General features: G+C 51.2%; 1 protein-coding gene and 1 pseudogene across 3 annotated transcripts; both read left to right on the plus strand.

Moving 5' to 3' along the window:
* Positions 1-11153: 11153 nt before the first annotated feature.
* ACTN1 (actinin alpha 1) lies at positions 11154-107662 on the plus strand. 3 transcript variants are annotated; one of them, XM_055303618.1, is made up of 22 exons: positions 11154-11522; positions 64321-64435; positions 68734-68853; positions 76609-76695; positions 78778-78865; positions 79437-79515; positions 81716-81797; positions 83332-83417; positions 90572-90664; positions 92006-92236; positions 94110-94257; positions 97034-97184; positions 97686-97794; positions 98293-98433; positions 99463-99645; positions 99945-100079; positions 101227-101406; positions 102138-102284; positions 103263-103343; positions 103806-103871; positions 105109-105267; positions 106729-107662. In XM_055303618.1, the coding sequence occupies exons 1-22, from the start codon at positions 11418-11420 to the stop codon at positions 106885-106887; spliced, it is 2745 nt and encodes a 914-aa protein (XP_055159593.1). In that variant the 5' UTR covers positions 11154-11417; the 3' UTR covers positions 106888-107662. The 3 variants fall into 3 exon arrangements, with proteins under 3 accessions (XP_055159593.1, XP_055159595.1, XP_055159594.1); XM_055303620.1 differs by lacking the exon at positions 103263-103343; XM_055303619.1 differs by lacking the exon at positions 103806-103871 and having other exon boundaries at positions 11155-11522.
* On the plus strand, positions 18158-18287 carry LOC129496509 (U4 spliceosomal RNA; annotated as a pseudogene).
* Positions 107663-141411: the final 33749 nt, after the last annotated feature.

A 141411-nucleotide genomic window follows, 5' to 3' on the forward strand; every position in this document is an offset into this window, starting at 1 on the left:
TGTCGGCAAAAATATTAAAAAGAACTCAAAAAAAAAAAAAAAAAAAGAAAGAAAAAAAGAAAACTTAAATTGTCGAGTGCTAATGAGAACACAGCAGAGGGGAACTTAACGCATTACAGTGTGTTCCCACCAAGTGAAGGTTAAATGGTGCCCTGATGCAGTGGTTCAAATAGAGAAAGTAGTAGGAGAACTGAGTCATCGGCTGGCACATGGTAATGCAGGCGTCCTGAACGCGAGGAACCACCTGCTCTATCACAGTCAGAACTTCAGTCATGCTGGGAGTAGCAGTTTCATTTCGACAAATAGCAACAGTCACATTTAAATTAAGGTAGCTAATTTGAGTCTTACTGGTTTTATAGTTTCTTTTAGACAGGAATTTGTAAGCTTGTTTTGACTTTAATCTTAAACCTAAAACCTTAAGTTTGTATCTAGTTTCATGTTTGTAAGCATTTGAGCAACATTAAAACGAAAATTAACTTTGTGAGAATTTGTATCCTTTATAGAGGACCTTCCTTATATTCAATATTGAGAAGTACTATTTCAGAAGACTCAAACCCTCTTGTCATTCATTGGTGGTAGAGAGAAGCAGCCTGAGAAGGATGTTTTTAAGACAGGCTCAAGGCCTTTTTTTTTTTTTTTAAAGATTTTATTTATTTATTCATGAGAGACACAAAATGAGAGAGAGGCAGAGACGCAGGCAGAGGGAGAAGCAGGCTCCTTGCAGGGAACCTGACATGGGACTCGATCCCGGGTCACGAGGGTTACGCTCTGGGCCGAAGGCAGGTGCTAAACCGCTGAACCACTCAGGCGTCCCATGGGCTCAAGGCTTAATGACTGGGATCCCTGGGTGGCGCAGCGGTTTGGCGCCTGCCTTTGGCCCAGGGCACGATCCTGGAGACCCGGGATCGAATCCCACGTTGGGCTCCCGGTGCATGGAGCCTGCTTCTCCCTCTGCCTGTGTCTCTGCCTCTCTCTCTCTCATTCTATGTGACTATCATAAATAAATAAAAATTAAAAAAAAAAAGGCTTAATGACCATCGAGCCCTCTTACTGTGCAGCTGAATAAAATGAGGCCCAGGGAGCACAGGTCCCCTGGCCCCAAGAGTCTTTGATGTTACCCTGCTGCCCAGATAAGGACATCTGTCCTCCAGAAGATGATGATGATGATGATGATGATAGATAGATAGATAGATAGATAGATAGATAGATAGATAGATGATAGATAGATTTTTTTTTTTTGGTATAGTTTTATTTATTGAAATCATCTCTGCACCTGACATGGGCCTTGAACTCACAACTCTGAGATCAAGAATGTCACCCTCCTCTGACTGAGCCAGGCAGGTGGGTCTCCCCTGCCCTTCCCCCCCAAGATATTCTATCACTTCTAGAAAGTGCCCTGGGCTGGCCCTTAGGGTTGAGCTTCCGAAGACCAGTGGGACCCAGCTGCTAAGAGGGGAAGCTGAGGTTAATCAGGCTTCCCTACAACTCATGCCCCCCAGCCTGGAGTCTGCCTGCCAGCTCCTAAAATGGGGCAGGGGAGTGTATTACTCAACAGGAATTTCCCAGCCTTGATGTGGGTGTTTTGCTCTGGTATTTGCTGGGAACTAGAGCTAGCTGGGGGAGAGCTCGCACCCCTCCTTGGAGGATTCAGGTTGGGCAGCTATCAGACATGACTATCTCTTGCACAGAGCTGACCTCAGGATAACTCTCTGAGCTGGGCTTTCTGAGGGCCCTGCTTGGATCTGACCCCTGGAATTTGTGGTAGAGATATATGCAAAAAGATGAAAAAGAGGGCACCAGAGTGGCCGGATGTTCCATCACCTGACATCCAAGACCAGGGACCTGGGCAGAGCTTGGAAACCAAAACCACTCTGCCTGCTGCAGGCCAGTCCTTGACTGGAGACCCTGCAAGAGGCAAACTGCCTGTCCCTCCTGCCCTGAGCAGCCTGTGGTGGGAGGGACAGGAACTAGCCTTGAGGCAAACAACCTTTCTCTGGTGGTGAAGACTGGGGCCTGGTGAGAACTGGGAACTGCTGGCTAAAGCCTGTGAGCAAGATGGTCAGGTCAAGTCAGTGTCTCCAGCACTGGCTTCTTGGGTGGTCAAAGACCTAAACAATACTTCCATGGACTATGTCAAAGGACTGGCCTTCCAGGGCCTCCCACAGCTTGATGAGGGAAACTGAGGCACAGAGATGGAATCTGCCTAATGACATTTTTTATTTAGTAAAGGTTGAACTGGACCTCCCAAGGTTGACTGGACCACCCAGTCTAGTGTTCTAGACTGTGTGGGGGAAGGAAGAGGGATGATAGCACACAGGGATAGTAGGAAATAAAATGTGGACAAAGGAACACAAGAAAGCAGAGAATGTTATCTCAGTCATAAATGGTGTCCATGGTGTCCTCTTTCAGGGGAAAGAGTTTATGAATAAGATTGCTTTTGGGACTGGCAACAAAACTAAGGTTTCTGACCAACTGAGCTAGAAACCCAAGAAACCGTGGTGAATCTCCCTCTCTCCTACTAGCCTTCTATAAATACTACTGCTCCCCTAGCTCTCTTAGGAAGGCCGATAAGGAGCTTCTCCCCATCAGGGTGTAAGGGTAGAGATTTCAGGACACGATGAAGGAAATCCCTGGGATCTCTGGGCTGGGAGGTCCACGGTACTTTTAGTTTCCACAGTCTTGCAGATCCTACTCTTTCTGTTTCCCCACAGGTACTCACACGGCCAATGACACATAGTAGGGTAAGAAGAAGGAATTTCTGTGCATCTAAGTGGCCCGCTGCATGCCAAGCACTGGGCTGGTACCCTCCATTCTTTCTATCACCTCCTGTGGCATCAGATTCACTACTATTCTCTTAGTCTGTTGCTGTCAGCAAGTATCTGTTAGATGATGAATACTAGGGGAGGAAGGCCATTGTTTGCTCCCAGTGAGGCCAGAAGGTTTGGGGGAACAGGGCTCTTCTGTGTGTCCCAGCATTCTGCTTGGCACAGAGTGGGGCACCCAGTAAGTCTCCCAGAGCTCACAGACATGAGAATTCCTTCCTCTTTCCAAGGAAACCAGGTCATCTGATCTAGAGTCAGGTTCTTTTGATAGAAAGCACCTATGGCTTTCTGGGTGATTCATCACCAACTGGATTGGGGCAGAAACAACTGCCCACAGAGCTGGTGATGGACTAGGCTAGTCTCATAGTCTCCGAGCTTGCTGCTGGTGAGTCAGGAGATCTCCAGGGAGAGGCCCGATTGGGGCCTGAAGAAACATCACTGTTGTCTTCCCTGCCTTGACTTGAGCAAACATCTGGAGCCTCAGGTCCTGCCCACTGGCCTGTAGCATGTCAAGAACTCTGCCCAATCTTGATTCCTTTGTTGTTGCACCTGAAGAAATGCAAAGGATGAATGGAAAAAGGGCAATGGAGACTGAGCCTCTGGAAAGACGGGAGTCAGGACTGCTTCCCAGATGAATCCTCCCGTTTTCTTTCATGATCTTACCTCACTCCATTTTTGGCTGCCCACATGACACCAGGTATTTTGTTTTGTTTGGTTTTTGAAGAGCTGTTTTCTCTCAAACTTTTAGTAAAGTCATATGAAATGGACATGCTGGATCCCTGGATGGCTCAGTGGTTTAGTGCCGCCTTCAGCCCAGGGCGTGATCCTGGAGACCGGGGATCCAGTCCCAAGTCAGGCTCCCTGCATGGAGCCTGCTTCTCCCTCTGCCTGTGTCTCTGCCTCTCTCTCTCTCTCTCTCTCTCTTTCTCTCTCTCCGTGTGTGTCTCATGAATAAATAAATAAAATTAAAAAAAAAAAAGAAAAAGAAATGGACATGCTCCAGCTTCCTACTAAAACAAGCCCAAAAAACCCCAGCTCCCATTGGGGGCCACACAGCCTCCCCAAACAATCATTCATGGAATATTTATTAAGCATCTACTGTCTATTGTAAGAGGGACATGACCAGTCATGCATCTTTATCCAGTAAGGTGTTGGGCATAGAGCAGTTGCTTGCTAAATATTGAATGAATTAAATTTGGGGAAACTGGGCAGCCCCCATGGCGCAGCGGTTTAGCGCTGCCTGCAGCCCAGGGCGTGATCCTGGAGACCGAGGATCGAGTCCCATGTCAGGCTCTCTGCATGGAGCCTGCTTCTCCCTCTCCCTGTGTCTCTGCCTCTGTGTGTGTGTGTGTGTCTCTATGAATAAATAAATAAATAAATAAATAAATAAATAAATAAATAAATCTTAAAAAAAATTGGGGGAAATTGTTGTAATATGCATGCCATTGTCCCTTAACTCAAGCAGCTAATACTTTTTTTTTTTTTTTTTTAAGTAGCCCCCACACCCATGGACGTGGAGCCCAACACAGGGCTTGAACTCATGACCCTGAGATCAAGACCTGGGGTGAAATCAAGACTTGGATGCTTAACTGCCTGAACCACCCAAGTGCCTCTCAAGCAGTTAACACATTAAGAATCAATTGCTATTGGGATGCCTGGGTGGCTCAGTGGTTGAGCATCTGCCTTGGGCTCAGGGTGTGCATCAGACTCCCTACAAGGAGCCTGCTACACCCTCCATGTCTCTACCTCTCTCTCTGTTGTCTCTCATGAATAAGTAAATAAAATATTAAAAAAAAATGAATGAATTGCTATTAAAACAAATGGCAAGGGATCCCTGGATGGCTCAGTGGTTTGGTGCCTGCCTTGGGCCCAGGGCGTGATCCTGGAGTCCTAGGATCGAATCACACATCGGGCCCCCTGCATGGAGCCTGCTTCTCCCTCTGCCTGTGTCTCTGCCTCTCTCTCTCTCTCTCTCCCTCTCTCATAAATAAATAAAATCTTAAAAAAAAAAAAAAACAAATGGCAGCAGGAATGGTAGTCTTTTTATTCAAAAGGTTGATAAGCCTATGGTAAGATTAAACCCACAAAAAGAGACCACTCCTCACCTACTGTAATGGCTGAAATTAAAAAAAAACAAACTTTTTTGATAATACCTGGTGGTAGGGGGATATTGAGCAACTGGATTTCTCACACCCTGCTGCTGCAGAGTCAATTGTTAGAGCCAATTTGAAAAAATATTTGGCAATATCTATTAAAATGAAACATAGACCCACCCTATGACACAATAGTTCCATTCCTAGGTATATACCCAAGGGAAAGGAATGCATATGTTCACCAAAATGCACATAATAATGTTCATGGCAGGGGTGCCTGGGTGGCGCTCAGTTAAGCATCTGACTCCTGATCTCAACAGGTCTTGATCTCAGGGTTGTGAGTTGAAGCCCCATGTTGAGCTCCATGTTGGGTGTGGAGCCTACTTAAAAACAAACAAACAAACAACAACAACAACAAAAAACTGTTCATGGCAGTTTTGTTCATAGTTAGCTCCAACCTGGAAACAAGGCAAGTGCCCATCACTAAGAGATTGGATAAATTACTAAGGATATGCTTATACAATGAAATACTATATATACAGCAAAAACAGAAAACTAAAAGCAAATTACTGATACAAATCACAACATAAACAAATCTCATAGATATTACATTGAGTGAAAAATCCAGAAATCAAAGTGTACATTCTGTATGGTTCCATTTTTATGAAATTCCAAAACAAGAACAGTTATTAGCAGTAGGAAGTCAGAATAATGGCTTCCTATGTGGACTGGGGGCACAGACTGGGAGGGGGCATGAGAAATCTGAGGTGCTGAATTTTTTTTTTTAAGACTTTATTTATTTATTCATGGGAGTTACACAGAAAGGCAGAGAGAGAAGCAGGCTCCTCACAGGGAGCCCAATATGGGACTCAATCCTGGGACTGGGATCACACCCTGAGCCAAAGGCAGATGCTCAACTGCTGAGCCACCCAAGCATCCCTGAAAATGTTTTCTCTTGACCTGGGTAGTAGTTTCATGGGTGTAAACCCAGGAAAAATTTCATGGAACTATATGCTGAAGATTAGCACCCTGGGGGAATGTGTTTTAGTGTATGTTATACCCAAAATTTAAAAAAAGATTTTATCTTTTTAAGGACCCTCAACACCCAACATCAGGCTCAAACTCACAACCCCGAGATCAAGAGTCACATGCTCCACTAACTGAGCCAGCCAGGTGCTCCTGTATGTTAGACCCCAATGGAAAACAAAGAATGGACATTATACACATGCATATATCTTAGTCTCCCTAAAAAATTAACATGTTCAGTAATTCTGTTCTCTCTATAGAAGGTGGTGTTATATGGGACCAAGATCACCAGTGTTGGCCCCTAGTGAGTCCTGGATGAAAAGACTGGTCAATTCATCACCTTCAGTCCATTCTTCAGGGCCTCCTCCCTGTTGAGAAGACCAAGATCATCAGTTGTTGCTTCAGCCTACTCCCTTACCCTCTTCCCAATCACTATGGACACCCATGCCCATCCTGGGAACACTTCCCCCCCTCTTAGAGCATCTGGGCCTTTCTTTTTTTTTAATTTATTTTTTAAGATTTTATTTTTAGGGGGATCCCTGGGTGGCTCAGCGGTTTAGCACCTGCCTTCGGCCCAGGGCATGATCCTGGAGTCCCGGGATCAAGTCCCACGTCAGCCTCCCTGCATGGAACCTGCTTCTCCCTCTGCCTGTGTCTCTGCCTCTCTCTCTCTCTGTCTGTCATGAATGACTAAATAAAATCTTAAAAAAATATATATTTTTAAATAATCTGTCCACCCAATGTAGGGCTTGAACTCACAACCCCAAGCTCAAGAGTCACATACTCTACTGACTGAGCCAGCCAGGTACCACCCCCCCCCCACTTCCTCTCTTTACTGTCTATCCTTTAGCCTGTGTCCTTGACCTACATGGTCCTGTCTCAAGAACTGTGCCATCTCTCACCTTTCTCTTGGGTGCATTTTCAGTTCTTTCCTCTCAACTGAATCCTTCTCAGACTACAAACAGCTCAAGTTTCTCCTATTCAAAAAACAAACAAACAAACAAAAGCACCTCTTTTGGATCCCCTCTAGGAATGCTATGTGTGTGTGTGTGTGTGTGTGTGTATTTATTTTTCCCCTTCTATATTCACTGTTGTCCTTTATTCACTGCCTAGTGTCTCTTAAATTCACAGCTTTGGCCACACTACTAAAATTCCACAAGCAAAGGACACCAGTGAATTTTCAATGATCACATGGAAAGAAGACTGTTAGGCTTTATTTTTCTGATATATCTGAGGCTGATGACTCCCCTCATTGTGAAACTTTGTACCTTTGACTTTCACAGCACCATGTGGTTCAGGCTCTCCGTGTTCTTGCTGACCCCTTTCTGTCTCCTTCAGGGGATCTTGTTCTTTGTGCTCCCTTCTAAGTGCTGCTTCCACCCTTGGTCCCCTTTCCAGCCCCACCTAGGCGTTCTTTTTTTTTTTTTTTTGAGAGTTTATTTATTCATTTGACACAGAGAGAGCATGTGCAGGGGGAGTGGCAGGCAGAGGGAGAGGCAGACTCCCCACCTAGCAGAGAGCCCCAGCGGCATGACCCCAGCGGAAGGCAGATGCTTAACCAACTGACCCCCCCAGTGGCTCCCCCCCACCCCCTTAGGCATTCTTCATGCATGGTCTCATGGTTGTCAATACCATCTGTTTACCACTGACTCTCGGATCTGTTTCCCCTGAATTCAGGGCCATGTGATTGCTGGATAACTGAGTCTGAAAATTTCTCAGAGCACTTCAAGTTCAAGGAGTTCAAACTCAATCCCGAGTTCCACTCCCATATCTGAAATTCTGTATCTCAGTTGGTTCTACTGCCACCATTCACCAGATCATCCAAACTGGAAACCGATAATGAAGGCAGGGGTTCTCAACCCTAGGACTGTGGATATTTGGGGCTGGATCATTCTTTGTTGTGAGGAGACTGTCCTGTTTGTCCCACTCATTGTAGATGTTCAGCAGCAGGGCTGGCCTCTATCCACTGTGTGCCAATAGTAACCCACCAGCTGTGACAACTAAGAAATATCTCTAGACATTGCCAGATATCTGGGAGGGAGGGTGTCAAACTGTCCCAGGGTTAAGAAACACTGGTCCAATGCATGGGTCTAGGAGTCACAAATCCATGTGTAACCTTGCACGAGTTAGCTACCTCCCTGAGGCTTGGCTGGTTTTCTCTGTAAGGTGGAAACAGTTCTCGTCTCATAGGTGGAGCTTACATAGTTCATGTAGATACAGTGTATGGTCTGTCCCCTATGGGACATTGGGTGAGAGGAGCAAAGACTCCTCTCTGTCCTCACATTGAAATGCTGAGGCCTCTCAGTTTTATATTCATTTTTTTAATATTCATTTTTAAAAGTTATTTATTTATTTATTTATTTATTTATTTATTTATTTATTTATTTATTCATGAGAGACACAGAGACATAGGAAGAGGAAGAAACAGACTGCCTGTGGGTAGCCTGATGTGGGACTTGATCCCAGGACTGTGGGATCACAATCTGAGCCAAAGGCAGATGCTCAACCACTGAGCCACCCAGGTGCCCGTTTCAGTTTTTTTTTTTTTTTAAGATTTTATTTATTCATGAGAGATACAGAGAGAGAGAGAGAAGCAGAGACACAACAGGCAGAGGGAGAATCAGGCTCCATGCAGGGAGCCCGATCTGGGACTCGATCCCAGGTCTCCAGGATCACACCCTGGGCCAAAGGCAGGTGCCAAACTGCTGAGCCACCCAGGGATCCCCTTCCTTTCAGTTTTATATTCTAAGTGTGTCTTTCTTGTCTACCCACTCTTCTCCATTTGCAATAGATTGAATGTTTACATCCTGCCCAAATTCATATGTTGCCATCTAACCCCCAGTGTGATGGTATTAGGAGAATGAGAAGGTCCGAGGGCAGAGCCCCTTCCACCACGTGAGGACACAGAAGATGGCTTTTAGCAACTAGGATGTCGGCTCTCACCACACTGAGTCTAACCTTGGACTTCCAGCTTCCGGAACTGGGAGAAACACACATTCTTGTTGAAAGCCATCTGGTCTACAGTACTCTGTGACAGTGGTCCAAATGGACCAGGACACCATTCCTACCCAGATTATTGCCACTGCTCTGCATCTGGTTCTCATAGCTTCTGTACAGCCTCGTTCCCCTCGGATCCACACTTCCCACGGCACACCAGGCCTTCGCGGTCCAGAGGCGCCCACCTCCGCAGTTGCATCTCTTGCCCCTCCTGGCCTTGAATTTCTAGTCTAGCCGCGTTGAAACGTGTGGCATTCCTTTTATACCATGCAGTTTCCTGCCCCCATGTACTCACACCGATTCTTCTGCCTGGCATAACCTCCCACACTCTGCAGATGCTTTTATTTTCAATACTTGAACAACACTTGAATTTCACCTACTCCAAAAAGTTACACCTGGAGCCTCCTTCCCCCTGCTGGGCTCCGTGGTCAGAGCTTTCCTCCGTCAGAGCTGTCTCCTTGAGCTGTATTTTTGTTTCTGTATCTGTCTCTGCTGGGCTGCATGGAGAAGACATTGTGTCTTTTCATCTCTACATACATAACGTCTAGCTTATACCCTGACACACGGGGTGCTCAGCAAATATTTGAGTAAATGAATGGCTACAGCACATATTACCTTCTATGTTAGGTTTAGAGCCATGTTTATGAGATGGTTATAAAATAGTCTGTAAATCTACTCTCTCTGGCTCAGAGGTAGGGCTTCCTCAGCCAGGGCCTGTGGCAGGCCACAGCACTGACCGGTAACACTTGCATAAATGTGAGGTTGACTAATGATGCGGGGAGCGGCAACATAACAGATATCTGCTTACAACAGCACCGGCTGGCTGTTCTGAGAGTCAGAGGCACTTTCTTCACCTTTTCCATCTGGGGCCTTTCAAGTATGGCCCTTTCTGGCAGTGCACTCTTCTTCTAACGCCTTCACTCACCTCCGTTTGATGCACTGGAGTTTCTGCAGCTGGCTCACCGGCCCTTGGGACACAAATAGGAAAGCAGTCCTAGGACTATGTGCATGACCTGTTGGAGGTCCACTTGCTACTACTGTTCTTCAGGCCAGCATCCCTTAGAGGAGTGCACCAGGAGGTCAGGCCTACCTCTTCCCAGTGTCTGTCACAGCTGGGGCAGTGTGTTTAGACTCTCCTTACTAGGCCTGGGGAAGGAAGCCCAGGCTGGCCACCAAGAGCTTAGAGGTGCTTGGCCAATCTTACTCTCCTTCCTCCTCCAAAAACAATAAGGCTTTGTTTGTTAGGCCTGAGGTTATGGGCTTGGCCTTGGGGACCTGAAGACCTGCTAAATCCCTTCTCCAGCTCTAGTCTTTGAGCCTCAGTGTGCTCATCGGTCAGGTGTGTTGGGGGCGGGGCGCGGAGGAGTGGACAGACCACTCTGGGCCCTCCCTCCCAGTTTTCAGGGTGCTGCCTGCGTGTGCAAGGGGCTGGAGCCGGCCTGCCCGCCTGCGGGGGGCCGGCAGGGGACCCCGGGAAGCCCTCGGGCAGAGCGCTCCCCTGAGCCGGAGGTCCGGCCAGAAAGGACCCTGCCGCGAGGCGGGAAAGCTCTGTGGCCCCCGAACGCCGCCCGCCGGCCGGACACCGGGCTCTCGGGGGCAGGGGTCGGCTGGGTCCCGGCGGGCGGGGCGGGAGGGACGGAGTCAGGAAATTCCCAGGAAATTCCTTTCCATTCCGGCGTCCCCTGCCCCCCTTTCCTTGGGTGCTGACTCCTCCGGACCCCAGGAGCGGGGACGTGAAGCGGGGTCCCGGTGTGCTCTCGTCCCTCCTCCAGCCCCCGGCCGCCGGGGTCGCAGCGCGTGGGGGGCCCAGGGGGGCCGGCGCCCCCCGAGTCCGCCGCCTGCCCGCGGGCGGGGCGCGCGTCGGGCCCCCGGCGGCGGCTGGGGCTCGGGGCGCGCTGCCGTTCGGTCGCAGAGCTCGGCGAGGCGTCCCCCGGCTCGGGTCCCGCTCGGCTTAAGCTGGTGTCACATGAGCGGCGGGGGAGTGGGAACCCGGGAGTGGGCGGGGGCGAGCGCCGCGGGGAGGGGGCCGCCCGGTCCACCTATATGCGCCGCGGCCCGCATGACGGATGCCAGGAATTCCCAATGAAAGGCGGTGGGGGGAAGTTTGGGCAACTCGGCCTGGCCAATGGAGAGCCTCGGGAGGCTCCCCCCGCCCCCCCGCCCCCGCCCGCCCCGGCTCCCGCAGCGCGAGGGTGTCCGCCGCGCTCACTGCGCGTGGAGCTCAGTCCCGGGCAGGCAGTCCGCGAGCTCCGGCCGCCGCCAGCAGCTCCGCGAGCAGCGCCGCGGCGGAACCGGCGCCCGGGAGCAGGCCGGCCACGCCCGCGCAGCCCAGCCCAGCCCGGCCCAGCCCGGCCCAGCCCAGCCCAGCCCAGCCCGCGCGGCCCGGCCCGACCCCCTCCCACGCCGCCGCCGCCGCCGCCGCCGCCGCCCGGAGAGAAGGTGGAGGAAGAAATCCAGCTCGTAGCACGCGCGCACCGTCATGGACCATTATGATTCCCAGCAAACCAACGACTACATGCAGCCCGAAGAGGACTGGGATCGGGACCTGCTCCTGGACCCGGCCTGGGAGAAGCAGCAGAGAAAGGTCAGCAGCGCCCCCCCCCCCCGCCCCCGGCCCGCCGCAGCCCCCAGGCCCGACCAGCGCCGCCCGCCTCGCTCCCGGCTCCGGGCTCCGGGCTCCGGGCTCCGAACGGGCTCCCCGCGCGCACGGGCGGGGGCGGGGGCTGCGCGGCCGCCGCGAGGTGGGGTGTTGGGTTACAGGCGCGGGCGGAAGGGGGCGATCCCCGTTCCCGGAGCCCGCGAACGCCGAGCGCGAGCGCGGGGAGGTGGGGCGGCCGCGGGCAGGTCGCCCTGGGGTCCGCGACTCCGGCCACCCGGCTGCAGCCGCGCGGTCCCCGCGTGGGCCGGGGGTGGGGCGGTGCTGGGGAGGCTGGGGCTGAGCCGCCGGCGAGGCGGCTGCTCGCTCGGGATCGATTTTCCCTTCCCTTCCCCGCCCCCTGGCCGCCTCTCCGTGTGGCGTGCGGTGGCAGCGCGCTTCCTGGGCCGCCCCGGGCTCGGTACCTGCGGGGGCAGGCTGCACGCGACCTGCACCTTCCAGCCCCAGCCCGGGGGCCGGGGGCCGGGGGCCGGAGGGCGGCGCGGCGCCACGGGGACGGGCCGCCGCCTCCGGGTCTGCCTGGAGGTGGACCTGCTGGAGTGCGGCAGGGGCCGCGAAACCAGGGGCATCAGCCGGTCCCCAGCCGGTCCCCAGCCGGCCCTGTGGGGGCGGGGTCAGGACGGCAAACCGTTTTATTGCTTAACTCAGCTGCGGGCTTGCATCTGCGTCCTGCCTCCCCGGCACCCGCTTATTCCTGGGAGAAGGCGATTTGGGGGCAACTTGATCTGAGTTGCAGGGCTCCAGGACAAGAGGTTGTTCACTGGGTTATTTGGGGTCGGTCGTTGGGGAATCCCTGCCTGGCCGCCGTCCGTCCGCAGGCGTCCCAGACGCGGTGTGCAGGGTGCGCACCCCGTCACGGGGGCTGCGCTCGGAGCTGGCGGTGGGACCCGGGCACAGTGGCCGGTGGCAGGAAGAGGTCAGAAACCACTCCAGTGGGGGAGGAGGGGAGGGCGCCCCAACCCTGCCTCTGCTTCCTGCCTGCGCTGTGAGCTCTTGCCCCAGGCGGCCACGTACCCTGCACACCCTCCTCTCCCCCCCCCCCCCCCCCCCGCTCCTCCGCTGTCCGCTCCCATCCGGTCCCTCCTCATTTCATTCCCCCCCCCCCCCCCCCCCGGCTGATCTGGGAATGGGGGGGGCAGGATGGCGCGTCCCTTTGGATAGTGCGGTTAGGGCTGGGCTTGAGGGAGAACGCTCATGTCCAAAAATGGTAACATTCATTCCCTTTTTTAAACTTAAAAGGGGGGGAGTTTAGGGAGCCGACTGAAGTTTTTTTTCCAGCCAAAGGCATCCTGTATTAGCTCACTCAGGAATCCTAAGCCCTGAACCGGCGCCCTTTTACTCACTTCATCAGACAAGCAGAGGTAATTTAAAACACACGCACAAAGGGCTTCCTCAAAGCGGGGGGGACCTGAGACCCAGGCCCTATAGGGCAATGGCAGGAGGGGAGCTGACTTGCAGTGTGGCAGTTGCTTAAACATCCCTCCTCCTCTTCCTGTTGCCCCCCTCCTCCCTATGGGGGGGGGATGCTGGGGGAGAGGCTGTGACAGTCCCTCACTCACCAGGCTTATTTCCTGGGACAATTGGGCTGTTGGTGGAGCTGAGAATGGAGTGGGTAATTTGGAGATTTCTCGTGTGGGCAAGGCAGGGTCGCCTTTTTAAAATTTCAGGGTGAGGCCTTCTTCAGACGAGATTTTAAATTGGATAGGAGGGGGTGGGATTAGGGCGGTGAATGTCTTGGGATCTTCCATGGGGAAGAGAGGAGACATCCCTGTTTATGGAGCACCTACTGTATGCCTACTTGGGGCAGGAGTGAACAGGACTGGGGGATAAAGTTCCTGGAAGGGCAGAAACTCTTGTCTCCCCAGTGTTGGTCACTGGACTTGCTCATAGTATTCCATATTATCAAATGAATGAATGAATACATTAAATATAGTTGGGGAGAAAAATTATATTGCCTCTTTCTCTGTGTATACACACATAGATGCATAAAACTCTGCAGAGTGGTGGTGGGTGTGTTCCAGGCCTCTGCATAGCCAGGCGGGAACAGGGTCATCTGCGAGATCTGGTTATCTAAGGAGCAAACTCAACAGTTGCAAGAGCTGGCATTGGCTAATGTGAGCCTGGCACACCTGATGTGGAGGAAATGAGGGGCAGAGGGGGAAGTAACCAGCCCCGAATCCCAAATGGTGCATGGGTGGGGTAGGGGGAGGCTGGAATGCAGCCATATTAGGGGCAGGAAACTTTCCCTCACTTGTCCCTGGGAGGTGAGGAAGGCAGGAAAGTTGGGCTTGGCATCCAGAGCCTTCATGGATCTCTGGACCAAGGGGAGCCAAAGTCTGCTTTGGCAGGGCTTGATGGAGGAGGTGGGGGCGTGGCACAAGCTCTGGGCCTGACTGTGAAAATCTAAGTTTTTTTTTTTTTTTCCTGCTGTTAATTCTGTTACCTTGCATGGACCATAGCGTCTGAAAGAAAATTTCACCTAGTTCTCAGTGGGGTGGTGGGGAGATAAGGAAGTGGAATTACGTGGTGGTGGTGGGGATCAGACCTAAAGTTACTTGATGCCCTTTTTTTTTTTTTTTTAACTGATTTATTTGAGAGACAGAGTGAGAGCGCGCAAGCACAAGTGGGAGGGACAGAGGGCGAGGGGGAGAGAATCCCAGGCAGACTCCATGCTGAGCGCGGAGCCTGAACCAGGGCTTGATCTCGTGACGCTGAGATCACCACCTGAGCCAAAACCTCGAGTTGGATGCTTAACCGACTGTGCCACCCAGGCGCCCCAACTTGTTGCTTTTGACAGCTTCCCTGCTGACCATGGGAGGTGAGGGATGAGGGGGATCAGAGCAGACGAGTGGACAGAGGAGGCTGGCCATTTCGGATGGAGGCAGGAGGGTGAGTGTCCGTGGCTGGGTGGGAGGACACTGTGCGGTGGGATACGAAGGCCTCCGGAGGGAGGCAGAGGGCCCTGTTTTTAGCTGTAGTGCAGTCACAACAGTTTGAGAGACTTCGGGCAAGTCGTTTCATTTCTCTGAGCTTTTATTAGATCATTCGACAAATGCTTTCCGAGCACCTACGCTGGCAGGCCCAGTCCCAAGCGCTGAGGCTAGAGGGCTGAGTGCTGCAGACAGGTGCTTCCGCTGTTTCCTCCTCGGTTCCCGGCTGCATTCCTGCCCTGCCCTGCCCATCCCGCGGGGCTCTTCCAGGCAGCGGGTGAAATGATGTGGTAGGAAGTACTTCCTTGGCGACTGGTTAGGCCTCTGTAGACGCAGGTCGACGTCTGTGTGGACCGGAGGCATGACTCAAGAACCTGCAGCGTTTGGCTGTGGCTTGTCCCTTCTTCAAGGGATGCTGTCATGCTGAGTTCATGGGGCTGGACTCCAACCCAGAATGCGGTGGCTTAGGGAGTTTGCGGGCCTTCACAATCTTCCGGACTTGCCTCAGGCTGAGCTCCAGTGCTGCCTTTTCGAAGGGAGCAGTTCTGAACACCCATCTCCTCAGGATGACGATAGCCCTCCGTTTATTCCGTCATGTGCGTCTCCTGCACACCCTCGTGTGTGTGCCCGCTGGGGCCCAAGTGGGCTGGGGAGAGCAGGGACTCTGAGTAGCACCCTGACTCTACAATTTCAGGCTTGCGACCTGGGGCAAGTTTCTGTAACTTCTCAGCTTCCAATTCCTTCTTTAGAAAAAGGGGCTAATACCCCCACCTGCTGGGTTGATGAAGATTTGGAGAATGGTAGTTTTCAGCTATTAAATTCTATTCTCTCTTCTTACTTGAATCGTGGAGGCTCAGGTTTAACAGATCCCACAGATGCCAGCCCCAATGGTTTTGTTTTTGTTTTTTTTTTTTTCATAGAAGACCTTAGTCAATATTTGTTGAGCTGATGGTATTGAAATCGGCATTCACCCGGCAGGTGAATAAAGGTGGTTGTAAATAGGCTCAGGTCCTGAGTCTGCACCCACATCATGCCAGGTCACAGGAAGATGGGTCACCTTGTTTATACTCCCTGCTGGATGCAGGACCATTGCAGGAGCTGGCCAAGGCCACCGGTGGGGGGGGGGCAGTGGCGGGGGGTGGAGGGGTGGCGGAGACCTGCCACGGAGGGGTTTACTGGGGGAGGACCAGGACATCCACCTGCCATGAAGGTTAGGGCTGCAAAAACCAGAGCGATGCCTTGTGGAAGTAAAACGTGCAGGAGGAGAGAATGGACTCTGGTTCCGGCCCTCCTACCTTTCACTGTTCTGTGCTTCTGCCTGCTTCACCTCATGCCCGTGGCCGTGGGTGCAGGGCCCAGCCTCTTCTGTTCTCTGCTGAATGCCTGGTGGCTAGCACAGGGCAAGGCCTGTTGTAGGTGGTCAAGAAGTAACGCTGAATAATTGGATAAATAACATCATTCATGGCTCCCAACTCCGGGATGGGTGGTGGGGATAGGGATGGAATGCTTTACATTCCAGACAAACCACCCATCCTGGGGCTGTATCCTGGCTCCAGCCTCTGCAGATAGATGTGCTCTGGGCACATGGCGTTCAAATCTTCACCTCTCCACCGACTTCTTACGTGATCTTCAGTGAGTCACTTACTTGCTCTGTGCCTGATGATGCCAATGGGGAAATGAGGAAATTAATCATTCCTGCCTGATAATAGTTGAGTGAAGGTTTAAACCAAGTAATGTGTGTAGGGAATTTAGCATAGCACCTGACACTGAGGGCTCAATAAATAAATGTTAACTCTTTTGAGGTGCCAGGATTTCTGTGGCCTTTCCCCATGTTCTTGGAGATAAGGTGGAGTATATAAACACGTCTTAGAGGGAGCCAACTCCTCGTTGGCTAGGAGGATACGGAGTTGTGTTCTCCTTGATCTTGGACCCTGAAGTAAACTCTGGCTCGTTCTGTGTCACTTGACTTTTGATGGCTCAGCCCCCTCACTGCAGAATGGTGTCGAATCCCTTGTCTACCCTTTACCTACCTCCTGGGTATCCTGCATGAAGAGATGAATGTGAAGTGCTCAAAAGCTTTGTCACTTGGTTATGGTACAGCTAAAATGACCTCAAAGTACGGATTTCTTCAAGGGGATACATCCGGGAATGTCTTCAGGTCCCACTGTCAAGTAGCTGAGGGTATTCTTTGGGCTCTGCCCACGCCTCCTGGTGACCTGCCAGCCCTGCCTTGCTCTAGGCCTGGTCACAGCTGCTTCCTCTTCCAAACCTGTCTCATGCGGGTGCTCTGAGGACACGTGCCCCATGGTTTGGCAAAATGATCAACAAAACCTGAAGGAGAGGTGGACAGGGCCCTTGGAGCGTCAGGGCTGCAGGGCTGCCTCTGGCTGCCATCTAGGCTGCTCTAGCACAGATGCAAAGGAAGGCCTGGAGTTCACTGAACACCCAGTTGTCCAGTTTTGAGGCATGATGAGCTCTCGAGGGGCTTTTGGTCACTGGAGATGGGCTTGTTGAAGTGATAGGCTCGCAGGCTCCTGCAGGGTCGGTGGTCACCAGCCTTTTCAAAAGGAAAAGGAGGAAAGTCATTTCCTGTAGCTGGCTTCTTGAGGAGGGTCTGCTAAGGCTGTGCTCAGTTGAGTTGGGGGTGTGGGTGGGGGGAGGCCTGGACCCCTGGGCCTCTCTTACAGGCAGGGCTAAGGGTGAGGAGGTCAAACCAAATGGGCATCCTGTAGTTTGTTGTTTGTGGCTGGGATTTGGGACTCTCTTTTCCTTCTCCAAGAAGGCCTGGGGCTGGGCACCTGGCCTGTGGCCACAAACTGTAAGCCTGGCTTGAGGACTTGTCGCACAAGACCTGGTGCCTCCTGTGGTTCTGGAACCAGGGTGGGGCAGCCCAAGCCTGAGACATGAGATCTGCTACTGTGTGTCTCAAGGGAAGAGTGTTTCTCTGTCCTCTACTTTCTAGTCCCTTCTTAGTGTAAGAACTTCAACAATTTCTCCCGGTGGAGCCCATCAGTGAGCATTGTACCCTAGATGCTCCACCCACCTAGGGTCTTGCAAATCATGGTTTAGGTGGGGGGGGGGGGAACCAGGAAGATAGAAAAGTCACACGAGGCAGTGCCAAAAATGGCCAGAGGTGTGGTGTTGGCTGCTGTAGGGCAGGAGCCAGCACTGCTGCCTGCAAGGGTGGAGAAGGGGAGGAGCTGATGGCATTTGAGCTGCATCTTGGAGGATAGGCAGGATTTGAAGATTCTGCTGGGAAGGCGGTGTGTGTGTGTGTTATAAGGGAGGGCAGGACAGGAGGGAGCAAGGAGAAGTGTGGAAGGACAGACTGGAGGGCAACAAAGTGTAAGCTACTGCTGGCCGGGGACACCCCCTCCCATTGTTCTTGCTCATTGCCCTTCTCCCAGAGCTGACCTCTCACCTTTCTGAGAGGCCAGGCTGTGTGTACAGCTCACAGGTGGGGCTTTTGAGCCCCACACCTGTGCAGGTGTTGTTGGGACCATCCCCACCAGTGAACCCCGCCTGAACTGCCCTCACCTGTAACCCACACGAGCTTTTCCTAGGACAGGGTATGCAGCCAACCAGCCGTGGTCTCAGGCACCTTCCCCACCAGCCCTGCTTTTCCCCCATGAGAGTTTTGCGCAGTGGCAGTATCGTAGCCACTGAGGTTTATCTCAGGCGCAATTATTGCTGATTAAAAGCTTTTCCCCTGTGAGTATGCTCAGTGGGCACACATCTCTGCAAGGGCCTGGGGAGCTGGGCTCACCGGAGAGGTCCCAGAACCCACCAGCTGGTTTGGACCGTGTAATCTGCAGTTTCGCAGGAGGTCATGGCTCGGGGGCCACGGGCAGAGGAAACCTCTGTTCTGGCCACATGGGGTCAGCCTGCCGGACTCCTGATTCAGGCCCAAGGTTCTGCCTCATTGTTGGGGCACTAGTGTCCTGCTAAGTCAGCATGAATTGCCCAACCTGGCCCTATTGGAGGCAAGGGGCTTTGGGAGTGGTGGGCACAGGAGACCCAGCAAATCAGGGCTTAGAGCCATCCTGGAAGCCCACCTTCCTCTTTTTTTATTTTATTTTATTTTAATTAGATTTAATTTTTTAGTAATCTCTATACCCAACATGTGGCTTGAACTCACAACTCTGAGTTCAGGACTCACATGCTCCATTGATTGAGCCAGCCAGGCATTCCTACTTCCTCTTAAGACCTCAAGGTTTCTCCCTGGGTCCCAGTCTAGGCATTAAGTTCAAGTTCCCAGAAACCTTCCTTCTCAGTGGGTAGGGGATAAATTTTTACAGAGAGGGCTGGTCAGGTGCTCTCTTCTCTGCCTTGCCTGCCGTAGCCCTTGCTCCCATGTCCTGGAGCTGGGGACTATCTGGCGATTCTCAACACGCTGGGTACCTCGAGTCTGGTATGGTGATGCATAGGCCCCAAAGCCACATGGGCAACTGTCATGACACCAACTTGCTGCTTTTGTGTGCCCCATTCAGCCCTTCCAGACAAATAAGCAAAAATAATGGCAGTCCCCAACAGCCTGGGCACAGTCATCTTCCCAGAGCCAAGCCGGGAGCAGAACTGTACTTAAAAAACAATTCTTTTTCTCATCACATTCATAGTGGTTCACCCTTCTGAGCACAGGCTAAGTGTCAGGCACTGTGTCGGGGACTCTCTGTTACATTAACACATCTGATCCCATGAGGTGGGCGCTTTATTCCCATTTTACAGATGAGGTAGCTGGCTCAGAGCAGCTGCCTAACTTCCAAGATCATACAGCCAGTAAGAGGTGAACCTGGATCTGCAGCCAGGCAGCGTGGATCCAGTGTTTGCCTCCTCGCCACTTTGCTGCTTATGAAAGAAGTGCTTGGGACACCTGGGTGGCTCAGTGATTGAGCGTCTGCCTTCGGCTCAGGTCGTGATCCCGGGGTCCTGGGATCGAGTCCTGCATCAGGCTCCCCCTGGGGAGCCTGCGTCTCTGCCTCTCTCTCTGTGTCTCTCATGAATAAATAAATAAAACCTTAAAAAGAAAGAAAAGTACTTGTGTTATCTAGGACCATTTCACTGGAGACAAACATCTATGAAACAAAAACCCAGGGATTAAAACATTCCGGAGTTAGATAGATAGTGGTGATGATGGCACAACCTTGTGAATGCACTGAAAATTAGATACTAAATATACTAAAACTTGCTCAAAATATGTATACATGAAATATATGTAAAGACAGTCTAATATATGTAAATATATATTATGTATAATATATATTATATATATATAAATGTACCAAAACCTCAAATGGATGACTTTTATGGTATAATTCTATCTTAATTTAAAAAACCTGAGAACATGCTAAGCGATGCAGAGAAGAAAATGACAATTGCCTGTCCTCCCACCTTCGGAGCTAAGCAACCTCACAGGAGTTTCTGGTGCTCTGCCTCCTTGCTCCTCTTCCTCACTGGTGTTTACCTGTTCTCTCTTGCTTGCTGTTGAAGATCAGGGATCCAGGTTCATGGTGAGTGAGTGGGAGAGCCACAGAAGAGGAAGATAATCAAGAGGGGTGCCTTTCATCAAAAGCTTGATGATGTTACCCTGTGCTTGGAAACTGCTTAAGAATAGATCACAGATGAGCACAGGCAAGTAGAAAGAAGGCTGGGGTGGGGAAGCAGGGGGTGGCTCTCCTCATTTTCCCAAGGCCAAGTCCGCCTGCATATGCACCTCTAAACCCTGTTGGTCTGGCATGCTTCCCACCTTTGCAGCCCCAGCCTTAATTAATGGGGTGGGGGTGGAAGTGTCCACCTGGGGCAGCTTTCCCCAGGGCCTGAGCCCTGGGTAGGGGAGGGGGCTCAGGGTCCTCCCCCAGGAGGCAGCTGCACTGCTCTCAGGGTTGCCTAGCAATAGTGGGAAGAGGTGACTTAGCCCACTACAGAGGCGGGAAGAGAATGAAAAGCAGCCGGGGATGGAAATTGGGAGTAGATGCAGAGGATGCTGTTACCCTGGAAACTGACTGCTTGGTCCTTGGCTGTAATGGGCTACTTTGGGGCTGGGGTCTGTTCTTTATTGAGAGGTGGTGTGGTCCTCTCCTGGCCTGGGGGGTGGGGGTCACCGAGAAACCCCTCTTGTACATGGCTTGCCTGTTAGGCATGTTCTGTCGGTGGCCTCGTTTAGCATCCATGACAGTCTTGGAAGGGACATGGGATGATTCCTCTTGACAGATGAAAACCCCAAGCTGGGAGATGGAAAGTAAGGTGGTCAACAGCTGCAAAGCGAGAAGGGGAGGAAGGTGCTGGTGCCCTTGGTCCTTAGGGGGAACCTTTTGGTTTAAAGCATTTCCCAAGCCCAAGATCTGGGAGGTGATGTAAACATTGTCAACCTCCTGGGGACGGAAGAGAGGATGAGAGAGGGAAGGCTGGAAAGGAGTGTTTTCTGCTTTATGCCAGCCAGCCACTATTTATTAAGATCGTCTTGGTTCCCCAAATAAGTAAAACGACTGATCGTTCACTATCTCATGATTGTATGGTTTGCATTATCTAAATCTGTCAAGTCTATGAGGAAGGTACTGTTATTTTCCTTGTTACAGACAAGGAACCTGAGGCTCAGAGAGGATAAGTATCTTGCCCAAGATCAACCAGCTAGTAGGCCAGGTTATGAATGAGCCCAGGCAGATCGACCTCTGAACTCAACTCTTAAGAAGTACAAACCTTTTGCTGTTCCTTTTTTAAAAAATATTTTATTTAAATTCAATTTGCCAACATATCGTATAATACCCAGTGCTCATCCCATCAAGTGCCCTCCTCAGTGCCCGAACCTTCTGCTATTCTTAGTTTATATTTTGAAAGACAAGGCTTACGTAAATAAAATCATAAGGAACAACTAAAGATGACTTATAATCAAGTACTTATTATAGAATTCATTTTTTTAAGATTGATTGATTTATTTGAGAGAGAGAACATGAGTGGGAGGGGCAAAGAGAGGGAGAGAGAATTGCAAGCCGACTTCCTGCTGAGCATGGAGCCCAATGCAGGGCTTGATCTCACAACCCTGAGATCATGATTTGAGCCAAAACCAAGACTCTGATACTTAACCAACTGAGCCACCCAGGCGTTCCAGGACTCATGTTTCTGGTTTCTGTTCTTTTAAGTAACTCTATTCCCAATGTGGGGCTCAATCTCATGATCCCAAGATTAAGAGTTGCATGTTCTACTGACTGAGCCAGGTGCCCCATGATTTACGATTTTTGATGCTTTCACATGTGGTTTTGTCTTCATTAATCATGATGAGCAAACTTGTGAGGGCTTACCCCTTTTTTATAGACAGGGCAGGTAAGACTCAGAAAAAGTTAAGTGACTTTACCAGGGCCTCTCAACCTGGATGGGGCGGAGTTGGTTTTGAGTTCAGGTCTTTGCCTGGAGGGTCTGATAGGCGAAGCCAGGGGAGCAGGGCCTATCTGAAGTTACTCCCCAGGTTGAAAAGGTAGGAGAGTGTTCTACTTGTATTTCTCCACACTATTCAATAGGAGTAACTGACAGGATAGACTCAGGTCCCCCGGAAGCTGCAGGGCCCCCCCGAGTCACAGAGCCCAGCTTTTGGGAACTGGAGTCCCAACTTTAAGACTCAGCCCTGTCCCTTCTCTCCTGCTCTGGTTCCCTCCGGCTTCCCTTGCTCATCTTTCCCTTTGTTTGGTCACCAGGGGAACTGAGCAGGCTTTGAACCAGGTAGCTGAGGCTCCCTTTTTATTTTGGTTTCCAATGAAACACAATGCCTGAGGTTCCTGTTTAAGCTTTGAGATTGTTAAAAAAGTTGTTGAGGGATCGTTGGGGGCTTAGGTTGGAACAAGCAGTTCTAGCTTTTCAGCGCTGCGGGCCAGGCCAGAGGACAGGCCTCGGGGGTAGGATGGTGCCCTTCCTGCCCCCCAGTGTTGAACCTTTGGCCTCAAAATCAGAGGCCCCAAGTAGTTCAGCTGAGGCGGAAAAGCAGTGGGTGGGGGAAGGGAGCTTTTGAGCTGCCTCCTCTCTGCCTTGTTTTTCCTGTTTCGTGGTGGTTGGTACCTTGGGCCCGTTCAGAGCACAGACACGGGCCTGCGATTTGAGGCCAGGCCGGGGCTTGCAGGCGAGCATTTTTTATGAGCCCGAAGATTTATTTTTTAAAAGCCATCTGCAAAGCTGATTATAAACGGGTGGGAATAGAATGGAGGGGTCTTGAGATCTATTTTCAAATCGTCTGGAGGTGAAACGACAGGAGGGGTGGGGACGTCGAGGTGGGTGGCCTCCTTTGGGCAGGTCTCCTAATGGAACTTGGCTTTCCGGCTCGGAGGCCAGGCCGCAAGCCCTGTGCGTGGGCAGGCGGGGGCCTGTTACAGTCCCACCCCACCGTCTCTCCTTGTGTCCACTGTGGGGATGTGCACCGTCCCAGCCTATGGCTTGGGGATGGAGAGAAGTGGGGCTTTTCATTCTTCCAAGTCCGACACCAGGGGAGAAGATCCTTGCCGCCCCCCAGCGTGGGCTCTGCAAGGGAGGCAGCAGCTTTTGCGGAGGTACCCGCAGTCTTGACCTTTGTGTCTGGCCTGGGCTGTGAGCGAGTGCGGGTGTGCAGGCTGTGCACACGTGTGAGTGCAGGCACTCGTGCGTGTGTGTCTCTCTGGCTTTCAGGAGCCCCTGTGTTGATTTTGGCCACTGCCTCGACTTCGGCAGAGGAGTGGCTCCCTTTCAAACACCGCAGACATCCTCCAGATAATATATAATGGCACTCTCCAGTGGTGTTCCCGATATTTCGGAAAGGCCTTTCTTTCCAGGAACCCAAAGTGCTTTTCCAGACTTGGCTCTGGGAGCCGGGAGATGGAGGAGGCGGCTCACGAATCCTGCTTTCCGGAGCAGGGGAAGCGGGGCCAGACCCCTGGTTTCCTGCCCTTTATCCTGGATCCTGGCTGGGACCGTCTGGAGGTATCTTTGCATGTGTGAAACCCTGAGGCCTCTTTTTAATTTAGATGTTTCCCCAAACTTAAGTCTCAGTGAAAGCCAATCTTTTTGTTTGTTTGTGTTAAGTTAAACAGTAGTTAATTTAGAGGTTCATTGTAGGTAACAAACCTAAGGGGAAAAAAATGAAGGAATGCTGCACCAGGGTCTCAGTTCAGTGGGCCTGTCTGGAGCCCTTGTAATGGAGCTGCTTGGCACAAGCAGTAAGGTCACAGTGGGGCACAGGGGTGCCAGGCTCGGGGACCTGCCCCTGATTCCCTTTCCAGGGGAGCTGCTGGCTCAGAAGGCCCAGCAAGGCCCCGGCCCAGGGAAGGTATCTGGGACTATGGAGCTGAGCATCTGCCCCATCTCCTGCCCCTCCTGCAGTGTGTGCTGACCCTGTAGGGTGCTGTGGGCTAGGCACTGTCAAGGGGTTCCCAGCTATGAATTCATTTAGCCTTTACATCACCCTTATGAGATGACTTAGCTGCGGGGAAAGAAATTTAGAAAGGCCTGCAGAGGCTCAGGCGGTCCCAGCTGGTATTTCTAGGGTTTTCTGCTCTGGAGGCCAGTGCACAAAGACCACGTGTGTTACAGGCAGAGGTGGGTGCTGGCTTGCTCTGCCCCGTGCTGTTCCCTTCCTTCCTGGGAGTAACTGGCTTTTGGTTTGGTGCTTTCTGTCCTCAGCCTGTGTTCATACAGTCCCTGCCTGTGTAGTTGTATGTTAAATGGTGTCACACCCAACATAGCACCCTGCACGCACCCTGTCCTTTCCTGTGCCCTGGAGCTGTGGCGGTTGGACTGGCTGCCGTTCATGGATGAGACCCTGGCTGAGGCCTGGAGGGGCTGGGGGACTTGAGGAACTTGTCTGGGTCGCTCTTACAGGTGGCAGGGGGACCAGAAGCTGGGTTTCCTGCCTCTGCGGGTTGCTCTGTGTATTGCACCTGTGGCCCTGTGCCCCCATCCCTCACCCCCACTGCACTGGGTTCAAAGACTCCCTGGTATTTGAGGAGGGAGGACAGGAGCAGCCAGCCTCAGTTTCTTCTTTTCTTTGTTGCCACGTGTTTTTTGGTACCTGGCTCACATTTCCTGGGTGGGGGGCGGAGGTGCACCTACACCCTTGCCTGCTGCCCTCTTTTTCCGGGCCTCCGAGAGTCAGCTTCTTAGGGACTTGCTGCCTTGCCAGTTTTTCTCCTCCCAGGGTAGCAGTTATGCTTTTATTGCTTCTTGATGAAGCAAATATGTAATGACAGAAAGCTACTGTGAATTTGGGAATGCTTCTAAATGAGTTTGCATTTTATGTCTCACAGTGGCATCCTGCAACATTTGGAAGTTAGTCGTTCTCTGCACAGAGAGTTTTGGAAGAGGCCGAGGTGGGGAGCCACAGCTGAGCCCTTCTTGGCTGGGCCCCAGGGGCAGCCGGTGGGATTCCAGTTATGTCTCCCTGCCCCTGCCTGGTTTCCCGGCTCTGGCCTTTTCTTCCTTCTCTGCTGGCTCTCGGCCACTCAGCGCTTGCCTTGCTCACTTAGCGCCTGGGTAGAGGATGGGCAGGAGGGAGCTGGAAAGGACAGGCATGTTGGCAGCCTCTTGGCAGTCCTCATCACCCTCGCTTCGGGCATTGTTGTGAAACTCTTGGCTCTGAGGACATTTGGAGGGTTCTCAGGGGATGTCACTGATCTGTGAATGACTTGGGGCTCCTTGGATGATTGGAGGTGGAGCTGGGGGTCTCGGGAGCCCCTCTGGTAGAGATTTTTTATCTGGGGCTCCTGGAGGCTCTGCTACTGTGATCCAGACACACTCATGTCACCTCATCCCAGAGCCTTGAGGCCTAGAAGGGTGGTTCTCAAACGTGACTGGGCATCCGAATCACCCAGAAGGCTTGTTAAAATACAGATGCTGGCCTCCATCTTCAGGGTTTGTATCGGTCTGGGGTGGGGCCTGAGAATTTGCATTTTTAAAGAGTGAACAGACACCTCAAAGCTACTAGCAAGGGAGGTAGACACAGGCAGGGATGAAGAACTGGGGCTGCTTTTGCCACCTACTGTAGAAGTCTTGACGTAGATGGTGACTGACGATTTTTACAACCTAGTGCCTCCTCCTCCCCCTCCCAAATAAGGGAAAGCTGTGTTCTTTCTCAATTTGGGTGGCAGGCCTGGGGACAGAACTGTGCTCCTGTACCCTGAGCAGGGTGGCTCCTCAGGGGTCTCCTGTTAGCACGACGTAGGTGCCCACCAAATACTAGATGTGCCGAACGGTGACGCTGGGTGCCTTTGGAGGGAGTGTGGTGGCCACAGTCCAGCAGGAGATGTCTGACAGATGCTGAGGTGTTAGGTGGCTCCAGTCCAAGTCACCAAGGGCCACAGCAGTGATGGGGCTGATTCCAGGTCCCAGAGCAGAGCCCAGGCTGGCTCCCCAGCCTCAGAGGTGTGTCCCGGACTCTGGAGGAGGCCAGTGGTCAGGGAAGCCGGCCTTAATGCTTGAGATGGGGTCTGAGCCTAGGATGACCTCAGGCCCTGCTACATGCCCCACTCAGGGCGTCTGATTGCAGGGTGGCCTGGAGCCCGTGCACGGCCCCTGCCCCCGCCCTGCCGCCCCCCTCCAGCTTCTGTTAGGCAGACCAGCTGTGTGTTCTCTTTTGGCCAGCGGCCCCCTTCAGATCCCTCTCCCGAGGTACTGGCCATACTGACACGTCTCTCTGCTCCTGGCTCCTGTTGCATTTGGCTAGGCCCCCTACTTCAGAAAAATCCTAGGGAGTTTCTGGTCCTCTCGTGTGGGTTTGGGGGCCTCAGAGGAAGTAAAACCTCCTTCTGGCCCCAGCCCTGAGGGTTCTCTCTCAAGTGGTGGATGGCAGCAGCCTGTTGTCTTTAGCCACAGCGGCCTTGGGGTGTGGAACCGGACAGAAACTTAAGGCCCTCCAGCTCACCAGCATGTGGGGTCCAGCAGGACCTTGCTCCCCCCTGCCTCCCTTTCTGTTGGGACCCTGGGGGGTGGCATTTAGGAGAGGAGTGGGTGTGGAAAAACCATCCTCTTTGAACTGTCAGTTCAGAGAGCTTGGCAGTGCTTGGGGGGACCCTGTTCTTTCCCCTTGGAACAAGGAGAACAGTCGTGCATTATGTAGCAGGGCCACAGGGGACCTGCGGTTTGCTCTTAGAGCTGCCTGTGGCTGCAGCGTGATGCTGGACAAGCCATGCCTGATCCTTGCCTGTAAGTAACACTGGGGTGCGGGACAGAGGCTGGGTTATAGGACGGTAGGAGTGCTGTGTTGTGAACGCCTTACCTGGATTATCACATGGAGATGATCTCTAAGGTCTGGGTCAGTGCCAGCATTCTGTGTTTCTGTCCTCTTTTTTTTTTTTTTTTTTTAAGATTTAAAAAATTTATTCATGAGAGACACAGAGAGAGGCAGAGACATAGGCAGAGGGAGAAGCAGGCTCCCCGTGGGGAGCCTGACGCGGGACTCTATCCCAGGACCCCGGGATCACGACCTGAGCCAACGGCAGAAACTCAACCACTGAGCCACCCAGGTGCCCCTTTTCTGTCCTCTTGGTGGGGGTTGCTCAGTAGAGCCAAGCACTTCTAGAGGTGATCTTGAAGTTGATTTCCTGGGCTTACCAGCCTGGCCCTGAGACTAGCTATTTTGCTAACACAAAACTCTTATCTTTAGAAGTCTTCTGTGTCCTCAGCTTTCAGGAATTTGTTCCCACCCTCTAGGGAGTGTGTGGGTGGGGCCAGGTGAGTGAGTTTTCCTTATGGATCCAGCTGTGCTCTGCATCTTGGGCCCTCTCTGCACTCTTATTCTGCAAATGCCTGCTTGGGGTGTGGCCTCTTGGGAAGCCAGGTGCCTGTGGAGGGTAAGGGAGCCTTATTTGGGATTGGTGAAGGGTCCCTTAGCTCTGCCTTCTATCTAGCCTGGGTGTGGTCCGGGGGTGAGGAGAGCATCTCTGCCCCACTGCAAGGTGGACCATTCATAATCGGTCCTTTGTGTAGGCTTAGCTGCGTCACAGGGCTGGTGCGAGGTAGGAGAAACTCCAGCCTGAGCCAGGGAGCAAGGATTTCAGCCTGGAATCTGCCCAAGGGACTGGTGTCAATAGGCAGCCTTGTCCTTCACATTGTTTATTTCCAGAGCGCTGCTCTAGCCCTCCTTTCCCTTGTAATGCCAGAGCCCAAAGGGAACGATACTGTCAGCTGGTCCTCCCCCCTTAGATGAAGAGACTGAGGTCCATAATGGTGATCTGACTTGTCCAAGGATGCTCTGCCATGGGTTCATTCCTGGCGGGGCTGGTTTAGGGAAGGAGTGTTTATTCAAGCACATATAAACCGTCTTCTGAGGTCATCCTTGCGGGTGGGCTCCAGAACACCTGTGGACGGACAGGCAGCCTGAGCCTCTGTGCTCTGAAGGCAGATGGATGGAGCTGCTGGGGTTCCGGCTGGTGTGTGGGTGGTCAGGTTCAGGTGCATTTCACACATGACGGCAGCTGTGCTTTGCCACGTTGGAGGTGGTGAAGGACAGGTGGGTCCTTGTATGGCTGTCATTGTACTCAGATGTCCCTGGGACCGGCTCCTGAGATTGCAGTTGAGGAGGGATGTGAGAGATGAGCCAGAGGGTCAAGGCGGGTGGTGCCGGTGGTGCTAGTGGTCACAGTCCTGACACTAACAGTGAACACTTATTACCACGTGCCCAGCCCTGCGCTAAGTCTGTGATGTGCTTTATATCCATGAATCCTCATAACCACACTGTGCAGTGTAGATACTATTCCATTTTCATCTCCACTTTACACAAGAATTTGAGCTTCAGTGAGATTAAATAATTCGCCCCAACCCACATAGCTCGTCTTGTGAGTGGTATTCTGGCCTTTGAACCCCAGGCTCCCAGATCAGAGCCCGTGATCCTCACCACTGCCCTGACTGGAGACCGGGAGCCCCTCATGAGAGATGGAACTGGGTCTCCACCCTCCTTGGGTCCCAAATGCCTTTCTTCTGACACAGACATTCTTACACATTCCTGCGGAACCTGGAAGTGGTCTGTTTTTAGAGCTGCCTATAACTGCTGTGTGATGCTGGACAAGACACACCTGCTTCTCACCTATAACATGGGGGGTGCTCCGTTGTGAAAGCTGCTGGGGTTCTGGTCCCTGACACTGTAGGGCATGTCAGCTCAGGGCAAGATGGCGGCTTCTCTTGGGCCTCTTCTTTCCTCCCCATGTCTTTTCTGTTTCCCTCTTGCGGTGTGCGGCACCCCAGGCACTGGTCATCCCCAAGGCTGTTCTTGGAGGAGGCTGGCCTGGGCCTTGCCTCTGGGGAGAGGCAGACTGTCAGGCCTTCCGGGGAGCATAGGGGTGCTGGCCATGCCTTTACTGGCTACTTCAGAGTGTGGCACCTTCCTGGCCATGTCAGGGTTGGGGGGGCCCTGTGTCTCTGGAAGTGCTTCAGGCTCCATCTGCTGACACAGTCATGGTGGGTATAGGCCCTGTGTGGCTGGTTCATATCACGCTCTCCCATTATCCCCACAACAAGGGAGGAGGCATTAGCTCTTTTTACAGGTAAGGGGGTCAAAACCCCGAGAAGTCAAATAGCACACTGAGGCTCGCATGCTGCATACAGATTCACGCCTGGGTCCTTGGGGGCTGCAGTGCCCGGAGCGAACAGAAATTGGCAGCTGCCTCAAGAAGACAAAAGCCCAAACCTCAAACAAGGAACCACTGCTCAGCCTGGCTACGGGGTCCTGGGTGAGGGCAGGTTGGGGAGAAGAGGCATTGCTGGCTTCCTTGGAGAGAAGAGGCCAGATGGAGAGCATTCCCAGGTTCGCAGGCACCACTTACCCATTAGACTGGGGCTGGGACATCGCTCAGAAGAGCTCAGGCGGGTGAACATCATGGTGCAAGGACAGCGAGAGCCAGTCTGAGCCTGTCTCTTGAGTCTGGCCTTGACTCTGTGATTTTTTTTTTCTTTGCATCTCAAGCTACGTCGTCATCTAGACCTGTTCATAGGCCGTGGGAGCCTGGTGAATAACACTAATGCAGGAGTCATATGAATTAACTCTTTGAATGCTGTGTACCTGGCACTGTTCTTAGCTTTTTTACATCTAAGCCCTGACCTATGAAATCTGCACAACAGCCCTGTCAGGTGGGCACTAGTATCCTCATTTTACACATGGGAAAACTGAGGCCCAGAGAGGTTTAGTAATTCCTTTTTTTTTTTTTAAAGATTTATTTATTTATTTATTCAGAGAGAGAGGCAGAGACGCAGGCAGAGGGAGAAGCAGGCTCCATGCAAGGAGCCCGACGTGGGACTCGATCCTGGGTCTCCAGGATCACACCCCAGGCTGCAGGCGGCGCTAAACCGCTGCGCCACTGGGGCTGCCCAGGTTTAGTAATTCAACCAAAGTCCTGCAGCTAGTAAGTGGCAGAGCTAGGATTCGAATCCAAGGATTTCCAGTCAATAGGACCATGATTTCCTTAAAATCAGGGACCTCCATGTGGCCTTTATTTCAATCTCCCAAGCTGGCCTAGCACCTGTTACTGAGAAGCTTTAGGACAAGTTGTAATGATAGGATGACGGGTGTTTGGGTCCTGCCCTTTGAGGGAAAGCTGGCTTCTGCAGGTATCCTGTCCTGGCTTCCTGTGGGCTTGTGAGATGGGCAGCAGCCCTGAGGCCCACCCTTAGTGTCCTGCAGCCACTTACTAAATGGGGGGTCACCCCTGTACAGAGGGAGACCCCAAGGATAGGTGGAGGAGGCAAGGCTGGGGAGATAAGCCCAGGAGACACCGTGTCCAAAGCCCCTCATTAGCTCTTCTTCCCTTTGGGGAAATCGGTATTGTCTTCATGTCACAAGTGCCATCAGGTGTTTAATTTTCTGGGCGAGGTAAGATAGCAGATAATTTAGAATTTAATCAGGTTTTCAACTCATGGGGATCCCTGGGTGGCTCAGAGGTTGAGCGTCTGCCTTTGGCTTAGGTCATGATCCTAGGTCCTGGGATCGAGTTCTGCACTGGGCTCCCTGCAGGGAGCCTGCTTCTCCCTCAGCCTATGTCTCTGCCTCTCTCTGTGTGCTTCTCATGAATAACTAAATAAAATCTTTAAAAAAAAAAAAAGGGAAAAAAGGGTTTCAATTCATAGCTGGTAGAGGAGGAGGTTCTTATTTCTCTCTTTATCCACCATGCCTGGCATGTGGTAGGCACTTAGGGAATGTTCGTTGCATGAATAAGTTAAAAAAGAAAAACCTCATTATGGAAAATTCAAGTACAGGAGGAGAGAATAGCATAATGAATCCCAGTGTACCCATTACCCAGCCTCAACCCTTAGCAGTGAAGCCTCCCTGTCATATTTAGCTATCTGGGCTAGTTTACAGTGAGATTAGTGCACCCATGTGAACTGCTCTTCTCACGTGTAAAAAGGACAAGCCTCCAGAGATGGCATGATATTATAGTTCTAATGCAAACTCACCCTTGTGTGGCCATGTCACCACTGTGCCAGGCATGGTGCAGTGCTCCAGAAGGTTTGAATGACTTGGTAACTGGCCACATGGCACCACTCCAGCCCCAGGGTGGGAGGAAAGTTTCCAAAGGATGAGTCCAGCCAGATATTTGAGGTGATTAGACATATGGGGCCAGAGGCACCGCAGCCAACAATAGTCTGTCCACTCAGTTCACATTTACTGGGGGGGGAAGGGGAGGTCAGGTCATTTCATCTTTTTTAATGACACTTTTAAAAAATATTTTATTTATTTATTCATCAGAGATAGAGGCAGAGACATAGGCAGAGGGAGAGAAGCAGGCTCCCTGCAGGGAGCCTGATGCGGGACACGGTCCCAGGACCTTGGAATCACGCCCTGAGCCAATGGCAGATGCTCAACCACTGAGCCACTCAGGGGGTCTCTTTTTAAGGACATTTTAAATCTAAGAAAAAGTATGGAGAATAGCACAACAAAGACCCATGTGCTCACCACCGAGATTTAACAAATAATAAGTACTGCTTTTTGCAGATCAGGGTCAGGTGCTTGAGAGGCCAGTGGGTGACAGTCCCATGAACAGGCATTTCTTTGTCACGGTCAAAGATGTCACATGCCGTACAGTGAAGGGAGCCCTAGGAAGGCCTCAACCCACCTTGGAGGAGTTCCTGGAGGAAGTGATAAAGTGAGCTAAAAATCAAATCTGGAGTATGTCTGGGTGAGTCAGGCAAAGGGGGATGGTGGCTAACGGTGAGGAGGTGGGCCAGGCAAAGAGTGTGACCAGAGGCATGAACAGTGAGTATCAAGCTCTGGGAAGGGTGGGGTACGGGATGCGTGAGAAGGCGTGGGCTGGGAGCAGCTGAAGAGAAAGAGACCTGGGGGTGGGTGACAGCGCCCTGGGTGAGTCAGCAGAGGGACCAGCTCGGCCGTCTTCAGGGCAGCAGTGGGCTCTGGGCGTGTCCTGAGGCCTGCTCAGTGCTCGGCTGCCTGCGCTGGACACTGCGCATTGAGGGGACGGTTGGGGAACCACACAGTCTGGTGGGGAGGGTGGGAGCGTGTGAGGAGTAGTGGAGGGAACCTGACTGTGTCGAGAAGGCTCCAGGCCACATTGCGAGGCCCGAGGGAGAGAAGTAGTACTGGTGGGAGTTGTGTGGGAGATGGAGTCTAGCTCAGAATATCTAATCATCAAACTTTCCAGAGAAGGAATGAACTGTGGGGTCATGTGTTTCCTGGTCTCAAGTGCGTTCGGGTAGACTGGTTGAGGCTGGTGGGGGTGTGGAGGGAGAAGCTCTGCCTCGCCTGGTCCCCAAGGCCCCCGCTCACTCTGTTGTCAGGGTTGAGGGGGGGTAAGTGACCCCTGGCACAGGCGGTGGGTACACGCCAGGGAAGCCTCTGTGGAGGAGGTGCTGGCCCGTTGCCATGGGAACCACCTCTGCTGTGAGTTTCTGGTTCTGAGGATGCCCTGGATAGGAATGAGCTCACTCCACCTGCGAGGTGATGAGTCAGCCTCCCTCTTGCTCTCCAGGGCCTGGTTGCTCCTCAGACCCCTGAGGCTTCCTGCCCCGATGTAGGCTGTTGTCACTGGAGGAAAGATGGACACAGTAGAGGCTGGAGGAAGTGATAGAGTGAGCTAAAAGTCCAATCTGGAGTATGTCTGGGTGAGCCAGGTAAAGGGGGATGGTGGCAAAAGGTGAGGAGGTGGGCCAGGCAAAGAGCTTGGCTGGCGGCCCTGGGGGGGGGGGGCTGACTTCAGAGGAGGCAGGAGGAAGCCTCTAGTCCAGTCGCCCAAACCTTGGCCCTCAGCAGGGGCTGACCTGTCCCGTCTGCTGGCTGCTTGGCTCATGTCGCCTGGGCACCAAGTACAGCTGTGCTGGCCTTGGGCTTGCAGTCCCCTGGGCTGGATGGACATGGAGGATGTGGTTGCAGGTGTGTGGGCGCAGGGTGGTGGTGGAAGGAGGTGTGCAGGCCGGTTGTGAATGTCCGTCAGTCAGGCCTGAGGGGAGTTTCTGGATATGGATGAGGGTGACATTTGAGTGGGAAGGCTGAGGGGGCACTAGTTTGCCAGTCAAGTCCTAGGCATTTGGAGGTCAGGGGTGATGGCTGATGGCTCCTGCCCCTCTCCAAGGCCATGGGTCCAGGTCTTCTTCAAGACCCTAAGAAATCCAACCCCTGCCCCCCGCACTGGGTTCCAGTCCCTAGGGAGCCTGTCCCCTCCCCCCAGTGTGGCAGCCTTGGGGGTGACACTGGAAAGGCCAGGGAAGTCTGGCTTCTGCTTGCCTGCTTACTTCGCTTGCATGGGCTTCTGTTTCCATTTGAGAAGACAGACAACTTTGGTGAGGGGGTTGGATACGATCATTTTAACCCTTTGACCTAAACACACAATTTATAGGTTTAGAAACCTGTTTTTATGTTTATACTCATACATGTATTATTTTGATAGTGGTAATCATAGTATGTATAGTTTTAGTTCTGCTTTTTTATTTCTCCACATGGCATTTTATCAAAGTTTGTTTTTTTTTAAATTTTCATATATAGTTGCACAGCCTTTGTGTTCCTTCTCTGGAGAAAGTGAGATCCAAGTATAGACTTTGTTTCATGAATATTTTTTTATTTGTACTGTTTTCCTTTTTTCCAAAAAGCTTTTAGGAGAACACATTAAAAGGCTCATGTATAGCAAAGTTTTAAAGTTGCATGCTCTGAGCTTTGTCAGGGTGTGGATGAAGTAGTTGAGAAAACAGTGTTATAAGAGGTTAGTTTTTTTTGTAAGTTTGCCTTGACCCTAGTTCTGAGCTTCCTGGTAGCCAAAGAAAAGGGGAAATTGGAATTATCATACGTTTGTTTTCTAATAAAAAGGAAGTATATCAGTTCATGGGAGAGACACTGTAAGTACTGAACCCCAGGGTTTTTCCATTTTAGGAGAGTGGTGTGATGGATGATACCGTCAGTAGCGGTTTCATGGAACACGCAGAGACCTTTTTTGCATATGGGTTCTTTTTTCTTTTTCTTTTTTAAGATTTTAATTTTTAAAAAAATATTTTATTTATTTATTCATGAGAGACACAGAGAGGCAGAGAGGGAGAAGCAGGCTCCATGCAAGGAGCCTGACGTGGGACTCGATTCTGGGTCTCTAGGATCACGCCCTGGACAGTGCTAAACCGCTGAGCCACTGGGGCTGCCCAAGATTTTAATTTTTAAGCCATTTCTACACCCAGCATGGGGCTTGAATTTACAACCCTGAGATCAAGAGTCACATGCTCTACCTGAGCCAGGCGGTGCCCCTGCATATTGGTACTTAAATCAACCCCCAGTACACAGGATGTTAAATCACAGTTATATGAAGGCATTTCTGTGAGAAGCTGAATAATGAAATCTCATCCACCTGCTTCTAGAGGTTCAGCCTAGGCCAAGACCTCACTCCTTGCAGATGCTTGTCACTGGAGACCCTCCCTTGCAGTTATTTGTCTGGGGCTGGAGAGCCATCTGTGTGGACTCCCGGGCCCTGTGTTTATTAGAGGTTTTCCAAGACCTTTACAGAGAAGAGAACTGTTTGCTTTAGGTACTAGGCACGTGAGGACCAAAGCTGCTGTTTTGGTAGGAAAACGAGAGTTTGGCCCATCTGCCTTTTCAGAAGGAAGGTGGTGGAGGCCAAGGATATCCTCCAGAAGCACTTTTGGATTTGCTCCATGTCTCAGCCAGGCACTCTGGCCCAGAGCAGGGATGAGGCCCTCCTGGAAGGAAATGGCTTGCCCGCCGGGGCTGGGCCTAGCATGGGAGCTTTACCCGTTGCTTTACTCCTCAGCGAGGTGACAAATATTCTCTTAATTCTCCCAGGGGTGGACATTTCCATGGTTTCCAGTTTGGGGCTATCCTAGGTAATGCCACTATATATATATATATATATATATATATATATATATATTACTTTCATCCGGACACTTTCCTGCATTTTAGGTTAGTATCTGGGAATCTGAATGAATTGGTCGAGGGAGATGACCATTTTACATATTCTTCGGTTGCCTTCATAAGATAGACTGACTTAGGGTGGCCCGGATGGCTCAGCGGTTTAGCGCCACCTCCGGCCCAGGGTCTGATCCTAAAGACCCGGGATCGAGTCCCACATCAGGCTCCCTGCATGGAGCCTGCTTCCCCTTCTGCCTGTGTCTCTGCCTATGTCTCTCTTTGTCTCTGTCTCTGTCTCTGTCTCTCATGAATAAATATATAAAATCTTTTTTTTTTTTAAAATTTTTATTTATTTATTTATGATAGTCACAGAGAGAGAAAGAGAGAGAGGCAGAGGCAGAAGCAGGCTCCATGCACCGGGAGCCCGATGTGGGATTCGATCCCGGGTCTCCAGGATCGCGCCCTGGGCCAAAGGCAGGCGCCAAACTGCTGTGCCACCCAGGGATCCCTAAATATATAAAATCTTAAAAAAAAAATAAGATAGACTGACATAATGTACCACCAGCAATACACAACCAATTTTTTTAGCTTATTAGAATGGAAAGTGATGCTTATTGTGGAAAATGCAGCAAAGTATAAGGAAGAGAAGAAAGATTACCTGGAATTCTAACATACTAAGAGTATGAGGTGTTGGTTTTGGGTGCTGCTGTAGCGAACCCACTGCCTCTTGTCAGGCAGGGGTTGGAGCTGTGGTCTGTGGCAGTCCCCCCCGCCCCCCCGCATAGCCGTCCCAGGTGCCCCCTCCCTGGAAGGGAGCACCCGATTTTCTTCTGACCCAAAGTACCTTAGCCACTGGTCTGCCTGGCTGTGGGTTTACATTTCTAATCTGAAGTCCTTGCTAACATTTTAATCTAGTGCTAGATGCATAGAAGGTGGTGCAGAGAACTGTCAGGACTGAAATATTTGGGAGGAAAATGTGAAATATTATCCCCCAGTGACAACTTAGCAGATTCTTCAGTAGCTACCACATGCCAGGTAGGGCCTAAGTGGCAGGGACACAAGGCTGATGAGGCTGATGAAGACGTGGGATCCATGTTGGGGAAAATTTTACCCAAAACCTGACTGCTGACTACATCCTCCCAGTTCCTGTCTGTCTGTGAGGCTTGTCTGATAAAATTGAAGGGAAGCGGGAGAAGTCCTATATAAGAACCTAAAGCTGCCGACTCTGCGCCCTGTTCTCACTACACCCCCCTTCACTTCCCTGAGCCGAACAGTCCATGGCCCGGGCGACGCTGTCCTGTCCCCCATCTGTAGGAGGAAGCCTCTGGGTAGGAGAGCCCACTTCCTGTGCCGGCTGGGCCCTTGCTGAACTCTTGACTGGGGTACGGCCTGCCCCCCCCCTCCCCCCCGCAGTGTTAACTTCTGTCACTGGGCAGCTCCAGTCACCCGAACAGTTACGTATCTGACCGAATCTCCCAGATGCTATGGTGGGAAGAGGAAGTTGGGCTGCTCATGAAATGACTTGACCTGAAATAGGGAATGAGGCCTCTGTTCCTGGGAACTCTTAGGAGCCAACTAAAGATTTTTTAGGTGGCTTCAAATGCCAACATGGGTGAATGCATTGGGAACACTTGGTGCTGTGCGAACACTAGTGACACACCTGGACGTTTGTGTCATTTTCAATATGTAAGAGGTGAGGCACAGAGGGTCCCTTTCTCCTGCAGCTCTGGCTCTCCCACTTTTTCATTGTAATCTAGTGCTAGATGCATGGAGTTGAGTGTGCTTTGGTCAGGGACCATACCTGGAGGTCCACAGTGTTTCTTGGGGGAGGAAGAGACGGTGCTTACATGTTGGTATCTTGGAACTGGAACCTTCAGGCTGTCTTGGAGGTGCATCTAGAGGATGCTAATGCTGAGTATCCTAATCTGAGGAGTGTTCTATGGCCAGCCCAGCCCATCTGACACAGTTGCAGACAGTCTTCCAATGTCCAGGGGCTGTGGATGACCTGAATTTTGGAGCTGTGGGATTTGCCAGAGGGATTCTCAGTGTTGGGACATTTCCTTGGGGGCACCAAAGGGGGAAGCCACTGGAATGTCTCAGCTGCTGTTCGTGTTGTTTGGGTAAAGAGCTCCCTGTCAGGGCCTCATGGTGCTCCAGCTGGCGGCCATGTGGACAGGCTGGGATTGATTTGTTCTGTCTGGCTTGCTAGACACTCTACCCTCTTTGCCTCTCCCCACCCAGAAAACCACAAGGACTATAAAGACTGGTCCAATTAAGACTCACGGTAATTGGGAAGGAGAGAGGGACTCCTGAGAAGACAGTGACTTATGCTTTGCTCTGTGAAGGAGAGGTTCCTTTGCCCAGAGGAGTGGAGGCACATAGCAATTAAGGACCTCCTGCCCGCACTTTGTTAATCGGGCACCCACTCCAGGTGACCACAACTTTCCTGTAGGTATTCTGGTCCCAGTGGGCTTGTCTGCTCTCTGCCACCCATGTGGAGAGTTTCCCTCTGATGCCATATTTACTAAAGGGTGGTCCATGGCCCATCTAGGGTTCATATACGAACTGTAGCGTCCAGAGCCTTGCCCAGACCTGCTGAACCAAATGCTCTGGGTTCAGGGCCCAGAAATCTGCATTCCTAGCAAGCTCCCTACTTAATGTTTAGATAATGCTAGAGACCTCTATCAAGGTTTACCTGGAGAATATTTTTGCTTCAGTCTGAATGGTAGGAGTTTCCCACAAATGTGAACCAAATGTCTCTTCTGGATCCTAAGCCCACATTATGTAGAGGGAAAGTAAGGAAAGGAAAGAAAATCTGTTTTTGCTTCTCTGATGGTGCATTGTTTTGGGCCAGTTGACTGTCTGCAAGGCTGTTTTATTTTTAAATTTAATTCTTTTTTTTTTTTTTTTTAAAGGAGGTTCCATGCACAAGGTGGGGCTTGAACTCATGACCCTGAGATTTAGAGTTGTCATGCTCTCCTGACAGGTGCCCCTGCAAGGCTGTTTTAAAGCAATACTGCAGTGCGAATGGTGGGGGCCACGCTCTTCTCATCCTGGGCATTCCGAAGGGCCGTCTCTAACACACAGGTGGCCCTGCCTGCTTACTGAGCAGTAAGCATCTGTGTCTTTCAGTGAACATCCAGCTCTGTTATTTAGTTTCCTGTGGAGAGAGGGCTTTTCAGCATTCTGTATCCTGCCTCGCCCTGCACACCACCCTGTCGCACCTTAGTGACCTCTGAACCTCTAGTGTCCATTGAGCCAAATTTGGACTGTGAACTATTGTCTGGGTTCTAGCTTTCGTGCAGACAGCGTGACAACAGGAGTTTGGGGTTGGCTCTAGACTGTGAGTGCCGCCTCATTGTCACGCTCCTGGGTCTTTTCAGCCTGGGGGTCTGCCAGCAGCAGTGTGTTTTATTGGCACAGACTCAGGCCCCTGATGATGGACCCAGGCAACCAGGAGCCTAGAAGGCCCGTGAGATTCAGTTTAAATCATTAAGTGCAATGCAACATCCCTGGGCATCATTTGGGGGGCTCTAGGTCAAGCACCCCCTGGTTGCCTCTCAGACTATCAGGAGTTTCTCTACAGATGTGGTACTGTAGGGGCCACAGTATAAAAGGGGATCAGGGATCTCAGAAGTGGGGGAGACTGAGTTTGGTAGAGGAGGCCTCAGCTCTACAACTAGCCATTGACATAGAACGGACTAGGGTTACCAGGGTTAGTATGGAAAAGGTGGGGCTTGGAGCAAAGATCCAAGAAAAAGGATCCCTAGAGCACTTATTCTGGAAGCCTAGAGTTGATGAAATCTACCAGTCAATACAACTTCATTGAGAAACAGTTTTATAAAAGACAGTCCAATCAGGAAAGGTTCTAGTTGAACAAAGTTCTAGTTGCACTGTGTTCTAAAGGCACTTGGGATTGGTGCAGCCTGTGGACCAGCATCATGGCTCATCTATGTAGCAAAAGCTGTGAAAATGTTTATACCCTTTGGCCTGGTAATTCTACTCCCCCAGCCTCCAGGATTTTGCCTGCAGAGGACTGTCCAACAGAACAGAAATGTCTAAGAATATTCTCTGGGCTATCTAGAAATTTGTTTTCAATGTCTAAGTAACATGGGGGGGGGGCGTGCATTTCATGAACCTACCTGATAGTGATAGAACATATTTTTTCAGCCTTTAAAATGACATTTATAAAGATTATACAGGAATGAAATATTCAGTAGTCTGTTGAATGTTAACACTATATGGTATGTGCGTTATAATCAGCTGCAACTGTCAAAACCAGTGTAAACAGAAAGATGATAAGCAAAAATGAAAACGTCTGTTTTGAGGTTGTAAGATGAAATACTTCTTAAGAAAAAGTCGTATTTAGGGGTACCTGGGTGGCTCAGTTGGTTAAGCACCTTGTCTTCTGCTCAAGTCATGATCCCCACGTCCTGGGATCAAGCCCCGTATTGGGCTCCCTGCTCAGTGAGGAACCTGTTTCTCCCTCTCCCTCTGCCTGCTGCTCCCCCCTGCTTGTGTGTTCTCTCTCTGTCAAATAAATAAAATCTTTTAAAAAATCGTATTTAAATTTTATAGCAAGTCAGGTAATTTCTATCTGAAGCACTATCCCTCTCTGAATATTTTTCTTTCTTTCTTTCTTTCTTTCTTTCTTTCTTTCTTTCTTTCTTTCTTTCTTTCTTTCTTTCTTTCTTTCTTTCTTTCTTTCTTTCTTTCTTTCTTTCTTTCTTTCTTTCTTTCTTTCTTTCTTTCTTTCTTTCTTTCTTTCTTCCTTCCTTCCTTCCTTCCTTCCTTCCTTCCTTCCTCCTTTCCTTTCCTTTCCTTTCCTTTCCTTTCCTTTCCTTTCCTTTCCTTTCCTTTCCTTTCCTTTCCTTTCCTTTCCTTTCTTTCTTTCCCTTCTTTCTTTCATTTTTTGCTTGGTGGCTATGTGAGATTTAACTGTCTGTCCTGAGCATGCTCAGTGTGTGTGCTGTGTACTGCTAGGTGCTGTGGAGTACACAGAAGGTATAAGACATGGTTTCCTGAGTTAAAGACTGGGGAGGGAACGTGTCCTCTTGCTGGGGAGGTAAGATGTACCTCCACTGGGCCAGCTGATTAGTGCTAGGTGCTGAGGCATGGCCCTAGCACGGGTGGGGGCAGCATGGGGAGGTGGGGACAGATAGGTGGATGGTCTGGGCCTTTTGTTGGGGTTGGAAGGATCTTTCAGGACAGGGGAGCAACCAGCCTGGCAGCCCAGTAGAATCCAGTTCTCTTGAGGTGGATGGACTCTGTCTGGATCCTCACAGCCCTGCATGAGATCAGAGATAAATAAGATGCCTGTTATTCATCCTATTTTTACAGACTGTAAACTCTAGTCCTGGAAATGGACTTTTCAGGAATCTCCAGAGTCTTCTAGGGACAGGACTGTTGCTCCCCAGGCTTAGGAACCACCTCTGGAAGGCTGCCCTTTTGGTCCCTTTGGGGCTGGTGGTAGAGGATCCACATTTCTTCTCCAGTGACCTTTTCTTTTCAGTCTGTCCCTGGCCCGCATGGGTGCCGGGCACTCCTGGGGGGCCTCCCCATCCACACTTGCCATTTGGGGACTTTGACATTTTGTTTAAGCAGGGATGTGATTGAGAACGTGTGAGGGTGAGAACCGGAGGTGCTGGCTCTTTAAGGCTCGGCCTTCAAGTGAATTTGGCAGAGGAGACACTGAATGTTTAATTTTAGGGCCAGGAGGGGGTGGGGGAAAGTCCCTACCACATCTGGTTTGTGTTAAGCCCTTCCCTTCAGAAAAGGGCTGTGTTTATGGTTCAAATCCGGCAGAGATGGGGATGGGGGGCACCACTTTGCCCTGCCAGGCACTGGGGCGCCGAGAATGCACAAAGCTTCCTTCTGGTCCTCTGACCCCATCCCGAGTTCCAGCCTTGAGAAATCTGCGGCATCCACCGTATCCGTGGACTTACAGCAGATGTTTGCCTTCAGACGGCCTCCAGCAGCTGGGCCTGGCGGGGCTCGGCTCCGTCCCTGGTGCCTCAGAACTCCCCCGGAGCTGGCCGACTGTCAGCTCGGCTTGTCTGGAGTCCTTGGGGCCCGGATGGTCAGGGGTCAGCAGTGCTGCTGGGATCCGGGGATCCCGGGATGAGGTGTTCCGAGCTGCCAGAGCCGGAAGGGCCTGCAGACACCGGCCCCAGTCCCCTCTTGGCAGATCTGGAAACTGAGGCAGAGAGGACTGAAGAAGTAGTCCAGGGTCCTCACACAGCAAATCAGGAGCAGACGTGGGATTCAGAGCACACTTCCCTGGCTCTCAGTTTGGTTTGGTGCTCTTTTCGGGGCTCCGTACAGCTTCCCCTTCTGCCTGCTGCTTGTATTACTCTTCCAGGCTCTGCTTTCCCAGAGGGCTGGCTCGGGGTAGAGACGTCTGGGAGGCTGTGATGCCTCCGGCCTGGGCGGTCTGGGCTCCCACGGCCCCTGGCACTGGCCGAGAGCTTGGGAAACGTGAATTGAAGGACCGAGTGGTGTGGTCTGAGGGCGGAGGTGCTGGTGCTCCAGTCAGATGCATTGCTTCCGGCGGTGGGGGCGGGGGGATACCGGGCACGGGTCCCTGGAGCCAGGCTCTCCTTGTTCCAAGGCCCTGTCTTGTCTTCCCAGTCCTTTCCCAGTTCTGCAGTCTCACCCAGCTGGTACAGAAGCCTACGGTTTCAGAGCCAAAATGAGCCACTGATAGCAAGCATCCCACCCTTTTGAGTCACAGATAAGGAACCTGAGGCAGGGCCACACAGCTCATCGGTGGGAGCATCCACGCCAGAGCCCCAAGTCTGCATCCTCCTTGGTGGGAACTGAGGGCAGATGGAGGAAAGGCCCATCTTGGCCTTTGTGCTTCTACCTCTTCCCTGCAGCTTCCTGTCCTCCTGAGGGGGAGAGGATGGGGGTGAACTGGGACAAGGTTTCCCCAGAGCCCTCCCAGGCAGGGACTGGGCTAAGTCATTCCCTCGTGCCTTCCTAGAAGGGGAAATGGGGCACACTGGCTCATTTCCTTCCAAAGCCGGAGTCACCATGGAGTCTGTGCCCAGGGAGGGGCGGCACCCTGGTTCCCCATCACCTCTGGCCCTGGGGACACTCCCCCATTGCTGTTTTCATGAAGGGTGTAGGGCCAGGGAGGTCCTATGCATTATAGCTGGCCCCCCACCTCAAGTCCACCTTTCCTGCCAAGGGGGGTGGGGGTGGGGGTGGGGCAGGTGTTTCTCATCTTTGGTGCCTGGCAGACTGGCGTTGGTGGCAGGGAGAGGAGCCAGGCGATGGCATTGCCCTGCTGCATAGAGTGGGCAGTTCTTAAACACTTGCATGGATCACGATTTGAAATGTTTTGGGTTGATAAATCTTCAGTGTCTGTTCTGTTTTATTATGAGAGTATGACTTGCTTATGGTCACAAAAAAATTCCCTGCACGTAATATGGTTATTTTTTTCTATGCCACACATAAAGGTTTTGTGTTTAATCTGCGTCCCTATATACTTAAAAATAGAGATTGTTTGTGGTAAACTAGACATAACATAAAATTTACCATTTTTACCTTTTTTAAGATTTTTATTTTTTTATTCATGAAAGACACGCGAGGCAGAGACATAGGCAGAGGGGAGAAGCAGGCTCCCTGTAGGGAATCTGATGAAGACTTGATTCCAGGACCCCAGGATCACACCCTGAGCCAAAGGCAGATACTCAACCACTGAGCCACCCAGATGCCCCCCATTTTTACCATTTAAAAATTTTTTTTATTAATTTTAGAGAGAAAGCATGAGAGAGTGTGAACACAAGTGGGGGAAGAGGGAGAGGAAGAAGTTGACCGCCTCTCCCCCTCACTGAGCAAGGACCCCAACTTGGGGCTGGATCCCAGGACCCCGGGATCATGACCTGAGCTGAAGGCAGAGGCTTAACTGTTTGACCTACCCAGGTGCCCCCCCACCCCCATTTTTACCATTTTGAAGTGTGCAGTTCAATGACATTAAGTGCATTCACAGCATTGTGCAACCATCACCACCGTCCAGGTCTAGAGCTCTTGTCATCTGGCAAAACTGAAACTGTCCCCGTTAAACACAAACTCCCTATTCCCTCCTCCCCGAGCCCAAGACAACCACTCTTCTACTGTCTTCTCTGTGAATTTGACTGCTTTAGGTGCTGCATTAAAGTGGGATTGTATGGGGATCCCTGGGTGGCTCAGCGGTTTAGTGCCACCTTCAGCCCAGGGCACGATCCTGGAATCCCGGGATCCAGTCCCACGTCGGGCTCCCTGTATGGAGCCTGCTTCTCCCTCTGCCTGTGTCTCTGCGCCTCTCTCTCTCTCTCTCTCTCTCTCTCTCTCCTGAATAAATAAAATATATAAAAAGGGGGGGATTGTACATTATTTATGCTTTTGTATCTGGCTTATTCACTTAGCATCATGTCCTCTACGTTCATCTGTGTCGTGCCCTCTGTTAGCATTGCCTTCCTTTTTATGGTTCACCAATATTCCGTTGTATGCATACACCACATTTTGTTTATCCATCTTTTTTTTAAAAAAGATTTTATTTATTTATTCATGAGAGGCACAGAGAGAGGCAGAGACATAGGCAGAGGGAGAAGCAGGCTCCCTGAGGGGAGCCTGATGCTGACTCGATCCCAGGACCCTGGGAGCACAACCTAGCCAAAGGCAGATGCTCAACCACTGAGCCACCCAGGTGCCCCCATTCATCTTTTTTTTTTTAAATTTATTTATTTATGATAGTCACAGAGAGAGAGAGAGAGGCAGAGACATAGGCAGAGGGAGAAGCAGGCTCCATGCACCGGGAGCCCGATATGGGATTCGATCCCGGGTCTCCAGGATCGCGCCCTGAGCCAAAGGCAGGCGCCAAACCGCTGGGCCACCCAGGGATCCCCCCCATTCATCTTTTGATGGACATTCGGATTGCTTCCACCTTTTGGCTATTCTGCATAATACTGCTGTGAACATGGGTGTACAAATAACTCTTTGAGTCCTTGCTTTCAGTTCTTTTCTGTGACTACTCAGAAGTGCAATTGCTATGTATTGTGTATTGACTGTTTATGCTTTTCAGACACTTTGAGCCCCCAAGGCAGGATTGATAGGTCCACAGACGGTTCTGGATACCACCTCTTTTTCCTCCCCCCAAGGTCAGGTCCCTCGTCAGTTGGGCTTGCCCCAGTCCTACAGAGGTGGGCGGGCTGGCCAGCTGGGTCACCATGGGATCACTATGGGGTTACCATGGCTGGTGCTGGCTGTGGCACAGCTCTGGGGAAGTCTGGAGCCACCAAGTTAATGAGAAGCTCTGACATCTTTTGGGGCCAGGTCCCAGCCTTTTTCCTGCTACAGATCCTGGGAAGGGGACTGCAGCCTCCTGGGCACTCTGGAGAGGAGTGGGGACCCCAGAACCAGCAGGGCCCCACTCTCCCCATGCCTCCCACTCTGCCCCTCTCCCGATCTTCCTGTTCCAGGCTGTTTCTGTGCCAGAGGCTCTCCTGGAGGGTAATTGTGAGATAGATTTTTGGCCACTGAGTTACAGAGACTGATGTAAAATTTCCTAGCTTCCTTTGGAGAGAAGTTCTGTCTGTTTCTAGATAACAGAGCAGAATGTCCTCTCCCGATTTCTGTTCTCACCACATCTGCTACACCTGCAGTTGACCACTGTCTCAAGCCGGGCTGCCAAGTATGGCTGCACCTGGAGCCCCACACAGAGCAAACTGGTTTCTGCCTGCTTGCTGGCATGGACCTCCACCACGAGCCACGTCCATCCGTCAGCTCCGCTGGGGCTCCCTGGAGTGGGGCCGTCTCTTGTTCTGGTAGTAGCTGGTTTGGTACCCTGTGCTCAGTAGATGCCCAGTGAGGGAGGAGAAAGCAGGGGAAGGAACTGTGGAATTTGGTGTCCCAGAACTCCTGGTTTTTGGTTGAGGGCTTGTTCTTTGCCAGCTGGGGTGCTTAACCCTCTGGAGCCTCAGTTTTTCCATCTCTGAAATGGGGGTCAAAATCTAACTCTTAAAGTTGTTGTAAAGAGTATGTGTGATAACTGGTACAAAGTGCTTATATGGTAAATAAATGTCACTGATTGTCAGCTGTGGTCATTGCTGTGCCCTTGAAGTGGGAGGGAAGGCACCAGCCACCAGGCCCAGGTGAGGACTTGGTGCTGGAAGGTGAGTTTTGGGGACTGCCCTGTGCTTTCCCTGTGCTGCTCTGTTGCCTGGTCCCAGGCCGAGTCCCCCGGGAGAGGCTGGATGGGAGGAGGAAGGGGTGGTGTGAAGCTCTCTGGCTGGGGCTGCAGCTTCCTCTCCATGCATTCTGTCATGGGGCTGCTGCCACCCACTTAGCAGGGATTATATGTTTGGGGGAAGAAGGGGTCCAGGGTACCTTGGGCTTTGTTCCAATGCTACATGTTCTTGGATTCCCTGCACCCTCTCCTGCCAGACCCTCACTTCAACTCCAGGCATTCTGGCTCAGGACTCTCCACGCTGGGTCCTGCCTACCTTCATGGATTGCCGGCTCCCGGACCCCTGTCTCCCTTATATTTGAAGACAGGAAATAGCAGCCTCCATGTCCATGCAGTGGGGTCCCCGTTTGTCCTGCAGGATAGGATGACTGGGACCATGCGTGCATGGGTCTCATCCAGGCTCGGGGGAGGGAACAGAAGGGTGGTCCTACTTGCTGCTGTCTTCTCCTTTCTGCCCCATCTGCAGGACAGTTCCTCTTGCCAGGCTGCAGTGTGTTGAGGAGAACTCAAGCTTTGGTGGTGGCAGTTCTGGGGTGAAGGGAAGCTCTGCCATCTTAGCCTTGTGTCCTTGAGCAGATCCTTATGCTGAGCTTTAGTTTCTTTTTCTGTCTAAAGAAGGCAATCTATCCTGCAGAGTCCCTGCCAAGACTAAATGAGATGAAGGATGTCAACCACTCCGGTTGATGTCCCGGACCTGGTGGCCCCCTAAGTGTGGGCAGGGGTTGTTATCTCTTATGTGTGCACAGAGCCAAGGAGCGCTTCTAGCAAACGCCTCTTGCCCTTCTCTGCACAGGCAAGGTGGTAAGACTTCCTCTGTGTTTCTCGGAGACTAGAGTTGCACCAACTTGCTTGATTATAGGGTTCACTTGGAGTACTTGATACTTGTTAAAAATTCTGATTCATGGGTCCCACCCCAGAACTCCTGAACCAGAATGCCGGTCGTTGGGGGTGGGATCTGCCTTTTCATTTTTTTTTTTTTTAAGATTTTATTTATTCATGAGAGACACAAAGAGAGAGAGAGAGGCAGAGACACAGGCAGAGAGAGAAGCAGGCTCCATTCAGGAAGCCTGTCGCGGGACTTGATCCTGGGTCTCGAGGATCATGCTCCCCCCAGGCTGAAGGGAGCTGCTAAACCGCGGAGACACCCAGGGATCCCTAGGATCTGCCTTTTCAGCATGTTTTATAATGAGGCCAATTTTGGAAACTCTTGCATCTGCTGCCCTCAGATTGCTGTCCTAGTGGCTGTGTCATTTGATTTCACAACAGTCCACTGAGACAGCTATGAGGCAGGTGTGGCCCCCCCTAAAGTGGAAGATGTTCTAGGTGAGGAGACTGTGAAGCTTCTGGGACAGTCTGGGGCCCTGTGCTCCCTTGTGGTGGAACCAGAATTAGAACTTGGATCTCCCAGTGCCATGTGTCCATTGTCCCTGCAAACATTCTACTGAAGCATGGAAAAGGTGGGGGATGGAGAGAGGTGGGGTGACAAGAAGGAGGTGAGTATCATGGTTGTGGTGGTGGCAGAGGGGGAACAGTGGCGTCTTTCTGCTGCCCCATGAGGGAGGCCTGCAGAGAGAGACCAGCCATAGTGAACAGGTGGTAGGGCGGTGGCCGGCTGGGAGCCCTGACACCCACTCAGCTGGGGACACTTCCCCAGGTGTGCTTTCTGAAAGCCAGGCCCAGCTGAGCATGATAAGCCATAGGTTTTGTCTCATGGCCACTGTGGGTCCATAGATAGAAGGAGGATAGGGAGGTGGCATGGGCCAGGTGGACAGGGCTCAAATATCATCTCAGGGCTGTTGGTGGAATCGTGGAAGTCCTGTAGGTAGCTAGTGTCCACCTCTCCTGCCCTTCTACCCTGTATGGTTAGGTCTGGGAAGCCTTCTCGAAGCAGAGGCGGGGAGAGCCCCCTGTTCAGAGTGTGTGAGAAGTGAGGAGGGGCTGCTGCCAGGGTCAGCCGGCCCTTCCCAGTGCAGGACTCCACTGCCTCACCTGCTTTCTTGTTCCCAAGGTTGGCCTGGTCCATAAAGGAAAGCCCTTTCCAGTTTCCCTTTAGAAGGTTCTTAATGATTTCAACCAGGTTTTCTCTGGGTCTTGGTGGAAAGGCTTGGGGAGGGCGGGAGGGTAGCCCTGGACCTGCTCCTTTAGGCTGTTCTAAGGCCAAGGTTGTCTGTCCCTTCTGCACAGTACGACGCCTTTCCCTGGCTCCACTCCTGGAGGGTGATCTGCCTGGGTCGGGGTGACAGGGGGCCCGTGGGCAGTGCGGGGGGAGGAGCCTCATGCGGGGCTGGTGCCCGTGCCCTGCTGCTGGGCCCTCAGGTGGGTCGGTCCAGGCTGGCCGAGCCTGTGATTAGAAGCTTGGGCTCTGCAACCTAAATTCTGGCTCCTCCACGTACTGTTTGATGTGACCTTGAGTGACTTTGTGGGCTCCGTGTCTGCTTTCTCACCTGTAAGATGCGATCAGTGGTAGAGCCTACCTCACAGGGAGGTGGGGAGGACTGGTGCCGATACTGACAGAGCAGTGGCCGGCGGGCTTGGGAGGGCGTCCTGGCCGCTCAGATCCTTCCACGCTGACTTTCACAGTAGATTGTCAGGCTGAGGCCTGTAGACCCTCCTTTGCAGCCGAGCCGCGGTGAGGTGCTGCGGGTGTCTGGCTGGGCAGGGGCGTGTGGTGGAAAGCTGGCTTCCGGTGGTGGCACCTTCATCCATTCATCCACCCATCTCTTGGCTCAGGTACAAAATCTGAGGGTGACCTCTGATCCCTCCTTGACCCCCAGGTGTACTTGCATCCACCCACCTCTCTGTCTCCACTTAGCCCTGGGCTAAGCCTCTTTTATCTCTTGCCTGGACCTTTGTGTGGTCTCCTGACTGTTCTCTGCTGACGTTCTTGCCCACCTCTGATCTGTTCTTCACACCAAAATTAGGAATTTCTTTCCAAGATGCAGGTGTAATTATGTATCATCCAACACCTGATCCCTGCACCCACCTCATCCTCACCCTTTCTGACCCTCCACTGAAGTCAAACAGACCTCTTCAGTGGCTTCCGTTGTTCTCAGGAGAAACCATCCTAACCTTGTGTATGAGCCTCAAACCCCTGTGGTCGGCTGACCTCAGCCTCTGCCCCCCGCCTTCCTCCTGCACCATTGTCCAGTGGTCCAAGGCTTCATTCCCTTGTGCCTGAGGACTGATGCTCCATTCCCTACGCTTGGGTGGCCTCGCCCTCCTGACCACACCCTACCCCACACATGTGCATGAGGTGACCATATGGCTTGGTTTGCACCTGTTGTCCTGATGTATTTATATTTTTTAAAATTTAAATTCAATTAACATATAGTGTATCATTAGTTTCAGAGGTAGAGTTCAGTGATTCATCAGTTGCATATAATACCCAGTGCTCATTACATCAAGTGCCCTTCTTTTTTCTTTTTTTTTTTTTTTAAGATTTTATTTATTTATTCATGAGAGACACAGAGAGAGAGGCAGAGACACAGGCAGAAGGAGAAGCAGGCTCCCTGAGGGGATCCCGATGTGGGACTCAATCCCAGGATCTTGGGATCACGACCTGAGCCACCCAGGTGCCCCATCAAATGCCCTCTTTAATGCCCGTCACCCAAATACCCCATCCCCCATCTACCTACCCTCTAGCAACCTTGTTTGTTTCCTATGGTTAAGAGTCTCTTCTGGTTTGTTTCCCTCTCTAATTACATCTTGCCTTATTTTTCCCTCCCTTCCTCAACGCTACTCTGTTTTGTTTCTTAAATTCCACATATGAGTGAAATCATATAATTGTCTTTCTCTGATTGACTTATTGCACTCCGCGTAATACCCTCTAGTTCCATCCATGTCATTGCAAATGGCAAGATTTCAGTTTTTGGATAGCTGAGTAATATCCTATGTGTGTGTGCATATGTGTGTGTGTGTGTGTGTGTGTGTGTACTCATTGATCAATGGATGCCCTGATGTAATTATTAATAGCACCCCCTCTTATTTTGAAGTGCCCTGATTTGGATGATAAATTGTATGGCCTTCCCTTCACATTTACAGTCTTATCACCTAATTAAAATTCCTCAGCTTTAAAAATTCACTGACTGGGGCACCTGGCTGGTGCAGTCAGTTAAGTGTCCGACTCTTGGTTTCGGCTCTGGTCATGATCTCAGACTCAGGACATGATCCAGTCTTGTATCAATCAGTCTCTGCACTCAGCATGGAGTCTGCCTGAGATTCTCTCTCCCTTTCCCTTTGTTCTTCATGTGTGTGCTCTCTCCCTCTCTAAAATAAGTAAGTCTTAAAAAGAAAAAATTTATAGACTTCCTCAGAGCAGCAGTCAGGTGTGGGTGTGCATGCACGCCTGAACACACACACATGACCAGGTTAGGGCCCTGTTTTAGCCTCATACCTTCCAGAACAATTCATGTATGCATTTAAACTCAGCAAATACACCGTTCTTTATATGAGTCTTTGATTAACATTTGTCATGCCTTGATTTAGGAGCCCATCGTGTGACCTCAAGTCCCATGTGAATCCAGCTCACAGGCAGGGCATCCTGGAGCCGGGCAAGTCAGGAGCATCTGCTGTGGACCATGATGGGGGAGGCTGCTGACATCAGACCAATCCAAGCCCAAACAAGCCAGTGGCCCACACTTTGGCATACACATCCCCAACTTGGCTGCCCCTTTAATTTATTCCTGATCTCTCTCAATGGGCTTTGTGTTCAGAAAGCCAAAAGAGACAAGAGTTCAAACCCTGTTTCCACCTCCCTAAAACTGAGACTTAGAAGAAAAACCTGCCTGGCCCATTCTACATCCCTAGGGAGCCACCAGTTCCAGGACCTTCTCTCGTGGCAGGATGTGAGCCCTGGGGGTGACTCTTAGCCCAGTGTCCTGGGCTGCCCTTTAGCTCCCCTCCCTGATCCAGGCCAGGGACTGCCTGAGGACAGTTGCCCCTGTGGCTCTTAGACCTAGGACCGGTGCGGGTGGAGCTGGGTGGTTGGGTGGCTGATGCTGGCTGGTGCCCCATTATTTCCCACTCTGAGTGAAGGTAGAAGGCTTCACTGGAGGGGTCTCAGCCTCAGTTCCCTTCTCCACTCAGTGCTCCAGGAACCAGAAACTTGCTCCTAGGCATGGGGTAGTTGCTGTCATCGATGAGAGCTGTGGAGGTCTTCTACAGAAAGCCCCTGTGCCCCAAGGAGCACCAGTTTATAGGTATGGTCTATACCTTACCTATATACTGTTCGGGAAGTTTGTGCTCCCCCACCACCAGGCACCGGGGAAATTCCTCCCAGCTTGTGATGCTTCCAGTTCTTGGAATCCCAGCTCGTGCCGCCACCCCTGCTTTCTGCATGGGGTGCCTCTGGGTTCCCTGGAGCTTTGAACTTGCCCTCAGGAGGCTATGTTTCTACCTGTATTGGTGTGAGGTCATGTGGCTGCTGCATGGCAGTGCCTCAGGTGGGAGGTGGGTGCTGTCGTGGTGTTGGCTTCAGGCTGGGCCAGACTGGTGCTGAGTTCCTATTGGTCATGTGTCCGTGGCAGGGTCAAGGAGTCTAGGGCTGGAGGGGTGCAGGGCCTGCTGGAGCATGCTGGCCCAGACTCAGGAAGACACCAGGCACCAAGGTGACCTCCATAACTCCTGCATGGAGCCTGCTGACCATGTCATACACACAGTTTGTATGCTCTTGCAGGACCGTTTCTACTCAATGTGCTTTCACAGATTGGGGCTTCGAGATGTAAAGTTAAGGGTCACACCTCTGCTACACAGGGGAGTCTAGTTAGGGTCAAGTTGGCCAGACCACAGGTCCCCATATTTTATGAATACCAGGCTGGGCCAAATCCTTGTCATCCGGGGAAGTTTTCTGTGTAACTGAGTGGCCGATAGCTGTGCATGTCCTTGCCAGAAAAACCAAATGACCTCACTTTTGGGTGGCTTTTCCTTCTTTGGAAAAGGAATGTGGGCTACTCCTGTGAGCTACAGCCTGCCGAGGCCTGTGTGTTATCAGACCTGCAGGGGCCAGAGCTGGACTCCAGACGTGGGGGCGGTGTTCCAGGCGGGAGCAGCCCAAAGTCGGCAGTGGTCAGTGGGTCCTTCTCACGCTGGTCTCCAGAGCAAGATGTCGCCCTGCTGTGGGGTGGTGTGAGGTGTGGCCAGAGGAGCAGAGGTCCTGGGCTGTGACCTGCCCTTCAAAGTGGCTACTCCTCAGGGAGGCCTCCAGAAGGCCACAGTTCAGGCCTGGCTCCAGTGCTCCATGTGATCAAAGGGGAGAGCAGTCCCTGTCGCCTTGGAATCCTCGAGTTAGCTTGCGTTTGGGCCACAGTCAGTAGCTGGGTAGTTAGTTCAGGCAGTGGAGCTGGGGCTTGGAGCCGGGGAGGGTCCAGAGCCTGCTTTTTTGGCTGGTTTCTTGCCAGTGAGACTAATGGGTGAACAACAACAATGAAACCATGGTAAGAGGCTTAGTGGGGTCCTGGAACATTTTAGTTTAGTTGTTTGTTTTTAGAACCACTTTTTGGAAATAAAATTTTTTTTTATTTATTATTTATGATAGTCACACACAGAGAGAGAGAGAGAGAGAGAGGCAGAGACACAGGCAGAAGGAGAAGCAGGCTCCATGCACTGGGAGCCCGATGTGGGATTCGATCCCGGGTTTCCAGGATCGTGCCCTGGGCCAAAGGCAGGCGCCAAACCGCTGCGCCACCCAGGGATCCCTGGAAATAAAATTTACATACACTTCACCCATTTAAAGGATATGGTCAAATGGTGGTTAGTACACTCACAGCTGTGCAACCATCCTCGCAGTCAGTTGGAGACCATGTTCATCACTTCAAAAAGAAACCCCATATCCCTTAGCTGGGCCCTCTCTCTCCCCTGCTTCCAGCCCTAAGCAACCAGGACTCTACTTTCTGTCTCTGTAGATAGCTTTTTGGATTTTAACATCTAGTGAGCATTTAATCTGAGTGCAGCACTGGACTAAGCCCTTCGCATCAGCTCAGGCAACACTCCCACACAACAACCGTATGGAATAGATGCTCATGTTTGTCTTCGTCTTACTGATGTGACAGCTGAGGCCCAGTGGGCCGGGATCACAGAGGCCACAGTTGACGGAGCCTGCCCATGGCTGCCAGCCATTGCTGTTCTTTGGTCTCTGGCTGTGGAGGTGGAGGTTGGTGGAGGCAGCTGACTCTCACTGGCCGAGAGCTAACAGGACAGCCTTTGCTTCTTCACAGGGATCATACTCCACCTGTCTTTTAAAATGGTCCCCAGGTCTCTCAGGAGCTGGCAAGTGCCACCTACATGGCAGGAAGGCACCGAGCTGCCCAGGCCTTGGTCTGCTTTCTGAGGGCCTTGTCAAGAAGGAGGCTCCTGGAGCTCTCTCCAACCCGAGCATGTTCGTTAGGTACAACCGCCTACCAGGATGAGCCAGCCATTCAGTCCTCTGCTCTTGGCCACCCTTTTGTCTCCCAACATGGGCTGCAGGTGGACATAAACCAGGAAACACACACAGGCCCTTGCTCCCCACCTAGTCTCCCAACCTGGCTGGGAGGCTGATCTCAAGATTTCTTCATTAGTGGGGGGAAAGAAAAAACAGGATGTCTTTCTTTCCAGCCTGTAGAGTTCTGTGAATGATTAACCTTGATTCAACAGAAAGGCTTGGGAAGTGAGAGCAGTATGGCAACGGACCTTTATGGGCTCCTGCTCTGTTCTCTTTGCTTCCATTGGCCTCATTTTGACAACAACCTGCAAAGCAGGGGTATTATATATCCCATTTGTCAGATGAAGCGATTGAGGCCTGGACAGGTTAATTAAGGTCACATAGAGGGACAGAGACAGGCTGGATTAAGACTTTTAAAGTGTCTGCTATGGACACAGCAGCAGGTGGTCTTTAATTAAGTATGTAAGATCTAATTTGGTCCTTTCTCATGCTGTGCTGTGTAGGCCTTACTATCCCCATTTTATAGGTGGGCATCCTGAGGCCGAGACTGAGAGTCCTGTCCTGACAGAGCTGGTGAGAGGTGTGGGTGGGACTGCAACCCTAGCCCTGTCCAGTTCCAAAGCCTGGCTCCGCCGGGTGCCCCAGCCACCTGCACCCTGACTTTCCAGGATCCCAGCATTCATGTAGCCTGGGGGGCAAGCTGTTAGAGAGGTGCTGTTTCCAAACAGAGGAAACTGCCTGGCGGCTCTCAACTTTGTCAGCAACCACTCCCAGGTTGGGGGAAAGTAAATAGATCTGGGTGGAGATGTTCTTGAGGACTCTGCTTTTCATCTTTGAACGAGCCAGCTGACAGCTTGCTTTGAAAGGCTGGCAGTGTGCCCTCGATAAGTTAACCAGATACTCCTGTTTATGTTATGAGAGCAGCGGGCATCTGAGATCACTTCTGGGCAGCTCTCTGCTTAGACAAACCACCTAGCGCCCACACCCTAGCTCGACTGGCCGCGTGTGTGGGGACCAGAGGGTCTCCAGGGTGGCCCGAGGGAGAGAGAAGGCACCCTGGCTGGGCCAGCAGGTGCTGGGAGAACAAAGCCCTGCGCACACGAGCTGGCCCAGCCCCGTCAGGGGCCCCTGGTCTGATGGCCACCCACCGCAGCCAGTGGCGCCACCAGGGACGTGCTGCGCTCTGACTAGCAGCCACATCAGAGTACCCACTGGAAGGGGTGTTGGGGGCTGGCAGCTGGAGAACTGATTTTTTACTTGATGAACCTAGTCTGGGTTGCTCTATTCCAGGGAGGGGTATTGAGAATGAGCAGCCATGTACCACTTTCAAGAGGCTTAGAAGCTAGGTTGGGGTTTTTCTGGAGCCACTTGGCCAGGGGGTAGTGCTTTTCATCTTCCCCCACAGTTAGTAGTTTACTAACTATTGGGGTAGGTGTGTGTGTGTGTGTGTGTGTGTGCGCGCGCGCGCACACACAGTGACTGATTTATCCTCATGCCCTGGCTCCTAATTATGAATTTCTTTGTAATATTCTACACTGAAAAGGCACTTTAAAGTTTTCCACAACCTTTCTCTATACAATATCTTATTTGATTCTCTTACTAATTCTTTTAAGGAGATGGGTTGAATTTTTTTTTTCCTTTTTTTAGTTTTGGAAACAGCTGTTTCCCCCCCACCCCCGATACTATATGAGCACTGATCCCTCACCCCTACAAAAAAATTCCCAAATGGGAAGTTTCCTGTATCCCATTGCAGAGGTCTGACTTAAATAAATGTATATGCTTGCAGATAGACTTTATATTTTAAAGACTTTATTTGTTCATGAGAGACAGAGAGACAGGCAGAGACACAGGCAGAGGGAGAAACAGGCTCCATGCAGGGAGCCCGATGGGGTACTGGATCCTGGGTCCTAGGGATCACACTCTGAGCTGAAGGCAGACGCTCAACCACTGAGCCACCCAGGTACCCCAGCTTTTCTTATATTTGCATAGCTTTTTTTGTTGTTGTTAACTAGGTGATGACTGTATGGGGTGTAAAATTCCAAAGAAACAAAAGGGCATTCTGTAAAAAAGCAAATGTCCTTCCCCCCTCTGTCAGGAGGCCCCACTCCCTTCCCTGGAGGCAGCCACTCTTTCAGGTCCCTGTATGTCCTTCCAGGGATATTTTGACATCTAGCTTTTGTGGATGATCAGCAAGCTACTAGCAGGTGTCTGGTTGTGAGGGCAGGAGCTGGGAGTCTTAACACTGAAACACTGATCTTTGGAGTTCATAGAGATGAAACTGTCCCTATGGAATTTATTGGCCTCTTTTGATTAGGAGCAGAGCCTACCAATCAGAATCAACCCTATAAGGAACAAAAGATTGTCCTTCGGTTGTGTCTTTTTTTTTTTTTTTTAATGAAGTATAGTTGACACGTGGCATTCCATTAATTTCAGGTGTACAGTAGTGATTCTCGACAATTCTGTGCAGTATGCTATGCTCGCCACAAGCGTTGCTCACGTCTGTGCTGCTGTCTTTTAATTAGGCATGTTATGACGGGAAAAGTTGCTCGATTCCAGCCTGCAAGGAATGAGGGACATATTTGGGGTTACATAGCTGGAAGGGGTCGAGGTGATTTATCTGGGATCACACGCACACCTGGCTGAGGCAGAGCAGGGCTCAGGTTCCCTGACCCCTGCCTCCTGAACAATAGCTCCCCTGGAAGGATCCCAGAGGAGCGGGAGGATGTGCCTGGGAGAGGTGTGGTCAGCACGTGAGCCTGGGGCCCCGCGGATGAGTGAGGTGGCGCTCCTGTCCTTCCCCCACTGCCAACCCGTCTTATTTGGCTGCAGGTGGGTTATCTTGTTTACTCTGTTGTGTGACCAATAGAAAAGGCACCTTTGTCAACGGAGGCTTCTCTGGTGAGGTCAGCCAAGAGTGGATGGCCTGGATTGTGCTCGGTGGCGAGTAAACATCAAAAAGGAAAGTGCTAGCAGGGAGAGGGTGAGGGAGCAGATGGTTAACACCGGCCATATTTGCAGGTGCCTGAACAAGGGAAGCGGAGAAAGCTGTGGGCCTCTGGTTCCTGGGGCACCAGCACTGTTCACGTGTGGATGGTTTTTTTTTTTTCAGGTGCTTTTCATGTTCCTGTGATCACTCACTTAATTTCGAACCTGCAGTACATAACAGTTCTGTATCTTGCCTTTTTTGTTAATTATATCTAAGGGTTTTTTTCCCTAATAATATATAGTTTCAGAACGTCTCATTGTGATCGTGTAATGTTCCATTAAGTGGATGAATCATAATTTACTTTACTAATGCTCTATTAATATAATTTCAGGCCATTTCTAGTTTTTTCCTCTCCAGTAAGGCTGACAAGAACATTTTCATACTCATGCCTTTTATTTAGCATTACTTACCCCGTAAGCATTTAGCTTTCCCCGGGGTGGGGGGGTGGTATCACATCGGCCTGCCTGCTGTGACATGCTGCAGGCCTTGTCCCTGTACCTACCCTGCAGTGGGAATTAGCAGGAACTTATTTTTTGCAAAGGTAACAAATGAAAATTGGTACCTTTGTTTCAGTTCACAAAGTATGGCAGTGTGTGTGACACATCTAATTGTCCCTGGTGCCAGGTTATCAGTCCTCGATCAAGCCCTAATGAGGGGAGGCCCCACTACTCCTGGCAGGAAGTCCTGTCAGCTTTTGCTCCCAGACCCCTAGATGGCTGGTGGCAGCTGTGGTGTTAGGAGGGGTACCTGTGCTAAGCACTGTTTTGTGCTCAGTGCTCGTGTCAACACATTGTACACTCCTATGTGTGCCACTTTTTTTTGTTAGGAGACTTAGAAAGATTTCATGTGGAGCGCCTGGGTGGCTCAGTCAGTTAAGCATCTGCCTCGGGCACAGGTCATGATCCTAGGGTCTTGGGATTGAGCCCTGCATTGGGCTCCCTGCTCAGGGGGAGCCTGCTTCTCCCTTTCCCTCTGCTGCTCCCCCTGCTTGTGCTCTCTCTGTCAAATAAATAAAGTATTAAAAAAAAAAAAAGATTTCATGTTTTCCCACAGTAGAGCCAGAGACTCTAGGGGCCTTTTATTTTTTTTAATTAAAAAAAAATTTAATTTCTAAGTGCTCTCTACACCCAACGTAGGGCTCCAGCTCACAGCCCCTGAGATCAAGAGTCACATGCTCTATGGACCCAGCCAGCCCGGAGCCCCAGCCCCACTCTCCTTACGCTTGTCCCTTCTGCTCACTTATTAAACCTCTTTGAGAGGCAGCCCGGGTGGCTCAGCGGTTTGGCGCCTGCCTTCAGCCCAGGGCCTAATCCTGGAGACCAGGGATCGAGTCCCACAACAGGCTCCCTGCATGGAGCCTGATTAAGAAGCACTTCCTCTGCCTGTGTCTCTGCTTCTCTCTCTGTGTCTCTCGTGAATAAATAAATGAAATCTTAAAAAAAAAAACCTCTTTGAGGCTTCATTTCCTCATCTGTAAATAAGGCAGAATGATAGCGCCTGGCTCACAGTGTTGTTATGAAGATATATGAGTTAAAGGGGGTAGAGCACTCAGAAGAGGGTCTTGTATACACCAAGTGCTTAGTAGATGTTAGCCACTAATACTGTTCTTTTATATGGCATATGTTTGTCTCCTCTAGGTTCTTGACTGGTGGTGGTCTTTGGTTGTCACCACGTGAAATGAGGAGATGTTAGCGGCATCTCATGGGAGGGTCCAGGGTTGCTGCTGAACATCCTGTGACGCATAGGACAGGCCCCCTGACCCCTGACAAGAAACCAACCTCAAATATCAATAGTACGGAGGTTGAGAAGCCCTGCTCACACGTTTAAGTGTGACTCTTGGTAACTGAGCTCTTTAAACACATCTCTAAAGTAACATTTTTAAGGACTGTCTTGGTCTCTTAAAGAATCAGCATAAGGGACTTAGCTCAGTCCCCAGGGTTATGTGGATCCCTTCCCAGCACCCTCACCAAGCACGTGCCTTTGGCAGATTGCACACTGTACATACAACGTTTGGTCTGTTTATTACATTGAACTGTAGTCTTCCCGGCACTTTCCTAATAATGGTAGCCACCATTCATTGAGCCTTATGCGTGGGTGATTGTACTCAGTAGTTGACATGTATTTGCAGCATTGCTCCTCACCATCTTTTGAGGTGGGTTCTATTCTTTTTTTTTTTTTTTTTCCAATGAGAGAGAGAGGCAGAGACATCTAGGCAGAGGGAGAAGCAGGCTCCATGCAGGAAGCCCGACATGGGACTCAATCCTGGGTCTCCGGGATCACACCCTGAGCTGAAGACGGCGCTAAACTGCTGAGCCACCCAGGCTGACCAGGTTCTATTCTTACACCCGTTTTACAGATGTGGAGATTAAGTAAAGTCACTTGCCTAAGATCACTCAGCAGCAGAGCTGAGACTGGATCTGGGTCAGTCTTGCTCTAGAATCTGTTTCTCACTTTGCTTCCTGCCTTGTCCTGCCTGGGGCTGTACCTAACAAGCTTATTTACTCATTCACAGGAAGGTCTTTCAAATCTTTGAGGTAAGCTGCTGAGTCCTCTCTTCTGTCCTCTGATCAGAGAGCCCCAGGTCTCAGAGTTACCTGCAAAGACATGTTTCTGACCTGCTCACCATCCAGAATGCTCTCCCATGTCTTGGTAACCACCTCTCTGCTTCCTGGCCCTGCTCCCCTCACCTCTCTCCCCCATGCTGCCTCTAGAGAGGCTGCCCATCCCACGCCAGCTCTCCCGATGCTCCAGCAGCTCAGACTCTGTGCCAGTGCTGACCGGTCACCCAGATTCCACTTGATCGGTAGTGTCACTTAACAGTGACCCATTTTCTTTCTTTTTTTTTTTTTTAAGATTTTATTTATTTATTCATGAGAGATACAGAGGCAGAGACACAGGCAGAGGGAGAAGCAGGCTCCATGCAGGAAGCCTGATGTGGGACTCAATCCCGGGACTTGGGGATCACGCCCTGAGTCAAAGGCAGACGCTCAACCACTGAGCCACCCAGGCGTCCCAACAGTGACCCATCTTCAATGATACTCCACAAGATTCAGCCTACCTGTACCTGCACCTGAAATCCACAATGTCCTGATGGAACAGGAAGTATATGGGACGGGGAGTCAGGAGGCTGGATTGTGAACATACCCAACTTTGTAGCCTGGGAAAAGCCACTTGCCTTTTCTGATCATGTGATGATCAGAAACACTTTACTGTGTTGTAAAGTGAGGCTCTGACTTGGTTGCTGTTAGCAGGGCTTCCACCACTAGCATTCTTCGATGAAATGTGTTGAGCAGCAAGAACTTGTAATAATTGTAGTTCTAATTATTGTGGTAGCAGTGATAAGATGTAATTATTGGGCAGCCACTCTGTCCCAGGTTCTCTTAGTGTTTTTTTTAGTTTTTAAAGATTTTATTATTCATGAGAGACACAGAGACAGAGACACAGAGGGAGAAGCAGGCTCCATGCGGGGAGCCTGGTACGGGACTTGATCCCGGGACCCTGGATGAGTGCCTTGACACAAAGCCATGTTGAGTCATTTGCCCACGGTGACCACCTGATCAGAAGTGGTTGGACCTGGGATTTACATTGTCTTCTTTAGAGTGAATCTTTCCAGTCTTGGATCCTTGCTCTGTAGAGTGATCCTGAGCAAGTCCTGTGACCTTCCTATGTTTCAGCATCTCGTGTTCAATGCTCCCTTCTTCCACTAAGATGAAGTCTATGAATGCTGCTTCACTTTAGAGGCTCAGCCTCGGACTCATGCTTATGGGGGGGGGATCCTCTGTACCCCAGATTCCAGCTGAATGTGATTATTCAGAGATTCTTTTAGCATCTAAAATATAGACAATGATGATGATAGTGACTATTTCTTACACGTTTGCTGTATTTCAAACATTAATATCATTATTAACATAAATTAGCAATATTAAGGTTAATCTCTTTTTTATAATATTTTTATGCTCTAATTTTACTTACTTAATTTTCATCACAGTTCTGCCTGGTGGATGCCATCATCTGTCCCCATTTTACAGATTCGAAAACAGGCCCAAGTAGGCCCGTGTGACTAGGGTCACATTCTAGCGCATCTGAGCTGGGACTGGCGGACAGCATGTTCTCAAAAGCCATTTGCCTTCTCAACACGTTGTAAAGGACATATGTACTTGTTAAAGATATAATGGAAAGATGTTAGAGGATTCTCTGTGGCAGCAGGACTGTGAGACCCTTAGAGAAGGTAGACAAAGATGCTTCTCCATGGCCAGCTCCATGGAACTCAGCCTGAGCTCAAGCACCCTCCCCCTCCTCCCCTGTCATGATGTGTCTGTCTGTCCCCTCCACTGTATACTTGGGGCCTGGCCAAGCCTATTCACAGCCCTGAATTTCAACCCTGTTCATTAGATAGGGCTAGATATGCAGATTGGATATGGGTAGATGATTCAAGCTCAGAGAGAGGTTGAGTGGGGTCCATATTCTCTGTCAGCCCCTTCCTCTCCCCTAGCACCCTCAGAGGTTGCAGCAGGAGGAGGGTGAAATGGAAAAGGGAATCTGCAAGCACTTCCAGCAGCGACCCCAAGCCCATTTCCTGAGACCTCCCTGCATCCCTAAGCCCATTTCTGCAGCAGAGTGCATCTGCCAAAGGCCCATCAGCAACAACTTCAACTTCTTCTTCTTCTTCTTTCTTCTTTCTATTTCATTTATTTGAGAGAGAGCACAAGCAGAGAGAGGGGGAGAAGGAGAGGGAGAAGCAGACTCTCCACTGAGTAGGGAGCTCAACACAGGACCCTGGGATCATGACCTGAGCCCAAGGCAGATGCTTAACCAACTGAGCCACCCAGGTGCCCCCTATTAACAGCTTCTATCTTTTTAGACTGGGAGCTGAAGAAGGACCCAGTGATGAGGCTCTTGGAGCAAGGAGAAGGTCTGATAGGGTGAGGTGGTGTTGGGACCAAGGCAATGAATTGGCCCCCTGCCCTTCATTTGAATGAGGCTGGATGATAGTCCTTCTGGGGTGGCACTACTCACTGTGCTGGGCTGTCTGGGCTGGAGGCCATGGGGCCCTGGGTCTCTAGCCAGGGGCATCCCTGTGGCTATTGGCTTTTCCTCCTTGCTGAACCCCTGGGGCACTGCTAAGGGGCTTGAAGCTCACGACCAAGATCTGTTTGTGCATCTTCACCAGCAACTGGGACATCTCCACCCTTCGCGTTTCTGGTGGAAATTACTTGATCTCTATGTTATGAATCCAGTTTATTAAACTCTTTACTGAGGAGCTTGTGGAGGACTGCCCCGGCCAGGGAACCATGAATCTTCAGTCTCAGACACAACAGGTGGGGTTGTAGCTGGACAAGAGGAGATAGCTGCGTGGTGTGCCTGGAAGCCCACATCGCTCCTCCCCACTCCGTTACCCCTTTGGTTTCTTCTCTGTTGCGGAGAAAGCCAAATCACAGGTGTTCTGTACTGTATACAACAATTTTAGTCCTTCCCCATAATACATCAGAGTTCTCAGACACACTGGGTGTCATTGTGGAGCTCGGGCACTAGTTTCAGAGTGGGACCCAGACAGAGTTTGGTGGCTTAGGGCAGGGAGGTGGCTGCAGGCTGGGGGGCGCAGAGCAGTGAAACCACCGGTAGGTTTCAGGGGAGCTGCTTTTCCTTCCCCGCTTTCTAAGTGACAGGCATTTCATGAGTGTTTTCTAGCTAATCCTCTTGGGTTTATAAAGTGCTTTCACTGTCTCCCTTTCACTGGTCAGGGAGCTAAAGTTTAGGGAGGGTAATCTCAAAGTCACTCAGCTGGCACATGGTCGATTTGGGCATCAAACCCAGATCTGGTGCGCCCCAACAGGCATGTTCTCAGTGACCCGGTTATCTCCACTGTGCCCTACCTCTGCTTGAGCTGCGTGGGAGGTGCTCACCCGCCCCTTCAAGGCAGTCCCCTGCGGGCTGAGGATAGGAGACCCAGGGATTTAACCCAGTGCAATGCCGTGCAGCTGGAGGCCTCAGAAGCAGGCCTTTGTGTGGGAGCCGTGAGCAAACACAGGTGCATTTCTGTCTTCCAGAGCTTGGAACCTGGCTTCCCCAGGAAATGCGGCTGGCTGCTTTCAGCAGCATTTTCCTCTTGCAAAAGCAGTATATATTTTTCAAAACCTGCCTCTTCTTCCTCTTGTCCCCAGCCCCTCTCCACAACTGAGTGATAAACAGATTTCACAGCTCCCCGCTGGGCCAAGATGCAGGTGATTCCCACCAGGACCTTGGCCAGATGGGACCTGAAACTATTCCCTGCTGTGGGGAAGGGAGGGGTGCAGGCGGGGGTCCAATTCACCTTGAGTGTGTAGAAAACCTCGGGCAGAGACTGAGTGCGGGCCTGGAAGGGAGAGGAGGGCAAGCGCTGTGGAAATTCCAGATGGTGGTAAATGAGAAAAGCCACCCTCCCCCCAGATATATACAGTATGTTGACACCGGGGTAGGTCCCAGCTGGGAGAGAATATGGAACCACAAAATAAATTCTCTTCAAGATAAATTCTCTTAATATATTTTTTAAAGATTTTATTAGAGAGAGAAATGATGAGACAGAGAGCACGAGCAATGGGGAGAAGCAGACTCCCCATTGAGCTGGGAGCCTGACGTGGGGTTCAGTCCCAGGACCCTGAGCTGAAGGCAGACACTTAACCACCTGAGACACCCAGGCGCCCCTCTAATATTTTTTGCAATAAAAAAAGTCTTAACAAAATGAAAAGAGAGGCTAAGTAACCTCTGGTCTCCTGCCAGGTTACAGTGCCAACACTAGAGGAAGGTCACCCAGTAAGTTTTCTTCCTCTGAGCTTACTTACACTTCTGGAGGTTCCCCGAGGGTGCTATTTGGTCCATCAACCCCTTGCCCCGATAACCATCCGGCATCATCCACAGGTGCAGTTGGGGCTTCCAGGACCCCCTCACCCCTGACTTTGCATGAATTCCTCACTGGCTCCTTCACCCAGTTACCCAATTTTTCCATCCACTAGAATGTCTGCTGCATAGGACAGGGGTTTTGCTTTTTTGTTCACTGCTGTGTGCCTGACTCTGTGCCCTGGGACTCTAGTAGGAAGAGCTCTGAGTTCACACCCTCAGGAGCTCCCATTCTGACAAGTGGTCAGCAAGCACCATGCAATGGTGGGATATGGGCAATGATGGAGTGGGCACAGAGTGCTTTGGGTTCTGTGCCCCCAACCCAGATGTTGTCATGGCTGGCTTTTAGGAAGGCTTCCAGGAGGAGGTGATATCTTAGCCTGATCTTGGAAGATGAGAGTGAGCTAGCCAAGCATGACATGGAGGACATTCCAGGTTGAGGATGAGTGTATATCCCCTGCCCACCCTCAGTCTGTATGCCAGTATTCCCGAAGCTTTTGTATAGCATACACATGCCTCTTTGCTGTCACGGGAGCAGACTGATCCACAGAGTTGGAACAGTGTTTGTCGGGAGGGAGAAGTCACCTATCTTGGTGAATTCCTAGTGAAGCATGATTGATTGATTGATTGATTGATTTTTAAAAGATTTTATTTATTTATTCATGACAGACACAGAGACAGAGAGAGAGGCAGAGACACAGGCAGAGGGAGAAGCAGGCTCCATGCAGGATCACACCCTGGCCTGAAGGCGGCGCTAAACCGCTGAGCCACCAGGCTGCCCGTGAAGCATGATTTAAAGATGAGGCCCAGACTTGGGGGTATCCTAATGCTGCCTCCTCCTCTCCACCTGCTGGACTGATACCATCTCTTCTTGCCCACAGGCTCTTCAACTCTTGCTTATAAACCTAAGCAGCCATTTCTTTACCCCTAATGGTATGGTGTTCCTCCCTCCTGCCTGTTCTTTGCCACTTCCCTTTGTTCCCCAGGGCAAGAGGAAGTGGTGGGGGAAGGGGGTCATGTGTCTGATGACCTTTCTTAGGAGAAGGGGGAGTTCTGGGGTGGCTGCTACTGCTTGAGTAACTCACTGCTCACCGTTGCAACTTTGCGGGGCGGGTGGGAGGAGAGCCGGACACGAGCTCTTGAGCCCCTGTGTAGTTGAGAGTGACATTTGGTGCATAGATGCCTGGAGTTGCCAAGAAGTAGTTTGGTTCTGAAACTAGAGAGCCCCTCTTTCTGTTTCCCATGGAACGTGACAGCAGGGGAGCAACCCCTGCCCACATTTTGGGCGGGCCTGGGAAAAGCCTGGGAAAGCACAGGCTTTTCTGTTTTTTGAGTCGCCCTGTTCCTTGTGTGAGCCACGAGGTGGTGCTGTTGGCATGGGACTGCTTGGTTATTCCAGAAGCCATTTCAGCCATTGCTGCCCCCCTATCCCCACCCTCTACCCCCTATCCTGCAGACTAGAAAGTCACAATAGAGATGGTCTTTCATTTAGTCTCCTTAGATGCCCTTTCTGGAATTCTTCCTCACACCTTTGCAGCTTGAGGTGCTTTGCACCCTGATGCCAGACCCACATAGTGCGCATTGGGGTCCTCGCCTTTCTCTCCTTGTCCTGATTCTGGGCCTCTGAACTCTTGAGTCCAGCAGGACTTAACTAATTCTTTCCCTTAGCCAGCTGCCAAATGGACCAAGATTTAATGAATGAATTTGCCCTGATTAATTAATAAAGGCTTAATCTGTTACCTCTGGGGTTTTTGTAACTGTGATGATGGAAACAAAGCCTTATTGAAGAGGTAAATTGCTGGCCCTTCGAACTGTGAGGGGAGTCACTAGAGGGTATTGCGTTGTCCATCCCACGTGTGCCCACCCACGCCTTACACACAGCAATTGGAGAGGGCATGAGGCAGGTAGGTCCTGGAGACCCACTGGGGCCCCTGTGAAGGCTCAGAGACCATGTGACTCATGGGGAGCCTGACTGCTTGCTCTTCTTTCCTTTGCCCAGACGTTCACAGCATGGTGCAACTCCCACCTCCGCAAGGCGGGCACGCAGATCGAGAACATCGAGGAGGACTTCCGGGATGGACTGAAGCTCATGCTGCTGCTGGAGGTCATCTCAGGTGAGGTGGGCCACCCTGGCCGAGGACGAGGTGCTGCCTGCTGGGTTCGGCCACTTTGGGAATGCTGCCCTGACATCTCTGCTTCTGCTCTGCCTTTGGTCATGGTGAGCTTTGGGTCTCTTGAAAGAAGTTGTGGGCGACATGTGTGAATTCAGACTAGGAGGCTGCGTTTGGTCCCAGCTCTGCTGCCAGCCATCCACACGTCCTTGGACAAGTCACTGCCTTTTTGCCTCAGCACTCTCATTTGCACAAAGAGGCAGTTTGAAGGGTAGTCTCAGAGGTCCCTTCCCCTCCAGAGTGCTAGGACTGCATGGTCATCATGTAACCATGACTGACCATCTCTAAACTGTGGCTTCACTAGTCCCTCTCTTCCTTTATCTAGAGGATCCCGCTTCCTTATCTGGCCTCCAGTGTAGAATCTGGATGTCCAGAAATCTGGAGGGACAGCTCCTCTTGAATGCAGAGCTCCTCTTTCTTATGAATACCTTTCCTCCACCATTCCTTAGAGGTTGATAGTTCCAACATTCTTATCTTGGTTTATACACTGGGTGATCTTAGCTACTCTCTTCACTTTACCTTCTGCCTTGATGCCAGTGAGTCCCAGACTTCCTCGCAGTCCAGCCTTTTCCCTCAGGCCCCATATAGACCCAGATGTCCCACAGCACCCCCCGCTCCCCAGCATGCCCAAGACTACCCCTGGCCCTGACAGATCTCTTTCCTCCTATAATCTTTTTTTTTTTTTTTCCAAGATCGTATTTGTTTATTCATGAGTAATACAGACACAGGCAGAGGGAGAAGCAGGCTCCTCACAGAGAGCCTGTTGCGGGACTCTATCCTCGGACCTGGGATCAGGCCTTGAGATGAAGGAAGATGCTCAACCGCTAAGCCACCCAGGTGTCCCTCCTCCTATTATCTTAATCATCTTCTCCCGAACCTAATGTAGGAATTAGAGACAGCTCTTCCTCTGCTTTGCTTGCCAACTTGGCATTCAGGTTATGTTCATTCTATTTCCTTCTTCTGTTACCTTTTAACTTCTGTTGCGTGGTGTCAGTATGGGCCTGCATCAGCTTTACCCCAATGATCCGCAGAGGCCTTTGACCCCCTCCCAGCTCCTTCTACACCGCCACAGTCCCATCACCCACACTGCAGCCAGAGAGGCCATCTGACGGCCCAAATATGGTCTCGCTGTTCCCTGCTTAGAACCCTTCAGAGCCTTCCCAGGGCTCGAAGCCTGCAGCCCACATTCCTTAGTATAGCTTGCAGGATCCATTGTGAGCTGGCACCTGTTTTGTGTTCAACTGACTTCCCAAAAAGGTATCAGACCTCAGGCCCTCTGCCACCCCAAGAGACAGGCAGTCCTCACCACGGACACGCTCTCTGCACTTCTGCAGAAGCTCCAATTGACTTGTTCCCCAACACTTTGAAATATCCACTTGCAGGTGAAATCTGTGTGTTGTGGGGTGGGGGTAGGGCTGGGGGGTTGTGTGTGCGTGGTAGAAATCTACTGAACATGAAACTTAGCATTTTGAACATTTTCGATTTCACTAAGTACTAAGTACATTCACATTGCTGTGCAGCCACCGCCAACCATCTGCAGACCTCTCTGTCATCCTGCACGGAGATTCCGTGCCCTGGAAACAGCGACTGCCCATTCCCTTCTCCCTTGAGCCCCTGGCAGTCACCCTTCTCTTAGTCTGTTTGACTGTTCTCAGCACTTCGTATGAGTGGACTCATCCAGTATATGTCCTTTTGTGACTTATTTCATCGTGACGTCTTGCAGGGTCATCCATGTGCAGGCTCTCCTTCCTTTTTAAGGCTAATATTCGTTGCAGGTGCATACCGCATTCTGTTTATCCATTCATCTTCTCTTGGACGTTTGTGCTGCTTCTATCTTGTGGTTATTGCAAAAAGCACTGCTGTGAACACAGGTGTACATCTACCTGTTTGAGCCCCTGCTTTCAAGTTTTTTGGGTATAAACCCAGAAGTGGAATTGCTGGATCATATAGTAATTCTGTGTTTAATATTTTTTAGCTACTGCCATACTGTTTTCCTCTAACTGCCTTTCCTTTTAGAATGTCCTTCACTGCCTCCTCTTCCAACATTTCTTAGTTTAAACAAACCTAGTATTCTTTTTCATTCTTTAAAACTCAGCTCAGGGTTTCTGTCCAGGAAAGCTTTCCCCATAAGAGTGGCTGCTCAACTCTGGGCTCCTGTAACATCCCATTAATTCTTTGGTCATGTCAGTTTTCCCACAGCATGATCATTTTTGGCCCATTTGTTCTTTTCCCCATCTCACCCTGAGCTGCTTGGGGGGACGGGATGGTCTCATCTCTGTGTCCCAAGTGCTCAGGATTGTACTTGGCATGTATGTGATGCTCAACAAATATCAGAGTGACCAGATGCCCTGAAGTGGGCTTTTCTGCATAACCACCACTGAACAGGTGGGCCTGTGCCCAAGGGGGACCTGTGCACGTCTGTGAAGGGGGCTTGTCTCTTCCCCTGGAGTGGGGGACATTGAGTCACTAAGATGTTGCCATTTCGTCCTCGAACGTCTTTGAGGTGGGTAGAATGACAGAAGGAAGGGATGGCTGCCCCTCAAGGTCCTCTAAGTGGTGTCCCTGGACTACTGACACCAGAACCCACGGGACCGCTTCTCCACCTGCACATTCACCCCAAACTTCGTAAATCAAAAACTTAGGAGGCAGGGAGAGGGGGCTGGGTATCTGAAGTTTGAGAACTGCTGGCCTTGCTGCCTCCCCTGTCCCAATGAAGTCCTGTGCTGGCCAGTGTGTACAGTTGGGGGCTGGCTAGGGAGCCCGTGCTTGGCAGGATTAAGGGCTGGGGCTTCAGCAGAAGAGCCTTCAGCCTGCAAGGTGGGGGAGTGGGATGGGGTGTCACCTTATCCATCCTATGAGAGGGAGTCCCTGTGGCATTTCATCTGCCCAGGAGCTTGGTAGAGTACCTTGTTGGGGAGGCCAAGCAATGACCACAGCCTTGGGAGAACCACTAGTGGAAAGTCTTAATTTAATCATAAAACCCCAGCTGTGCTTCCCTGGAGCTGCCAGGCCTAATCATATCTGCGGCAGGAAGTCTGTTCTCTAGAAGTTGGGGGGTTGGGAGGCCCCCTGGAGAAGTGCTGCTCCCACATCGTGGCTGCCCTGCTCTCAGCCAGGCTACTAATGTGCTGGGTGTGGCGGGGAGGGGACGTGTGGTTAGGTGGGGCTGGAGACTGTGGCAGGTGCAAGGGTCCTGAGTCTCGGACTCCAGGCTGATAGTTCTTAGCATTTTGGGGTCTCTGGCCTTTTAGAGACTCTAAAGCTATGTGCCCCTTCCCCAGCTATGGGCATGCGTATAACCCATTTTTAGTTTTAGTTTATTTATTTATTTATTTTTTAAAAGGTTTTATTTATTTGAGAGAGAGAAGGACCAGGGGGAGGGGCAGAGGGAGAAGCAGACTCCCTGCTGAGCAGGGAGCCTGCCCTTAGTTTTAGTTTAAAAGGGGTCCCTGAGGGCCTCTGTTGTAAGCTGGAAGTGCTCACCCTTGCTGGGGTGTTTGGAGAACTGGCTCTTTGCCTGCAGCTTCTGGTCCTGGAACCTGAGTTGGAGGAGGGGGTGGGCTGCTGGTGGAGAGTTGTCTTAGAGCTGAGCCAAGGATGCCCACGAGAGGCAGCGGTTCTCGAGTAAGAGAGGAACACTGTGGGCAGCTCCACGTAAACACTAGGGAACTTTTTCAGAATATTCTAAAGTGCCCACACATCTCCCCAGGCCAAACAGTATGGATTAGAAGGGATTGGATGCCTTTGCGTGTGCAGTTCCTTCTGCCTTGACCATCACTCCCTGCTGCCTCAGCCTGGCTGCCCTCCCACTCAGAGGCCCTTCCTGACTGTTCCACAACTCCTTCATCCCCCACCTGCCCTCCTCTGCATCCTCTTTTTAAGCATTTATCTTTCTCGGTGTTTGTTCATGTGCGTACATTTGTGTGTCTCTCTGTTGAAGGTCTGTCTCCTCCTGGTCCGTAAGCGCATGGAGGCAGGGAACTGTTTTGCTCACCCCTGTATTCCTAGTGCCCAGCCAAGTCCCTGACACGTGGGGCTGAATTACAGATCTGTTGGGTGGAGGCAAGTGGTAGGTTTGAGAAGTGGCAGGAAAGGCAGGGTCCACTCTCTCTGTTGATCCCTGCTGGTGGTGGTGGGAGGGGCACTCAGCTGCACCTGGGTGAGGGTATCATGAGAGCAGCCCCACTCCTGGGAAACAGCATCTGACCACCCCCCCCCCCTCCCTCTTGGTCCGTATTCAGGGGAGCGCTTGGCCAAGCCGGAGAGAGGCAAAATGAGAGTGCACAAGATCTCCAACGTCAACAAGGCCCTGGATTTCATAGCCAGCAAGGGTGTCAAGCTCGTGTCCATTGGAGCTGAAGGTGAGTGAGGCCTTCTCTGGCTGCTCCACCACACCTCATATCCTGCTTCCTGTTCTCTTGGCCTTTTCTGCCCTGACTCCTGGGTTCCCACACCCCCTGGGTGCATTTGGAAGTGGGGCTGCCAGCACCCCCATCTGGTCAACCTATGGATTCTTCATTTAACAACTACGATTCCCATCTAGTCTCAGCACCCCCCACATCTAAAGTGCCCACACATCTCCCCAGGCCAAGCAGTATGGATTAGAAGGGGTTGGGTGCCTTTGCATATGCAGTTCCTTCTGCCTTGACCATCACTCCCTGCTGCCTCAGCCTGGCTGCCCTCCCACTCAGAGGCCCTTCCTGACTATTCCACAACTTCTTCCCTGGAAAAGCAAGGGCTCACCTTGATGCTGACCGCCTCCAACCAAATCCTGGTGCCATGAGATCCTGTGAGAGTGGCATGCCACCTCCCTCACCCACAGGCCTGTCTGCTTTGCTGCCCGAGGCAGGGAATTCTGTTGCCTGGAGAGTGTCAGACACGGGTTGGGTGGAGGGTGAAGGCTGCCCTGAGGCCCCACGGAGCCCCGGGAAGACCAATGTCCAGAAGCCTTCAGGAACAATCTTTATAGCATTTCTCTGCAGATTAGCTTCTTGACTCTCTTTTCCTTCATTTGAAAAAAATTTTTTTAAAGCTCAATATAAATAGTTGTTAGTTTGTTCTTATTTAAAAGAGGCAGTCTTGTGTGCAGTGTGATGGCACTGAAGGATTTGGGGAGGGTAGAAGTGATTAGAACGGAATGTTGTGGCCAGGCCGTGTCAGGACTGCACCCCATGGATTCAGACGAGACTCACTGGGCCCCTGCTGTGTGGTGTCAGAAATCTAGAGAAAGTACAAGTTTCTATCCGTTCATTCATCATTGGAGGTATGTGCACGGCTGTGATCCCTGAGCACACAGGCTGTGGCAGGTACTGTGCCAAAGCCCTTTGTACCAGCGATCTCCTGGAACCCTCTCACAGACTCTCTGGTGGCTCTAATTATTATCCTCATTTGATGAGAAGGAAACACATGCCTAATAAGATGAAATAACTTACTTAAGATCCCAGTGTTGGTAAGTGGCAAAGCCAGAACTCAGGTCTGTATGATACCAAAGAAATGCCCCTGAAAAGTGGCCTCTTGAAGACGGTGGAGGACTTGCTCCAGTAAATCATAGAAGCAGATCTGTTTTCTGGTTGATGAGTTTAAAGCCCTCCCTTGCCCCCCTTTCTTCCTAGAAATTGAGGGATTTTATGTTGCTACATCAAACACAAATTTTAGCACAGTATTGGCAAACAATAGGCCGTGGTGTCAAATTCAGCTGGCATGGGTTTTCGTAAAAATTATCTGCTTTCCTGCTACTATTGGCAGAATAGTTGAGACAGTGACCGAATGGCCTGCAAAGCTGAAAATATTTCCTATCACACTTTTGCAGAAAAAATTTGCCAACCCCTACCTTACTGGGGACACAAGCTAACACTTGAGCAGTCATGGGTGGTGCCCCATGTGTCCCAGCACACCTTCAGCTGAAGCTGATGCCTTCCACGTCTGTGTGGCGCTAGCTCCTAACAGTGTGACACACACAGCAGGTGCTCAGAAAATGTTCAAAGGACTCACACATAGCAGGGTACTTGTTTTGTGAGTGGGGACATATTCTCTGCTTCTTAATAAGAAGAAAAGAGTAGTTTGCTCTGTTAGGGAAGATTAAAGACTTGGCTGAAAAAGTTTCAACTAAGCAGGGCTGGGAAACCAAAGAAGGTGGCGCTCAGCTGGTCTGGTGCAAGCTCACATGCCCACAGGGGCAAGTAAAGGATGTATGGGGGGGCAGGGGTGGTGGTAGGGAAGGGTGGGGATTGTGGAGAACTGGGGGTAGCACGTCCTAAGTGGGGCACCTGCCATGCAGATCTAATCATCTGTTGGGAATACAGGTCCAGCATTGCTAGATCTTCCAGTTTTTCAAAAGAAGCCAGAAATCCAGATTTTTAGAAAGAAAAATTAAATAGCTACCTCACAAATTAAAAACAAAACTGAAGTCCAAAGGGGAAGGTGGGAGAGAATAGCACTTGGTTCCAGCTCTTTGTCTGGCTAGACAGGATGCTGTCCCCATCTACTTGTGAGCAGGCCTGTAGGGTGACCATCAGCAGCCACATTTTATAATCAAGGCAGCCGAGGTTTAGAATAGTCGCTAGGGTGGAAGCAGGTGGTGTGGTTGAGCACGGTCTCTGGGCCAGACTGCTTCCACGTGGCAGAGCCAGGCTGAACCTGGGAGTCTGGGCTCTGGAGCTGGGGTCTGAACCTCTTCCCATCACTCCAGATGCGGTGCGTGGGGGCTGAGGACAAGACTTTCCTGTCTGCTTTTTCCTCAGCCACGGAGTGGCGGGTCAGCTTGGCTACGCTTGCTCCAGCAGAGGGTGAGGAGCAAAGACAGGTCTGGGCATAAACTCCATGCAGCACCTCAACCTTCCGGAAAGTCAGCTTAGCTGGCCACAGCTTTCTAATTTTTTTTCTTTTTCACACAGGCCTCGCTTCTTTAAAGATTTGGAAAGGCTCCTTCAACATGAGATAATCCTTCTCTTCTCACTGCCCTAGGGAGTCTGTGCGTTAGGCTGAGCCTTCCGCTTTGAAATCACCTCTCCCGTTTCATACTGAGTGCTAAGATCATGCTGGGGTGACTGCTCTGTTGTGCCAGGAAACTGGATGAGGCCACAAATGGGTTTTGTTTATTTTAATGAAATGAAGTTTACTGCTCTAGACTATAAAATAAAAGGCAGTGGAGCAGATCACTTGGAATGAGCTCTCGTAGGGGTTGGGGCGGGGAGAGATGCTGCTGGTTACCCTGAAGAACATTCTGGGCTGAGGGAAGCAGGCCCAGCGTGGGCAAGACCTCACGGTGGGATTATCACAGGGGGATTATCACACGGTGCAGGACTAGACTCTCATGAGCCCCTGAGGGGCACCGCCAGGCCCGGGAGACCCCGTGGACAGGCTGATTCTGGATAACGGGAAGGACCTATGGGCATGGAATGGAATGGGTGCCCTGGAGGGGTATATGGCCCCTGTTCCTGAAGGTGTTCAGGTGGAGGCTGAGGGCAAGGGACCTCCGTACATCCAGGAGGGATTAGAGTAGATCCTTGGGCTTTCCAGTACTGCACTTGATTTAGAATGTCTAGACTTAGTGGAATTGAGACTTGACCTAGGTGAGAGACTGGGATTTAACTAACTAGGTGAGAGGACCAGGAAGGATTTTTTATTTTTTTTTAATTTTTATTTTTATTTATGATAGTCACACAGATAGAGAGAGGGGCAGAGACACAGGCAGAGGGAGAAGCAGGCTCCATGCACCAGGAGCCCGACGTGGGATTCGATCCCGGGTCTCCAGGATCGTGCCCTGGGCCAAAGGCAGGCGCCAAACCGCTGCGCCACCCAGGGATCCCCAGGATTTTTTTATCCTAAGATCTTTGGGCGGGGAAAGTCTGATGGCTCTGGGTGCCAAGAGCCTGGGTATGGTCTTGAAGATTTATCCCCTGTCCTCAGGGCGGAGGGATGGTGGTGCAGTAGCTAAAGCATTGGTCTGCAAGCTGGTTAAGGGGGGGGGGGTCTGGTTTCTGTTGAGGGGGAATGTCTTCATTCTCTGAATCATGTGCAGGTGACTGCACCCCTGGAGTGGAGGCAGGAGGTAAATACAGGATGCCAACAGCTTCTTGGCTGGCTATAGACCAAGAATGGCAGAAACATGCCCCCCGACCCCCGCCGCCTTCTTCCCGCACCCACATCAGACAATCAGACATTGTAGTCTATCCTCATGTTTCTTTCACATGGCCCAGCTGTGGCCGTGGGACCTTCCTTTTAGACTCAGCATGCCTGGCAGCCCCCTGACATAAGCTGCTGGGAGATGGCGTGTCCCTGCTCCAGACATAGATGCCTGGGAAAAGGATTTGTCCTGGGGGTCGCTTGGGGGGCTACGCTCTGGGTGTGGGACAAGGAGCCAGTGGGCCCCGAGGCTAGGGTAGGGCGTGGGTGTCAACACACCCCACTCTTTTTGCCTGTACTTGGCTCTCCTGTTTCTTGTAGGATCTGGTATGAGTGAGAATTCAGTGAGCAAAAAATCCTGGCGGTTTCTGGGGAAGGGAGAGAGGAATAAGTATGCAAGACCCAAAAAAGAAGCCACTGTCTCCCTTAGTGCTGGGGAGGGCTGTGAGCCCAAGGCCAGCAGGAGGCCCAGGTATTTGGCCTTCGAAAGTAGGGCAGAAGAGGGGACCACAGGATGGGGGCACAGGTGGGGGCCGGGGCTGTAGTCACACTCTTGGAAAGGTCCGGTGGCCCCATTTTTTTAATGCCTCTTCTAGACCTTAAAAAGATGCCTCCTGTATTGAAAATGTCCATGAAATTTAAGTCTTGCATTTTCTACTCTTCATATCATAAAGATTTCTCCAAGTCATTAAAAACGTGTGAATGTCATTTTTAGTGGCTGTGTTAATTGTTTAGCACAGCTGTGCTCTGTTCCAGACCCGAGTCCTTCCCTGGAGGAGCCTGAGTGCAGCTCTGTTCTCCCAGCCACAGGCCTGGGTAACCTCTGCCTACACATGTGTAGTGCCCTCCGGTATTCATTCGTTCATTCATTTATTCAACAGATGTTGATGGACGGTTTTCTTTGTGCCAGGAGCTATGCTGGGCTCTAAGCAGTGATGTAAAACAAAAAAATTGTTCCCCTCATGGAGCTTATGTTCTGGAAGTGGGGAGAGAGAAAATACACACGCATGCACGCACGCACACACGCACGTGTCAGATGGAGAAGAGTCAAGCAGGGAGTAAAGTGGGAGGTTTCCAGGAGCAGATGAAGAGCAGATGGAGGGAGATGAGGGACCGTGGATACCCAGGGAAGAGAGAGCTACGGGGAGGCCGTGTAGCAGGAGGAGGTGGGGCCCCCTCCACTCTCAGGGCCTCACTGGGCATTGGCTTTGACTCTGAGTAAGATGGGAAGCCATGGGGGTTCTTTTTTTTTTTTTAATTTGTTTTTTTTATTTATTCATGATAGTCATACAGAGAGAGAGAGAGAGAGGCAGGGACACAGGCAGAGGGAGAAGCAGGCTCCATGCACCGGGAGCCCGATGTGGGATTCGATCCCGGGTCTCCAGGATCGCGCCCTGGGCCAAAGGCAGGCGCCAAACCCCTGCGCCACCCAGAGATCCCTAGCCATGGGGGTTCTGAGCAGAGGAGTGATGGGGGCAGGGGATTTACTCCGTCACACTGGTACTTGGTATATTCGCGGTTTCCAGCTTGGGGCCATGACAGGCTCTTTTATATGGCAGCCGTACCCTGCATGTCAGATTATTGGCTAGGCATAGATTCGTAGAGGTAGATTTCACTGTCAAAAAGTCAAACTTCAAGATGCTTGATCCTGTTGCCAAATTATTTCCCAGAAAGTGTATTGTTGTTTTTTGTTTTTAATAAGATTTATTTATTAGAGAGCAAGTGAGCCTGTGAACTTGCATGAGTGAGAGGGGCAGAGGGAAGGGAGAGAGAATCCAGAGCAGACTCTGCACTGAGCATGGAGCCCACATGGGATTTTATTTCATGACCCTATGGTCACGACCTGAACTGAAACCAAGAATCTGCCGCTTAAGCGACTGTACCACTCAGGGACCCCCAGAGAGTGTTTTTTTGTTTTTTAAAGATTTTATTTATTCATGAGAGACAGAGAGAGAGAGAGAGAGAGAGAGAGAGAGAGAGAGAGAGAAAATGAGAGAGGGGAACAGGCACAGGCAGAGGGAGAAGCAGGCTCCATGCAGGGAGCCCGACGTGGGACTCGATCCCAGGTCTCCAGGATCACGCCCTGGGCTGAAGGTGGCGCTAAACCACTGAGCCACCTTGGCTGCCCGTTTTTTGTTTTTTGTTTTTTGTTTTGAAACCAATTTACACTTCTAGCCACAGTGTCGTAGCTTGTTACCATCAACACACATTAAAGTGTTTTTAACTTTGCTAATTTAATAGCTGGGGAAATATCTTCTTTAATTACAAGGGAGATTGAGCATACTTATAAATTGGTTATATTTTGTGTTTTGTGAAGTATTTATTCAGGTCCTTTGCCTATTAGGAATTTAGGCTTTTTTCCTTATGAATTTATATAAACTGTTTAAATGTTGTAGATACGAAACCATTGGAAGTTACAAATGAAAGGGCATTTTTAAAAAACCAACTCATGGGGCACCTGGGTAGCTTAGTGGGTTGTGTGTCAGCCTTTGGCTCAGGTCATGATCCCAGGTCCTGGGATTGGGCTCCTTGCTCAGCATGGAATCTGCTTCTCCCTCTCCCTCTGCCACTCCTCTTGCTTATTCTCTCTCTCTCAAATAAAATCTTTATGAACTGATTCTTAACTACTACCTGCCTCTGTGTCCTCCCAGCATGTTCTGCAATGTGCTACCTGGCTGTTGTACATCTTCAAGAAGACGGTTGTACCCTACTCTGTTCTCTGTGTCTTATCCAGTTCCTCCCACTCAGATCTGTGCCCTGCTGGTGTCTGGGGCTCTGGGACGGGCTCTGAAAGGCCCTTGTTAGCAGGAAGAGTTACATCCTGTCTCCTGTCCAACGTGGTCACCTGTCCACCTCAGCACCCTAGCACAGGCTCAGCAGAGTCACCTGCCTCACTGGGAAGCAGCAGCAGTGCTCTGTACCTTGTTGGATATACAGCAGCATGCGGTGTTGCCCTCCCTTTTGAGAAAGGGGATGAGATCTTAGAATGTAGTTTCTTTAGTGGAATCTACTCTTGCTTAAGACACTTGTTGGAAGCAGACCCTAGTGAACATGGGCTCAGGATATCGGGAGTTCCTGGAAGTCACCCCTTCTCATGGTTCTTTTTGGTTTTTTTCCCCATAGTTAGTTTTTCAGGTTGGAAAAAATACGATATTCTTTGGATGCCAGACTGTTAGCTGAGAGTACCTTGCCATGGGGCTGAGTTACTGTCTCCTAGTTTGGAAGCAGGTGGAGGCAAGGAGTCTGCATTTGATTGTCATGGGCTTAGCCCCCAAGATCATAAAGAACTCCATGTCTTGGGCTCCTTAAGGACAGGTACTTATGTTTGTATTCCCTGCTTCTGGGCTTGATACAGAAAGAAAGAAAAAAAAAATTACTTCATAGAATTTATAGCATTTTTAAAGAAATCTAAAGTGTTGCTTAGACTGAATTTAGTGGGTTATCTCTTAACTGTGATCTGGAAGCTGTTGTTTGATTTTTTTTTAAATATGTATTTTGATACCCAAGTAATGCCATGGGGTTGATTTGTGAGTTAGTAAATCCTTCAAGATGTCAGTTTACAAAGCTTCGTTGGATTGATTGCTTTCTGTTCCCTACACTGGCTTTTTGTGTGTGGATGGCTAATTTGAGAGCTGTGATTACCCAGACTTCCCCACCTCACAAAGTTGCCAGAACATTTGTGATGATTTAGAAACCTCTCCCTCTTCTCTGTCAGGCTGGTGAGGACACCCCCTTCTCTCTTGCCTTCCTTAATGTACCCAGTGAAATTGGTCTCTCCTACCCTGTGTCCCGGATCACCCCCAAATAAACTTCTTTCCTGGCACCTGTGATGCCTAATAGTACTTTTAAAAACATTCTTACTTTTCCCTAGAGGTGGAGCTGTGTGGTCTTTGAATTCTGTCTCTGTACTCTCAGTGATGTGGGCACTCCGGGAATTTTAACTCTGCCCCTGCTAAAAGCCATCCTAACATATCCTGATGCCATTTCTTTAGAAATCGTGGATGGGAATGTGAAAATGACTCTGGGCATGATCTGGACCATCATCCTCCGCTTTGCCATCCAGGACATCTCTGTGGAAGGTGGGTCTTCTGCTCTGTGCCTTTAGTCTCCCAAGCTCCCTCCTCTCCCCTGCCCTCACCATCCTCCTCCCTGAGCTCAGTCTGGAGAATTCCCTGACCCCAGGCAACAGGGGCCTAATTGTGGGCCACATCCTGGGCTTCTGGCCCATCGCTGGCATCTGCCTCCCTCATCTGTAAAGAAATCAGAACTGCTTAGGTGCTGGTTCCCACTGGTATGTTGGCCCCAGAGAATCCTCCTCACTTTGGGACACTAAGGTGCTGTAGGAAGTATTGGGTTTTAGGTTGTTCAATCCAAAAGGGTAGGGGAAATAGCTTAGTAACCAGGAGAGAGTGTCTCAGGATTCCAAGTCTACTCCAGGGTCTCCACTTTGCTCCCATAGTGCCCTCTGGTGGCCACTTCAACAGATCTTTGAGAGGCCATGGTAGTCTGGGGCTGGGATCTTTTTAAACTTTTGGTTCCCCCCCCCCCCCCCAAAAAGAAAGAAAGAAAGAAAGAAAGAAAGAAAGAAAGAAAGAAAGAAAGAAAGAAAGAAAGAAAGAAAGAAAGAAAGAAAGAAAGAAAGAAAGAAAGAAAGAAAGAAAGAAAGAAAGAAAGAAAGAAAAGAGAGAGAGAGAGAGAGAGAGAGAGAGAGAGAAAGAAAGAAAGAAAGAAAGAAAGAAAGAAAGAAAGAAAGAAAGAAAACTTTTGGTTCCACACTCCAGCAGTTTTTGAGCTTTCTATCTGATATGTGTGTATTTATTTTGTAATAAGTTATATTAGTATATTGATATTCATATTATGAAATATACACACCAAAACAAATTTTAAAAAGGTGAGATGGAGATAATATTTTAAAATATTTTGTATTCATGGGGCACCTGGCTGGCTCAGTTGGTGGAACTTGTGACTCCTGATCTTGAGGTTGTGAGTTCAAGCCCCACACCTGGTGCAGAGACCAAAAAGATAAATATGTAACCTAAAAAATATATTTTTGTTCATGGTCATGTCCTGTGAATCTTAAAAAGATTTTTATTCAAAGTAATTTTTTGATGGGAAGAATGTAGAATAAATCACTTTCTTATGGAAATTTTGGTTCGACACATGATGATACAGCCATCTGAAGTTTGGATTATAGATATATGGTATTTAGGGTGGAAGTGGCTAAAAAGGTGTCCACTTCATATATGGTGCTAGTTAGTGATGGTGAATATAAATCTACTTTCAAATTGCCTTCTTGATGAGATCAATTTGATTCTTTGGGGCTGTTGTCATTGTTTTAATCTTGTAATATAGGTGATGAGCTTGAGCTGAGTAGAAGCATTAGCTTTGCTGATTTTTTTTGTTTGCTTGTGCTGGAAGCATTATCTTTGCAGAAATCATTTAATGTCATTTAAAAGTCCATTTTGTAAATTGAGAGTAAATGAGATCACCCAGGAACCCTCTTTGCTGGGTACCATATCTGCAGTTCACAGATGCGAGCCCATGGGGGCAGTGTGGTTTGCAACCCTTCTGGGCTGGGAGCTCCTGGGGTCCCCTCGGATACCTCCTTGCTTTATTTTACAGACACGGGTCTGCTTCACACATACAGCAATGGTATCAATCCATGCATTAAACATAAAGGAACTTTATTTTTTTAGATGATCCTAATGCTTTTGCCCCACACGGCTGTGTGTACTCTGCACAGCCTGTAGACCCCTGCGTGGAGATTCCGGGACTTTAGATTTTATAGGCCAATCAAACATAGACCTCACATAGGTTGCTGATTTATTTTGTAGTGCTACATGTCTTTGAATAAAGGGGAATGATGGGGGAGGTATTCTGAAAGTTTGAAAGGCCATTACCTCAATATTTAAATGTAATGTGGCTAGCTCGTAAAAGCTGCCTGTCTTACTTTTTTGTTTCTCAAATAACTTCTCAAACCTTGTTGAGGAAACTCAGCGGCCCGGTAGCCCCATGGTTGGAATCTAGGGGTCTTTGTAGGGACCCTTCATGTGAACAAGCAGGGACCCCATGGTCCTGGTGGGGCTTCCTGTGAGCCAACACCCCCTCTCTGTGCTGAGCCAGCCCACTGACCTCTCCGCCCATCATCCCCCTCCTCACAGAGACTTCTGCGAAGGAAGGGCTGCTCTTGTGGTGTCAAAGAAAGACAGCCCCTTACAAAAATGTCAACATCCAGAATTTCCACATAAGGTGAGTGGCTGGAGGCTGAGGGGCTCTTGTAGAACCTATGCTGTTCCCCTAAGACCCCTTGACCCCCTTTGGCTGGGTTAGTCTCAGCTCTAGAACAGAGCGGAGGTCCTTGGGGAAGAAGTGGCTTTCTAGGGGAGGTCCACAGCCCCTGCCCCCACAGCACTCCTTCTCTCCCAGCAGTGCCTTTGATGTGGTTGTGCTGCTGTGTATGCTTTTGCTTGATGCTGGAGCTACTGGGGAGCTTCCTAAGGGGACTGTCCAGGAAGTTCCAGCCTGGGGCACTGGAATAGAGCAGGGGGTGCACAGACAGAGACCTTGGTGGAGAGTAAGTTGGATGTGGTAGGTGTCTCAGCTTCTCAGGCCCCACAGGATCCTGACCCCAGTGCCTGGGATTGTGGCAGGAAGAAATGTTTCTTCTCATCCTGTCTTCCCCTTGTTCCTGCTCCAAAGCACTCTGTGGAAAAAAGGAGGACCCCCCCCCCCAATTCTCTTTTAGGGCTTTCCCCTCTTTTAGAGTTCTGTCCAGCCCCACTCACCAGCTTGCCTCCCACCTTCTCTCTCCCTCGGACAGCTGGAAGGACGGCCTCGGTTTCTGTGCCTTGATCCATCGACACCGGCCTGAGCTGATTGACTACGGGAAGCTGCGGAAGGTACGTGTGCTCGCCTGACTTCCCAGGCCACTGTCTTAGTGGGTGGGAGGGTCCCTGCACTCTAGCTCAGCTGCCTGACAAGGAAGAAAATGAGGTTGAGAAGCCCCTGACTTACCTGAGAGCTGTGTGGCCAAATCAGAGCCGAGGCAGGAAACCCTCGAAGTAGTAATTACTTTTCTTTCAGAGGCGGCATCCCATACCTTCATACTGTTTGCCTGATGCACTTCAGTGACGGTGGGCATCCCTGCGTCAATGTGGTGGCAGCCAGTGAATCCATAGCCATTTGCCACCCCCTGTAAAGTGGGGCCCTGCTGCCTGTGGCTGTTCAGTCCCTTCCCCCATTCCACGGACTGCAGGGGTCTTAGTCATCTGGGGGGTGAGAGCCTAGGCGCCTTTGCTACTCGGCCAGCTGCCCACCCTGTGTGTCTTATCTTTTTTCCCTGTTTCACTGCGTCTGTCTCTCCTCTCCTTAACTTAGTTGCATCAGCAAAATCCAGCCCAAATCCTAGCACAGACCTGGTCTCACTGAATTGTGAATGCTTTCCAGAAAGCACGGGTTGCCAGAGCTAGCTGGCATTTGGACACAGGAGAGAGCTGTGGGGCTCTGGCTGGGAAGCTCTTCCTTCCCGCTGTGGCCTTACGTGGGCAAGGGAGCCTGGCTGTCCCTGGAAATTGTGTGTGGCCTGTGGGTGTAGCCCGGGGCCTGAGGGCTACTTGAGGTCCTGGACGGAAGTGACTTTCACTGCTTGGCATTGTCTTTTGTTTTTTTTTTTTAAATCATTCTGGAAGCTGTCAGAAACTTTCCCAGAAGGACTCCACCTTCTCTATTTTGAGTAGTTTCTTCCTGAAAGCATCCTGGATGAATGTTATTTATTTCTTTGTAACCTTGTGATTCTCATCTTAGCAAATGAGGAAACTGAGTCCTGGGCTGACAAAACCAGGTTGCTTTAGGTTATTCTAGAGAGCCAGGAAATAGTGCGGGAGGCCCAGCAAGGAGCTCCCATCCCTACGTGGTGGTTTTTTCCCCATGTTAGAAGAAATTCTTCTAATCGTTGTAAAGCACACGTAACATAAAAGGTAACATACATGAAAACACAAAACATATATGATGTAAAAACCCAAGCCATGCTGAGGTGTCCAGGGTGGTGGCAGGGGTGCATTCCCATAGGTCGTCTCCTCGGCTCTTCATCCTGTACCATGGGGCCTCCAAACTCACAAAACCATCATGCCCCACTCCCCACACTGCCAGCCCCCAGCAGCCACCATTCTACTTTCTGAGTCATCTAGACGCCTCATATATAAGTGAATTGTACAGTATTTGTGTCTGGCTTGTTTCACTGAGCTTGTTTTCCAGGTTGACCCAGGTGGTAGCATGTGTCAGAATGTTCTTCCTTTTGAAGGCAGGATAATGGTCCACTGTGTGGACACCACCCTGGTTAGTCTGCTCATCTGTCACTGGGCAGTTGTGCTGTTTGCACCCCGTGGCTCTTGTGAATAATGCTGCTATGAATAGGGGCGTCCAGCTATCTCCTGCAGTCCCTGCTTTCCCTTCTTTGGGATATATACCCAGAGGTGGGATTGCTGAGTCATGCGGCAGTCCTGGGTTTAACTTGAGGACCCTCCCTCCTGTGTTAATGTTCCATAGCAGCTGCACTGGTTTACCTGTCCCACCCATGGTGCCCATGGGCTCTCATTCCTCCACATCCTCCTCAGTCCCCAGTCTGTGTTCTAGAGACGGTGCCAGAAGCCAGAATAGTCCAAAGGCTGTGGCCGTTTGAAGGAGCCCCCACATTTCATGGACCGTGAAGAGCAGAGGGGCTTGAGGTTTCCCAGTGCACCTCCTAATACCAGAGGGGAAGTGGAGGCTGGGTTACTGACCAGCCCCGCCCCACCCCTGCCCGCTGCTGGGAGAGCTACAACTGGAAGTCAAGACCAACAATGCCCAGGCCTGTGGACTCTTCTCAGTGTGTATATCTGAGCTGTTCCTTCTTGGGCTGTAGGCCAGTGTTCTTCACCCTTGTTTCTCTGACAAATGAGGCCTGGAGGAGGAAAACTGGCATTGTAAATGCCCACCCAGCAAGCCCTGGGTGAGAGGGGACCGTGGAAGTCCTCTCTGTGCCCCCATCTTTGACCACCAGATGTGGGTTACCAGTGACTTCTTAGGCCCTCCCCCCATGCCTTCATCCTCTTCTTCCTCTAGGACGACCCACTCACAAATCTGAACACAGCCTTTGATGTGGCAGAGAAGTACCTGGACATCCCCAAGATGTTGGATGCTGAAGGTAAAAGGTGTTTTCCTTCTGTGCCTCTGGCTCTTCTCTCACCTGTCAGAGAGAAGAGGGATGGGCCTCAACGGCCTGAGGTGGGAAGGGAAGAGGCCTGGCTCTGGGACCTCATCTGGAGAGCCTGGGGCAAGGGGTACCCGCCTGTCAGGGATTCCTCAGTTCCCTGGGGTTTGGAGAGGAGGCTGGCTGGCGATGGTGCTGGCTGGTGCCTTTGAGGCTGCTCTGCATTGACCGCCTCAGGGTGGTTCTCGTCTCCATCTTGGAATTGGGGTAGTGGGTGCTGGGATGGAACACAGCATTTCCTTGTTGTTGTAGGGGAGGGAAGAACTCCTTTCCCCTACCTCTCCGGCTCTCCAGCTGGGATCCTGTGAATTAGACTGGCAAAAGACAGATTAACAAGAGAAAAGCAAACAGAAGTGTATTCACATGTCCATATACATGAGAGCTCTCAGGGTACTTCACAGGGTGGTTAGGAGTTTGGGGTCTATATCCACACTTGACTTGGAGGGGAGAGGGAAGGGACAACCAGCATTTATGGAAAAGCAAAGTACTTTTTAGAAAGATGAATGGGCCCTTAGGGGAGAATAGGAGGGAGAGGTGATAGTTTGTGACAATGTCTGTCTGGGACCATTTTCAAATATATGCCAAAGCTGGAAGACTAGTCTATGAACTTCCATATACCCATCATCCCAATAAAACAATTATAGACTTTGCCACTTCTTTTCCCCTTTTGTTTTCTTAGGTGAAGTATTTTATTTTATTTTTATTTTATTTTTTAAAAGATTTTATTTATTCATTCATGAGAGACACAGAGAGAGAGAGGCAGAGACACAGGCAGAGGGAGAAGCAGGCTCCACGCGGGAAGCCTGATGTGGGACTTGATCCCGGTACTCTGGGATCATGCCCTGGGTGGAAGGCAGGCGCTAAACTGCTGAGCCATCCAGGGATCCCTTAGGTGAAGTATTTGAAAACAAATCGCAGACATCACAGCATTTCACTACTACATACTTCAGAATACATACCTTAAAAATATGGGTATTTTCTTAGGCAACCATGAAACAAATTTCATGCTTAGCAAGTTGACTGTTATCCCTTGATATATCTACTGCCCAATTCAAAATCAAATTTTTTCCAGTCATTTCTTTTGCGAGTTAGTTTGTTTTGATCAGGATCCAAATAAGGTCTGCATGTGGCGTTTAGTTCTATTTCTTCAGTCTTTTCCCATCTGTAGCACTTCCCTCCTCCTTCCGTTCCTTTTTCCTCCTGCCATTGAACTTGCTACAGACACCGGGCCAGCCGTTCATGGAACGTTCCATATTCAGGGTCTGTTGTTTGTTTCCCTGGAGCACTATTTTTCTCCACTGTCTATTTCTCATGCTCCTGTACATGGAGATTGATGCCAGAAGCCCGTAGGACTCAGGCTCAGCATTTGGGCAAGAGGACTTGGTGGTTCTATAAACTCTCCACGTCACATCAGGAAGTGCATCATGTGTTCACCAGCTGGCTTTTAACTCCAGATTTTTCTTGACAGATATCGTCGGAACCGCCCGACCGGATGAGAAAGCCATCATGACTTACGTGTCCAGCTTCTACCATGCCTTCTCTGGAGCCCAGAAGGTACCAGGGCCCCTGCCCCTTCCTTGCGCGGCACACCTCATGCCGGGCCCCAAACCATGTGCCCCTGCCCCACCCGCCTCTCCCCGGCAACAGGGTCTGGATGGTCTGTCTCTTTGGTAGAGTTAGCTCCTGGTGCCAACGTGGCGTGCTGCTCTTGCTCGGCTCCTCTCCCACCCTGCATCTCTGCTCCTTCTCTCCTCTTCCTCTGCAGTCTCTGAGAAGACTGGGCTAGAGCTCGCCTTCTGGGGCCCAGAGGGCTGGCTTAAGCAGGAAGAGCTGCATGTGTGAAGTCAGCCTGGGGGTTCTGGATGCCTGCAAGGCGCAGTGGACAGCAGCTCCTCTGTGCTCATCTTCCTTGAAGCTACAGGCATTAAAAGAGCCGCAGGGCTTCTCCTGGGGAGGCATCTCCTGTCTTCACTGACCTATTTTACAAACATGTCACAAAGTTCCCACCTTTCTCCCACTCATGGGCATGATTTAGCAAATCTGTCCACAGGTTTTTGTGGGTTCCTGGTACCTTCTATATCCTTCTATATCCCCTCCTTGGAGGTGGGGGCAGGGAGGAGGTGGGCAGCTGTGAACCCCTTCAAACACCCTGGCTCAGTTTCGCTCAGGGAGGGAGGCCTGAGTTCAAAGTCTGGTTGTGCAGGTTCTGCACTGCACAAGGGTACCACAACTAAAGAGCACCATTCACACCACAGACATTAAGATTTGAATGTTTTGTTGTGAAGCTTAGCTCAGGCAGCAGAAGCCCCTCTCCTAGACCCGTCTCACAGGCAGGACCCTGGAAACACAACATGCAGGTCGACATGACCACAGACCGCAGGCCGGGCCTTCATGATTTGGGGCTGTGGACTTGTCACATCACATGGATGTGCTAGGCAAATTCCTCACCCTCTGCATGGAGTCTGAGTGACCTGTCTCCAAATGCATGATGGGGGTGCTCCCCCCACCTCCGCCCAGCCTTCCCCTCTGCTCTTCCTCCCCCTTCCCCATCTTAGCTTGTGCTCCCTCCCCTCCCCTTACTCCTCCCACCATCTCATTTTTCCTCTTTCTGCCCATTCCCTCATTTGCTGCCCATGCAACTGTCCTGTGTCCTCTCCGTCCACCATGGCTGTTTGGGTTTATTCTTGCTGCCGCCGCCCTTTCTCCTCTCAACCTCTTCTCCTTCTCTGTGCAGATGTGTAGGCACGCTAAGGCCGGAGGGGAAGGCTATGTGCCCTATTGTTTCATGTCACTGCCACGCCTTCTCGGGTGCGCGGAAGGTGAGCTCCCCCTCGGCCTTGTCCGCTCTCCCCGCCACCCTCCGCCCGCCTCTTCAGTCTTCCCTGGATGCTCTGGCAACGTCCCGTGGGGCCACAGCCCTGCAGTGACAGGAGGGGCTGGAGAAGCCCCTCTGCCTCTTGGAGGAGGGCAGGGTGCTCTCTGAACCTTGGCCGGGACACCGGAAGGTGCCGGAGAGCCCCAGCCCCTGGCCGGCCCCCCGTGTTTCTGTCCATACGCGCTGGCGGCCACGGATGGGAACGAAGCCTGCGGTCTCCGCTCCTTTCCTGGAGCCTGAGTCAGGAGCCCTTATCCCGAGCAGTACAGCTCTTGGCTGTGCTTCCTGACTGTTCCCTTAAAGGTTCAGGACTCCTTCCTCTTCTCCCCTCCCTGCTTTGGCCAGCCCATCCTCTCAAATGACCCAGCAGAAGGGCAGGGAGAAATCTTTCTGCCTTCTCCCTGGTGTCCGGGCCGGAGGCTCAGAGCCCTTCCCAGCCAGGCCTGCCATGGACGTGGTGCAGGCCGCACGCTCCGCAGCGGTACCCTGTGTCCACTGTAGACCGTGGAGATTTGAATATTTGTTACTGAGGTCCTCCTGCAGATGGCAGTAGAAACATTCTCAAACACAGCAGTATGATAGTTTTCCAATAGAGGTGCCTTGGGAAGAGGCGCCTCTCAATCACACAGAAACACCGTGTGAGCTAGTAGCAGCCCTGTTCCCTGGCCAGATGGGCACCCGGAACTCTCCCTGCCTGCCTTCCGGGCCTCACCTTGTCCCCGCTGAGACTGGAGAGCTGTCCCGTGTGCAGGCTGCCTCACAGGTGTCCTGGCCCTCCACGCCCCTCCAGCCCCTTCCAGCCTCTTCTCTGGTCTGCTTCTTGCTTCCTTTCTCTATCCCATCTCTGCTGCTGCTCTCTTGTCACCTTCTTCTGGCTCCTCTGACCCCGCACCTCAGCCAGGGTGTAAGCAGCATCTGTCTACTTCTCAGGTGGGCTCCCAGCCCTGCCTTCTTGCAGCCACAGCTGGGGTGGGTGATGGGGGTTTCCTCTTTCCAGCTCTTCCTCTTTCTCCCCTGCTCCTTCGAGGGTTCTCTCCTGGGCTTCATGCCTGCTGACACTGGCCTTCCCTGTGTCCTGGCTGATGATCATGCTCAGACGGGAATGTGTGCGAGAGTATGTGCTCACATGTGCATATGTGCGTGTGCATGTAGCAGCCTGCTTTCTTCCCTCCCGGGTCTCATGCTACCTCCCCCTCACCCACCCACCCCCGGCTCCTGGCCTCCGCCCATGCCCTCTTCCTTCCCTCTCATCCTTGTTGCATCATTTCATGCTACTTTTGTCCACATTGAAGGACAAGGTCACTAGTGGGTCGGGGAGTGGCAGTGCATTCTCATGTCCTGGGTCAGGGGCCTCTCCCGGAGTTGGCCCCAATCACTTCTAAGGATTCAGGCAACTGCTTAGAGCCAAGTGGGCCAGGGGTAGGGGAGGTCTCCCCCTCCCCTATGGAAGAAGGAGGATTCTTTCAGACTCATACTCTCTTCTTGACTATCTCCGTGTCTGGTGCCAGTGGGGGGAAATATGCTGAAACCCATGCCCAACGCCCTGCATCCTCTCCACTGTCTTTCCCTTGTCAAGCCATGGACGGTGGAACTAGAAAGACGGCAGAGTGTCTTGCATGCATGCACGTGTGTACACGTGTGCGGGTGAGCGTGTGTCACAGTACGTGGACCCATAAACAAGCATGTGGCACGTGAGTGCACGTCGTTGGTTTTCCTGGTCAGATGAAGACCCACTTCTGTTTGACATGGTGGTTTGGGTTCTGATACTTTCTCAGTTTTCTTCACTCCTCCCCTTCCCCTGTGTCGATTTAGAATCATCAGAAAGCAGCGGATTTTGTTTATGTGATTTGTGCTTTGAAGTTCATGGTCTGTTGGGGATGCTTGTGAGAAATAATGAAGCTGGCCCTGACCAGCTCTGCGGTAGGTGTTTCTGGTTGCTTTCAGGAGTTGATGGTGATGTCTGCACCTGTCCTGTTGGCCCGTCGGTTGCTTTTTCACATCATGAATCTCCTCTTGGAGGGAACCACCATTCTGCCCTCGAGGAATGCACAGTCCACTTGGGGGAGCCCTTCCACCCAGAAGCCAGCCTTGGCTGCCGTCTGATCAGCGCCTGCTCTGCCCCAGCTGAGCAGGGGACAAGTGGATCAGAGGGCTGCGGGGCTGCACGACACAACAGCTTTCTTGAATGAGAGGCCCTGGAGCTTGGGGGCCCAAGGGTTGAATAGGAGTCCTCTAGTGAAGGTGCGGCAAGGGTTGGGAAGGCAGTCTCAGCTTGTGTGACAGCTTCAAGGTGTGACGGTGCAGCCTGTGAGGGGAGGGTGAGTTAACAGTGGTGCCAGGGCCCTCCCGCTGCCCAGCGCGAGGCACACAAGGGAAGCCGGAGATGATGGCAGCTGGGGAGCATGCTGAGCCCCTTGGCCTGCGGGTCCCACCGGCAGGGACACTGGGGCTGGCTGCTGATTTAGACTCTGGGAAAGGCTGTGGGAGGAAGGAAATGGACAATTCTAGATAGAATTTGGGAGATTTTTGACTAAAAAGGTCACAGATGACATTTTTGTGGCATTCGTGTGAATCTGTGGATGGTGGATGGCAGAGCCATTGTGCGTCACTTGGATGCACTTTGGATGGTAGACGTCACCCTAATTAATACCTGTACCGGTGAATTTGATGTTGCTTCTTAGAACAGCAGTTTGGCTTGGGATAGCTAAGTTATTAGTATTCCAGGAATCATAGTCCATAACTTAAAAAACAAATAACTCTAACATAAAACCAGATTGTTCTGTGTTAAGCTGCATAATAATACAGTTGAATGTAAGTCATGAAAAAAAAAACCAAGGGAAGGTACACACAAACGTCTAGAAGTCTTCCTTTGGCATTTAGAAGTAATCCTTTTGCCCAGTGTTATGGCATATTTTCTCAGCCTGTTCCTGTTATTTGCATTCATGTCCCTGATTTCATGCAAATCCTGTCAACATCAGAAAGGTCTTGGACAGTCTGGTTTTGCTTCTTGGGGTCCAAAGCACCCCATCTCCTCTTGCCAGAACAGCCTAAGGCCAGGACTTTTCTAGGGTTGTTCTTCTGATTGTGTTTCAATTTCTGTTTCTCTAAGAGATTGAGTCTTTCCTCCCCTAGAACCAATCTCTCCCTTGAGCAGTCTCTTTATGACATGGTGGTGCTGGGTACCTCTCTCCTAAATCCCCCATCATGATGGAGTTCTTGTAGCCACAGGAGAAACCATTTCTAGAAAATGAGTGGGACAATTAGGGTAGGCTTCAATCCCACCCTCAAGAGTCTCACTTGCCTTCCACCCCAGCAATTATGTCCTATAGACCTTACTTTCCTTCGTGGTCTCCGTGACCTCCTGGGCTGGGGGTGCTGGATGGCTGAACCATTCTTTGTAAAAGGACCAATGTGGAAGCAAGTGTCACGTAGTAGGCTTCTGCAGCAGGGTGGTTCCCAGCCTAGGGGAGTTAAGCAGTGAGCGAAAGAAATAGATCAAGGTCTTGAAGTTTCTACCTGTCTTCCCCATAAAATAAAATCTGGATTCCAGGAGCCTGTTTCTTTCCTAAAGGTAACTGTGGGAGCTGGGCTGTCCCTTGAGGGCAGAGGCAACCCTGATGGAGTTTGCAGACAGGCCATTGCCTTTTAGAAAGAAAGTACTCTTGCTCCGTAATGCCTATGCTTTCTTTCCAAAGGCAGATTTCCTGGTTGTAATGATGGGTTTTCTCAGTCTCTCTGGGTGAAGCCACCTGGATGTAGGCAGGCTGAGTTGCTGGCTTGGGAAAGAGGCAGGTCTCTGAAAAATTCCCAGGTGGCCCACTTGGGACTCCCCGTCCCCTCTGCCAGACTTCATCCAGAAGGAGCCTCTTTTGACCCTGAAACAGCCAACAGGCTCTGAGGGATGGGGGAGGCTCCTGTGGCTCACAGGACAGATCTCTTAAAATTCTTAAAATGAACACAGGCCTCATTTAGTTTACCAGTTTGACATTGACACACAAGTCAAAGCTTATGACCACTGAGCCCAGAATTTCAAGATGAATCAGGAGGATAACAAGGCCAAGGAGGGCTTTATCCATTAGACATCACAGTGGGAGCTGCTTCTTGCCTAGGATGTGGGCCATCTCTGATTCTTACCCACTTGGGTCAGCATGCTGGGGATAGCTTACCTGTGTCCGCACAGATACCACTGGCCCCTGTGTCCCTTGCCCCAGCCTCAGAGGAAGTGGCCCTGGTGACTTCAGGTGGATTGCTACCCCCAGCCCTCCTCGTGGGCCAGTTGGCCTGTTTCCTATGACTTTGCTCTTTCCAGAGCCCCACAAGGAAGGAATGTCCCTCCTTGTCACCTTTTGGGATTCCCTGTGGTTACCTGTTGGCTCTTAGGAGGAAGGATGATCAATCAGGAGCTCCATGTGAGAAGTGGCCATGGCATCTCCAGGGCAGTTAGGCTGGAAGGCAGATGGGTAAGGGTCTAAGGATTAGATTCCTTGCCTCCGTTTCTTGAGACCTGGGACTCAAAGGACCCATCCCATCGTGGAGGCCCTCTGGCCAATCCCACAGTTGGACCTGGTGGAGGCCTTCTTACTCTGACGTCTTGCCCTGGAGGGTGCAGTCTCTTGACTTTGAGCCTGAAAGGACCTTTATGCTCATTCTGTCCACTCACACACACACATCCCAGCAGTCACTCCCAGTCACACGATTCAGTGGGCGTGTGTCCTATTTGGAAAGTTCTGCAAAGAGAAAACATTTACATCTGAATTACTTCTTTTCAGTTCAAAACACCTTCATTCTCAGGAAGTTCTCCCTTATGCCTAGCCTCTGTTTATCTTGCAGCAATAAGATTTTGTCTTGTTCATTGACCCCTTGTGAGGTCCCGTCTTTCTATCCATTGACCCTTGATATCTGCAGGGTCACCCTTCTCTAGAGCCCCAGGATTCATATCTGTTTGTTCATCGGCATTATCTGCTCCCATCCCTAGGCTGTCTTTCTATCCCAGGACCCCCAAAAGGCTTTGAGTTCCCTTCCCCTTGGAGTTGGGTCATTATGTGAACAGATGAATTTAAAAATCACCGGAGTGGCAGGTGATATAGGACCATCTGGCCCTTGCTAGTGTTGATTCCACAACACCCTCCATGGCCTGAGAAGGCGGTATGCCCTGGAGTTTCCAGGCCTTTGCATCTGAGTCAGTCCCCTTTCATTTCTCTTGTCCCCAGGACTCACGTCCGGCGTCTGCTAGCCTAGCTCTCACTCAGCACACACCTGTGCTTAGCTTTCCCGCCTGTGCTTCCTGCACATTCTGCCTGTGTTTGGTTGATCCTTAAAGTCTTGCACTTTATGCCATAGAGGGTCCCTGAATCTTCTGTGATGTTCTTTGGGCTTTGAGCTAGGAGCAGATTCTGTAGGGATCCTGAGAGGCCCCTCTGCACCTTATTCCAGACTCCCAGCTTTGAATTTCTGCATCTCCCAAGATCCTGGCAAATCCAGCCTGAGAGCATGAGCCTTGGGAATCCCAGGGCCTGCACTTTGGGTTCTAGGCTCACCTCTTCACTTGAGCTGATCATTTTGATTGTATCAGTCATCATATCACGTTAGTGTCTTTCCAACATGCGGTTGGCCTCAAGCTCAGATCCTTCTCCAGGGGCCCCGAGTTCAGCCACCAAGATCTCTCTTTGAGCTCACTTGATCCTTGGGACCCAGCATGGGCTGGCAGAGGCTGACAAGGAAGATGTGGATTCGAAACCTTGGAAGCTGCCTTCCTGCCACATGGAGCTGCAGGGGTGGCAGCTCCTGCTGCCCCGGGCTGACCGTGACCACCCCCCCCCTTTCTTGTTGCCAGGCGGAGACAGCAGCCAATCGCATCTGCAAGGTGCTGGCCGTCAACCAGGAGAACGAGCAGCTCATGGAAGACTATGAGAAGCTGGCCAGCGATGTGGGTACCTCCTGGGTTCTCCTGGCCTGGCTCCCGCAAGGCTCTCCTACCCCACCCTGGGGGAAGTGGGAGCCCCCAGAACCTGTACCTCCAAACCCATCCCTGGGGTACAGTCTGAGGCTGGGCATAGTCCTTGGTCCCAGCACAGCAAGTCCAGGGCAGCTTCGGCTCCTCTCTGGCTCTCCTAGAAGGCAGAGACAGGGCCGATCTCTGGGCCCCAGAGGGCCGAGTCTCTGGCTTTTTTTCTCACCAACCAACAGTGAGCCTGGCAAACTCATCACCTGTCTGGGTCTTGGTTTTTTTCACTTGTCAAGTAAGAACTAAGCCAAGACCTCTGAGGGGCCTTTTTAGCCTGGTACACTGTTGTTCTGTGAGTTGGTTGGGCTAGAAAAGGAGGACACCTGGTTCTGAGATGATAGGAACTGGAGATGGACCTGGGCTGGCTCAAGCTAGCTTAGCAGCTGGGCCCACCCAGGGGACAGGACACAGGGCTGGGTTTGCTGTTTTGCCACTGACTATATTTGGGTTAAGGCTCTACTTGCTTCTTCCTTAAAAGAATTCAGTCTTCTGAACAGCTCAGCCCGGCCTCTTGGTGGATCTGCCATCCAGCATAGTAAGAACCCAGGTGCCAGGTTTAATCCCTGCTCTGCCATTCCAGCTTGTCACTTTGGCGGGTCACATAACCTCATGGTGCCTCAGTCACCCCTCCGCAACCTAGGGGAGGATCACAGCATATGACCCCCTGGGGTTCCTGTCATCATCCCAGTGAGTTAATCTGGGGGACAAGCTGACACCCTACAGGCGCTCATTTTATTTCCTGTGACCACCAACACTCCTCCTCCAGCTTCTCCACCGTCATCCCTTCATCCAGGCTGTTCCCTGCCTGTGCCCCCAGAAGCCAGCCACTTCCTTTCTGAGTCCGAGATCCTCATTCTAGAATTCTAGATGGCCAGGTGACAAGAGCCTTAGGAAACAACTGTTAACCCCCTCCCTGGTACACACAAGGACACAGAGGCCCAGCCAGGTGGTAGAGCTGGAACCAGAGCTCGGGTCTCCTGGTCGAGCTGACTTCCTAGCAGGTCTGCGGTTCTGCCCCCAGCAGACAGAGCAGGGAGGTTGAGTTAACAACTTCCGCTGGCAGAGAGGAGGCTGATGGCCAGGCTGCATGAAGCCTGTGATTCTAAGAGGGAACACCCTGGAACCTGGCCTCGCAGCCAGGGAGTGGTAGTTGGGACAGTGTGTGCTGCGGGGACAGACCTCTGCCAGCTCCCCTGGGGGGGAAGGGCCAAAAGGCCATCAGGAGGAGAGGGGAACAGCCCTTCCCGCCCTCCCCTCCTCTAGCTGTTGGAGTGGATCCGCCGCACCATCCCATGGCTGGAGAACCGGGCGCCAGAGAACACCATGCATGCCATGCAGCAGAAGCTGGAGGACTTCCGGGACTACCGGCGCCTGCACAAGCCGCCCAAGGTGCAGGAGAAGTGCCAGCTGGAGATCAACTTCAACACGCTGCAGACCAAACTGCGCCTCAGCAACAGGCCCGCCTTCATGCCCTCCGAGGGCAGGATGGTCTCGGTGAGCGCCGGGAATACAGGCCCCCACAGCCCTGCTAGATTGCCTCCAGCCCCTGGGCTGCTCCTGCTCAGGGCGGGACGTGTCTTCTCCGTCTGCTACACTGCTCCGGAGATCGTTTCTCCCATCCAGATTGCCCCCCAGGCTCAAGCACCCCCCCGCCCCAACTATTCTAGGCCAGACTCACCCTGCCAGACTCCCATCTGGACCTCTAGCACTGCCTATTCCCCTACCCCTCTGAAAATCATCTTTGCAAACAAAATGCCTCTTTTTTTTTTTTTTTTAAAGATTTTATTTGTTTATTCATAGTGACACAGAGAGGGAGAGAGGGAGAGACACAGACAGGGAGAAGCAGACTCCATGCGGGGAGCCCAATGTGGGACTCAATCCCAGGACCCCAGGATCACACCCTGAGCCAAAGGCAGACGCTCAACCACTGAACCACCCAGGTGTCCCTCAAAATGCCTCTTGACATATTGAACCAAACAGGCCACGATTCAGTAGCAATTAGGATAATTTTTACTGCTGTAGAATCTTTTTAAAGCACTTTTTAAAAATGTGTTATCTTAGGCAAGTAAGGGATTTTGGAGGGGGGTAGGGTATTTCAAAGATACAAATAGGCAAGATACAGAAAATATAAATTACTCATAATCTTAACTGCCCAATATCAACTTAAAAATGTTTTTTACCGGATGCTTGGGTGGCTTAGTTGTTTGGGCGTCCAACTCTTAATCTCCGCTCAGGCCTTGGTCTCAGGGTTGTGAGTTCAGGCTGTGTGTTGGGCTCCCTGCTGGGCATGGGGTGTACTTAAGAAAAAAAGCTTTTTAGAAAAGATTCTTTTAGTCTACATAAATATAATTTTTAAGGAAATCCTAAAGCATGTTTTATTTAATAAGCTGCTTAAAAAAACTAAAATTATATTGTGAATGGCTTTCCAAGTTGTTAAATTTAGGTTACTTATGTTGTTTCTCCTTCCCCCTTACCTTACCCTCAGACTTGGGGAGAAATGTTGTGAGCCAGAGAAACATGCAAAAGAAAATTTAAAAATTCACCGAAGTGAATGAGAAGTATGAGGTGTGGGCATATAAGGTGGGAAGGGCAGGGAATGGGCAAAGCAGGCAGACAGCATTGGAAGGAGGCAGGATCCTGGGGGACCCTGGAGAAGAGGAAACAGTCCCTGTTGTGTATGCACTTTGGAAAATTGTAGTCTTTTTACAGATTCCAGGCTGAAACAGCAGGTCTTAGGTGGCTAGAGCCCCGCTACCCGGCGGGTGCTCTGTGAGTTAGGAGCACCCCCTACTCTGGGTTGAGGCAGCCTGTCTCTGGGGCCCCCAGGTAGCACACAGGCCAGTTCAGCCCATATCTGCCCAGCACGCACCCTATGCTAATTGCAGGAGTGACCCTGTGGGTGGCTTCCTGTCTAAAGGGCCATGGGTTTGTGCTTAGCAGCTGTCGCTCTCTCAGGTGCTTGGCCAGCTTGCCCAGACCAGGGTCCCTGCAGGCTCCAGGCTACTGCCCAGAGCCCGAGAGCAGATCCAGAAATGTGGGGGAGCCTGGGAGGCTCCCATGCCTGCCTGCCTTGTTCATTAGTTGCTCTTTTCCCCTGGCTGATCCTACATCCCCTGTGATTGGTTGGAATCCTGGGCCACAGAGGGGCTCGCTCTTTCCCCACAGGCCTACACGCCCAAAGCCCTGTAGCCGGGTGGCCCATGTGGACTTGGGCCCCACTCCCTGCCCAGGAGGCTGGTGTCCAGGAGCTCAGGGAACACCACTGTATGGCTGAGATCGGGGAGGGGCTTCTTCTAGAAGGCACAGGGCAGTTGTGGGGGGCCTCGGGGGCCAGGAGGGGCTGACCCTGTGCTTCCCATCCCTTCAGGACATCAACAATGCCTGGGGCTGTCTAGAGCAGGCTGAGAAAGGCTACGAGGAGTGGCTGCTGAATGAGATCCGGAGGCTGGAGCGGCTCGACCACCTGGCAGAGAAGTTCCGGCAGAAGGCTTCCATCCACGAGGCCTGGACGGACGGTAAGGCCAGCCCAGCTGCCCGCCGCCCCGGGGGTTCCGCTTTCGTGCTCTGCCAGCTGGACCGCCAGTCACACAGCTCCTTTCTCTCCTGCTCTTTGTTTTGCTTTGTCTCTTACTAGTTTCTTGTCATTAGACAAGTTCGTTAGCCTTTTGGTCATCTCTGCTTCCTCGTCTGTAAAGTGGGGATGATCATGGAGCCAACTTGCTGGGTTTATGAGAATGGAATGAATGAGTACATCCGAAGCGTTGAGAAGGATTCCTGGAACATGACAGTGCTATGTGTGTGTAATTCACTGTTAGTTTTTTTTGTTTCTTTGTTTTAAAGATTTTATTTATTTATTAGAGAGCACGAGCAGGGCAGGGGGCAGAGGCAGAGGGAGAAGCGGGTCCCCACTGAGCAGGGAGCCCAACGGGCTCGATCCCAGGACCCCAGGATCATGACTTGAGCCGTAGGGATACCTTAACCGATTGAGCCACCTGGGTGCCCTCTCCTTCTTTTTCTCATAAAAACTCCAGTCATTGGATTTGGGGCCCTCCCTAGACTTATATGATCTCATTTTAACTCATTGCATCTATAAAGACCCTATTTTCAAATAAGGTCAGATTCTGAAGTTCTGGGTTGGCATGAGTTTCAAGGAGACACTGTTCAACTGGGCATACCTCCCCATAGGGTTGTTGTAGGAGTAAATATGATAAGTGCAGTTCATGCTTCACTGAGTGCCCAGCACGTAGAACACACTCTGTGAATGGGAGCTCTGAGGATTTTTGCTCCACTGCCTTCCCTCTTCCTGATAGTCTTTTCCTCAGAACCTGGGCAAGGGCTGGAGTGGGATCCACACTGCTCCTCTGCTGGGGTCCTCCAGCCACTTCAGCTGGAGCCTCGGGCAGACCCTCCTGGCGGATGGATGCAATGTCTCCACACTCCCCCATTAGCCTCCATTGTGCTCTTCAGATCCTAGGCTGGAGACGGTTAGGGACAGCTATACCCTGTGGCCACTTGGGAGCAGTATGGCTTGGTAGGGGATGGAAGTGGGCTTGACTCAGCCTGAGGGGGCCAGTTCAGCTCCATGCCATGAGGACACAATGATGAGAGGTCGCTGCTACCCAGCCCATTGCACACGTATGAAATTCCGTATCTAGGTGTGCATGGTGCAGAATGGAAGTGGAGATTACCCCAGTTCACCCATGTGCTTCTATCATGGCCTCTCTGGGGCCAAGGCACAGCTCACAGGAAGGTGCAGAGCAGGGACTGGCCCCATCAGCCAGCAAGCCACCAGCTAGGACATGAGCATTGCTGACATGCTGGCAGTCATCGCTGGCACAGCCTCTGGGCAAAGCGATCTGGCTATGCATGCCTAACAGTGTTATTGCCTGCTGACCCAGGAATTCTTGAGACTGTCTAAAGCATTCATCTTAAATGTGGGGAAATCACACGTCTAGAGATATTCGCTGTGAGACCCTCTCTAACAGCATAAGCGGAGAGGCCTGAACACCCCACAGGAGGGTGGCAAGTGGTCATGCCAGTGGTGGCTCAGCCTCCGGGGGAGGCACACATGAAACCTGGAGCCAGAGCAGAAACTCTGATGATGTGCTGCTGAATGTTTGAAAAGCAGGAAACACAACTTACATATATCTTCTGGTTTTAACACAGCAGCCATACAAGGAAAGACTGGAAAGGAGTTGATAAATAGGCTCATCTATAATTTTTTCCTCCTAAACCTGTCATATTAATATTCTGACCTAAAGAAAAAAAAGTAGAGAGGTGCCCAACTGGCTCTGTCAGAAGACTCTTGATCTTGAGGTTGTGAGTTTGAGCCTTGCCTTGGGCGTAGAGATGACTTAAAAATGAAATCCTTAAAAAAAAAAAAAAAAGAAAGGAATGCCTGGGTGGCTCAGCGGTTGAGAGTCTGCCTTCCACTCATGGCATGATCCTGGAGTTCCGGGATCGAGTCCCACATTGGGCTCCCTACATGGAGCCTGCTTCTCCCTCTGCCTGTGTCTCTGCCTCTCTCTCTTTGTGTGTCTCTCATGAATAAATAAAATAAAATCTTAAAAAAAAAAAGAAAGAAAGAAAGTAGAGGGAAGGAAAGAAAGGCCACATTGGGTGCAGTCTTTTCACTTCCAGAGCCTGAGCAGGGCTGAACATCCCTGACAGGCCCAGATGTGGAGGGTGCACATGTGGGCAGAGCCAGGGCAGCCCCTGTCCTGTACCAGGTGCTTCACAAGACAGCTGGCAGACATTCATATATCAGTAGTCCCAGGAGGTTCATTCCTCATCCCATTTCCTCCTGGGAAACTGCAATCCAAGAAATGCAAACCTTGCTCCTAAAGAGAGGGCAGTGCCCCTATCAGTCAGAGGAGGTCATGGCCACTGATGGATCAGGTGTAGAGTGCACTGGACATGCTGACCCCATCCTGAGAGTAATTAAGGGGAGCAGTCCCTGCAGGGCTGCTGGGAGCTAGCAACAGTAGCTGGAGAAACTCTAAAAGATGGGATACCCCTGCGGTGCCTGGCTTGTTTTTTCCTGGCTATGCCACAGGGCTTAGTCCTGCATAGCCTTTGTATGTAACTACTCCTCATGGCCCTACACATGTTCCATAGAAAGTAGTAACTTCCCTGAGCCAGCCTCACAGTGGATGCTTTCTCAAACTGCAGATGATTGTTTGCTGTAGGATGGACATCTGGGGACGTACCCCCGGAAATGGGGCTCCTGGGGCCAAGAACATGGGGCCTCTAGCTTCTGCTCAGCCTTGTACCCCCTCTCTCCAAATCCAGGCAAAGAGGCTATGCTACGGCAGAAGGATTATGAGACTGCCACTCTCTCGGAGATCAAGGCCCTGCTCAAGAAGCACGAGGCCTTTGAGAGTGACCTGGCTGCCCACCAGGACCGTGTGGAGCAGATTGCCGCCATCGCACAGGAGCTCAAGTAGGCATGGCCTGGCAAGGGTTGGGGCAGTGGTGGGAAGTGGGGTGTAGCTATGAAGAGTGAGGAGGGTGATGGGTACAGTGGACACTTGGGTGGGAAGGGCGTCAATGCAGAAGATTATGAGTGTCCCCCCAGATGGAGAGTGAGCCTGTGACCCTACTGTTGAGGGCATCCAGTCACCTGTAACTAGCACAGGACCAGAGGATGACCAGGTTTGCCCATAGCTCTTGCTAGGTCTCAGTGGCTCGCTGCCATTGGGCACTGAGGTCAAGACTGGCATCGCCTCCAGCTGAGGTGTGGCAGGGGCCCTTAGAGAGAACTGGCCCAGCAATCTTCTGAAAGCCAAGGAGTTATGGGTGGGAGGGGCACCTGGAAGGTCTTAATGAAGGGAGCACGCCCAGCTTCCGTGTACCACTCACATCCCCCGACCCAGGGAGAGGAGAGTAGGCCATGCAGGTAACCCCCCGGGTCACCTGATTCTTCCTGTCTCTTCCCTTGTAGTGAGCTGGACTATTATGACTCACCCAGTGTCAATGCCCGGTGCCAAAAGATTTGTGACCAGTGGGACAATCTGGGAGCGCTAACCCAGAAGCGGAGGGAAGCTCTGGAGGTGAGGGCCCGTGAGGGAGATGGGAGACCTGCCTCTAGCAGCTTTGCGTGCCTGCCTCTTCCTGCTTTGTGATTCCCTTTGCTTTGGGCCAAAGGCTCCACTGTGTTCCCTGGAACTGCTCTGGCCTGACTGTTGAGGGTTCACTCTGGCACTGCATTGGGCATTGCATTGATGGAGATGCCTTGTCTCTGGCCCTAACCATACCTCATCCCCCTGGTTTAGTATACTTTGCAGTGCAACCCCAGCCATTTGAGAACTTTCCTATTCTACAGATCAGATGGGGGTCAGGCTGGGTGATCCCAATGTGGGATGGTCCATAGACCCTGTATTAAGAACCAGTGTCTCGGAGAACTTAGTCTGGTGCTTCTAGACTTAGACCCCTTGAGGCTGGCTGGGAGGACCTTGGAGTCTCTGGGGGTGGACAGGGAGTGGTGATTTTAGATATGACTCTGCTGAATATCTCCCTGTCCACCCCTTCCCCTCAACTGTCACTCCCAGCGGACAGAGAAATTGCTGGAGACCATTGACCAGCTGTACTTGGAGTATGCCAAGCGGGCTGCACCTTTCAACAACTGGATGGAGGGGGCCATGGAAGATCTACAGGACACCTTCATCGTGCACACCATTGAGGAGATCCAGGTGTGCTGCAAACCCCACACCAGTGGAGGCCGACTTCCCCAGGCACCTGTGGAAACCTCGCCCTGCAAACCTCACTCTGGCAGGACTTGTGTAGGGAGAGGATAGAGAGATGGGGGGAGCATCCAAAGATTTTATACATCAAAAGAATTACATTTTATTTATTCTGATTAGGTAATATATACAGATGGTATAAAATCTAGAAGATAAAAAGGGTATGCCATAAATTCTCTCTCCAACCCTAGGGCCCTCCCTAGAGAGAAGCAGTATGCCCACATAGTCTCTGTATATGCAAGCAAATATATTTACTTATTAATGCCTTCTTCCCCATACTCCTTTTTTTTTTAAGATTTTATTTATTCATGAGAGACAGAGAGAGAGAGAGAGAGAGAGAGAGAGAGGCAGAGACACAGGCAGAGGGAGAAGCAGGCTCCATGCAGGGAGCCCAATGCGGGACTCGATCCCGGGTCTCCAGGATCATGCCCTGGGCTGAAGGTGGCGCTAAATCGCTGAGCCACTGGGGCTGCCCTCCCCATACTCCTTTTTAAGACAAAAAGCATTTTTTATTATATACTGTATTCTAAACCTTTCTTTTTAACTTAATGTTTTGGGTCTCATTGCATAGCAATAAATAGCTTCCTTATTCTTTTATACGGCTACAGGGGATTAGATTGAAAGATTTTGTAAAGGAAGCCTAGGTTGCCGGAGGTTACCTGGGGAGGAAACACGGGGCACCCCTGTCCCTGATCCGACTGTGGGGTAGTGCACACTCTAGGGTAGTTGCTCCTGACTTCACCAGCCCTAACCATGAATCTGTTGCTTTGATGGCTCTGCCCTCACCTCCCCATGGCCAGCCCCACTCACCTGGTTCTCAGCCATGAGCATCCTTGGTTCATGCCTCTGGGTCTCCTAGCTGGTATGGGGCCAAGCCTCAGTGGCCCTTCTGCCCACCTCTATCCTGGGACCTGTAGGGCTCCCTTAGTTCATCTTGCCCACAGGAGACACCAGTCACTGTACTTCTCTTGCCTCCAGGGACTGACCACAGCCCATGAGCAGTTCAAGGCCACCCTCCCTGATGCTGACAAGGAGCGCCTGGCCATCCTAGGTATCCACAACGAGGTGTCCAAGATTGTCCAGACCTACCACGTCAACATGGCAGGCACCAACCCCTACACAACCATCACTCCTCAGGAGATCAATGGCAAATGGGACCATGTGAGTCCAAGGGCTGTGGGGGCATTGGCTGCCATTGTGAGTTTTATAAGGGCAGGGATTTTGTCCTTTTTTTGGTTGATTTTTATTGATTTTCATTGATTCTATTTTTTTCATTATCACATGGTTAGCACTCTTCTGTCAAGTTAAGGAATGATGGAATTTCTGGAACAGGTCAACTTGTTGACTCCTGTTCTAGTACTGACTGGCTCCTTCCCTTCATGGCTCCTCCATTTCCTCATCTGAAGTATGAGACAGGGGGCTGGCCCATCCCCAACGGCCCACGATTGTTCCCACCCCAGGTGCGGCAGTTGGTGCCACGGAGGGACCAGGCCCTGACGGAGGAGCACGCTCGCCAACAGCACAATGAGAGGCTACGTAAGCAGTTCGCAGCCCAGGCCAATGTCATCGGGCCCTGGATTCAGACCAAGATGGAGGTGGGTCCCAATACCGGAGGGGGGGATGGGGCTTCCACCCCTTCCCAGCACCATCCCAGCCCATCAGGCTTGCCCTGTCTCCTTCTAGGCAGGACCCAGGGAGGAATGCCGATCCTAAGCCCACAATTGGTCTGCTGCTGTACAGAGGGTGTGTAGCCTGTAGACTAGGCCAGTGGATTGATCCCAATCTCTGGTTTGGGAGCAAAGACCCACACCCAGATGTCACTGAAGAGCCACATGAGAAAGTCCCACAGAAGGATGAGTGCCTGGGGAACTGACTAGCTTATTTATCCTTTGGCTCATTTGGCTGACCAGGTCTCCCTTCCTCCTGAGCAGAGAGCTTTGTCAAAGAGAATGATCTTTCCAGAAAGAACTGAGCTTTGGACAAGCATGGAATTTTTTGAACTGTTGGGCCAGGTATTGGGGTGCTGTAGATGAGGGAAGGGGTACTGCTAGGGTTAGAGCATGGTGTCCCTCTAAGCTCCCTGAGGGCAGAGACTATGTCCAGTTCATATTCGTGTGTCTCTCACACCCACCCCACCTGCTTAGCACATGGTGCATAGTAGGTGCTCAGGAAATATCTGCTGGGTCCAATCAAGTGCACAGAGAGGGCTTTTACAAGCAAGTTTTGTTTACATGGATGAGGTATAGACAGAAGCGGTGCTGAGAGGACTGGCCCATGAGGCATGTAGGATTTAAGCAGGCTGAGGCAGGTACCCTAGGAGCAGGACAGCAGGTGCATGACCACGGAGGAGGCAAGTCAGGTGTTCTGAGGCTGCAAGGAAGCTGGCTCTGTGGGCAGAGAGAGAGTCCCCAGGATGGGTGATAGTTGGGAACAGGCTCACACTGGGGGTTAGAATGGCAAGCAGAGGAGTGAACATTTAGGTTAGGAACTGAACATGCAGCCCCTTTCTGAGGTTGACAGGTACCCGAGAGGTGTAACAATGCCTCCCATACCCCTCTATGATGCTGTTTCCACACCAAGGTGTATCCCTGCTTGTTCTCATCATTACCAGTGATGGGTTTCCTGGTGCTGGGATGGGAAATGAGAAGCCTCTGAGGGGCTGACCAATGACCTGGGTGCCCCAGCCCCTACCCCAGGGACAGAGTGGGGCAGTCTGACAAGGGCTTCCTTCTGGGTGAGCAGGAGATAGGGCGGATCTCCATTGAGATGCACGGGACGCTGGAGGACCAGCTCAGCCACCTGCGACAGTACGAGAAGAGCATCGTCAACTATAAGCCCAAGATCGACCAGCTCGAGGGTGACCACCAGCTCATCCAGGAGGCACTCATCTTTGACAACAAGCACACCAACTACACCATGGAGGTGGGTGGCACCCACCTTGCTTCTCCAGGAAGGGAGCTCCAGATCCCCTTCTGTCCCCTATCCCCTGGACTGGGACTTATTCATCTTCTAAGGAAAGTGGTCATAGGAGGACAAACTCTCACTTGGGAGTGAGGAGCTACTCACTGCTCCTCACCCCTGGAGCTCTGGGTCTTCATTTCCTTCTGACTCTCCCAGGGAGCTTGTCTTGAGAATGCAGATTGTCAGACTCCATCTCCAGAATTTGATTCACTAGGTCTGGGATGGGGCTGAGGAATCTAAATTTTTAAAAGCATCCTGGCAATTCAATGCAGGTGGCCTCCAAACACTGACTGAGGCACCTGCTTTCCAAGTGGTGAATTATTTGGGTCATGAAGGCTTGTGTGTGTGGCTCTAGAGTGGGATATACAGGGACTTACACAACTTACACAAGCTTCATTCTTTAATACTTCCGCCTACCAAACTTGGCTTACTTCCTGACCTGGCCCATGCTGTCAGTTTTGGTCTCTGCTATCTCAGGCAGAGGCCACCGCTCTGCCCATGCTTCCCCTTTCATCATCTGTGTCCTCTGTCCTGATGTGTTGTCCTTGTCCTGGTGATACTGTCAATCTGGATGAAGTCTGGCTCTGATTGCTTAGGCCATTTCAATAGGTGGGGGAGGAATAGCCAGGAACAGCCTAGGCCCAGGCCTGGGGCCCCTGGCTGACAGGCTCCTCAATCACCACCATCCCCAGCACATCCGTGTGGGCTGGGAGCAGCTCCTCACCACCATCGCCAGGACCATCAACGAAGTGGAGAATCAGATCCTGACCCGAGATGCCAAGGGCATCAGCCAGGAGCAGATGAATGAATTTCGGGCCTCCTTCAACCACTTTGACCGGGTGAGAGCCCCTCCCCCTACACTTGGAGCAGTCCCCGGCCCCTGCCCCAAAGCCCCGGGGGGCACTACCCAGGAGATGGGCAGCCGTGCTGGGCCAGTTCCTGGGCAAGGGAGGAGGAGGCAGAGGAGGAGGAAGGAGAGCGGGAAGTGCTATCATCCTGCTCTGACTCTTCGCACCTCACAACTGGCCTTAGGAAGCCTGTCCTGGTGTCCTGTGAATTTCCCTGCTTTTCTGGAGCAAGAACTCATGTAGTGAGCGGAGCGAGGATCTTTGGCCCCTGGCACTTGCTCTCCTGTCTGAGGAGTTGGCCCTTGGGCAGCTTCAAGGGCAGGCCTGCTGTCCCCTGGCTTTGGGAACTAATGCTTGCCTTTGCCTCAGGGCAGAGGAGCAGAGCCTCCCTCCCCTGCCCCCACCCCCCAGCAGCCTTTGGGAGACTCCATGGGGACATCGGTGGTGTTAGTCCTGGGATTTCATTCTAGCTCTGGGACAGGCTGGGCTTTACATGGGCTGTCCTCCCAGTGCCCTGGGGCTTCTGGGTAGCCAGAGGGGTAGGAGCATGGGGTTAGGTGCTGCCCACCACCCCTGCCTGCTTCACCGTCCTCCAGCCTCCTGGGTGGGTGAAGCCCTCTTGGAAAGCTGGGTCAGGGCATTGGGGCTGGGGTGGGCTGGGCACTTCTGGGGGAGCTTCTCACCCCCATGGCTCACCATGCTCCCTTCTGGCCTGCTTCCCGGAGCAGGGCTGTGTGTGCCAGGGAGAGGGCACCCTCTGGACCACGTCTGTGTGTCTAACCGTGTGCACTTTTATTTCCCCTCCTCCCCTGCCCTTTCCACCCTCCACCCTCTCCATCCGCATGCCTTTGTCCCTGTGTCTCCCCACACACGCCACCCTCCACCCGGGGCATGGCCCACCCCCCTCCCCTCACGGCCTCCACCTCCCTGGCACCGCATGGCTCGCTGCCTGGCGCACGGCGGCCTCAGGATCACTCCGGCACGCTGGGTCCCGAGGAGTTCAAAGCCTGCCTCATCAGCTTGGGTTATGATATTGGCAACGACCCCCAGGTACTCGCCTCCTGCATGGAGCACGCTCAGGGGTGGCATCCGGGGCGAGAAATAACGCGTTTCTCCTTTTTCTTTTCTCTCTCTGTCTGGATCTCCCTGTCTCCCCTTTCCTGTGGGCCTTGGGGCTCATCCTCTCCCACTGTCCCTACTGGGCCCATGTCGGGCTCCTCTTCCCACTGCTTCAACCTCTGACTTCTGCCCTCGATCGTCTTTCGTGGGAACCTGCTCGGGGCCCACCTCCCTCTCTCCTCGTCACTCTCCATCCTGTGGACGGACTTCTGCATCTCCCTCCTCTCTCCTCCCTGTGGATGTGTCTCCTGTGTTTCTTCTCCCTCCCTAACCCCCCAACCATACACTTCGACTTCCCCTTCCGGCCTTCTGTGCCCTGTCTTCTGGCCCTGGGCTGGCCCTTCCTCCTCCTGCCTCTGACCCTCCTGTGTCTTGGTGCCACTGCCCCCACAGAAGAAGACAGGCATGATGGACACGGATGATTTCCGCGCCTGCCTTATCTCCATGGGTTACAACATGGTAATGTAAACCCCACCCTCTATTCTGACGAGGGCCAGCCAGCTGGCCAGAGAGGCCAAGTCCAGGCCAGGGCAGGCTGGAAGCTCTCAGGCTAGGGGCTGCTCTCCCTGGAGGGGCCTCAAGATTCTGGTCTGTGGGAAGATGACGCCCCGAAGGCGGGGCCCAGCCTCGTGGCCTGTGTGTGTCCCAGAGGTCTGTCTGGCCTTCTCACCTTGGTCTCTGCTGGCGTATTTTTTGGTACTTACTGTGGAGATGGACTTTTTCACTGACGTGGTGGATAGCAGGGCTGGCTCCAAGGCTAACAGTAAGGACTGGTGGTTTGGATTTCCTGGGTCGGGTTTGACTCTACTTCCATCTTTTATGAAGCACAGAGATTTCTGCCTCTGCCCTGGTGGTGGCTCCAGCCCCACCTGTCACCCCTTGGCCTTCACAACCTTCTCAGTTGTCTGCCCTCAGGCAGGCCTTCTAAGCAGAGCAGAGCAGGGGCCTGAGCTGGGCAGCCAGGCAACTCCTGGGCCATGGTGCAAAATGCAGAGCTTGTGGGCTGCCCAGGGCAGGGCAAGGGCACAGGCTCTAGACACAGTGAACCCAGGAGTAGGTCCTAGCCCTGCCACCCCCAGCTTGGGGACTGGGATGAGGTGAGGGAAACCCTGCAGGACTGTGGTCAGGGTTAAATGAAGGAACTTGCATGGGTGCCGCACATGTGTCTGACACACAGGGAGTACAGCGTGGTAGGGAGGACACAGGCCTTGGAGCCAGACCATCCAAGTTTAAATCCCAACTCTATTGCCTACTGGCTGTGTGACCTTGAATGAGTCACCAAGCCTGTCTGGGCCTCAGGTTTCTTATCTGGAAACCTGATGGAAATAATAATGACTTGTGTCATATGGTGGTGGGGAGGGTGAAATGAAATGAAACACATGCAGCAGTTGGAAGAGTGCCTCTTGCACCAGTACGTGCCGTGTGCTGGCAGCCATGATAGCTGTGGTCAGCATTGTCACTCTTTGCTCCTGAGGGAACCTGTGAGTGGGGCTGGGAGGCCTGAATTAAGTCTTCATTCTTGGGTGTCTTGTCCCTGTGATGCCCTCAGGACAGCCCAGGCTAGGTCAGGGGGCTGCTGTGCTCCCCCTAACAGCCTCAGGCTACTCTGAGCCCCAGGGGCTTCAGGTCCATATGAGAGATTCCCAGCAGGCTGTGGCTGAGAGGATGACAGGCCTGGGTTGGCTCTTCTCTCCAGGGAGAGGCAGAATTTGCCCGCATCATGAGCATCGTGGATCCCAACCGCCTGGGGGTAGTGACGTTCCAGGCCTTCATCGACTTTATGTCTCGGGAGACGGCCGACACAGACACAGCCGACCAAGTCATGGCCTCCTTCAAGATCCTGGCTGGGGACAAGGTGGGTCTACCATGGCATGGGTGTTGTGCAGGGGCTACTTGGATCTGGAGGGGAGGTCAGATCCTCCCCTCACTGTGGCCCCTTCCTCCCACTGGGCCTCCTTCACTGTGGCTCCTTCCTCCCACTGGGCCTCCCACGGCTGTCCACCTCTATCGATTTTTGTAATGCTTTAGGATCAGATTGTGTTAGGACACAATATGAGCTTAAAGGGGTCTCCAGCCAGGGTGCGGGACTCCTTCACTCATGGGATGGAGTGATGAGAGTAGAGCTGGGTAGAGGGGAGTGGGTATGTACCCTAGTGATGGAAGGGCGATCGGAGAACTCAGACTTCACCCTTACATCACTCTGGGCACCGGCGTGGAAGGATGGCGGGGAGCAGGAGGGAAGCATGTCTCTCATTTGTCGACCTGGAGCTGCAGTCAGTTCAGTTTCCCAATTTCCCAAGTTCCCCGCAAAGCCCTGCCTGGCCATGGGAAAGTGGGAACACCGGGGGAAACTGGCCAAGCGGGGGATGTCTAGAGGCCATATTTCCTTTGTACAAAATCCATAGGGTGATCCTTATACCACCCTTCCTTCAGACTGAAAAGATTCAGTTAATAAAAAGCAAAAGCCAGTGGGGAGCATTAATTTCTGAAATGTGTCGATCTATAAGGGAAAAAGACAACCTATGGAGGTTTCTAAAGGTCTGATTTAAGTTCAAGGACACCCTAGTAGAGCCCTAGCCCTTGGAGCCAGAATGACCCTAAGGAGCCTAGTTGCCTGACTTTTGGAGTGACCTGAGGGCAACCCCACCTTCTTGAGACTTGGGACTCTGCCAGAGTCCCACCAGTTCCTAGGGGACTCTGGCAGAGGTGGGCCATGGGGTTGGGGGCCACCCTGTGGGTCAGAGCCTCCGATTGAGCACTTCTGGAGCCTAAAACTCCCAAAATAAGCAACTCCCCAGTAGACCTGCCATGGGCAAGCAGAGACTGGGACTGGGAGCGAGGCCAGGTGGGGGCAGGCCCACATCTTATAAACATGGTTGACACAGCTGTCTGCCTGGTGATGTCCCACTTGGATGCTCACCGTTTTTGCTGAAATTACACGACCTCCAGAGCGCTCGCTTGAGCTGGTGCGGGGTCCCACTATGTTTCACCAGAGTACCTGCTGGTGTTGCTTTAGTCCGTGGCTACTGCAGACTAGAGTCATACATGAAATTAGAGGTGCAGTTAGCACTTGGATTAGCTCAGAAGCAGGCCAGCATATGTATGGACATGGCAAACAGATTTAAAATGAATGTATATTTTGTAAATACACACATGTGTAGCCTCCTAAACACGTGTGTACGTGATACACCTGTGGATGTGTGTGCGCACACCCCTCTCTAACCAGAAGCAGAAGGGAGGGGACGGGGTCGGGTTGGGGTACCGCTGCCTCCAGTGACCCGATGGTGGCCGCGGCCACCCTGCGCTCTCTCCGCAGAACTACATCACCGTGGACGAGCTGCGCCGAGAGCTGCCCCCCGACCAGGCCGAGTACTGCATCGCGCGGATGGCCCCCTACTCGGGCCCCGACGCCGTGCCAGGTGCTCTGGACTACATGTCCTTCTCCACGGCGCTGTACGGCGAGAGCGACCTCTAACCTGCCCCCGGCCAGCGCCCTCATTGCCCGCTGTACGCCCCCCGCCCTGCGCCCCCCGCTGCCCCCCTCTCTCGCCCGGGTTAGGTCTCCTTGCTCAGCTTCCAGCCGGGCACCAGCTGGGACCCCACGTGGCATCGAGCCTCCCTGCCCGCCAAGTGACAGTTTACAAAATTATTTTCTGCAAAAAAGAAAAAAAAAAAAAAGTTATGTTAAAAAAAGTAAAAAAAAAAAACAAAAACAAAAACAAAAAAAACCACATATTTTATTATAGAAAAAGTATTTTTTTCTCCACCAGACTTAAATGGAAAAGAGGAAAAATTAACTGTTTGCACCGAAACGTTTTGTTTTGTTGTGACATAGGAAAATAACCAAGCACAATGTTCTATTCCATACTTTTTATCGATTTTTTTCTCTCTGTGTATCATCTGCTGTATTCATTTCTCCAATCTCATGTCCACCTTGATGTGGGGGTGGGAGGGTGGGGGTCAGGGGGGATCTTGTCAGAAGGCACATTGGTGCATGTGTGTTTGCTAGCTCACTTGTCCATGAAAATATTTTATGATATTAAAGAAAATCTTTTGAAATGGCTGTTTTTTAAGGAAGAGAATTTATGTGTCTTATCTTCTCATTTTTAAGTCCAGAGGTATGGTTAGCACACACTTTTTTCCCCTTTAGTTTTAATATTACCTATTAGAAATGGTCAAAATGAGATTGGAGAGTGTAGATAACTTTGATATTGTTTGTCACACACCATATTAAAACAACAGCACTCCCATGATGGCTCTTGCCTTGCTCCTTGCTTACCGTTTTCCAGAAGTGTGCGTGGGGTCAAGGATGATATGGGGCACCTGTACCCAACCCTAAAAGGTTTTTGACCCTGGCGCATTCATTTCTCATACACCTTGCTATCTACTTTTTTTTAAGACTTTTAAAAAATTATTTATTCATGAGAGAGAGAGAGAGGAAGAGAGAGGCAGAGAGAGAAGCAGGCTCCATGCAGGGAGCCTGACGTGGGACTCGATCCCGGGTCTCCAAGACCAGGCCGTGGGCCAAAGGCAGGTGCTAAACTGCTGAGCCCCCGGGGCTGCCCTGCTATCAGTATTTTAAACAAGAAAAGGTGATTTCCTCAGAAGGCTCCTATGAGTTGAAGATGAGGTCATGGATGTGTAAGGAAGGGACTCTAATGATAAGCCCTGCTTTTGTTTTCTCTGGCATTGGACAGCTCGGTGACATCCGTGTGCCCTCCTTCCTTTTATTTTTGCTACAGGGGAACACACCGAACTGTCTCAGTAAGAGTCCCCTCGGCCCTTGCTATTCAAAATGTTCTGCAGTTGGGGTGGTTCAGCCTGGGTGGTTCAGTCAGTTAAGCGTCTACCTTCAGCTCGGGTCATGATCTCAGGGTCCTGGGATACAGCCCTGCGTCAGGCTTCCCAAATAGGGAGCTTGCTTCTTCCTCTCCCTCTGCCCCTCCCCCCACCTTGTATTCTCTCTCTCAAATAAAATCTTTTTCTTAAAAAAAGGGAAAGCCAATGCAGTAATACAGAGCTCCTAGAATCTTAGAACATTCTAGAATACTCACTTGTCCAGGGAAAGAGCCAAGAGGACTGTTCAGAAGTAAGGACATGGAGGTAGAGGTTGGCATTTGCTTTGGGAAATGACACTGGTTTTACCACTGTCTGGTAAAAAATGTCCAGTGAATGCTCAGTGTCCATCTGCTGTGGAACAAGGCCAGAGCCTGGTCTCAGGGTCAAAGTCCTTTTGAGAGAGGCTAATACACAAGATGCCCTATTTTAGCTATTTACAGATGAGTCCAACCGAGGGCACAGTGCTATAAGAGTTGAGGAGAGGGAGAAATTGTTCTAGCCAGAAAGTTTCCTGGGTACAAGGTACAAGCTCTTTACCATCCCACAGTTGTTTTTAAGATTTTATTTATTTATTCATGAGAGACACAGAGAGAGAGGCAGAGACAGAGGGAGAAGCAGGCTCCGTGCAGGGAGCCCGATGAAGGACTCCATCCCAGGACCCCAGGATCACACGCTGAGCCAAAGGCAGACACTCAATCACTGAGCCACTCAGGTGTCCCCAACGCACAGTTTCTAGAGGTATGATCAATCGACTTTTTCACTGCTCACTTTAGAAAAGAATTGTTGAGGTTCATTTGAATGAAAGTGTGCTTATTGAGTCCATTCTTTTTTTTTTTTTTAATTTTTTTTTTATTTATTTACGATAGTCATACAGAGAGAGAGAGAGAGAGAGGCAGAGACACAGGCAGAGGGAGAAGCAGGCTCCATGCACCAGGAGCCCGACGTGGGATTCGATCCCGGGTCTCCAGGATCGCGCCCTGGGCCAAAGGCAGGCGCCAAACCGCTGCGCCACCCAGGGATCCCTATTGAGTCCATTCTTTAGAGAAATACCCTGATTGGATATTTTCAGTATTCAAGTGTGCTTGTATGTGTGCAAATGGCTATAGTTACTTTAAAAGTTCAATCTGTTAAAGAGGTAAAAATTCAAAAATCTATTTCTTAAGCATTTTAGGTCATCACATGTCTTATTATATTGACAATGTCATTTTTTCTGTAAAAATAAAAACACTCTTGCTTGCCCTAATCATTCATACATGTAACAGTTAACCACTCCCCCAAACAACCCTATTTAAATCTCCCCATTTAAATAATTCCTGTAACTATTTTAAACATATTTGCAGATTTTAATAATTCTTTCCAGTACATCAGACTCCCATTTGAGGCAAATTCAAATTGAAGCAGCAAATTCTTGCTCAGCACAAAGCAATTGGAATATTATAAATGTAAATCAAGTTCTCTGGAGCAGTTCAAAGCTGTTTACTAACAATTCTCTTATACCTCCAAAATGAAAATCACGCATCTAATTTCAATTCCGCATTCCAGATAAAAACCCCAACGCGAATATATGCCGGGTTTGCTTGTGTGTTCAAGCTCCTTAAATTAATCCACAGGTTGTCATGAGTACAAAACTGCTGAAATCTTCATACTGAGAATTAGATTTACCTCATCCATGTACTTCTTTCTACATAGGTGACATCAAGTCCTGCTGTCACTCATTGCTAGGTTTTCAGGGTAGCAGGTTGAGAATTAGGACATACATCACTTGGAGATTCCAAACTAGGACACAAGAAGAGGTGATCATACACTTCTAGATTTCACTCAAGACACCGGTGAACTCATGGCATCGACTCTTAAGAGTCCAACGTTGTTTGCTGTGTCACCAGGGTCCCTGAGCTCAGGCCCCTCCTCTGGCGCTTCTTCTGCAGCTTGTCACCTCACTCCCTTGCCGGTCATGTTTTTTATCTCACCGTTGGCCACTTTTCATCATAAACAATTCCAACTTGCTTTAAATGATTGGGAAGATGAAATTCTCTTCCCTGATGTATTGGTGGTTGATTGTTCTTGCAGCAGGGGGGTGAACTCATCAAATCTCTTGCCTATGTAGGGCATACGTTTCTTTTGTATTTTTATCTGCCTCTACACATGCATTTGGAGGGAATTTGTTGACAAGTCTGAGGAAGGCCAATCTATAAATATAGCTCTTCTTTCTCTAGCCTGTCAAGCCTTTGGTAAAATCCTACAACCACTCCAAATCCCAGGCCTGTCTCAGGAGTCCGCTGTGTCCTCTCATTGCACCAGCTCAGAATTGTCCCCTGGATACAGGACCGGAGCCCAAAGGGTATAGTCAGTAGGGTGGGGGAGTTACCAGAACTGAGAACAGATAAGATTCCCTTAGGTTGTAAGGAGATCAGAGGCTTTGTCAGTTCTCTGTGCCAAAGGGTGAGGCTGCTCAGCATGGAGGGTGTCCAAGGGTAGCGTCCAGGGTGCAGAGTGCCTCTGAGGTGTCCCATCTCAACCCAGTCCTAGACTAGGGTCTGCCTTCCTGTCACTGAGGGAAGAAATACAACCTCTTCGGACATCAATGCCTTTCAAGGGAGACACGTGGGCTCGGGTGTGCCCTGTTGCTTCCCAACTGGGCAAATAACCTCCCCACATGGTGTCAATAATGTTTTTTTCCTTCTGTGCCTGGCACATGGTAGGTATTCAATAGATAACAGTATTAATATAGTTTTTTTAAATTAACTGTGCTTTGTTAAGCTACTTTATTATTTTTATTTTTATTTTGATTTTGATTTATGATAGTCACAGAGACAGGCAGAGACACAGGCAGAGGGAGAAGCAGGCTCCATGTATCGGGAGCCCGACGTGGGATTCGATCCCCGGTCTCCAGGATTGCGCAAGAAGAGTCCTCTTAAGTCTTTGAGCTCTGTAGTGGGCTGAATAGTGGTCCCCACAGTCCATGTCCTAATCCCGGAGCCTGTGATGAGGTTATTTTACATGGCAGATGGGACTTTGCAGGTGTGATTAAGGATCTGGAGATGGGAAGATTATTCTGGGTGATCTGGGTGGGCCTTCATAAAGAGGTAGGCCAGAGTGTCAAAGTCCAAGAAGGAGAGGTAACGTAGGTAAAGGTTGGAGCACTGTAGGGCCATAAGCCGAAGAATGGGGATGGCCTGTAGAAGCTAGGACAGGCAAAGAGACGGATTCTCCCCCAGAGTTTCCAGAAATACAGCCCTGCTGACTGACTGGGTTTCTGACTTGGCCTCCAGAACCATAGGCACTCCTTGTTTTATGGCACTTCCCAGATCATGTGTTTTTTACAAATTGAAGGTTCCTGGCCACCCTGAGTTGAGCAAGTCTATCGGCGCCATTTTTCCAACAACGTTTGCTCACTTCATGTCTCTGTGTCAATAAAGTATTTTAAAATTGAGGTGTGTGCATCACTTTTTTTTTGACATAATGTTATCGCACACTTAATAGGCTCCAGTAAAGTGTAAACATAATTTTATATGCAGTAAGGAGCCAAAGACTTCATTTGGCTTGCTTTATTGTGATGTTTGCTCTATTGCAGTGGTCTGGAACAGAACCTGCAGCAGCTCCGAACTAGATGCCTGTATAAGATAATAAATCCATTTTAAGCCACTATGTTTGTGGTAATTTGTCATAGCAGCCGTAGGAAACTAACACCTGCACGGTTGTCCAGGCCTCTGGGAAGCCTGGCGGCTTCCTTGATGTCAGTGACCCACCTTAGAGACTTGGATAACTGAAGTGTCCAGAGGTAATGCTGGCTTCCCAGGTGCCTGGGGCAGGGACTAACACAATGCCACCAGGACATGCTTTTTCGGGATTGACTGCATTCTCAAATAGGCTCTCCCTCCGAGGCGACAAAGTGGCCAGAGGCTCCAGCTTTACAATTCTGAATCTAGCAGAGAGACTCTGGGAGAGAATGACATTCCCTAGAGGTAGGTAACATGATGGCCTCAGCCAAGGCAATGGGGTTTGCTCATTGGCTTTGGCCTGGCCTATGTGCTCATTCTGGAGTGGAGGTGCAGCCCCACCCGGGCCACCTGGACTTGGAGTGAGTGTGTCGGGACTCTTTATTGCAAGCAACACAGAAGACTCTGCCTGCCCCCAAAATTCCCATAAGGAATGGGCTCTCCAGAAGCTGATGCTGGCCAGCCAGCAAACATGACATCATCTAAGAAAGTGGAAAGGAATGGATTCCCATCCTAGATCAGGGGCTGTTGCTGGAGGCAAGGGGAATTAGGGTTGGGACGATGGGTGGCCAGCACCCAAGTCAGAGCAACAGTCACACCACTGTCACGGCCCTGCTCATCCCCAGCAAACTTTCACCTAGAGTTCTTGCATCTCTGTGCTGCAGACATTCCCCCCCAGAACCCCTGAAGGCCACTCTGCCTGAGGGTAAGGCAGGCTGCCAGGAAGCAGCTTCTAAGGAGAATGCATACCAGCTTCCACAGCCCTCGGACGGCATTATTCTGAGGCTGGAGGTTTGCACTGTTTCATAGCATTGTCCCACAGGATTGAATCCAGCTGCCCAGAGCTTGTGGCATAAGCAGCCAGCCACCCAGTGGTGGCTTTGGGGATAGCCCTAATGCACACACAGCCTATTCTCAGGGACCTGCAGGCAGTGACTTTACCTGGTGGCCTCCGTTTAGACCTTTGAGATGGGCATGCAGGGAGTCCTATGTCCCAGCCAAACATCGTCCCACAGCACTTGGGCCTGCTGGTTGGAGGAGCCTCCAGTGTGCTTGAGAGGGGTGAGGAATCCTGGTGGCCAGGCATATGGACACTCAGAAAACTGTCAATGGGCGCCTCCCCAGTGGGAGACTCCAGGTTTAGGAGCAAAATTCCCATTTTATAATTCAAGGTAATGGGAAAACAGGGTTCTTTATGCAAAACGTTTCTTTATAGGTGATATTTAGGCCACATCTGTTCACTAAGCACTGCCTGGAGGAGGGTGGATGTTAGGTAAAGCACCTAACCCGGAGTCCAGTAAGACCCGGTTAAGGCTTCCACCCTTCTAACGCTACTACGTGAAAAGGCGGAGAAAGCTGTTGTTGAAATGAGCGAGGCGGATGCTGCCCCCCGGTGGCCAAGCGTTTCCTCACAGTGTATCACGGATTGCAGCAGGGAGCTCAAGCCCAACGCTCTCACCAGGACATCCTCCCCTGCTTCCATTTGCCCTGCTCCCAACGTGTCTCACCTGGGGAATTTCTGGGATGATGAGGGATCCTGGCCTGTGCCACAGAGGGACAGCAGGAGCAACTGGGCACACTTAGCGGGAGAAAAACAATGGCTAACATTTGTTGAGCACTTACTTGGCTCTGGCCTAAGTCTTAAACCATTTGCATGTATTTAATCTTCACATAGACTCACATAGACATTATCCCTTTAAAAACCAGGAAACCAAGGCACAGAGATTTTTTTTTTTGAAGATTTATTTATTCATGAGAGACACCCAGAGCGAGGCAGAGACATAGGCAGAGGGGGAAGCAGGGTCCCTGGAGGGACCCTGATACAGGACTTGATCCCAGGACCCTGGGATCATGACCTGAGCCAAAGGCAGACACTCAACCACTGAGCCACCCAGGTGCCCAAGGCACAGAAATCTTAAGTTAGTGACGGAACTGGGATTTGAACCCAAGTCCCTCCAACCCCTAGACGCAGAAGCAGTGTGTTTCATTCACCTTATCAGTGGTTTTCTGGTAAGAACAGAGCAGTCTGCTGTGCTCAAGAATTGTTTGGGAAGGCTGTCAGGGATGCAGAGCCCAGGGCTCTGTCCCTTGAAAACATGACCAAGTGGAGTCTAAGGAGCAAAGACAACTGGGAGTCTGTCCTTAGGACATTCTGGGTAGAACCCAGTAAGTAATCCAAGGAGGTTCACAGGCCGCATTTTGGGAAACACCAAAGTAAAATCTCATCATTGCCAGAAGGGAGATTTTGTCTGGATACAAGAAAGAACTTTCTCTCTTTTTTTCTTTTTTCCTTTCTTTTAGATTGTATTTATTCATTTGAGAGACAGAGAGAGAGAGAGAGTGAACCAGAGGGAGAGGCAGAAGGAGAGGGAGAAGCAGACTCCCTACTGAACAGGGAGCACAATGCCCCAGGCTCAATCTCAGGACCCTGAGATCATGACCTGGGCCGAAGGCAGACACTTAACCAACTGAGCCACCCAGATGCCCCAAGAAAGAAATTTCTAGTCATATCTGCTGATTCAATTCATGTCTGCATGCCGTGCATTTTGATAGGTGCTCTCATGAACACAGTCCATGTTCCCTTCCTTGGTAACCTTGGGAGGTCAGTGTCCCCGGTGTGCAGATGACGGTGCCTCGATGCCTCCGAGAGACAAGCCCCTTCTCCCTGCTTTCTTGTTCTTGGAGATTCCTTTCATTCAGCATTCCACTATGTGTTTACAGTGGGTCCCCCGGAGGCCCTCCAGGACAGGCCACTTCTGCATAGGCATTCTTTTGAAAGGAAGGTGATCCAGAAGCAGATACAAGAAAGATATCCTGTCCTCCTCTTATATCCTGGAAAGCAGGACATGAGGCTGTGTAAGGGTCCCCTTCTCCCCTCTACTAGGAACAACAGAAGTTGGTCACCAGAGAGAACTCTATACTCTCCTCTGCCCACAATGGCAACCAACATTGCTTAAACTAGCCCTTGGTTCCCATTAATTTCCCATTTGCTGCCCTAGAAATGGTCTTTTTTCTTTGTCTTGCTTCTCTAAAAATGTATTGTTCTTCTGCCAAGATGCTGTATGAGCCCAAGTTCTAACCACCCTTCTGAGTCATTCAACTCTGAGCGCTCCCGTGCATATGTGGGAGGAACATGTTAATAAACTTCTGTTTGTTTTTCTCTTGTTGATCTTCTTTTCTTTTCTTTTTTTTAAAAGATTTTATTTATTCATGAGAGACAGAGAGAGAGAGAGAGGCAGAGACACAGGCAGAGGGAGAAGCAGGCTCCACACAAGGAGCCCGATGTGGGACTCGATCCTGGGACTCCGTGATCACGCCCTGAGCTAAGGTAGATGCTCAAACACTGAGCCATCCTGTGTCTCTTTGTTGATCTTTTTTTTCATCAAAACTCCATCCTTTGTCATTAATGTACATTTACTTCATTTGGTACTTCGAAGTGAAGGATAACTTGGTATATTAAAAAGGTAACGAAGATGAAAAATTATCTCAATTTTCCTTATCTCTCTTTGAAAGCAGTAAGTGAATTCCTTCCATTTTGAGGCTTTTCCTCTGAAGTACAGTGATCATTATTACAGATTGATGATTTTCACAGAGAAATATGGCTTGAATCAATAATCATCCACTTTATTTAGAGACGATCTACCACTTAAAATAGGCAAGGGGCACCTGGGTGGCTTAGTGGTTGAGCTTCTGCTTTTGACTCAGGTCATGATCCTGGGGTCCTGGGATCGAGTCCCACATCAGGCTCTCCCTCAGGGAGACTGCTCCCTCTGCCTATGTCTCTGCCTCTTTCTGTGTCTCCCATGTAAATAAATAAATAAATAAATATTTTTCTAAAAAATAAATAAAATAGACAGGGGCAGAAATAAATTAAAAGGTAGAATAGGGGTGCCTAGGAACCTCAAGTTGGTTACGTGTCTGATGATATCAGCTCAGGTCTTGATCTCACAGTCATGAGTTCAAGCCCCATGTTGAGCTCCACACTGGGCATAGAGCCTACTTAAAAAAATAATAAATAAGTAATTGAGTAAGTAAGTAAATAAATGATAGAATAGACAAAGATCTGAATCATTCCAGAAGATGTATCACTTGTTAACTTTTTTTCAAATTTGTGAAGTATTTGTTGATTTTTTTGAGATTCTAAGTCCCAATACCCGTGGAAACAAAACTCGGAAGAAAGTTTTTGTTCTAATATTACATTTGCTATTATAGAAGTCATTCTAGATAAAATGGAAAGTACTTCTGAAATCTGTCTTTGGTTAGGCTAACTTACAGAGCCCCCAGCCAATGAACCTGAGCTGAGTAGAGGGGGAAAAAAGGTTTTTTTTTCCTTCCCCTACGCCCCCATGGAAAGGAAGCACCTTGATGTTGCTGGGGACATTTGCATCATCTGGCAGAGGCCCAGAGTGAGTGCAGGTAGTGTTGTTGAGCTGGAATGCCCCAAATGCCCCGAGCAGGCTTGAGGGAGGCTTGTGGGGCCTATGGAGCAGCTGCCCCAGGTGTCACCGGTAGGGGGCATGGGGCATCAATCCTGGTATCTGAAGCAGCTAATCCCTGGGACAGGCCCTGGGGGTAGGAGTGGGGAGATAAGGCCCCGTAACAGACCATTTGGGAACCAAGTCCCAGTCACCGTGGGGGTGCTTTTCATGTGAGCCACAGAGTGCTATCAAACCAGGACACATCCTCTGCGAGGAAGAAGTCCGTGTGGTCAGTGGAGGAACCAGGCAGCATGAAACCTCACAGTAGGCTGGGAGGAGGGAGGCCAGCTTGCTCATATTGGGGGCCCTAGCACTGCTGCTTCTTATGATCATCTTCCAAATAAACCCCTTATTCTTAAATCCCTGACTTGGGGTGTGCGTTTAGGGAAAACTCAAAACAAGCCAGTGGCCCTCCCTGGGCCCAGAGCCCCTGGTATGGTGCTTCTTCAGTGGCACAAAAGTCCACGTTTAACGTCTTGCTGTCCAGCAAATATGAAAAGCTCTGGTTTGCAGTGTTTGCGGATTCCTGTGGTGTAAGTACCCCACCAGGCTGACCTCCATCCACCAACGCGATGTCCCTGATCCACAAGGCAGAGAGGAGGTGCCCAGTGCTGGCTCTCAGGGTGGTGTGAGCTGGCTCTGCGCGGCACTGCCCTGTAACACCTGCTGTGCTCTACTGTGTCTGCTGCTGCTCTGTGCCCCCTCTGTGGTGTCCTGTCATCTCAGCACTTGGCAGTGTCCCCTCATTGTGAGTGCAAATATTTGTTGAGCCAATGAGAGTAGCAAAACCATGGTGGTTGTAGAGCTGAGAACTGCTGTCAAGATGTGCCTGGGCAGAGGGGAAGGGGACCCATGGGCCTGGGAGAACTAAAGACTACCTAGAGGTAGTCTTCTGGCCAAGACCTGAGTCTTCAAGCATTAACTGTGAATCCACCAGGCCTGGCAGGGAGAAACTGAACATACAGGGGTCAGCAAGAATAAAAACTGATTGGGGTAAAGGGGGAATGTGGGGGAATGTCAGGTCTTTGGGAAGCAGGTGGCTGCAGCATAGAGGAGGAGAAAGGAGAGGTGTCCCTCAGTCTCTGGGGAACAGCGACCCTAGTGTGATCTGCTATCCCACTGGCCCTCCCTACCCCCAAAGCTGAAACCCAGACAGAACCTGCCAGTGGCCCACCAGCTATTTTGAACATGGGAGCCCTGACCTGGTATCCTGTTAGTTCTAGTTTGACAAGAGAACTTGCAATCAGTGTCTTTCCCCAAACTGCCACCTTCTGGAGCTCCTGCAGCCTCTTTCTCCAGGGCCTGAGGAGAGAAGCAGGAAGTAAGCAGGGTCTATAAAGCCCCAGTGGGGCTGGGAGGGCAACAGGAAACTCACACAAAGAGCCTGGTAGGATGGGAGGTAGAGACAGGCCAGGAAGCCAAGTTCACTGAGCCACTGCAGAACCAGGTGAGCTGGGAGCCATGAACCAGGCCTTCCAGAAGCTTCTGCACTTCTGCACTTAATATGCACTTCTGCATATTAAGGATTCAAAAAGAGCAGATGGGGGTGCCTGGGTGGCTCAGTCTGTTGAGCATCTGCCTTCGGCTCAAGTCATGATCCCAGGATCCTGGGATCAAACCCTGCACTGGGCTCCTTGCTTGATGCTTCTCCCTCTCTCTCTGCCTCTCTCCCCTGCTTATGTGCTCTCTCTCTCTCTCAAATAAATAAATACACAAATCTTTAAAAAAATAAAAGCAGATGAGAATGACCTACCTACCCTGGAGAATTAGCCAGAGCCTGAAGACAGAAATGACAAACTGACTTTGCTCTTGCCTCTCTCACTTTAGCTAGAAGGCAAGAGACTTGAGCTACATACAGGGAAGCATAGGGGCCCGCAAACCTGGATTTGAATTCTGCTTCTGCTGCTTACTAGCTTTGTGGCCTTGGGGAGGCTGTTTACCCTGGGTCTCGTCGCTCATCTGTGAGATAAGGCTCCCAGGGTTGTGTAATAACGTATGATAACTGACCAACATGGTGCCAGCAATATAATTAGTGTTCAATAAATAATATTGGATTTCATTGAACCTAACATGTCATCATTTTTTTTTCTCAGTTTACTGAGATATTATTGAATGCCACCAATTTTAAGAGTCCATCTTTTGGGGGAGAATGCTTTTTATAACATGTATATGCATCTTGTACACTTTAAATATCTCACGATTTTATCTGTCAGTTTGTCTTCAATTGAAAACATAAAGTCATCTTTATACTTTTCTAAGAAAGAAAACAAAGCTACCAAATAAACTGACCTGCCATCCATTGTAAGATATGCCCAGACTCCAGAGATAATAAAATGTGAAAAAAAAAAGTCCATCTTAGCCCTGATGAAATGTTGTCGTTCTTTTTTTTTCTTCTCATCTGTGATTTTTATGCTTCAGGACTTTTCTGCCTTTGGAATATTGTAGAGTGCAAGAACCCCACCCCCAGCTGGCCTGGAGAAATAGTTTCAGATCTTCTGTTCTCTTTCCCTCCAAAAACACTACTGCCCTCTCTGGACTGGTGCTTGGGGGCTGGATGATGCACGTGGTTTCTGGCTGCTTGAATGTCCCTCTTGACATCAGTCTCAAGGGGCCCAGGAAGTCAGGGTCTGTGGTGGCTCACACTGTGTCCAGGACTTTCTAGCCTCCTAGGGCCATATCCACTGCCCGCATGGGTCTCCCACATTTCAGGAGGCTGACATGCCCATCTGATTTCTGCCCCCTACAGCATGCAGAAGTTTAAGATACAGTAAAACAGGCCACTGGCTCCCTAGAGTCGCAGCACTGACCATTTGTGCCCTAGAGGCTGATGCAGGCATGTGGCAGTCCCTGAGCCTGATGCCACCTGGAAACATGCCCCGATTTGACTTTCCTGTCAGTTCTGTCCTGTCAAATGTTTTCTTTTCATGCACAACTCACAACTTCACTCCCCCTTTTGCTACACTCTTAAGGTAAGGCTGATGGCTCTGAATCAAAAATTTGTTTCCAAAATATTTTTGTTGTTGTTTTGAGATATCTTGGCTAAATGGTTGGTAGTTTTGTTTTTCTGTATGAAAATTATATCTGCATTTCAAAAACTATTGACCTGACCAATCCCATGGAGTTCCTCAGTGCACTCTGAAACCCTAACCCTGACCCCAGGTTATTCTGGGTACTTGGACACCTAGAAAAGTGGTTTCCTTTGGAAAATGTACAATAGTTTTTTTTTTAATTGAAGAGTATGAGTTTTAGAATTAGCGGGACACTTCCTGGTGTGTTGGTGTTATCAATGAAGCTACAGAGGAACTCCCTGAACATGATCTTTGTACCCATGAATGCAGATATGTCTGTAAGCCTCATTACCAGTAATGGGATTGCAGCATTGTTGAGTATGTGCTTTTAGACTAAATAGCCTAAAAACTACCTTTCATTTATGTTCCCACCTTAATGTTTGACAGAGCCCATTTGTTTAAAGATGAGCTTAGGGCTATCTAATAGGATAAATAGGATAAAAGCTGCATAACTAATTTGATACAAGAAGTAGTAGGGATCAGCATCAATTAATTAGATGTCAGCGTATTTGTGTGTATGTGTATATATACAAACATATAATCTTTTCATTGCCTAAGGTTTATAAATTATCTGCCTGGGATTTTTTAAATACACTGCTTTATTGAGGTCTGGTTGATAAACAGAAAGCTGTGGGTATTTAACGTACACAAGTTGATGTGCTTGTGTCTGGCACCTTTTAAGTCTCTCCATCCCTGGAAATCACACAGTTAACGTATGGGGGGGCCAATAAATTAGACATCGCTGTTGTTCGGGGTTTTTTATTTTTTATTTTATTTTATTTTATTTTTTTGTTCGGGGGGGTTTTTAAAATGAGAAAAATCGAGTCCACCTGGGAGGACCTAGCCGCAATCCTGCTTCTGGCCAGCAGATGGCACCTGTGCTCCCCAGTGGCCGCCCCGCTGTGAAACAGGACTTAATATAGTAACCCGATGTTGCCCTGAACGTATAATTTTCAAACCTCCTATCCCACCACAAGGAAAACCTCGGAGGATTTTCTTCTGGGAAGAGCAATTAGCCTAACCTCTTAGGAGGAGAAATTGCATCCCCGAGCTCGACTGGGAAAGTAAAATATCCTCCCTAAGCGGTCTTGGGGGGTGGAGAGAAACCACCAAAGGCCTTTGGGAGGGAGGGGTGGGGAGGGAGGGCTGGGAACTGCAGGAGCGGAGTTAGGGCTCAGTGTGGGAAGTGCCTCGGATCTGAGGACATCAGCCCCAACCTGTCAGTCTCTGGGTTTAGGTGGGAGGGTGATGGAGATACTGAAGAGTGGCAGCATGACTTGGGCTGGGTGAGGAAAGGGTCTCATGCGAGCCCGGCTCAGACCTATGGGGACCAGGCCAGTGCAGGAAACTGACCCCCCCCCCCGCCCCCCATCTACAGTGAGCAAATGTCACTAGAGATGCAGCTGTGACAAGGTGGGTCTGGTCCTGTCTTCACAGAGCCCCCAGTTTGGGGTGGAAGCAGAGCAGCCTTTTTGCTAGGGTCTCCTCCCAGTCAGGGCACCCAGGTCAGTCGCCTTAGATTCTGGACACCTTGAGATTAAAGACTGGAGGAAGTGCTCTGAACCAGAGAGGATGGCCTAGAAAGGCCCGCACAGCAGGAGAGCCAGCTACAACCCATCAGTGGGGGAGAGTAGGGAGCTGGGAACTGGGGGGTGGTGGTGGTGATGGTGGTGGTGGCACTTGTCACTAAGGCTGTCAGTAATTAGAACCAAAGGAAGCATCCAGATGGCCAAGACTGTGTGACCTTGGGCAAACACTTAGGCTCTCTGTACCTCAGTTGCCTTATCTGCAAAATGGGAACAATATTAGCAGCTACCTCATTGGGCTGCTTTTAACAAAAGGGTGAAACACAAAATCATGCTTGTAAAGCATGTAGCACCGCCCCTGGCACCTGATACAGTCTCAAATGGTGTTTGTTGCTATCATTTATCATCATCATCGTCATGATTATTGTCATCAGCTGGAAGAGGAAGGATGGGCAAAGGTTAAGATGCGGATGGGCACGCAGAAGCCAAGTCATGGGGTGGGGAAGGCAGAGCAGGCTGGACTGTGAGGTGCAGGGGGAGCAAAAGCCAAGAGGTGGACGCATCAAATGACGAATGTAAACAATTTAGCAATGAGTTCAGTGTCTTTTGAGGAAAAACCGTCCCCCCGCGGGGGGGGGGGAGTATAGTGCCTCCCAAGCGCGGGGCAGGCTTTCCCAGGGATTTGGGGCAAGAGTTTTTCATGGAAACAGGGCGTGATTGGCTGGGAGGGGACTGATTGCCTTCAATGGCTAGCGCGTCCTACCCTAAATGGCTAGGGTCAGGTAAGGGGGCGCCCGGGTGGAGCACTGTGATTGGTTAACGTTAGGGTTCCTCATAGTGACGCACTTCCTGTTCTGGGCGTCCTGACGTTCTGACGTCGTTTAGGTTTGTGCCGCGCTCCGCGCCGTGCGGCAGCCGCCATTTTGTGGGCCCGCCACACGCGAGTTCCCTTCCTGCGCAGGGCCTGGCCTGCGTCCTCGTTCGCTCCTCCAAGCGTAGCCCGAGGAGCGGCGGCGGCACCCGGAGCTCGTTAGACACGCACACGCTTGGGCCCCAGCCCAGGCCTCCCGACTCAGAACGTTCTGTTCGTCAGGCCGCGTGCAGGCGCTCTGTTTGCACGGTGGCGGCCGCGGGGGGCGTCGCGCCGCGACTCAGGGGCGAGGCCAGTATGGCGGGGCAGGCGGAGAGCCGGGCTGGGCCCATCAGCACACGGCCCCTTGCGTACTTCCACGTGCACGCGGTGCTTTGGGGCTCGGTGTCTGTTTCTGGTTCCCCCGCCCTTGGAGGCGAGACTCCGATGCCGAGAGACGCACGTACCTACTGTCCCTGTGAGTTCTGGCAAACGCGTCTTCCGATGAAACCAGACTCTGACCAGGTCTCAGACGTTACCAGCAACCAGCAAGTTCCCCGGTGCCTCTGCCCCGCCCCTCGGAGGCAGCCTGCATCCGGATTTCTTTCCCGCCAGGGCTAGTTTTGCCAGTTTTTTTTTTTTTTTTAAAGATTTTATTCATTTATTCGTGAGAGACACAAAGAAAGAGAGGCAGAGACACAGGCAGAGGGAGACGCAGGCTCCTCGCCTCGCAGGGAGCCCGATGCGGGACTCGATCCCGGGTCTCCAGGGTCACGCCCTGGGTTGAAGGCGGCGCCACACCGCTGAGCCACCCGGGCTGCCCCTGGTTTTGCCAGTTTTATTTGAAAGATTTTATTTATTCACGAGAGACGCAGAGAGAGAGAGAGAGAGAGAGAGGGGCAGACAGGCCGAAGGAGAAGCAGGCTCCCCGCGCGGAGTCCCATCCGAGACCGGATCCCAGGACCCCGCGATCACGACCCGAGCGAGCGGGAGGCACGTGGCCAACCACTGAGCCCCCCACGTGCCCCTCTCTTCCCACTTTAGAACCGCAGAGAAGCCGAACGGCGCGGCCGGTCTCCTTGGCAATACTTGTTTCCGTCAGCCTAACGGCGGTAACACGCTCGGCGTCGTGTGTGCCTGTGACACGTCCCTTTTCCTCACGGAGTTGTATTCTGTTGTAGCTGCTCGCCGGCCTGTGTATCCGCTGGTTGCCTCTGACTGGGGCTCCTGAGGAGAAAGGCTGCCAGAGGCATTCCCGTGTGAGTCTTTGTGAACATAGGCCCTCGGTTCTCTTGGCCAGATAGCGTACGTAAGAGGTGGGCTTGCTAGGTCCTAGGGGAGGTGTATGTTTAGTTTTAAAAGAAGCCGCTAGATCTTTTTTTTTTTTTTTTTTAAGATTTTACTTATTTATTCACGAGAGACACACAGAGAGAGGCAGAGACATAGGCAGAGGGAGAAGCAGACTCCCCCCCGGGGAGCCCGACGTGGGCCTCGACGTGGGCCTCGACGTGTGGGGCTCGACCCAGGTCTCCAGGGTCACACCCTGGGCTGAAGGCCGTGCTAAACGGCAGAGCCACCCGGGCTGCCTCCGCTAGATCTTTTCCAGAGCGGTTGTACCATTTTATACTTTCAGCAACAAAGTGTGACCGAACAGTCACATTAGCATTTGGTCTTGTCAGGCTTTTTAGTTTTTGACCATTTTGGTGCGTGTGTGAGAGTGTCTCGCTCTGGTTTTATTTTGGGCTTCCTGATAAGGACTAGTAACGGATCGATGTCTTTTTTCATATGTTTATTGGCCATTTGCAGGTCTTCGTCTTTTGTTTGTTTGTTTGTTTAAACATTTTATTTATTTATTCATGATAGACATAGAGAGAGGCAGAGACACAGGCAGAGAGAGAAGCAGGCTCCATGCCGGGAGCCCGACATTGGACTCGATCCAGGGACTCCAGGACAGTGCCCTGGGCCAAAGGTAGGTGCTAAACCGCTGAGCCACCCAGGGATCCCCCATTGGCATGTCTTCTTTTGAAACTTTTTGTTTAAATATTTCACCTAATTAAAAACGGCCTTATTTGTCTTTTTACGACTTGAGTTGTATGAGTTATTTCTATATCCTGGATACTGGTCGTCTGTCAGATATGTTTTGCAAATATTTTCTGTGAGTGGAGTTTTACAGGAATCTTGGCTATTGGGTTTGGCTCCAGGTGGGGCTGGTGTGGTTGTGTGGCTGGAAGCAGAGTGGGAGTGGACCACTGGCTTTGGGGTTGCTCTTCCTCTGGGGCCACGAGTCCCTCCCTCACAGTGCTGGTGTGACATGCGGTCCAGAGGGTGTTACCACAGGGGGTGTGAAGGGTGCGGGTGGGTGCACAGCAAGCTGCTCAAGGGCTTGGCTCCCTCCCCTGTGCCTTCGGGCCCTGCATGAACCCCCTGATCCAAGGAAACCTTCCAGGGGAGTGAGACCAACACCGCCCTCCCCGGCCTTCCTGTGCAGGGTATGAGAGAACATGGGTAAAAGTCCTTTGTAAAGTATGACAAGATAAGCAGAGGTTTATCATTGACCCTGTAATCACGACAGGAGAAAGGACCCTTTCTCTGCCTTTTCTCCAACAGTGCAGTGTGTCTTGGGAGCAGGAGACCAGAGAGAAAAAGCTACCCCTTGGCTGGAGGTGGCCTCTCTGGCTAAGATCTGAGTGTTATAGTGGAGCACCTAAAACAGTACAGGCTTGATTATCACATGTAGGCTCCAGTCCACGTTCGGCCAGATACTTTCCGTATGCTCTTGGGCAAGCCCTTATTTCATCTGGAAACTGGAAACAACACCTATCTCAGCCCAGTCATTGTGAGGATTAAAACAACTCTTACTCTTGGTGGTATTATTATTTGCAGAACGGTATGCTGAGAGGGCTGCAGATGCTGGGCACTCCTCACAGAGTCCCTTTGATGTAAATTGTGTCACCTTCTGTTTTGGTTTTAGGCAGTTGCTGGTTGCTTAGAAGATGCTCCAGGAGCCTGTATAGATTGTGCTCCCAGGAGTCCCATCTGGTGAGTGCAGCTCTATGCACCTGTGCCACAAGGAGCCACCGGAGGGCCCCCCCTCCTTCTCCCCTCCCCCATGCAGAGACTGGGAGGTCCCCAGCCCCAAACTTGGCTTTCCACTGCCACCTCCTCCGTGTCCAAACTGGTCTCTGTGGCATTTTTGAGGATGGAGTGTAAACTCCAGAAGGTCCCCATTTGGAGATGGGGGCCAACTATCCCACGGGACCCTGCACAGGAAGGCCGGGGAGGGCAGTGTTGGTCTCACTCCCCTGGAAGGTTTCCTTGGATCAGGGGGTTCATGCAGGGCCTGAGGGCACGGGGGTGGGGGTGGGGGGAGCCAAGCCCTTGAGCAGCTTGCTGTGAACCCCCCTACACATACACCCTTCACACCCCCTTTGGTAACACCCTCTGGACCACATGCCACACACACCCCCACACACTCTGGTAGAGGTAGGGATAACAACTCATGGCAAGGCAGGCCTGTGCCTGACCAGGCATGACTCTAGTCTCCTCTTTGGCTTCCTCTGTCTCAAAGTTGTGGAGTACCTGGCGCTTGTTCTCTGGAGATTCTCGGGCTCCCCCCTGCCCTTTACTTGCTTCGGTCTCCTCTAGAAACTTGGCTGGGGGTGGGGGTGGGGAGTCTCTCTGTATGCCCTTTAAGGTACAGAATAGCCCTTGACTTGGTCCAGTTACTTTCCCTTTGTGCTTCATGGAAGGTATTGGGGGGGGGGGTGAGTTCATAGACCCATAAGTGCCCCTCCCTCCAATTCTAAGGTACACGACCCCACATTAGAGCAGCAGTTTCCTCATCACCCAGTTTCTGACACATTATCCTTACTCCTGGCACCATCTAGCCTGCCCCACCTCCAGTCCAGAGCCCAAGTGGGGACTTACCCCAGAAGGAGGGGCCCTCGGTTCTCCTCGGCCATGGCAGTAAGCCCTTGGTAAGCCACTTCCATGCCAGCTCGAACCCACCCCCTTGGGCAAACAGGCTAGGGTACTGACCCCAGGGCCCAGTGGACAGTGGTGCTATTCTGGCCTGGCCTTACCTGCCTATACAGGGCAGTAGTGAGGCCTCTTGGCCACCCACCCCCACCTCCACCTCAGGCAGGGCCAATGGATCTCTTGCTCCTCTTTTCCTCCCAGCAGGGGTGGGCAGGTCGATACCTCCTGGCCCAGGGTCCTCTTAAGCAATCGAGCTCTCAGTGGCCAGTCGATGATTGACCAGGCCAGCCTGTTACTTTGTCACCGAACGTGCATGTGTCCGGCAGGCAGGGGCCCTGGGGCCTCTAGAGCCTCTTATTCTGGAGACTTGCTCTCTAGGGAAGGAGACCTGGGGGGAATTCATGGTGAGCCATCACGTAGTGGGCCACCCAGTTTCTCAGAAGCCACATTCCTTCCTGTCTCCCAGAGGCCATGTGACAGAGCAGCTACTGTTTTTCCCTCCAGCTGGGCCATTAACCATACAACTACTGGTTTACTAGTTTACTTGTCCACTTGTGCACTGGTCCTCTCACTCATCCCTGTGCTAGTCCACTTGTCTACTTGCTTGTCCACTCCCTCTCTTGTCCAGTGAATGTCTGAATACATCAGGTGCCAGTCCAGTGCTAGAACAGCCAGCAGGGAAGTGCTAAGTGGTGAAGGGCAGAACCTCCGGGGTCAGAGGGACCAGATGTGACTCCTGATTGTAGTATTTCCTGGCCCCATAACTGTGGGGGCACATTCTCAAATTTCTGAGTGCCAGTCTCCTCATCTATAAAATAGAGACCCCATGCGTCTTCTTCCTCCCAGGGTGGGTTTGAAGAGTAGCTTCGGGATTAATTCAAGTGCTTTGACCACAGGCTGGGAACTGGAGCTGTGGTTACTGGACCTCTCAGGGGCCATGTCCTGGCCATGGGGTTTGCCTTTGGCCTATTTCCCCATGGCTACCCCATCTCATCCCTGCCTCTCAGCCAGACTATGTTCCTTAGACAGGTGACCCCCACACCCAGCCTTGAAATGGAAGGCAATAATCACTGCCTTCCCACGCAACCTTCACTCTGCCTTCTTGCCCACAGGGCACTCAGGGGTTGCATCAGGTCAGCCAAACACCTGGAAGATCCAGCTTGCTCCTTCCCTTTTTGCTGCCTAGTTCTCCATGACAGCTGTGGAGGTTGGAGACAGGCCTAGAGCATCTGATCCCTTGAGGGGTAATTTCCCCTCCTGTGAGGCCTATACCTGGCCAGGACTTAGCCCCTACCCTGTTCCCTTCTCAGGCCTGCTGTGGACTCTTCCCTTCAGCTGCTCTGGGGGCTCCTTGGGGTTAGAAGATGCTTCCTGGCTGCAGAAAAATTGGCTGAGCTGGAAGGGTGGGAAGATGGGAGAAGACAGGAGCATGGTTGAAATGAAGCTCTGTCTGAGGGATTTCTTCCCCACCTCCCCACCCCTGCCCCTAGACAGCCTGGCCAGGAGGCTACACAGTACATGGGGGAGTGTGGCACGCTAGCTTTGGCTGGGGGAGACGTGTAGAACTGTGGGTGTGGACTTTGGAGTGGGTTAGACAAGAATGTAAATCCTCTACAAGCCCTGTGACATTGAGCAAGTCACCAGTAAAATCTCAGTGGTTTAAGAAATGCATGTGAGGGGCGCCTGGGTGGCTCAGTAGGTTAACTATCTCTTGATTTCAGCTCAGGTCATTATCTTAGGCTTGTGAGATGGAGCCCTGAGGCAGGCTCCTCACTGTGGAACCTGCTTAAGATTCTCTCTCTCCTTCTGCCCCTTCCCCTCCCTGGGAGTGAGGGGGAAATTCCTGTTATGCTGAGCCTGAGATGAGCCTGGCACCTAGGAAGTGCTCTGACATCAGGGGCAGCCGCTGTGGGCAATGGCAGTATACCAGTCTGGGTGTCCCCTGGCCATTTGATTCAGCCCAGCACCCCTACCTACAGCTGCCTTCTGGAGTGTGAGATGGGGTCCTGTTAGTGCTCAGACGGAGTCTATCTCTCCCCTCAGCCAGGTCTCTGGAGCACCTTTCCTTGTTAGGAGAAGCTTTTTGCATCCTGGATGGGTGTGCTGGTGGCGGGGGGGGGGGGGGGGGGGGGCGGTGGTTAAGAAGCCCAAAGCCCATTACTGAATGGACCTGCCTTGGGGGATTATACTCTAAAGATGGGCTCAGCTGTGGGACCCATGCAAGCAGATGCACAGCCACACTTCAGCTGCTGCTGCCCATGGGGTTGGGGGCCCCTGCCTCTGGGCTCCTCGCCCCTGGCAATGTGGTCAGTATTAGTGTGTTTAGTTTGATTAGTTCACGGAGTTTTTTTTAAAGATTTATTTTATTTATTTATTTATTTATTTATTTATTTATTTATTTATTTATCAAGTGAGTGGGGGAGGGGCAGAGAGAGAGGGAGATAATCTCAAGCAGACTCTGTGTTGAGCATGGAAGCCGGTGTGGGGCTTCATCTCATGGCCCTAGGATCATGACCTGAGCTGAAATCAAAACTTGGACATTTAACTAAGCTTCCCAGGCACCCTAGTTCACAATTTGAAGCTTCTAAAGGAGAAGGACTTTTTTTTCTTTAAACCTCAGTCTTCTTGTTGCCTCGTAGTGTGACTGGCTCTGACGGACTGAATGAAATGAAAGACCACTAGGCAGGCACATGGTCAGAACAGGGTAAAGGGACAGTGACTACCATGTCTTGTCAGGCATTGAGTGAGCCAAGGTGGGCACCTCAGGCAGGTCTTCTAGAGGCCTGGACACCACCTGCCCTGTGCTCTCTACCTGTACTGATGTGGGAGGCTGACAGGCCTGGCATGTGTGCAGCCTTCTTGGTGAGCTCAGGGATTTCCTCTGTCCTGTTCCTGGGTCCTAACACCCACTTCCTATTTGGGGCTTGGCACCCTCTTCAGAAAGGGAGTGCTTTAAAGGCAGGGCCCACATGGCACCTGGCATAGAATGGGTGCTTAAGAAACACTTGTCCATTGAGGCATACACTTGCCGGCTGGGCCTGGGAGCTCTGCCCAGGGAACTGGCCAGGGACAGTGCTCATGACCTGGCCTGCCCAGCAGGCTAGCCCCAGGGCTGTGGCACCACCCAGCTTCATACCCAGTGGAGACAGATGGCTTGAACCCCAGGAGGTTGGCCAAGAACTGGAATTTCCCCTGAGGAGGTGGCCTCTTCTACCATCCTCTGGCCTGGCCTGGAGCAGGGTGACTGGGAGGTCACCTTAGCCACACCAGTGAGCCCTCCTCTTAGGACTGTAGTGCCAGGATGGGGCCCCCTGGGGATCAGGCATGCTCACATGCCATGTCTCCACCGTGGGGCTCAGGCTGCGACCAAATCCTGCTTGGCTACTGGCTACTGGCTGTGACCTTTGGGTGTTGCTTGCTTGTCCTGAGTCCATTTCCTTGTCTGTAAAATGGAGGTGCTTCCACACCATGGAGCACTATGCAGCCGTAAAAAGAAATGGAATACCAATCTGTGCTAAAGTATGGATGAACCTTGAAAATGTGCTCAATGAAAGAAGACAGACACAAGGTCTGGACTCATGAAGTATCAGAATAGGCAAGTCCATAGAGACAGCACATTGGTGGTTTCCAGGGACTGGTGGGGACCAGGCAATGGGGAGCTACTGCTTAATGGCTGCAAGTCCCCTTTTGGGGGAAACATGATTCATGGCAAGATAGAGGTCATGGTTGCACAATGTTGTGCACGTGCTAAATGCCACTGAATTGTGCACTTTAAAACGGCTCACTTTCTGTCATGTATATGTCACCTTGGTAAAAATGATGGGCTCGCTGCTGACCTCACTAGGGGGTTGGGAGCATCCGGGGAGCGGGTGCGTGAGAGGCCCTGGCTGGATGCTGGCAGTTGGGAACAGAAGCCGCATCACCCTGGCAGCCATACTACCAGTTCCCTTCCTTGCTCTGCCCTGGACTCTGGGGTCTGACACAGAGGCCTAGGTGGAGGTGAGGGCAGAGGGCCTAGCCAGGCCTATCACCTCAGCCAAGGGAAAAGGGAACTTCACTGGCTCCTTCACCAGCTGTGGTCCAGGTTCCTATGCTTGAGACCCAGGCTTTGGGCTGGCCCTTCAACCCTGGCCCATTTCTCAATCTCATACCTGCCTCTGCCTGCCTTGGAAAGTATGTGGCCACTGTATTGGACATGTCACCCTTGTCACATCACTGTGGCCCACTTCCATCTTCTTCACAGTGTACACCATTGTCGGATAATGTATTAGGAACCTCTTGGTTGTGTTTATCATGTGTCTTCCACATAGAATGCAAGTTCCGAGGCACCTGGGTGGCTCATTCGGTTAAGCATCTGCCTTCAGCTCAGGTCCTGATCCCAGGGTCCTGCTCAGCAGGAAGTTTGGTCCTCCTTCTCCCTCTGCCCCTCCCCCCGCACACACACACTCTCTCTCTCTTTTTCTGAAATAAATGAAATCTTAAAAAAAGAAAAGAGGGACGCCTGGGTGGCTCAGCAGTTGAGCCGCTGCCTTCGGCTCAGGGCGTGGTCCTGGAGTCCCAGGATCGAGTCCCACGTCGGGCTCCCTGCATGGAGCCTGCTTATCCTCCCTCTGCCTATGTCTCTGCCTCTCTCGTGTATAAATTTAAAAAAACAAAACAAAACAAAACAAAAAAAACAAGTTCCACAGAAGTAGATACGTGATCTGTTTTGTTCATGACTAGGTCTGGGTTGTTGTCATGCCCACTTTGCAGATAAGGAAGCTGAGGCACTGGGACATGGGACAGCCACCATAGAGCTGGGATTTCCACCCAGCAGGCTGGCATCAGAGTCCTCACTGTGACCCACCCTAGTAGGCTGTCTCCTACCCTCAGAGCTCCTGGTCTAGAGGGCAGCCTGGGGCCTGGAGCATCTCCTGCCTCCTCAGCCAGCTGGCACCTCCCACTCCCAGGACCTGGGCGGCCCCACATTCACCGCCCCGGAGCCTTTTTCTCAGGCTCACAACCACCTCAGCCCAGCTTCCTTCCCTGAGAATCACTGTCATAAAGAGGGCGAGGCCCTGATCTGGCCTGTCTCTCCACCCCCAGGCCTTCCTCACCCAAGGGAACCTTGGTTATAAATACGGGGGTCACACCTTGCATTTGTATTAAGCACCTTTCATCTGGGGAGCTCCTGGCTGTGGGGAGGCTAATTAGCTGCTCCCTGGGAAGAGTAAGAGCTGACGTCCCAGCATGGGCATTGGCTAACTAGAGCTGGGGCTGGCCCTCCCAGGGAGAAGTGGGCGCACCACCACGTGGGTCACTTACTCCTTCATGTTTCTCTGTGCCACCAGACCTCTTCACAAGGGTCCCCTTTCTCTGGCTGATCATGAAGGTCACCATTTATTGTGTGCTTACCATGTTCCAAGGGCTGGCTAAGCCCCTTCTGTTGGATGTAGCCATGTGTGCACACAGCACTGGGGTCCATTGTGAAATGAGAACCATGGGACTCCCATTATCAAACCTTCCTCCTTGTGCCACAGGGGCCAGTGCTTCACAAAGGACCTCATGGAACTTATAGGAAGCCCTTAGCGCAGTGCTTCCCGTGGAATAAACACTCGGTAAATGGTAGCTAGTACTATTAATCTTCAGAGCCACCATGTGAGGTAGGTACTATATTATCCTCATTTCTCAGAAGAGGAAGCTGAGGCCCAGAGAAGTTAAGCCACTTGCTGGAGATCACACAGTGAGTGGGAAGCAGAGCTAGAATTTGACCTGGATTAATTTGACTCTAAAACTGCATGTTGGGCAGCCCGGGTGGCTCAGTGGTTTAGCGCCGCCTTCAGCCCAGGGCGTGATCCTGGAGACCTGGGATCGAGTCCCACATCGGGCTCCCTGCATGGAGCCTGCTTCTCCCTCTGCCTATGTCTCTGCCTCTCATTCTCTCTGTGTCTCTCATGAATAAATAAATAAAATCTTTAAAAAAAATAAATAAAACTGCATGTTGCTTTTCAGGTGCTCTTTCCTCCCTCCCCTTGAGGCTATTACACCCCAAAGGCCTGCCTTTGCATAGTTGCGGGTCACTGAGCGGGGGCTTTTACTCATCTATCACCCCCGTAGTGTGCAGGTGAGCCAGGCTTGCACTCAGACACCTTGGGGATCATCCCTGCTCCCCCATTTTTCAGATGAGGAAATGGGGGAGGGCAGTGACTGTGCAAGAGGAGGGGCCTATTGGGAAGATGCCCTTCCTGCTCCCATTAAACACACTGACACCAAGTCAAGTGCATCCTTACACCAGAATGGCCTCCTTTTACCCAGCTGTCCAAGCCAGAGGAGCTGTCCAAGGGATGTGTAGGTGGGATGGGGGTCTCATGCTACAGGTTAGGGACTGACACTGGGGGCGGGGGGGGGGGGCGGGGGGATGGTACTTCATCTGCTGCCCGGCAAGGTGCAGTCCAGGGCAGGCCTCCCCCTTGTGGTATGCTTGATGTGTCACTGGAGGGACTCTACTACAGACCCACAGTAGGTACTTAAAAATGGTCATTGGAGAAATGGCTGTGTCCTGGACCCACAGTGCGGGAGATGGAAGTGTGGAATGTACAGAAGGTTAGGAGGGTATTCCATGTCTTCTCCCATTGCTGGGTGAACTGGATCCATCAAATGTGGCTCTCCTTTAGATGTTAGGAAGGGGCCTAAGCAAATCTGGTTTGGGCAGCAGTAAGTTGGGCCACAGGCACTTAGCTGAGGTTCCCACAGGTGGGACACCCTTCTTGGGTGCTGAGGGGATGGCTAAATGCTCAATAACCACCTTCTCTCCTCTTCCCCTCTGAGTGTTGACGTTTCTGAAGAGTCAGGTCTCTGGGTGCCTGCCCCCCAGCTCTGCCCCTCCAGCTTCTGCACTTCCCTTGGACTCTGCAGTGTCTCCCTGCTCTACCTGCAGCCTCACCCCTCCTACCCAGATCTCTCTCCTCCTCCTGGCCTCAGCTTAAGGGTTTCCTCAGAGAGGCCTTCTCCAACAGCCCATCCCAATTTGAAACGAGTTTCCCTATATATATGCTATTTGAGCACTTTATTCTTTTTCTTCACAGGAATTCGAAAACTTTTCAAATGGAATCTTACGTTTATGAGATTATTTGTTCAAAACAAGTCTGTCTCCTCTGTGAGAATAGGCCCCACAAGGGTGGAAACTTGGTCATGGGTCACTTCTTGTCCTTAGGGCCCAGCAGGTGCATTATCTATTCACGAGTGATGCCAGAATCGCTAGGACAGGATGAGCCAACTGAGCCGGTTCTGTAAATGTGGTCCCAGGAGCAGTGGCAGCAGCAGCCCCTGGGAACTGGTCAGAAATGCAAATTCTCTGATCTGAGGTGTGGGACCCGGCCACAGTGGGTTTGAACCTATTGTCCCGGCACCCTGGTGCGTACTGAAGTTTGAGAACCCCTGGAGGAAGCAGATCCCCAGCCCTTCCGCCGGCGTGCCCTGTGGCAGACGGCAGCGTGGGCCTCCAGAAGAGGCACGGGGTGAGCAAAGCCACACGGTCCAACCCCGCGGAGGGGCGGCCCCTCTGGCGGGAGGCAGGCGGAGGGGGACGCCGGCCCCGCGCGCCGTTTGGCGGCCGGGCCGCTGGAGGGCAGTGCGGCCACGTTGACGGCGCCCGTGCCAAGGCTGCGGCGGGAGCGGGAGCAGCCCTGGAGGCCGCCCGGACCCGCTGGGCGGCTACAGCCCCGGGCGGGGAGGGAGATGCGGGCGAGCCGGTGCCGACCGCGGCCCCCGGCGTCCCTCGGGGCGGAGGGCGCAGGCGCGCGCTCCCGGTCCTCGGCTCCCCGACGGCCCTCCCTGCTCGCCGTCCGGCGCCGGCCTGGTGGCCAGTGTGGCTCGCCGTGGGCCTGGAGGTTTCGGCGGGACTGCAGGACGCGCAGGGGAGGAGATGCCGTCAGGCCCCTGGGGCACAGCGCCAGAGAGGGCGGCGGGACCTTGACAGCCTCCCCAAGGCAAAGGGCAGCGTCCCGCGTGACCCCTCCGGCGTGCAAAACAAGTCGGCCATCTTGGCGGCCGCGGCGGGCGGGGGAGGGGCGGGGGGAGGGGCGGCGACTGCGACGGGCCCGGGCAGCCCCAGCCCGCGAGGCCTCTGCGAGGCGAAGCGGGCCCCTTGCGGCGCACCTCCTCCTCCTCGGCCGGGGTTAGAAGAGCCTACAGAGGCGGTGAAGCGGCTCCTGCGGCCCGCAGGTGTTGGTCTGCAGTCGGATCGGATCCGGGGCGAGCTGCAGCCAAGTGCGGTGTCTTGTTGCTCACAGCATGGAGTGCCGCTCCTCCCCAGGCCACACGGGTGTCCGGGTGTCCGGGTGTCCGGGTGTCCGAGCCAAGGGTCGAGGGCCGGCAGCCTGGGTCTGAATCTGAGTGGCACTCTCCTCTCGGTCCCTCTGCACCATGAGGACTTTCAGTGCCATTCCGGATGCCCCTCCTGGAGCCTCAGGCCTGCGGGCCACACCACACCTGTTGTCTTCCATCTGACCTGGTTCACTCATTCACACTCTCTCTCGTCATTTGGGATTTTTCAGCTTCTAAAATATTCTTTTTTTTTTTTTTTTTTTAATTTACTCATGAGAGACACAGAGAGCGAGGCAGAGACATAAGCACAGGGAGAAGCAGGCTCCATGCAGGGAACCTGATGCAGGGCTGGATCCCAGGAACCCAGGATCAGGACCTGAGCCAAAGGCAAACACTCAAATACTGAGCCACCCACGTGCCCCTAGAATATTCTTAATATCATCAGTCCTTCAAGGTCTAACTTACATATCAGCTCCAGCAGGAAGCCTTCCTCAGTTTCCCTCTCTTTGCTGTCAGCAGACTCTGTCCCTCCCCTTCTCTGCCCACGGGTGGTACCATTAGCCTTTGCTAACAGGACTCTGTTTTCTTCTTTGTGTTTGTCTTCCCCCACTAAATTATGGGCACCTTGAGGGGAGAGACCACGAGATAGCAGTGGTCTTAGTGTCCCTGACAACAGCACCTCACAACAGGTCATTCAGTAAAGGGTTGCCAGACAATCATGAAATTATTGAATGGGTTTTGGCGTTGGAAACAAAGTTCTCAAACGTTTTGAACCTTGGGCAAAGGAACATATAATGGTGTTTTCTTAAGCCCTGTAATGGAATCCTTTTGTGTTTTTAATTGCTTTAAGTTATTTTTAGTGCAAATGTCAGGGTGTCATAGGAACAAACACCATGGAGCTGAATTGACCAAGAAGACTAACCACTGAGTCCTGGGATGTTGCTTCCCCTGTGTGGCCTCGGGGTGGGATCCTGTGACAGGGATGCCCAGTCTGCAGGTCAGGCCCCAGGGGCCAGCCAAGAAAGGTCTAAGCAGGTCTTGAGGTGGTATTTGGGCTGAGGTCCCACATGAGGCAGAAAGGAAAGTGCCTGGAGAGTCTTGGAGGAGGCTGAAGCTACAGGAAGAATCCTTTTTCCTTTTAAAAGAATAAGCCAAATGCTTCATGAAGGACTCCAGAAAACCCCTTTCATGCCTCACCCACAGATGATTTGCTGAACGCTCATTAAGGGGAAAACAAAGAGGTGGTTTTGTTTATTTATTTAAGAGGAAAAATGAATGAGCTGTGACAAAACAATTTGAAACCAGGCCCCTCTGAGACCTGGGCTTTCACTTCCTTGATGGGAAGTAAAACAGAATCGAATCCCCCTCCAAATAAAAGTGAAGTTAATAATCAGACAGCTCGAGCCCTGGCCACATCCTGTGTCAGCTCCCTCCCTCCCTTGGCTCACTGTTTATAGCTGCAGAGCCGCCCTCCTGAAGCCCAGAGTCGTTTTAACTCTTTCCTTCCCATCCCAGGGAAGCCCAAACCTATGGTGCAGGCTGGCATCGGCAAGGGCAAGGCTGGCTCTCCCCAGGCCTGGCCACGTGGGCCTGTTCCCCATGGGGCAGCCTGCCTGCCTCTCAGCCTCTGGCTGATAAGTTTAATAAGCCCCCCTAGAGTCAAGTGATGTTTTCTGCTTGTCCAGCACAAAAGTCAAAGTGGCCACAGGAGGGCTGCACCCACTGGGTATTCCTTTCCTTCTCTACCTGTCCACAGACAACACTGGGTATCATTTCTACCCCAGACTGAGGGCCCCTCCTCCAGGCAGCCTTCCGAAGCTGGTGGCTTCCAGGAGGTGCCTTCAGATGGCAGGACGCACAGATATTTGGGGCTTCTGATTTGCAGCACTCTGTGCATGTCCCTGAGCTGCTTTCTATGAAGACTTTACGCTTCCTTCAGATACTTTCCCACCTTGTAGCACAGTTATTTCTTCCAGGAAACGTGGGGCTGTCAGTAGTGCATCCCCACCAGGCTGAGGAGGAACCCTTGCTGATGTTTACTGAGGGCCTTTTCTGTTTAGCCATCATTGTAAGCCCTAGCTCTGCCCTATAGAGCCACTTGTTATCTTCATTTCACAGAGAAGACTGAGGCTCAGAGGGCTAAGCACCTTGTCCGTTGCTACAGGGTTGATAAGTAGCAGAGCTGGAATTCGAACTCAGGCATGGAGGCTCCAAAGGCTGTGCTCTGCTCTTAGTCTCCCCTCCCCCCACTTTCCACCCCTTCAAGGTCTCACAACAGAGATGCTCTCTTTTCTGGAGCCAGGACACTTTCATAGAGCTTAGAATAATCCTGTGAATGCCTTCCGAAGTTCCCAAAGCCCAAGGACATTTTGAGAGTGTTCACATTCTGTGTAGGGATACCTCCCTCTGTTCTGGTTTCTTCCTAGGGAAGAAGGTGCAAAGAACATGCAGCCAGGTTGGGCAGACAATGGTATAAAGGAGAGCCTGGGGCATGAGCAGATTGGGATAGGACAAACACTATCACCGCTTGGCAGGAGGCCACAGAGTAAGAATCTAAGGACTTGGGGTGGCTGCTTTCTCAGCAACAGGACTGCCTTCTGCTCTGTCCCCTTGTGCCTTTCAGTCCCGTTTGCCTCATGAACACCTTCTCCTTACTGGTTCTTGTCTCTAGGAAGCCACTTAACCAGTTGCCTGGGGACAAGTGGCAAAGACTTATGAACTGGCTCTGTGGGCCACCCGCCTCTTCTGGGATCCCTGCTTCTGGATGCCACGGCTATTTAGTTTTGTTCTTAGAAGGGTGTCAGTGGTTCGGTCACCTTGCCCAGCCATTTGGCACCTCGTCCCTCTGACCTGGGAAACTGTGTTCTGCTGCTCCCTGGGGTCTGGAGGCCTTCATGACCACTTGCCTATAACTCAGCTGGGGAAGGTTTCAAGAGTTCCCTGCTGGGGAGCGCTGCAGAGCACAGGGCCTGCTGTCCATCTGTGTATCCTGAACTCCTTGCCCCTGTATTTGGAAATAAGATGAACTGCTGAACGTCTGCCTTCTTAGGACCGACCCATCTTGCCATTCAAAGCCACGGCCCCCAAGTGCAGAGTGCCCTAGTCCTCATTTTTCAATTGATTCTTCAAAGAGAGAGGAAGTGGGGGCTCCATTCCAGGTGGCCCGTTCTTCTCAGAGCAGGAGGCCCTTCTGGAGAGGGAGAGGACAGCAGTGGCTTCTGTGACACCCAGTAGGATTCTTGGCCCAGAGAGGTCTCAGAGTAAGTGTGCCTTGACTTGTACCTAATTTCAATGTTTAAGTGAGGCCACTGCAGTTCAAATAGAACACTTAAGATGGGGTGCCTCCACTAGGGTCCTGAGAGGCTAAATACTGACATTTGCCAATAACTCCTCAAATCATACCCATCCTTCATCAGTGCTTACTAGTACCAAGACACTTCACGTACTTTAATCTCTTTAGCCTCACGATCTTGGAAGTGGGGCACGTCTGATTCACCTTATTTTCCATTTGAGGTTAGGGAAGTTGTCCACTCTGCTATAATCGTTGTCTGCTGGGGAAAAAAAAATGCATTGTGTTTTAAAATACATTGAAACCAACCTAAGAACAGTTTTCACTGAGTTTAAAAGCAGTGCCAAATGAACACCAGTCTCTTTGAATGTTTCTTCCTAGCCTGGGAGGCCCTGAGTGATGGGACACCACTCTTGGTTCTCCTGTGTGTGGGGGGAGGTGGGTTTGGGGTGCCTTCCTGCCCCCTGGGTGGTGGTCTTCCTGCCTCTTCCCCAGCTCTCCCCACTCCTGGCAGGTCTCCCATAGCCTCATCTCTTGTCCGAGAGCACATGTCCTCAGGAAGTAAAATGTCATGTTGCAAGAACCAATAAGACAAGAATCCCTGAGTTTAAGATGGTTCAGCTTTTATGAACTTAAGACATTTTATTATGGAAAATGTCAAAAATATACAGAAGACAGAATAGTACGATGAATCCCCACATACCCATCACCAACATTGGCAACTCCTGGTCAGGCTTGTCCACTGACTCCACCATCTGCCTCCCCACCTCCCATATCATACTGAAGTAAATCCTATATATCAGGGCACACTGTGCTAGTAGTTTAGTATGTACCTCGAAAGAAAGGGGCTGGTTACACTTTGTCACACTGTCTTTATTTCACCTAAAAATTAATAATACTCCTTAAATGTTAACAAAATTCAGTTAGCATTCGCATTTCCAGAACATTTTTGAACTCTTTGCCTTTCTACTTTAAGAAAGAAAATTGGCCCTGAAATAAGAATTTCTCAGCATTTGGTCATATCCTCGCAGGCTAGCTCCTAAAAGGACAGATCTCTGAATTTGGGCAGAAAGGCCCGGGTATTAACTCTCTGAGGCCTGTGATCCCTGCTCAAGCTTGCTCCCCAACGATGGCCCTTGACCTGGCTGGCGCGGTGCACATAGTGGGTGCTAGGTAACTACATGCTGGGGTCCATGGAAGGATGAACACATGCAAGGGTGGGGACACTGACGAGTTGAGCTAATGCAGGAGGACTGGAGCGCAGCCCCCTGCGTCCTCCCACCCACGCTGTGAGTGGCTGTCCTTGGCTCTCCCTGCAGTCTCCACCCGCCAGCTGCCTGGGCCTCCTCTGGGACCCTCTTCTCTCTCTCTTGCTCGGGATACTTGACCGCGTTCCAATGACTCCGTGGAACCCCACTTTGTGGGGCCTCCAGCCTCCTCCTTGGTCTTGCCAATTCGCTGCAGAACATACAGCAACAGTTGACTAGGGGGGTGCTTTTAGGGAGGGGAGCTGCTCACATGTGCCAAGCGCCTTGCTCATCTGTCCTCACAGCAGCAGCCCCAGGAGATGGGGATTGCTGTCACTGCCATTTCATAGCGGAGGAGACGGAAAAGGCAGGTAAGTCCCTTGTCTGCCTAGGCGGTGGCAGTGCCGGGGATCTGAAAGTGGTCAGGCCTAACACGGGCAAACATTAAGACTTGTTTGGCAAACTGCACGGCAGCTTGGCCCAGGACCAGGCACTTACCCTTTTGAGGACAAATCTCAACAAGTTGGGATCTGCAATCACCATGCACTCTTCCCTGCGATGTTCACATCTTCCAGAACAGATATAGCATGACTTATTATTATACACACCCTTATTAGGAGATTAGCTCAGTTGAATGGAATAAATTTTAGGTCATTCAGCCTCTAATTTCCTGGTTTGTCTTTTTTTTCACGGTTAAATAATAGTTTGAGTCATAGATTATACGACTGTGGCAGATTGGAAGGTTAGGAGGGATGAGAAGAAATTGGGTTGAGTATCCAAGGCTACAACCTAGACGTGATACCTGCTGTACATTTTGCCACATCTCTTAGGTTTTTTATAGAAAAAAATATGACTTTTGGAATGTACAGAACCAGGGTGAAGTATTTAAGAATTCTTGGGGAGAAGGGCCAGTGTGGGCAGTGTTTCCTTTGTCCTTATCAGGCTGTGTGGCTTCCCCTTAGCTGAACTCTGGGAGAGAATTTTTAGGTGGCCTGGTGAGGCTCGGACCCCTGTCTACCAGGAGCCTGCCTCCAGACAGCCTGGGCACGCCAACGCTGGGCACTTAAACCAAACTCGCATTTCTTACTTCCTTTGCTTCTCGATTTTGCTTTAGCTTTCTCCAGACTCCTGCTGCGCTCATTGAAAAATGGACTAGTGGGCAGAGGTGGGTGTGATGAAGTAAGGGAAACGAGCGACCTAAGCAGACACAGAGGTCCTGGGTGACTCACAGGAAGAGGGGCAATCGAAGGCTGAAAGGCCAGGCAGACAAAGGGAGAGGAACCAGCATCTTCTGCAAGCCTTCTTTGCTGATACATGAATTGGAGGCATGGAAGGTGAATTTCAAAAAGCTAAACTGTTTGCCACCTTAGCAATGAGAAAACTGTAGCTATTTAAGTCCCCTTGGGAATGCCTGGAAGGGAATTTTTTTTTTTTTCCTTTTTCTCGATAATATTTTATTTTATTTTTTTAATTTTATAAATTAATTTTTATTGGTGTTCAATTTACCAACATACAGAATAACACCCAGTGCTCATCCAGTCAAGTGTACCCCTCAGTGCCCGTCACCCATTCACCCCCACCCCCCGCCCTCCTCCCCCTCCACCACCCCTAGTTCATTTCCCAGAGTTAGAAGTCTTTATGTTCTGTCTCCCTTTCTGATATTTCTCACACATTTCTTCTCCCTCTGGAAGGGAATTTAAATCGTCTAAGTTGTTTCCAAAAGTTGCATTTGCTGGGACTCCTCAGGCTCTGCACAGAATTGGGTATGCCATCTTCCAGGAACCCCTGCTGTTCCAGGCACCTTGGGTCTGAGGCCTGGGCTAGCCCTGGTCCATCGACAGACAGGTGGACCTGGAAGATGAAAAGCTGATGGTACAGCTGCATCACACCCAGTGCTTCTCCATGCCAGGGCTCCTCCAGCTGTTTCCCCATGGGCCCTCCAGAGGGTACCATGATGGAAGCCACTCGGCTCTGGGGCGAACGGCAATGGTTTTCAGCCTTGCCCCAGGAAGATGACCTCTCCTCCTGAGAAGGACCAACGGTGGGGTGAGCTGGGGGACTCATAGAAAAAACATGGGCACACAGGAAGGCTTGTTTTCTAGGGCATCCTCTGCTCAGTGTTAGAAGAGTCTGAAATCCACAAGTGCAGTAAGACTCAGAACATTACTGAGTGTGGTTGGTTGAGGGTCAAAGCAGTTTTAAACTCATTGCTGCCCCTCTTTCCCTCCTGGGTCTTTTTTTTTTCTTCTTCTTTTTTTCTTATGTTGTTTGCTTTCACATTCTTCTTCCTTTTCAGAATATTTATAACATTCCCCCTCTTTTTCATTCTCAGTTCCCTTCCCCACCAGACTCTGCCTTCTTAGCATAATTTTTCTTTTCTTTTGGCCTGCCTTATTTTACATCTGGATTCCCGGATTGTTTACTTTGTCAGTTTCCTGAACTCCCTTCCTCTCCTCTTCCTCTTCTTTTCCTTCAGCATCAGTTCATTCCCCTAAAACTTTCCTTGGGCCACACAGGTTTTTATTCTTGCTCATCTGTTTCAGCAGTGCTGGCAAGGAGGAGGCCACAGCCGGCAGGCAGGGCCATGGTGGCAGGAGAGGACCCGAGCATCTGAAGAGTCTCCCCTAGCCCTGGTATCCCTGGAAGAGGAGCTCACTTCTGGAGAGGGGGGCTTAGGGACAGTGAGGCTGTCCTCCTGTGAGCA

This window comes from Nyctereutes procyonoides, unplaced genomic scaffold (assembly GCF_905146905.1).
Source record: "Nyctereutes procyonoides isolate TBG_1078 unplaced genomic scaffold, NYPRO_anot_genome, whole genome shotgun sequence".
In the NCBI taxonomy this organism is placed as follows: Eukaryota; Metazoa; Chordata; class Mammalia; order Carnivora; family Canidae; genus Nyctereutes; species Nyctereutes procyonoides.

What these genes read in the sequence shown, in the direction of transcription:
- ACTN1 (XM_055303618.1), top strand. Translation starts at nt 11,418, where the DNA reads ATGGACCATTATGATTCCCAGCAAACCAACGACTACATGCAGCCCGAA. An exon ending in ACACCAACTACACCATGGAG is followed by an intron (nt 101,407 to 102,137) that starts GTGGGTGGCACC and finishes CACCATCCCCAG; the next exon opens with CACATCCGTGTGGGCTGGGA. An exon ending in TCTCCATGGGTTACAACATG is followed by an intron (nt 103,872 to 105,108) that starts GTAATGTAAACC and finishes TCTTCTCTCCAG; the next exon opens with GGAGAGGCAGAATTTGCCCG.